Source organism: Rhinatrema bivittatum, chromosome 8 (assembly GCF_901001135.1).
Source record: "Rhinatrema bivittatum chromosome 8, aRhiBiv1.1, whole genome shotgun sequence".
Taxonomy (NCBI): Eukaryota; Metazoa; Chordata; class Amphibia; order Gymnophiona; family Rhinatrematidae; genus Rhinatrema; species Rhinatrema bivittatum.
In genome coordinates, this window is record NC_042622.1 from 43,831,713 (window position 1) to 43,975,891 (window position 144,179).

The window sequence follows — 144,179 nt, forward strand, 5'->3', positions numbered from 1 at the left end:
AGTATCGTCGGCACGCTCTGCCCTTTATTTTTGGCACGCGGCCCAACACTGTTGCTCCTCCTCCTGCATCTTCAGTTTCTTTGTCTCCTGCGAAGGAGGGCGACGCTCCTGCCTGTCTTTCTTGCCGCGCAGCACTGGGCCTTCACGTTTTCTTCCGGGGGGCACGGGTGCTGATTGTTCCTCCTTCTTTGAGCGCGCATTGCTCCAGGCCCTTTCTCTGTCTGGCCTTCTGCAGCAGGTCACCCGGAGTTTTTCAGGGTGTTGGCCCGGAGACCCGGCAATTCGTTCAGAATTCGGAGTCTCCGGGCCAAAAAAGGCAAGTTCCCAGGAATGAGCAGGGGCAGATCGCCAGGAAAATATCAGACCAGGGGATATTTTTCAAAACCAGTCCACAGGATATCTATGACTCACGCGTGTGCTTTCTGTGCAGCACATATTTCAACAGTTCCAAAAACCACCACTGTTGACCCTTGAGAGGTGACCTGGAGCCTGGCAGAACTGAGACAAAAAAATATCCAACAAATTTCATAATTTTCTAAACAATTACAGCACACCTTAGACCAGGGGTGAGCAAACTGAAGTACAGTCCCCCTTCCATCCATGCAATTTGTTGGGCTCTCCTCAAGTTTGGTTGCATCTCTCAAATATAGCCTGGTCTGGAGTTAATTTTGCTTCCCCAACCTTTCAAATACTGAACCAATTGCCAATTAATGAGACAACCACTCTGCCAACCAGTGGCTCATTCACACACACAAAGACATTTGCTGTTGTGCTGCTGCTCACATGCTCACTTGGCAAATGCCCCCTACCCCAGCACTTCCACATCATTATTTAAAAACCTTCCTTGTTGCCAGCCTTTCCTCAGCCTGCAGCAGCCTACTCTTTCCCAGTCTCACTCCTTCTCAGCACCCCCTCTCTCTCCTGGAGGACTCACAGATTCCCTAGCCAATTGCCCCTCTCAAAGCCCAGTCACCTCTGACAGAAGCCTCACTAACACTGCACAGGCACTTCTGTCTGGCTGACTCCTCCCTTTCTATCAGACCGATACAGAAAAACGCGCGGAAGAGCTGGCAAGCGGCCCCGCTCTCCTGTGCGCTGCGATTCAGGAGGGTGGCCTATGCAAATTAGGGCCCGCGGTATAAAGGAGGCACTAGGGACACTAGCGAGTCCCTGGCGCCTCCTTTTTGACTGGAGCGGCGGCTGTCAGCGGGTTTGACAGCCGACGCTCAATTTTGTCGGCATCAGTTCTCAAACCCGCTGACAGCCACGGGTTCAGAAACCTGACGCTGGCAAAATTGAGTGTCATCTTTTTACTTTTTTTTTTTACTTTTCGGGCCTCCGACTTGATATTGCTATGATATTAAGTCGGAGGGTGCATAGAAAAGCAGTTTTTTCTGCTTTTCTGTACACTTTCCCGGCGCCGGCAGAAATTAACGGCCAGCCTTTGGGCAGGCTTAATTTCTGAAAGTAAAATGTGGGCTTGGCTGCACATTTACTTTCTGTATCGCTCGGGAATAACTAATAGGGCCATCAACATGCATTTGCATGTTGCGGGGCGCTATTAATTTGTGGGGGGGGGGGGGGGGGGTTGGACGGCGTTTTCGACGCGCTATTACCCCTTACTGAATAAGGGGTAAAGCTAGCGCGTCCAAAACGCGCGTCCATATGCGGGTTAACAGTGTGCTTCACCGGAGCGCACTGTACTGTATCGGCCTGTATGATAGTAGCTGGCCCCCACCTCTCAGGGCCCCACCCCAGCACATTCATAAACTGTGTGCCACACAGAAAGCAGCTTTTATGATTCCCTAGGCTCTGCTCTGCCAACCTACTCCAGGGAAGGGGGAAACCAGAAGTGATCCATGCTGTCAGCTTTCGCCAGGGCTTAAGAAAAAAGAAAAGATAATTCAATCCTGGCCAAGAGTGAGGCTGGGGAGAGCCTGGCCCAAAGCAGCACCGCTCCAGATGGAATCCTGCATTCCTACATGGAGCCAGTGCAGTCAGAGCTAGACTGAAGCAAAGGTATTAAGCAAGCCTTACAGCCTTGCACACACAAACCCCCAGCCCCAACCTCTCCACACACTGTTAAGTTATGCATTTATATTAAGGTTTTACATGAAAATGGACAAAAATATCACATCATATTTATTAAATTTACAAGCACTGCTGTGATACCAATCTGAAAACCCTCTAAAAAAATAAAAAGTAAACAACATTTGGAACTGTAATATGTGTTGGGATGTAGGTTTGACCCTCAGAAAGCCATGAGTTAACTAAATTATAAATGGTAAACCTCCCACATGAAAACCTCCTAACCTACCAGCGATATCAACAGTAAACAACCATATTTATTAATAAGGGCAACACTGCAAAAACCAAAAATACCAATACCCATAAGAAACATAAGAACATGCCATACTGGGTCAGATCAAGGGTCCATCAAGCCTAGTATCCTGTTTCCAACAGTGGCCATCCAGGCCATAAGAACCTGGCAAGTACCCAAAAACTAAGTCTATTCCATGTTACCATTGCTAATGGCAGTGGCTATTCTCTAAGGGGCAGATTTTAAATGCCCTGCGCGCGTAAATCCGGGCCCTCGTGCGCCGGCGCACCTATTTTGCATAGGCCCCTGGCGCGCGCAGAGCCCCGGGACACGCGTAAGTCCGGGGTGTTTTTTTAAAAGGAGTGGGAGGGGGGCGTGTCGGGGGGCGTGGCTGAATGACGCAGCATTTCGGAGGCATGACGTGGCATTTTGGGGGGTGGCGACGAAGGCGTGGTTTCGGCCCGGGGGCATTCCGGGGGCATGGCCGCGGCCTCCGGACCAGTCCCCGGGCCCAGAACACGGAGCGGGACAGCTGGCCAACGCGCGCAGATTTACGTCTGCTTTTCGCAGGCGTAAATTGTGGAATAAAGGTAAAGGGGGGGGGTAGATAGGGCCAGGGGGGGTGGGTTAGGTAGGGGAGGTGGGGGGAGGGCGAAGGAAGTTCCCTCCGAGGCCGCTCCGAAATCGGAGCGGCCTCGGAGGGAACAGGCAGCGCGCGCTGGGCTCGGCGCGCACAGGTTGCACAAATGTGCACCCCCCTTGCGCGCGCCGACCCCGATTTTATAAGATACGCGCAGCTACGCGCGTATCTTATAAAATCCAGCGTACTTTTGTTTGCGCCTGGTGTGCAAACAAAAGTACGCGATCGCGCAATTTTTTAAAATCTACCCTTAAGTGAACTTAATAGCAGGTAATGGACTTCTCCTCCAAGAAATTAGCCAATCCTTTTTTAAACACAGCTTATACTAACTGCACTAACCACATCCACTGGCAACAAATTCCAGAGTTTAATTGTGCGTTGAGTAAAAAGAGTTTTTCCGATTAGTTTTAAATGTGCCCCATGCTAACTTCATGGAGTGCCCCCTAGTCTTTCTATTATCCGAAAGAGTAAATAAACCGATTCACATTCTACCCGTTCTAGACTTCTCATGATTTTAAACATCTCTATCATATCCCCCCTCAGTCGTCTCTTCTCCAAGCTGAAAAGTCCTAACCTCTTTAGTCTTTCCTCATAGGGGAGCTGTTCCATTCCCCTTATCATTTTGGTAGCCCTTCTCTGTACCTTCTCCATCGCAACTGCCAACTATATCTTTTTTGAGATGCGGCGACCAGAATTGTACACAGTATTCAAGGTGCGGTTTCACCATGGAGCGATACAGAGGCATTATGACATTTTCCGTTTTATTCACCATTCCCTTTCTAATAATTCCCAACATTCTGTTTGCTTTTTTGACTGCCGCAGCACACGATTTAAATTTTTAGGAAACTAGAACATGCCAGGCTGCTATTGATCCCTACAAAGAAACTACATAATAACAAAATATAGTTTATAGTTTATTATTTTTTATATACCGCCACATTACCCATAGCCTTCACAGCGGTTTACAATTTAAATACAATAAAAACACCTCACCTCAGTCACACATGCAGGCAGACCCTCATCAAATGCAGAATAAAGAGACCATAAATTATAAAAAGAAATGTGCAGACAAAAACTAAACTGGAAGATGCAACATGCCAGACTCTGTATGCAGTAGAGATGTGCTTCAGGTAAAAATTTCACGTCGGGCTTCGTTTCGGGGACCCCCGCGGGAATTTCATTTTTCCTGCGGTTTGGATTTTTTTTTCAGGGGCCCCGAAGTTAGTGCGCCCTATCGGGAGTTAGCACGCACTAACTCAAAAATGAATTTTTCTGAAATTTTGGAAAAAATTAAATCGTTTTTTGGTTCTCCTGAAACACTCCAAATTAGGCAATTTTATTGACATTGCCTAATTCGGGAAAAAAAAAACATATTTCAAAACATAATTTTGTTAAATTTCCCAAATACCAATAAAATATTGAAAAAAGAGTAGATATATCAAATAACACCCAATAATTAAAACTAATAAGGAAAAAAAACCCCCTTCTTTCCATACCTGGAAACGTTTGCTGTATAGTCATCATGAGATTGTCATGGATTAATGTGGTGCAAAAACATATACAAGCTGCCTCTCTCACACAAGCAAGCTAACTGTGTCTGCCACACACACACATAAGCTTCCACTCATACACACACAAGCAAGCTGCCTCACACACACACACATACACACAAGCTGCCTCTCACTCAAGCACAAACATTCATTTAAGCAAGCTGCCGCTGAAGCTCACACACGTGTTACACGAGCTGCCTCTATAACTCATACTCACACATAAGATGCCTCTCAAACTCACACAAAAGCTTCCTCTCACCCACGCACACACAAGCAAGCTGCCTCACACATGTGCACATACACACAAGTTGCTTCTCAAGCTCACACACATAATCTGCCTTTCACCCAAGCACATACATACAAGTAAGCTGCCTCACATAGTGCACATACGCACAAGCTGCCTCTCAAACTCATACACACACACACAAGCAAGCTGTCTCTATCTCACAAGGGGCTCAGTAAAGCAAGTCTTAAAATCAGCACTCAAAAAGGAGAAAAACTCCAGTTTGGCTTCCTATCTTAGTTCTGGTATAGTGTAAGTTCAGGGGGGCAGGGAAGTACTTTTTTAAGAACTACTTCACATCAGCATCTGTGAAGAAGTGAATTTGATTGCATTTTCCCCAGATCTACTGCATAAAGTGTAAAAATGTTCCCATTGGATTCCAAAAATTCTGTCGATCTTCAGTTGGTTTGACTTTGACTTGTTTTTGTAAATCTCTAGGAAGGAGTCCTAATGATCATACAATATTGACCCTTACTGACCTGCTTCAGGGTCCATATGCACCAGGTTCCAGAGGAAGCCATGATCTGCAACCTCTGGACAACGATTATCCCCACAATGACTGGATAACTGGTCTATGGGGGAGGTAGTTAAGAAATGGTTATTCCCACATTTAGCTGTACATGAAGGCTCATGGTGCCTGAGCTTTAGTAGACGTCTTTTCCCTTTTAGCTGGAAAGCTAAAGAAATCCCAGCTACCATAGAAGGCATGGGCCACATAACATGGGATGCCATCCTGGAGCATAGGTGAAAATGAGGGAAGAGGTGGGGTGGGGGATAGGTAACTTTCAACAATAAGAATAAGTTCCAGGGAGGCAGAGTAGTGACCACCCCCAGAGAAAGCAGCAGGGATCCCCAGGGACACAGAAGTAGGGCAGGAAAGAGGTGAGTGGGACCATTTTGGCATTGAGCAGGCTAACAGAAACCCCATCCACCTTGCCATCAGGAAGGGGATCAGTGGACACCACAGAAGGTGATGGGGATGTTTGGGTGGAGGGAGTCATCACAGGGGAAGCAGCACCTTGAACAGGTTTGCTCATGCTCCATTGGCTAGGAGGTGCCTAGGCCAGTTATGGCTATGTCCCCAGTAGAAGTGGGGATTTTACTGTTTACTCAAACTATGGTAGGGGTGATCTAGGGAAAGCCATTTAAAAGCAAGTCAAAGGCAAACAGCATTGAGCGACTGTTGTTGCATGCTCTTAGTGGCAGCAGTCACAGAAGGGAATACTGCTGGGCAACTGCCTTGTCAGTTGAGGGGTTAGTTAGAAAGATTCAAGTTGCATGGGCTATGTCTCCTCCCATCTTTAATGGTTGGGGTAAATTGATTACAGCATAGGGATGTGCAGCCTCCAGATTTTCAGATTGGCTTGGATTTTGTTTCAGGAGGTATGTTTTGTTTAATTTGGTTTGTTTAATTTTTATTTTTTTTTTAGCTCAGTCCGTTTGTCAAAAGAAAAAAAATGTAACTGGAAAAAATCCCCTGAAACAAACAAAAACTACCCAATGAACAACTTAAAAAACAAAAATACACGACTCTGGCAATCCTGGCTGGGCCATTTTGGGTCCAGAAAACAGCCCAGACCTGACAATGAGGCCTAGGCCCATGCCAGGATCCGATCCTGAGGCCTGATCCTGGTGCTGAGGCCTAGGTCTCCTGATGTCTTCATATCCCGGCACTTGAAATAATAATGCCATCCGCTTGAAGGACAGCGGGGCATCTTCCTTTGGTGCTGTTGGTGCATTCTGATTTACAACCATACATTTCTGCAGCAGTATATCAAAATGGTGCCATTTGTTTCTGTGGAAGGCACAGCAGTGACATATCTCCAATACCTTCCTTCAAGAGGATGATGTCAGCTTTCAACTGCCAGGACACAAAGAAGATGTTGGGAGGCCCTCAGCACAGGAACACTTTTTCAATGTTGCTTCTGGGTCCATCGAAACACAAGCTATCTCGGATCATTCCCCGGTATCTATCACACTTACCTCTCAGACATCCTGGTACCCTACCCGCCTTTGAAGGTTCCCTGCTTTTCTCAAAAACGATGCATGCCTTCAAGCTTTTTTGAAAAAACAATGGGCAGATTACGCTAAAAATAACCATCAGCATGTAGATCAACCTCATCTTTTCTGGGAAGCTGGGAAAGTGGTACTCCGGGGAGAAATTATAGCATATGTCCACTCTCGTAATAAACAGTTAAATCAGAACATACTACACCTTGAAACACAGCTACAGCATGCAAAGACGGCGTTAATACAACAAAATTCTGACAGTAATAGGACAGAATTTTATATGTGCTGGGTCGATTGAACACCCTTCTAGATGTCAGAGCCCAATTTATTTGCAAAAGGAACAGCAAAACTTATTTAAATTTGGGAATAAACCCAGTCGCTTGCTAGTAAACTTAGCTAAAGTCCACAGGCTGAAGTTGTTTATTGCCCATCTGAAGACACCTTCTGGGGGGCTTGTCACCAAAGAATCAGAAATCTGCGAAGTCTTCCGACAATTTTACACTACTCTGTATACCCCTGATTCCCTGGCGGGTCAGGCGGAGGAGGAGTTTCTCTTCAGGGATTTAAATCTCCCCACGCTTTCAGCTTCACAACTCGATTTTCTGAACCGACCCCTCCAGATTTATGAGGTTTCCCAAGTCATCTTGGCTGCTAAAACCGGCAAATCCCCAGGCCCGGATGGGTTCTCATATGACTTCTACAAGATATTACTCCAACACATTGGGACACCACTGACAAAGTATTTCACAGAAGGGCTTACACAGCAGCGTTTTCCCGCATCCTTCAAGGAGGCACACATTATAGTTCTCCCTAAGCTGGGCAAAGAGCTGTCCAATCCCTCATCTTATAGACCTATATCGTTGCTTAACTGTGACCAAAAATTTTGGCAAAGGTTCTTGCAGAATGACTCAGTGTGCTCCTCCCCGTCTGATTTCCCCACACCAAACAGTTATTAAACTGCTTACTGCTATGACTATATGCCAAACTCAAGACATCCCAGCATTGGCTATTAGATTTGACTTAGAAAAGGCCTTTGACCGGGTGGCGTGGCCTTACCTATTTTCGGTCTTGCAAAGATTCGGCCTTCGGGGAGAATTCCTCCAATACATTTCTTTATTATATGACTAGCTGTACCCGGCCACGTGTTGCTGTGGCTCAGTCTGGTTTAATTTCACAATGCGCATTTGCTCTGCTCTGGCCATCCCAACTCCCTCCCCCCTTTCCCTGGCAGTGGACGGACTGGCTCGGCGACCCTTCTACCCTTTCCTCCTCCTGTTTCTGGTTTAATTTCACAATGCACATTTGCTCTGCTCTGGCCGTCCCAACTCCCTCCCCCCCTTCCCCGGTGGTGGGCGGACTGGCTCAGCGACTCTTCTACCCTTTCCTCCTCCTGTGTGTAACTGTCCGGCAGTCCCTACCTCCCTCCCCCCTTCCCCAGCGGCGGAGGAATGGGCTGAGCCGTTTCTTGGAGCGGCGACTCGTCTGCCCTTTCCTCCTCCCCTCTGTGACACCCAGCACGTAGCGCAGAGCTCTATGATCCGCACATGCACGGTAGAGCTGCTCTCTACTGAGCATTTGCGGTCTGTCGGTCAGAGCCCATTTATATTGTAGATAGCGTGTGTTGCTTTTACGTCCAACAGATGGTGCTGTTTTTCCCAAAAAGCATGTTTTTACCTGTCACAGGTGTGACATCTAATTAATATAGGTATATAAAAACACGTGCGTATTCAAATGCAACGTTGTGTCAAAATTTCAAAGCAATCGGTGAAGAACTTTTGGAGATTTAAGATTTTGAACAAACATTTACATTTTTATTTCTATAGATAATCCATCCTCACGTATTCTAGCTAATGGTTGTCTATCAGGTGAGGTCAAAATTCAGAGAGGTGTCCATCAAGGATGTCCACTGTCTCCATTATTGTACACACTGTCGATAGATCCCCTACTGTGAAAAATTGCTGCGTGCAGAGATGTGAAGGGCTTTGGCAGTCCCCAACATATATTTAAGATAGCTGCTTTTGCAGATGACCTCTTGGTATTTGCAACCCAACCCCAATGCTCGCTACCAGCGATACTGGATATCCAGCAGGAATTTGGTCACTTCATGAGCCTACGGGTCAATCAGGACAAATCCAAAGTTATAGATATCATGGGGAAAATACAAAACTTCTTGGCCCGGGGGACTTCCCCTCAGGTGGGTGTCAGACAATCTAAAATATCTGGGCATACGCATCCCGGTACAGGTGAACAATTTGTACAAAGCTAATGTACAACCCCTCTTGACTCATACGGTGACCACTTTGCGAGGGTGGACACCTCTCCCCTTATCACTGTTAGGACGTATCCAGCTTTTCAAGATGATACTTCTCCCCAAGTGGTTATACATTCTTCAGATGGCTCCTCTCTGGATCACAAAAAGAGACCACAATACGATAAGTCATGCCCTCCGTTCGTTCTTGTGGTGCGGTAAGAAAGCCGTTTATCCATGGAAGTCCTCACAAGTCCTCCAGAAACGGGGAGGCTTGGGTTACCCAAACTTACCCATGTATAACCTAGCATGTAGTCTACGATATGTCAAAGATTGTCTATTTTCCACAGCAACAATCTCCCGCATCACCATATACTAGAATGGTATGGAGTGTCTTCCCTAAATCCCCTATTACAACTTGAACACATAAAGCCACAGGAATTGCTTCATACCTGTCGGAAAGCCTGGAAAATGTACTGCAGCATAGGGCAGGTACCGAATAGCCTCACTTCGTGCATTACTATTGCTGTCCATGACTTGTTTCTTCCGGGAAAAGGGGGGGAGGGAGTATTTTTCACTGCTAGGGACAGTTGAGGCTCACCTATATTTCGGATTTATATGACGGCAGCATCTGGGACTTTGCTTTCCTTTGACTTGCTTCAAACAGCATTTTACCTTACCAGACTCGGATCTTTATGCATACCTCCAGGTCCACACATTTTATAGGGTCCATATGAAGCCTCTTCTTGCAGACACTCCAGAAGTTCACAAGTTAAGAGACATAGTCCGAGTGGGGAAGTCTAGGAAGCCTACCATCTCTTATTATTATAACGAGTCCTGGGCCTAGCAGACCTATGGATAGTGGTGACTCCATCTATGACAATGGACCACATGGGCTCTTTTTTCGCTTACACTACCTGAATTTAAGACATGTTTCAAGGAATTGCCTGTAGTATCTGAAAATGTTATATTGCGTGAAACGCATTACAAATTTCTCTGGCAATGCTATGTCACACCCATAAGGGCCAAACAAATGAAAATTATGCAGTCCTCCCAATGCCCTAAGTTTGCGAGCGAGGACGCCTCTTACTTCCACTGTGTTTGGGATTGTGTAGTATTATTCAATTTTAAGAACATAAGAACTATAAGAAAATGCCATACTGGGTCAGACCACAGGGTCCATCAAGCCCAGCATCCTGTTTCCAACAGTGGCCAATCCAGGCCATAAGAACCTGGCAAGTACCCAAAAACTCTATTCCATGTAACCATTGCTAATGGCAGTGGCTATTCTCTAAGTGAACTTAATAGCAGGTAATGGACTTCTCCAAGAACTTATCCAATCCTTTTTTAAACACAGCTATACTAAACTGCACGAACCACATTCTCTGGCAACAAATTCCAGAGTTTAATTGTGCGTTGAGTAAAAAAGAACTTTCTCCCGATTAGTTTTAAATGTGCCCCATGCTAACCTCTCATGGAGTGTCCCCTAGTCCTTCTACTATCCGAATGAGTAAATAACCGATTCACATCTACCCAGTTCTAGACCTCTCATGATTTTAAACACCTCTATCATATCCCCCCTCAGTCGTCTCTTCTCCAAGCTGAAAAGTCCTAACCTCTTTAGCTCTTTCCTCATAGGGGAGTGTTCCATTCCCCTTATCCATTTTGTAGCCCTTCTCTGTACCTTCTCCATCGCAATTATATACTTTTTTGAGATGGCGGCGAGCCAGAATTGTACACAGTATTCAAGGTGCGGTCTCACCATGGAGCAATACAGAGGCATTATGGCATTTTCCGTTTTATTCATCATTCCTTTTCTAATAATTCCCAACATTCTGTTTGCTTTTTTGACTGCCGCAGCACACTGAACCGACGATTTCAATGTGTTATACACTCTGACACCTAGATCTCTTTTCTTGGGTTGTAGCACCTAATAGGAGCCCAACATCGTGTAATTATAGCATGGGTTATTTTTCCCTATATGCATCACCTTGCAACTTATCCACATTAAATTCATCTGCCATTTGGATGCCCAATTTCCAGTCTCACAAGGTCTTCCTGCAATTATCACAATCTGCTTGTGATTAACTACTCTGCACAATTTTGTGTCATCTGCAAATTTGATTATCTCATTCGTCGTATTTCTTTCCAGATCATTTATAAATATATTGAACAGTAAGGGTCCCAATACAGATCCCTGAGGCACTCCACTGTCTACTCCCTTCCACTGAGAAAAATTGCCCATTTAATCCTACTCTCTGTTTCCTGTCTTTAGCCAGTTGCAATCCACGAAAGGACATCGCCACCTATCCCATGACTTGTTTACTTTTCCTAGAAGCCTCTCATGAGGAACTTTGTCAAACGCCTTCTGAAAATCCAAGTATACTATACATCTACCGGTTCACCTTTATCCACATGTTTATTAACTCCTTCAAAAAAGTGAAGCAGATTTGTGAGGGCAAGACTTGCCCTGGGTAAAGCCATGCTGACTTTGTTCCTATTAAACCGTGTCTTTCTATATGTTCTGTGATTTTGATGTTTAGACCCTTTCCACTATTTTTCCTGGCACTGAAGTCAGGCTAACCGGTCTGTAGTTTCCCGGATCGCCCCTGGAGCCCTTTTTAAATATTGGGGTTACATTTGCTATCCTCCAGTCTTCAGGTACAATGGATGATTTTAATGATAAGTTACAAATTTTTACTAATAGGTCTGAAATTTCATTTTTTAGTTCCTTCAGAACTCTGGGGTGTATACCATCCGGTCCAGGTGATTACTACTCTTCAGTTTGTCAATCAGGCCTACCAACATCTTCTAGGTTCACCGTGATTTGATTCAGTCCATCTGAATCATTACCCATGAAAACCTTCTCCATTACAGGTACCATCCCCAACATCCTCTCAGTAAACACCGAAGCAAAGAAATCATTTAATCTTTCCGCGATGGCCTTATCTTCTCTAAGTGCCCCTTTAACCCCTCGATCATCTAACGGTCCAACTGACTCCCTCACAGGCTTTCTGCTTCGGATATATTTTAAAAAGTTTTTACTGTGAGTTTTTGCCTCTACAGCCAACTTCTTTTCAAATTCTCTCTTAGCCTGTCTTATCAATGTCTTACATTTAACTTGCCAATGTTTATGCTTTATCCTATTTTCTTCTGTTGGATCCGTCTTCCAATTTTTGATGAAGATCTTTTGGCTAAAATAGCTTTCTTCACCTCCCCTTTTAACCATGCCCGGTAATCGTTTTGCCTTCTTTCCACCTTTCTTAATGTGTGAATACATCTGGACTGTGCTTCTAGAATGGTATTTTTAACAATGACCACGCCTCTTGGACATTTTTACTTTTGTAGCTGCTCCTTTCAGTTTTTTTTCTAACAATTTTTTCTCATTTTTATCAAAGTTTCCCTTTTGAAAGTTTAGGCACGAGAGCCTTGGATTTGCACACTGTTCCTTTTCCAGTCATTAAATCAAATTTGATCATATTATGATCACTATTGCCAAGTGCCCCACCCCGTTACCTCTCTCACCAAGTCCTGTGCTCCACTGAGAATTAGATCTAAAATTGCTCCCTCTCTCGTCGGTTCCTGAACCAATTGCTCCATAAAGCTATCATTTATTCCATCCAGGAACGTTATCTCTCTAGCGTGACCCGATTGATACATGTACCCAGTCTATATTTGGGTAATTGAAGTCTCCCATTATTACTGCACTACCAATTTGGTTAGCTTCCCTAATTTCTCTTAGCATTTCACTGTCCATCTCACCATCTTGACCAGGTGGACGGTAGTATACCCCTATCACTGTAGTCTTCCCTGATACACAAGGGATTTCTACCCATAAGATTCAATTTTGTATTTAGTCTCATGCAGGATGTTTATCCTGTTGGACTCTATGCCAAGGAGGCAGGTGTGTGCTGCCTGCTCAACCTTCTTGAAAATAACTTTGCCACTTCACCCTAATCTTTGGCTATTTGGAACGGACGCCCCGGCTCCATTAATCTTATCCGCCCCAGTTAAACTTTTTGTAGTGAAAGCCAGTCTCGTAGGGAAACGAATAATCTTGGCAAATTGGCTACACTCGCAAAGCCCCAGCCATGAACACTGGTTTAAACGCATGGTGCATCTCTGCTCTATGGAGCATGCCCTTCTTACGAAAGCTATGCCAAAGAAGTGTGTAAATACCTCTTTAATTTGGGCTGCTTTTACAGCCTACCTGAAACCCGCATGTTGGACCTATACTTGACCCATGACGCCCGACGCCAGAAGCAGAAATCAGAGACGGGGGAACGTAAACATCTTTACCCGCTGCATAGAAGTTGCCACACCAGATGTTTTACCTCAGTTTTACCCAATGCTAAATACTGGACCCTATTATTTTGTCTTCATCTTGTGTCTCGCCATAGATGAGGGGAATGGGTGGGAGGGTGGGGAGGTAATCTTGAGTGCTGTGTGTTGTTGTTATTGTTGCCTGCTATGTTATGTTACATTGAAATACCAATAAATACAGTTTAAAAAAAAATTGAATTAATTAGTATTACCATAAAACAAAAATAAATGTAATAAATACAGAAATCCTTGAGGGAAAGGGGAGGACCCTGTGATAAAGTTCATTAACATCAGCGATTAGCATATGTAAAAATATTAATTGCCATTGTTAATTAGATTCAATGAAGCATTATCACAGATGCTTTATTCATGTATGTGGATAATACTGTAAAAACCCCAAGGTGTAGTTACATTTTTTTGTAGGGATGTGAATCGGGCTTCAGACGATTGAAAATATCGGACGATATTTTCAAAATCATCAGAAATCGGGGGCTCCCCCAAAACGATAGGAAAACCCCACAATATTGATGGTGGAGGTTCTCTTATTGTTTTGGGGGAGTGCGGGAAAAACGGCACACAAAAATAACCCCTAAACCCACCCTGACCCTTTAAAACTAATCACTTAGATGACCCCCCAAAAAACCTTTTACAGGTACCTGGTGGTCCAGTGGGGGTCCCTGGAGTGATCTCCCGCTCCTGGGCCATCAGCTGCCACTAAGCAAAATGGTGCCGATGGCCCTTTGCCCTTACCATGTGACTGACAGGGTATCCGTGCCATTGGCCGGACCCTGTCACATGGTAGGAGCACTGGATGGCCAGCGCCATCTTGTGCTCCCACCATGTGACAGGGGCTGACCAATGGCACCGGTAGCCCCTGTGACATAGTAAGGGCAAAGGCTATCGGCGCCATTTTGAATACTGGCAGCCGACGGTCCGAGTGCAGGAGGTCGCACCCGGACCCCCGCTGGACTTTTGGCAAGTCTTGTGGGGGTCAGGAGGGTCCCCCAAGACTTGCCAATAGCCCCTGGTGGTCCAGCGGGGGTCCGGGAGCGATCTCCTGCACTCGGGCCATTGGCTGCCAGTAATCAAAATGGCGCCGATAGCCTTTGCCCTTACTATGTCACAGGGGCTACCAGTGCCATTGGTCAGCCCCTGTCACATGGTAGGAGCACAAGATGGCGCGGGCCATCCAGTGCTCCTACCATGTGACAGGATCCGGCCAATGGCACTGATACCCTGTCATATGGTAAGGGCAAAGGGCCATCGGCACCATTTTGATTAGTGGCAGCCGACGGCCCGGGAGCAGGAGATCGCTCCAGGGACCCCCACTGGACCACCAGGTACCTGTAAAAGGTTTTTGGGGGTTCAGGAGGGTTAACAGCACTGTTAATACTGTATGTGTAAACTAGAACACACATATCAACCACACTGTTAATGGGTGTTACCTGCTTGTGATAATGATTAATGTGTTAATGCATGTGATTGCATTAACAAACTTCAGTACACTGGCCCCTTGATTTATTAAATTTAATGAATATGAGAAAAGATGTCTCGTTTGTAAGAATATACACTGTTTAATGATAACATCTCACAGTCTTACCAACAGAACAGTACCAAAGCTAAATTAGCATTTAGATGTTTTTAATGTTTTTTTTTACATATCTCTGAAAAATTAGAATCAATTTGACATCACCTAATCATCAGCAAATTATAAATGAGATATAGTGCAAATCAGTTGCTTACAATTGCTTCCAGTCATTCCTTGAATATTCTAGAGTCTAGTTAGTCAATTTTACCCAATGTGAAAAAGCAAAATCAGATATGAGTAGTAAAGGACACAACCAGGAGGATCGGATTAACCCTGCCCAAACCCCCAGTATAAGAACAAGCAGTCCAATACTATTTTCTCCCTTCCATTTTAGAGAATTTAATTATTTGCAGTCATATTTAATTACAAGGAGGTCCAGTGCTACAAATAGTGTCATTGTTTATAATAAACACAAAAGTTAAAGACCTGGGCTTGTTTGCCAACTCAGACTTAAAATTGGTCATACTGGATGCCTTGCAGAGGCCAGCCTTCTGAGGACCCTGTGCTGAAAGCATTTGCAAATGAGTGAGACGCAGGGATTGACACTGAAGGGGAACGTCTCTTGGTGATTCAAAGAGTCTAACCCGAAACCACTGTTGAGCCAGCAGTCCCAGCCCCCTGTGGGGAGGGGGAGGAGGAGGTGGCCCAGCCATTATACAATGGTGACACCTAGTGGCCAGACTCAAGGCACATACCTGCAGGCTCTGGAGGGAGACCTGGTCCATGGGGATTGGCCAGAGGCAATGGCTGACTGGATTAATTTGGGAGAAAATATAAAAAATAGGAGGGGGAAATAGTGGGCAGTTATGTAAGAAGGCTCATGGTACCATAGCCCAGTAATAGGCCAGTACCAATTAAGCTGGAAGCCCATGGAGCTGGAGGAAACTACAAGGACATAAAAAAAGACTATCCAGGGAGCTCCAATCATATTGGATCATATTGCTGATTTAGATCACTGTCTCACTATAGTTGTTGAACAATTAAAATCACTCACAAAACAACCTCAGCTGTAGCATTTAATAAGGCAGCACCACTCACAGAGGGTAATTATCAGAAATGGCTTGTTATAAAATTGCCTGCAGGTAAACTGATGTAAGTATAACCCGTATGTGGGTAAGTTTACCTGCAGTGAGCAGAGCTGTTCACAGGGACGGAGTTGGAGAAGGGGGTTGGCAGTTATGCATCTCATTTTCCAGTTCTAAAAATACATGTGGACATTTTCTCAGGAAAATTCTGCACAGGAAATTAGCAGGACTATATAGTATCTTATACGAGTAGCTTTGGTGAGGTGCTTTTCAAAAGGAAAGCATGCACATATTTTCCCTTTGAAAACTGGTGTAACTTATGCACGCATTTCATACAAAATGCAGACAGGTGGTTATTATAAACGTACCCCCAAAACGAAAATCCTATTTCAGGATCTAGTGTGAGAAATAACCACTGTCTGACAGTAGATTCAGTGACTTTTAAAAGCCTGACGAGCGCCAAGAAAAGGGAGATATGCGAATATGTTGGGCCAGTGAGAGCTGCGCGGATTTTAAAAGGCCCTCGCGTACGGCTACAGGCACAAATGAAAAGTTCCAAAACAGGGGAGAGCCCGGGGCAAGGTCTGGATGGCGGGTGGGCGTCCCTAGACTTCAACTTCAATTTTGGGCGCAGATACGTATGCACACAGGTATGCGCAGCGTGTAACTTTACTTCTGCTATGGATGACGTGTAAGTCATAAACAAAAAAAAAAGCTAAACAGATCAGTGGGGTTTTAAGGGTTTGTGATAAATGGGGGGAAGGAGGGTTATTAAACTAAGGGGGTTAGGAAGCCCTATCCCTTAACTGGGCAAACTTAGAAAACGGGAATGTTGTGGGCGCGCGTGGCTTTTAAAATTCCTCCACTTTTGCAGCAGAAGCTGGATTTGTGTGCACAAGCGTGGGTCCACTTCAAATTGTGTGCACGGTCAGGCTATTTTATAACATGCGCGCATATACACGGGGACGTTACATATGAACGCGTGCACGTGTGAGCCTGCACAGCTGTTTAAAAGTTACTGTCATACATGCCATAACATTTCCAAGGCAAGCACAGATATAGACATTAAAGGCTCTCAGCCAACAGTCAAGAAATGAATTATTTTTTTGGCTAGTAATTCATTGAATTATACAATTTTTATGCAGAGCTTTCAGGCATAATTTGCTTCAGTTTTGAAAACAAAAATTGTGTGCAAAGGCAAAATTATCAGGGCGTTGGATCCGTTACGATAATTTTCGCAAATCCTTTAACATCCTGCAGTTTGTCACTCGTGAAGTTCACCAGCAGCTGCCTTTCACCTGCCTTGAAGGGTGTTATTTCGAACCTGATTTGTATTCTGTCCCTTGCATTCAAAGATGGTGCACTGAAATACGAATACAAAAAAACAGAGGGGAGTTGAGAAGAGATGATAAAACCATGAGGAGGACAGAACAGGTAAATAGGGGATGGTTATTTAGCCTTTCAAATAATACTGAAACAAGGGGACACAAGCAGATTTTAAAAAATCAAAGAAAGTATCTTTTTCACTTTGTGCACAATTAAGCTATGACATTTGTTGCCAGAAGACATGATCAAGGAGACTTGCAAATCGAGATTTGAAATAGGTTTGTACAAGTTCCTGAAGAAAAAGTCCATAAGCAGTTATTAGCCAGTAGCAAGCTACTACTTATCCATGGCTACTTTCTGGGATCCACCTCATACTCACAACTTGAGTTAGCCTCCGTTGAAGACAGGGTACTGGGCTTAGTGGAGCTTGGGCTGATCTAGCATGGCACATCTTATGTTCTATGCTATTCCCAGTACTTTACAGTACATTATTTTGAGAGATAATTTAGGATTATTACCAAGGATGCAGACTTTAATGTTATCTGGCAAAAGAAGTGGAAAGAAACAATGTTCATGCATTTAAGATGAGGGTGGCAATTCAAGGGTTAAACTCACTGGATTTATAGTCAGAGTCACTACCAGTTATTTATAAAACTTGGGGCTTTAGCTGATAGGGTTCTGCCTCCCACCAAGATTTTGATAATGAAATTCAACAATCACAATCAAACCTGTCTCGCAGGCTCCCAGCAGGGTTTGCTGGAGCCCCATAGAAGGCCCAAAAGATGCAACTCAGGAAAATTTCTACATACCTTCTGTACCTTCCAAAACAACTCACAGTGTTCCCAGGGCTCCCAGTAGGAAGATGCTTAAAAAAACTCTCAAAGAGGATGACCATTCCAGCACCCTCCAAGGAAGGGACTGGAGAGTATGGACCTCCCCTTACTATCCTACACTGCTCTTCGAGTGGAAAAGAGGAATCACCGCAGGGTCCGTTACGCAAATAATGGACAGTATTGTCCAGACCTGCTACCTGCACTGTGGCCCACTGAACGAACATGATAAACGTCCTAAAGAAGGTATGAGGCTGAACACCTCATCGTCATATATTCATCAAAATAAAATTCTGCAAAGAAACTGAAAACCAAATTCAGAAAAACTATCAGGGTACACAGGAAACAAATAAAAAGCAGCTACAAACCAATGCCACTGCCATATGATAATACACTGAGAACACTTCTCATGGCACAGAATCACTAGCAGAACATAAGACAAATTATGTACCAACTGATATTTACCCTATTACAAAGTTTCTTCTTCAGGACAGCTGCCAAAGGAGGCAACGTCATCTTCTTAAAAGGACGTCCTGTAAAAGGACCTGTTTCCATAACCACTTCTAACTCCACCACCAACTTGTATCTCATGACATCCCACCGCCATGTGACCCATCACAAATTCCCTAGCTGCACCTATTCAGTAGTCCACAGTGAGGAATATGAAAACCCTTCAAACAGAGCTAGCCCCGCACTTACCTGGGCTACAATTCTAACCAAAGCTTCATCTCCCACATTTTGGTAGAGAAGGAATCCTAGTAAAAACAACCGTCATTTCTACTTTGCAGCTGCCCCCTATTCCCGCTTTTACCCTGCTTGCAACACTTATGACTGAGGGACTGGCTATACAGGTTGAGCAGACATGCTCAAGTCCATAGTACAGAAAGATGCAGGTGGACCTAGTGAGCTGCCAATATACATCTTGTCCATCGCAGTAGGACCAATAGGGACGTGACTTGTGCTTCTGACGATTGAAAATATCATACGATATTTTCAAAGTCATCAGAAATCGGGGGCTCCCCGAAACCGATAGGAAAACCCCACAAAATTGTTTGTGGGGTTCTCTTATCGTTTTGGGGGAGGGCGGGAAAAACGGCACACCAAAACAACCCCTAAACCCACCCGACCCTTTATAACTGATTCCTTAGCTTCCCCCACCCTCCCAACCCCCCCAAAACCTTTTACAAGTACCTGGTGGTCCAGTGGGAGTCCCGGGAGTGATCTCCCGCTCTCGAGCCGTTGGCTGCCACTAATCAAAATGGTGCTGATATCCCTTTGCCCTTACCATGTGACAGGGTATCCGTGCCATTGGCCGGCCCCTGTTACATGGTAGGAGTAATGGACAACCGGTGCCATCTTTAAAAATGGCACAGGCCATCCAGTGCTGCTACCATGTGACAGGGGCCGGCCAATGGCACGGCTACTCTGTCACATGGTAAGGGCAAAGAGCCATTGGCGCCATTTTCATTAGTGGCAGCCAACGGCCCGAGAGCGGGAGATCGCTCCCCGGACTCCCACTGGACCACCAGGTACTTGTAAAAAGTTTTGGGGGTGTTCGGGAGGGTGGGGGAAGCTAAGGAATCAGTTTTAAAGGGTCGGGATGGGTTTTTTGTTTATCGGCTCGGGCGCAGCCGATAAACAAAATCGCGATCGGGCCACACGAAAAAAATTTAACAATGTGAATCGGAACCGGTTCCGATTCACATCTCTAAGGACTAACCTGGGCAGATAATACAGTGGCTTCATGAAAGGGATCCCCTTAAACAGCCTGTCCTTTTGTCTCCACTTTATTAGTCATCTGAATTAGCCAGAGACTATTATCCTGGGTATCCCAAGATATTTATCTGTTCCCCTTCATTTTATCGCCAAACTGCTCATCATAATTAAACCAGGCCCAGTCCTCATAATCCTTATGAGCAGCCAAAATTGTCTTGACGTGCAGAGAAGGTTTCTTATTGTGAAGGGACCATGGTAAACATTGACAAGCAGTGGAAACACCTAATTCAGTTATGAATGTTCTGGAAGATCTGCCTGTCCATGCTTGGAGTCCTTCATTTTTCTTCTTCACTCCTCTAACAGATGTAAAATATCATAAGAACATAAGAACATGCCATACTGGGTTAGACCAAGGGTCCATTAAGCCCAGCATCCTGTCTTGATCAATATACTTATGCTTGTGAATCAATTGAGGTGCATTTTCTCATAGCTTAGACAGTGTGACATGGGCCAGATTACCCTTATCAGACTGTGAACCTGCTACAGATTGTTTAGTCAACTGCACAGACTCAGAGATGCCCCTAGAATCTGAGGAAGATACTGAACTCTCTGCCTGAGAAGAATCTGAGATCTTACCTGGCATCTGCTTCCTACCGGGCCTAGTGTGCCTGCTGGATGAAAAGCCATGGTCCTCACCTGAGTTATCACTTTGAAACTTGCCACCCTCACCTTTGCCCAGAAGCTCCTCAGAGGGACTATGAACACCCGACTCACCTTGCACAGAGGCACTGAGACCACCATCCCGTGAAGCTCCTTTGCCAGGACTGCAATGCTCCTCTGCTGCTGTTTCCATGCCGCCCCCGGGATGTCCTCTCCAATCCTTCTGCTGCGCTGTCCCCAGAGTATTTCCAGGCTGAGTGAGAATCACCAGACCACCTATGTTGGAAAGATGGGTGAAAACAGATACATCCTCATCCCAGAATATACAATAATATATCTCTCCACCCCACCCTGGACTATACTGTTAAAGGATTGGCCTTCAAAGGGAGATAAACAGGTTCTGGTGCATCCCAAACTGACAGATATATCCCAGGCTAACCCAGAAAGTTCTTTATTGTCCACTTCTCTGGGGGGAAAAAACCTCTTCCCCTGATGAACCTTGCTGCCATGGAATGTGACATGAATTAAGACAAGGTCTGAAACCCCACTAAATTTCAAATTGCTTGTAGAAATATCCCCCCACTCCCAAGATGTGAAGAAATCATCCACCTAACCCACAAATACTATAACCATACCCATTGACTGCCTCTGAGAATGTCACAGATTAAGCATCGACACAGCCCAGCCACAAGATAGACCAACTGGAGACACAAAACTGGGTCCCACGGCATCTAATGAATGCCAGGAAACTGCACCACAGATGCGTGGAATATGAGTAGTCTACTACCACTATGCCATAAAACACTTCCCCAAGTCTACTGAAACCCCCTGGTGTAAACTTTCTTGCTCCCAGGGCTCCCAGGCATAACAGGTACCCTCAGCACAACAGGCAACTCAGCTCCCACCACTTCCACCTACAGAGCCACAGGAATTCCCAACCCCAAGCACATGGACCCAGTAAGAGGCTCCCCCATGACAATGGAAAAAGCACTTATCCTGGGCAAGCTGACCATATGCAACAGACACCCTTGAACTCTGCCCCCTCCAGCTAGCACCAAAAGGAGGGGCTCAAGCACGGAACTACTGGGAACAACCACATGCACGTGGGTTGTCGCTGCTCACACCAGCCTGCTCCGCTACCCCTCAGAAAATACTGTACATACGCGGGGCAATTTTCAAACTTTTTTACACATGTAAACAGCTGTTCACTTAATTGAAAATGGCTACTGAAAAACTGATCTCCTCACTGTGGGTAAAAGTACCCGTACTCTTCACCCACAGCAAAAAGAAACAGGGGAGGATTTCTCTTTGAAAATTAGCATGGTGGCTCCCGCAGCTATTCTGAAAATTGCCTTATCAAACTTCCTTTACCTAATGTTACACCATTTTGCCACTGGAATGAAAAATCCTCACACAAGTACAAACATTAAAGTACATTTTCAAAGGCCCACGCATGCAAATATCGGCGTTTTCGTGCGTGGCTGGGCCTTGCGCATGCCTCGTGCATTTTATATCGGGCCCGACCACGCACGTAAACCCCGGAACTCACACAAGTGCCAGGCCTCTCCAAAGGGGCTGGCCAGGGGGCAGGGTCTGGGTGGGGAGGGGAGGGGCGGGGTGGGGAGCGGGCCAGGACAGTGCAATTCGATGCTGTCCCGGGAAGTGAGCGCTGGCAGTCAGCCGGCGCGCGCAGATTACTTCTGCTCCAGAGGAGCAGTAAGTATTGAAATAAAGAATTTGGGATTAGTTGTCATAGGTTTATGGGGGTGGGAAGGAGAGGAGAAGAAGGAGAAAGATTAGGTGCGGGGGTAGGGAAGCTCCCGCCCAGTCCGCTCCTTAATTGAAGTGGACTGGGAGGGAACAGGGGGAGGCCTGATTGCATTGCTGCGCATTTTAGCAAAAATCCGCCCCCCCCCCCCCCGTGAGCCCGGATTTTAAAATCTGGCATACATGTGCATGTTTCCATCGGATTTTATAACATGTATGTGCCGGCGTGCGCATGTTGTGAAATCGGCGAGTCCATGTGCATGCGCTGGGAACTGCGCGCACATGGACGGCCGCGCGCTGCTTTAAAAATTGATCCCCAAAGCTCTTTCATTTGCACTTATTTTGTGATCATTTGCACGAGGCCCAAATCCCCAGGCAAAATAGGCATGAATGGTGTTTTTTTTTTTAGAAAATGCTGGCCTGTTGATTTAATATGTTTTAATGCATGAGGCAAAGAGCAATGACAAACTAGCTCTGGTAAGTGGGAAAAATGACCAAAGCCAAACAGCGTCACTTATGTCTGAAGCACAATGTCGCTAACTTGTGTTTTCTATCTGCTGCAATGGAAGAGGAGACAATAACGTTCTACAGTCCCTATTACAATTATCACGCAGATTGTCACAATGGCCTCCAGGGGGAGAGTCTTCTCACCCACGTGTTTTACATAGGAAGAGCTTATTTCCTTTTCAGACACATTGGCTCGGCGCACCCATCCAACGGTTTTTGGATGATTTTTTTCTCAACTGTCCCTGAAGAGATTCAAGAATATGCTCCTTTCAAACTTACGTCATCTTGACTTCTTTCTCAGTCAGGCCACAGCCTTCTGCAGTTAGAATACAGTCCTTCAGTGGCTCATTAAGAGGGCTGGAAAGGGTGATCTCCACCTCCAGTTTCTTACCCTTTTTGGCTTCTCCTAGAGCCTGTGGGCAAGGGAAACAGCCTTTTGAGAATTTTCAGACCATTAAAATGCAGTAAATTGTACTAGGATATCAAGGTTTTTCTATAATGACTTTTATACCATTAAAACATGGAAGGCATGAACATGAAACAGTTTGCGCTGGATTTCAAGGATTGAGGGTTGGCATTCTAGTTCTATGATTATGTAAATAAGCTGGAAGTGCATGCTTCTAGCACAGCGCAATGCAGACACATTTTGTGGTCTTCTTGTGTTCCTGCCAGTCATGGATGGCCCCTCTCTCCCAGTACATGTATTGGGGGCTCTCCTGCTTGACAGATTTGGCGGAGATTTCACAGTAGTGTTGGCACCTCAGTAAGAGACTCTTCTACTACATTTCAGTCAATTCTGTCCATAGAGAGGGCTTATGATTCATGTGTAGAGACAGCCATGGCAATAAAAGGACTCTTTGAACTGATGAAGCATATCTAAATATTAAGAGGACAAAAATGAAAGCCATATCTGCAGGTATAACGCTGTTTTAACAACAAAAATGGGTTGTTTGATTATTGCCCACCTTCTATACGTGTAAAAGTATTTTTGCATGTCAACAATGCACACACTTTTATGTGTATATTTGTAGGCAATCCTGGGGCTGGATTAGGTTGAGTGATGAAACTAAACATGTAGTTTTAGATATTCAAAACATGTAGTTTTAGATAATCAGAATTTTCCGATAGCTACGTTAATTGGATAATATTGAAGATCAGCAAACCTACCCCTGGATTCAACAAAATCCTATAAATATACCAGAAAGAGCACCGGTGATAAAAAGGGGGTGTGGTTAGGCTAATTTCCGAGAGAGAGAGAGAGAGAGAGAGAGAGAGAGTCTCTACAGAGGCTCACATATAAGTTTACTATTTATACCACTGAAGAGGGGGCACTAGTAACTCGGGGCAAGGTTTGGGGGCAGTTTTACATACACAGACAGAGGTATGAACAGCACAGTTGACACCAGTGAAGATTTTCTGTCATTTGGACTGATGAAAGGATGCCAGGGCCTGCGGGGAAAGAGGCCTGCCTGGCCTTCTCTGCTGACCCCCAGCACCCGGAACCAGCTGGATTATGGTGTTATCATGTGCGTTAGGGCCTTAAAGCTAGGGTTAAGGTGCTAAACACAAAATGATAAATAAACCTCTTACATAACTGCGCTTTACTTCAGAATGCACCAAGGGATCATCCCCAGTATAGCCAGATAAGCTCTTAGCTGGATAACAAGTTATCCTACTAGGACAAGGGCATCTGGGATTTTTAAATCCTGGTGTTTGTCCCACCAAGTGCCAAACATAACCGGACAAGTCTGCTGACTATTTTCATTTCTTCATACAATTTTTTTTATCAACAGAAAATACTAAATAAACAAGGGGACTGAATTTGCATCTCCCATCTGCAAGGGGGAAAATTGAGACTAAATGAGCCGGGGACCGTGCTCATATCTCCTCTTTGCAAAGGAAGATCTCATATTTCAGATTTAAAGTTCATTTGTGGAAAAATGTGTGAAAAGTCCAAGCAGGAATAAGTAAGAGACTGAACTCCATCCCAGGAGAAGATGTTTTATTTGAAAGTCTGTTGGGGGGTTTAATGGAGGTAACATGAGAACCTGGGTCAAAGCTGATGTCTCAGAAAATTTTAGGAGATTGATGCATTATCTTTCCATTATCTGTCAGGGGTGGGTGTGCATGGAAAAAACTTGTGTTTCATTTCATTTTGTGTTACTTTTAACTATTTAGTTTTTTTTAAATTGCATTTCTGTTGTTTTTGAGTGTACTAAATATTTTTAGCATGTATTAAAAGTTTTAACATGCTAAAATGATTTAGCATACGCTAAAATGACAGAAATTAAACAAAAGGATATTTTTACTGTTTTTGTTCTATTTTGGATAGGAAACAACGCAAAACAAAATAACGCATGACTGTTGTTATTTCCCTGTTGCTTTAAAACAAAGCACACCCCTGTTACCTGATGCTACTCCGTTCCCAGAGTAGCTTTTTTGTTTACCTTAATGATGATGGGAGGGTTTTCCAGGGTGATAACCTTCTCCACTATTACATTTCCTCCTTGGTCGATTTCACATACAACTGTCACTTGGATCATATTATCCTTAGTCAATCGATTTTTATACTGGTCATAAGTTATATGGATATCAATTTCCTTCACTGGATAATAACATGAAATTAAGAAAGATCAAGTTAATGGATGTTCCCAGTTTAGGGCCTGATTTACTTAGGCACACTAAAATCTACCTGGTGTAATTATTTCCGGCATTACAACGTGCATTTCCGTGCACTACTCTATCACATTTGATGTTAGGAGCTGCTCATTACCATTAACTCCGCTCAAATGTCTCCCACTTGCATAGCAAATGTGACATTTGCATACTAAGGTGCATTGCACTATTTACCGCATGCATTATGGTGTTATCGCGTGCGATAGGGACTTAAAGCTAGGGTTCAGGTGCTAACACAAAATGATAAATAAACCTCTTAGATAACTGCGCTTTACTTCAGAATGCGCCAAGGGATCATCCCCAATATAGCCAGATAAGCTCTTAGCTGGATAACAAGTTATCCTACTAGGACAAGGGCATCTGGGATTTTTAAATCCTAGTGTTATTAGTGGGCATGAAGAGGCTGATTTTAATATCAATGGGACCTATTTACTAACAATGTGAGTTAGCTGGCTAGCACCTGTTAGTAAATAGACCCCTTAAATTGTAGTAATAACTAGTTATAAATTAGCAGATCTTCCATATTGACCCTCTGCTTTTAATATAGTTTGAATATGTTACCAAAAATGTATCCTTTTGTTACGCATATATCAATAACACAAGTTTGGTTTTATAAAAAGTGAAGGCATCTTTTTGCTATACCTCGGTATATAAAAAAACTCCTAAATAAATAAATAAATAAAGTTTCCAATCTAATCTTGTTGAGCATTTCTAAAACACATTTGCAGGCACCTCTTGGGTGGATGTTATAGTAAATAATGCCAGCCAAGTGCAAGGTGGCTTAAAAAGTATTGATATGAAAGTGGGAATGAGATTATTGTTACTATATATTACAGCCACTGCATAAATGTGATTTGCATAAATTGAACTATGGGAGGTAGACAAATGGCTTCTCATAGGCTAGAAATAAAAAGATACACACGACGACTAAATTACCCGCCAGCCGACGGCCGGCCCGTGATCCCAGGCACAGCGGCAAATGGCCACTGTGCCTGCAGGCTCAGGCCATGCCCCACCCCCGGACCACCCCGGACCGCCCATGCCCTGCCCCTTTTTGCAAACCCCGGGACATACGCGCGTCCTGGGGCTTCTGCATGCCACCGAGCCTAGGCTTGGTGCGCGCAGGGGGAGGCAGAGGTAGGTTTTTGGGGGTTGCGCGCGTATCTTACGCTCGCAACCCTTTGAAAATCTACCCCAATGCGCGGGAAACCTAGCCACAGAATCTGACCACCATTTCCCCAACGTGCTATTTATGCTTCTTTTCACATTTTCTTCGAAAGAGCACAGCAGACCCTTTTCCCTTTAATAAACATATTCTTCAAGTTAGCTCATTATGACAAGCATAGGCATTAGGCAATTACATTCTTTAAAAATATACCTTCATTAGGAAACAGAAGAAACGACTGAGAATCCTTCCAGATGTGCTGCGCTTGTCTCCTGGTATAGTAGATGGAAGAAACATTCCTGCTTGCCTTCACATTCTTGGTGGCAGCAGACAGGTTCTGGAAAGTCAAGCTTCCTTTGATGTCATCACCAACTACTGGGCTTCCAGACCAGCTAATCTGCCCCGAGACCTCAGGATTCTTTGCTGGCGCTGCGGTGGCAGCTGCCGCCGACATGGCCCTAAAACCAGGACTTGAGTGCAGCATACTCAAAGCCTTTCGATACACGCGTCTCTCTTCACTAGAGTCTGGCAGAGAGAGAAGAGCCTTAGTAAATGCCAACCCCCTGATCTCTTTGTGCTCTACAATCACAACGGTTACTGCACCAAATGTAGTAACTGTATAATATAAATACCTTGATAGCAGAGAATATATTAAAAAAACAAACTAAAACTTGCTGGTTTGATTATTGCAAAAGCTAGCGTTAGTAGCTGAACCATGACCTAGAGATGTGCAGTAATTTCATGGTGTTATTTAGGGGGTAATTCTCAAAGTCAATAGGCAGCTTCAAAGCCCTCCCAGCTAATTGGAAAATTCAGAGCCTGCAGGGGCCGTGGGTACTTCTGTAGTGATGGAGTCTGTACCTGCTTTGTGGCAGAGTAAACTACATGCAGCGATTTGAAAATGAAAGCCCTGCAAACATGTTACCTTCCCCGCCCTTAATACCATCTCGTCCTGCCTATTTTCACCACAGGCAAAAGTGCACTTCTTGTGAGATAGCAGGCATACGTCTGCCACTGAGGTTTGGGCAATCTTCAGCCTGGAAAATTTACCCGGGTAACTGCTTAAATATATATGAGGTCAATATTGAGTAAGCTTGTGAGCAAAGAAGATATCTGGATAAAGATACCCAAATACATTTAGACAAATTTATTTAGATACAGTTATCTGGGTACCTTTGCCACTCACCAGCTTACTATATATTGAAAAGAAATAGCAGCCAAGCAGCAGCTGAATCCTCCCCCCAACCTCCGCCCCCTCCCTCCCCCAATATCTTACGAAATTGTAGCAAGGACCCACCACTCCTTATTATCTTACAAAATTGTAGGAGCTGGGCAGGACTGATTCCCCACCTCCCCACCACCTCCCATTACGCTACCTTCGAATAATTTTTTTGCAAAACCCCAACCCCACCACCCCAAACTCCCCAAGCTGTCCTCAGAGCGGGGGGAGGAAATGGGGCTCTTACCTCCTCCTGCTCCATTGAGTCCTAAACTCCGGTACAGTTGACAGGTACCGGCCCTTTAATGTTAGCCTCTTCACGTCACAGCGGGATGGAAAGAGCAGTTCCCCCCCGTTCCCAACTCACGACTGAATGAGAGTTGGTTTCCTCCCTGTCTCCCCTCCAACAGAAGGAGCAGAACAGACACGAGAACTTGGGGAGTCTGCCCCTAAAGCCATGACTGATAGTGGCCTGAGGATATTGGGGCCCCTCCCCCCATATCTGGAACATGCCAGCCCTTTTCAAATCATTGCTTAAAGCTTCATTTTAGTCTTTAAGGAAACGACATCAGCTGGACAAAGGTCACCAAATGGCTTCCAGCCACCAGAGACAGAGTGAATCGTTGCTCTGGTTGGACACATGACACTACGCAAAAAGATTTCTTTGCCTGGGGAGATCGGAACTTCAAGCCCATGCACTCATTGGGCAAAGCTCCCACTACTAATTTACTTATTTAACCACATTTATGTGAGACTTTTCAAATAACAACATAAGAAATTTCCATGCTGGGTCAGACCAAGGATCCATCTAACCCAGCATCCTGTTTCCAACAGTGGCCAAACCAGGCCACAAGAACCTGGCAATTATCCAAACACTAAGAACCCATGTTACTGACGCTAGTAATAGCAGTGGCTATTCCCTAAGTATAACTGATTAATAGCCATTAATGGACTTCTCCTCCAAGAACTTATCCAAACCTTTTTTGAACCCAGCTACACTAACTGCACTAACCACATCCTCTGGCAACAAATTCCAGAGCTTTATTGTGCATTGAGTGAGGATGCATACCATCTGGTCCAGGTGATTTGCTGCTCTTTAGTTTGTCAATCTGGCCTACTACATCTTCCAGGTTCACAGTGATTTCGTTCAGTTCGTCTGACTCATCATCCCTGAAAACCATCTCTGAAACTGGTATCTCCCCAACATCCTCATTAGTAAACACGGAAGCAAAGAATTCATTTAGTCTTTCTGCAATGGCCTTATCTTCCCTAAGAGCCCCTTTATCCCCTCGGCCATCTAATGGTCCAACCGACTCCCTCACAGGTTTCTTGCTTTGGATATATTTTAAAAAGTTTTTATTATGAGTTTTTGCCTCTATGGCCAACTTAATTTCAAATTCTCTCTTTGCCTGTCTTCTCAATGTTTTACACTTAACTTGACAATGCTTATGTTTTATCCTATTTTCTTCAGATGGATCCTTCTTCCAATTTTTGAAGGATATTTTTTTGGCTAAAATAGCCTCTTTCACCTCACCTTTTAACGATGATGGTAATCGTTTTGCCTTCCTTCCACCTTTCTTAATGCGTGGAATACATATGGACTGCGCCTCTAGGATTGTATTTTTAAACAATGTCCAAGCCTGTTGAACACTTTTAACCTTTGCAGCTGCACCTTTCAGTTTTTTTCTAACTATTTTCCTCATTTTATCAAAGTTTCCTTTTTGAAAGTTTAGTGTTAGAGCTGCAGATTTACTTATTGTCCCCCTTCCAGTTATTAGTTTAAATTTGATCATGTTATGATCACTGTTGCCAAGTGGCCCCACCACCATTACCTCTCTCACCAAATCCTGCTTTCCACTAAGAATTAAATCTAAAATAGTTCCCTCTCTTGTTGGTTCCTGAACCAATTGCTCCATGAAGCAATCATTTATTACATCCAGGAACATTATGTCTCTAGCAAGTCCTGATGTTTCATTTACTCAGTCAATATTGGGGTAATTGAAATCTCCAATTATTATTGCACTGCCAAATTTGTTTGCTTCCCTGATTTCTCTTAGCATTTCATCATCTGTCTGACCATTTTGTCCAGGTGGACGGTAGTATACTCCTATCACTATACTCTTACCCAATCAAAGAGTTAGACAGCCTACAAATAAAGCAACTTATATTACATATTACTTATTTCTATAGTGTTATAGACCTTTGCAGCACTATAGAGATAAAGATAAGAGACAGTGCCCGATTCATGGCTCTTACCAGATAGTCAAGACGAGCATACAGGACAAATAAGAGGCTTTGGGAATTTTATTTATTATAGAAAAATGAATAAAACCAACAATTTTGTGGCTAGAAAAAGGAGGGCTTAAGAATTAAACACGGTTTCAAAAAAGGTGGGATATTAGGTTGGATTTGAAGAAGGCCAAAGCATGAAGCAGCAGCTCAGGAAGTCTGTTCCAGGTGTACATCCCAGCGAGGTGGAAAGCATGGAGATGGGAGGTGGCGATTAAGAAGAAAGACAGTTATAAGTGTTTCTTGCCCACAGAGGCAGTAAATGTACCCTTCCCTTCTCTTCCCCCACCATCTGGTATGATCACCTTCTCTTCCCTTCTTTTTCCTCCCCCTACCACCCCCTAACATAATCAACTTTTCTTTCCTCTCCCTATCACCACTTGATACAATTACCTCCCCCCTCCCAGCATAATCCCCTTTCTGTCTCTCTCTCCCCCCCCCTACATCAGCACAATCATCTTTCCTTCCCTTCTCACCCCTTTGGCATAATCAGCTTCCCACCTGTGGCATAATCACCTTCACTCCACCCACCCCCTGCTAGTTTAATCACCTTTCCTCCTTCTCTCTCCCCCACACCCCCCATTATCATCTTGCCTTCACTCCCTGGTCCATCAATTTTCTGTCCCTCTCCACATGCAATCATTACATTTCCAGCCGTTACCTGCATACAGTCATTTGTCTTCCTCTCCCGCGCCCCCCCCCCCCCCCCCCCTGTGAGTTCCCTCCAGTCAGCAGGAGCTCATCAGTAGGAACCCTTCTTACCTGCTACCTCCTCTGCCAACTTCCCTGCGAAGTCAGAACCACATGGGGCTCATGGTCTCATGAGATCCACTATTTCCTTGTGGTCTTGATTTCAGAGGGAAGTTGGCAGAGGAGGAAGTAACAACACATAAGTTCTGCTTGCTGATTAGTTCTGCCGGTGGGCGGATATTAGGGAAATGCAATCATTTTAAATGAATAGCACATCTGAACTGAACGAACCAAACTTAAGGGCGGATTTTAAAAAGGCCAAGCGAGTAAAATCCGCCGATCCTATTTTCAAAAAAGGCCTGGTCATGTGTGAAAAGGCCAGTACACGCATACGTGTGGGCCTTCATGAAAGGGGCAGGCCGGGGGGGGGGGGGGTGTTTTCTGGGCGGGGCGGGGCTAGAGGCGCCTGGAACGGTGGCCATTTGCAGGAGCAAAAGGTAAAATACAAAACTTAAGGGTAGCTAGGAAAGGGATAGGGGGAAGGTAGGATAGGGGAAGGGGAAGGGAGGTTAGGGTAGGGGGTTGGGAAGTTCCTTCCCAGTTCACTCCTTAATTGGAGAGGATTGGGAGGGAACTGGGGAAGACCTCGATGCATCGCCGCTTGTATTTGCAAAATTATAGCCCCCCCTTGCGTGCGCATGTTATAAAATTGTGCATCCATGTACTTTTCGAAAATCTACCCCTTAGACTTTTACAAAAATATCAGAAAAGTTTGGAGCATTTTTGTTTTGTTTACAAAATAATGGCCTCTCTGAAGCCTTTATCCTGCCACCTATGAAAGCTGCAGGGCCTCTCTGGGCCCCAGGAACCTCTCTTCTACTCCACAAAGACAGCCAGGGGGCCCAGGCCTACCTGGCTGGTCTGAGCCGGGGCCCAGCTGGGGCTGCTCTTCGACCCTCCCTCCACCCCCAAAAAAATTGCTGGAGCAGGAGACCTCCCCAGCCTCCACTTACCCCTTCCATTAGGATTCCCGAGGTGCAAGGAGCAGAAGCAATGCCTACTTGCTCCTGCCGTGATGTCCATTGTTTAAAAATGGTGCTGGCGGCCCTGAGGCTGGCAGCAAATATATTTCACTTTGGTGCCTGTCTCAGGGATGACTGGTTCCATTATGACAGCATTTTGGCAGCAGCCTAAAGGCTGCTGGTGCCATTTTTTAACAATGGAGATCAGGGAAAAAGTAAGTGGGCATTCCTCCTGCCCTTTGTACCCTAGGACCCCCACAAAAGGGGTAAGTGGGGCCAAGGAGGATCCCAGCCCCAGGAATTTTTGGGGGGCATGGGAGGGGATCAGAGGAGCTCAGGGAGTCCCTGGTTAACCTGGCTCAGTGTAGCCAGGTAGGCCCCGGTGTGGTCTTTGCAGGGCAGAAGCCCGATAATGCCTCGACTGGTCTTGGGACAACTCAGCCGAGCAGGCCCATGTTTCACAGCTTTTGCTGCAACCAGAAAGGACATTTTTGGGGACTATTTTTGTGATGTTTTTGGGGGGGATTTTTTTTTTTTTAATTGTTACCGTATTTCCACGACAATAACCCGCCCACGTATATAACCCGCCCACACACATAACCCGCAGGTTTTCCAGATTTATGAAAAAAAGTTTTAATATACCCCGCCTCCTCATATAACCCGCGGGCAGACAGGGCGCTTGTCCGAGGGGCATCGCATCCCTCGGTCATTCATTCGTTCATTTAACCGATTTCTGGTTCCATGCGAACCCCTCTGTCACAATCAGACCGTGAACACGGAGCAGTGAGAGCAGGCTGGCGGGAAGAGCCGCTTAAACCCCGGGGACCTTTGCGCGGTTTGCAGGACTTGCAAGCTTAAAGCCTGGGGAGGGGAAGGCCGTAAAGCGCCGCTCAGGTCTGGGCCAGAACCCGCGCTTCCCTCCAGCCTTACCCCCATTGCTCCTTCCGTGCTAAGCGGCTTTTCCCGGCAGGGCGGACGCTGCCCGCTCTCGGAGCGCACGGCCGGGCTCTCAGTCACCGACCGGAAGCTACAGCTCCGCCATGGTTGTGAGGGCGAGACAGGCGTGAAGTGCCGCTCAGGTCTGGGCCAGAACCCGCGCTTCCCTCCAGCCTTACCCCCATTGCTCCTTCCGTGCTAAGCGGCTTTTCCCGGCAGGGCGGACGCTGCCCGCTCTCGGAGCGCACGGCCGGGCTCTCAGTCACCGACCGGAAGCTACAGCTCCGCCATGGTTGTGAGGGCGAGACAGGCGTGAAGTGCCGCTCAGGTCTGGGCCAGAACCCGCGCTTCCCTCCAGCCTTACCCCCATTGCTCCTTCCGTGCTAAGCGGCTTTTCCCGGCAGGGCGGACGCTGCCCGCTCTCGGAGCGCACGGCCGGGCTCTCAGTCACCGACCGGAAGCTACAGCTCCGCCATGGTTGTGAGGGCGAGACAGGCGTGAAGCGCCGGGGCGTGGGGAGAGAGATGTTAACCGCTGCTGTAAAATTTTTTCTGGATAACCCGCCCACGTTTATACCCCGCGGGGGGCATGCGGGGTAGGTAAAAACGCACATTACCCGCGGGTTATATGCGTGGAAATACGGTATTTTGTTTGGGAAATGATCCAAACTGAAAAAAACATTACATAAAACAACAACAACAAAATCCTCCGAAATGAAAAAATGAAATGAAACAAACTTTTTGTCCATCACATCCCTAGAGGATATTGAGTAGGAAACTGGGGGTGAGAACTGAAGCAAAGATGCTTCTGTGAGCAGCAGTGGCTCAGTCCCACCCCTCTTCTTTTTGCTAAAGGAGACTCCACTGCCCCTGCCCAACAGCCCTGGTCTTCTCTGCGAATTCGCTAGCATCCCTGGGCTTTAGCCATGGTGCCCGGCATGCATTGTTAGGATTCACAGAATCCCTGGAAGGCCCTGTCTGCATGCCACTGCTTGCCTGAGAAACAGAGTTCATGGGGTGGGGGGGGGGGGAAGGATAAATAAGAGAGGAGAAGTAGTAAGAGGCAGCAGAATAAATGCACATATAGGTAAGAGAAACTCAGCCTTTCCATGACGACATGGAGTTATTTAGTAAATCTAAAGGACACTATTAAGTCGATAGAGGATGGAAAACATGGTTTAAAAAATAATCAGCACAACATGAAGTACCTGCTTGAGTCAGTGTAGCTGCCTTCTCTAATATCAAATATTACAGTTAAACATCAAGAGGGTTATATTCAATAGGCTGGGTAGTGGACAAGGTATCCAGCTAAAGTTAGCCAGATAACACCCTGTATATTCAACGGGATAAACATCCCATTAAATATATCAGCATAAAGTTATCTGGCTACATACAGCTGGATAACGAATAGGTCTATATTCAAAAGCTATTTAGATGGATAACATAATAGTTAAATGGCTTAGCTGGCTATATTTGGATTAAATAGGGGAAGGGAGGGGAAGGTGGGGGGAGCGAAAGGAAAGTGCCCTCCGAGGCCGCTCCGATTTCGGAGCGGCCTCGGAGGGAACGGGGAAAGCCATCAGGCCTCCCCTGGAGCTCGGCGCATGCAGGGTGCACAAGTGTGCACCCCCTTGCGTGCGCCGACCCTGGATTTTATAACATGCGCGCGGCAGCTCGCGCATGTTATAAAATCGGGTGTACATTTGTGCGCTCCAGGTAGCACGCACAAGTGTACCCCGGGCACGCTCCTGTAAAAATCTGCCCCTTAGTGTCCTTTGCATTACGGTACCATCTGATCGGGATATGGTGCTACGTCTGTTTATGCGAAATCGTATGGCACAGTTTCATTGAGGGAAAATTTGCATTTATCTGGATTTATTAAAAATATCTCAGGTGAGAAGGAAGAAATTCTTAAGTATGTGCCCGGAGGTCCTGGCTAGGGGAGCCACTTTCCTTTTGAAATATCCCTGCAAGTGTGTTTTAAATTATTTAAATTTTAAGTATGTTTTTCTTGATCCGCAGTAATTGCATTTGTTCGGAGAAGGGCTACCAAAATGATAAGGGGAATGGAACAACTCCCCTATGAGGAAAGACTAAAGAGGTTAGGACTTTTCAGCTTGGAGAAGAGACGACTGAGGGGGGATATGATAGAGGTGTTTAAAATCATGAGAGGTCTAGAACGGGTAGATGTGAATCGGTTATTTACTCTTTCGGATAGTAGAAAGACTAGGGGCACTCCATGAAGGTAACATGGGGCACATTTAAAACTAATCAGAAAAAGTTCTTTTTTACTCAATGCACAATTAAACTCTGGAATTTGTTGCCAGAGGATGTGGTTAGTGCAGTTAGTATAGCTGTGTTTAAAAAAGGATTGGATAAGTTCTTGGAGGAGAAGTCCATTACCTGCTATTAATTAAGTTGACGTAGAAAATAGCCACTGCCATTAGCAATGGTAACATGGAATAGACTTAGTTTTTGGGAACTTGCCAGGTTCTTATGGCCTGGATTGGCCACTGTTGGAAACAGGATGCTGGGCTTGATGGACCCTTGGTCTGACCCAGTATGGCATTTTCTTATGTTCTTATGTTCTTATCCAGCTAAAATCTAGCTGGCTAATAAGTTAGGAGGCTAGAATTTAGCCGGATAAGTTAGGGGCAGTCCGAAGCATAACTGGGAGGATCTGAGTAAGCCAGCTACGTTAACCTGCTAACTTTGATATTCAGAGTTAGCCGGTTGACTTAGCCGGCTAAGTCTGGTCGGGCCAAAGAGCTTTCCTAAAGTTAGTTGGCTATAGTTAGCTGGCTAACTAACTCCTAGATGTATCCCAATGCTATATTTATAGCAGAAATAGTGCCCACGATAAAAAAAACGGGGCATGGTTAGGCTAATTTCGAAGCTACCACATCGCACAGACAATTTCCGCAACTCACACCTTGTGCTAATTTCCGCAACGCTTCAAACAAGCTAGGTAGAGAGTGCATTGTACAAATCAACTCCTCTTGTACCTTTCATCGATTCAAACAGCAGAAAATCTTCAGTGCTGTCAGTTTTGCTGTTCGTACCTCCTAATATGCATGTAAAAGCACCCTCCCAATCCACCCCACCCCCCAAACCCCACACTGAGTTAAAAGTGCCCCCTCTTACAGTGGTATAAATAGAGTGACATATTGATTTCTTTCTCTCTCTCTCTCAAGTTTAATCCTCCCCCTGCTGGCCAACACCCACCCCAAAGGGAAATATACAGGGGGGGGGGGGGTCGGGTGAAATATATTACTTTCATCAATGGGCAGTGGCGTAGCGAGGGGTGGGCAGGGTGGGCGGCCGCCCCGGGCGCCGGGTCTAAGGGGGCGCCAAAACGCCTGATAAAATAAAATGTGCCAAATAAGCGGCGTCGTGCGTGGTGGCGAAGTGAGAGCGATTCGAGCAGTTTGATGACGTCAAACTGCTGTTTGATGGAGGGAGGGGGCGCCGAAGAAGTCTCTTGCCCCGGGCGCCAAATTGTCTAGCTACGCCACTGTCAATGGGTCCATATTCAAAGGTATTTAGACAGATAACTTGTGCATTTTCTGGCTAAATGCCAACTTTTGAATATTTCTGCCACTTAGCTGGCCAAATGTTAACCAGATATTGTAGGGGCATTTCAGGGCAGAATTAAGTTAGCCAGATAAGTTATCTGGCTAATTCTGATATTCAAAGTTAGCTGATAATTTATTTGGCTTATTACACAGCTGGATAAACTTATCCAGCTAACTTTAAGATAGTCGGGTATGTTCAATGGTGCAGCTGTTGCATTGAACAGTCAGCCAAAGTTAGCCGGATAACAGCCGGAGACAGCAGCTAAAAATGGACCCCAGGATAAAAGTGATACTTTGTCTGCACTCCTCATCTTATTCTCCACATCTTATTTATATTCTATGAATGCTACTAGGAGGCTTGCCTTATAAACCTAATACCAAAACAACCCCGCAGATATTTACCTACACCAAGCATTTTATCTGCCTCAGATTAGGCAGACAAATGCAAATCTACATGCAAATTTTGTATTATAAAATCATTACAAAGCTACAAAGGGCCTCTGTTGTGCAAAATTCTTGAGATATGGCAAAGGACAAATGTCCTGGAGCCTTTTTGCTCATGCTATAAAAAAAGAAAAAAAAAACTTGCCCTGGCTCACCCAATTTATGGTTCTTTCTCTGCACAAATCTGCTCACCATTCATGCCCACATCATGAGAGAAAAGCCTTGTGCTGGCCATTAAAATACGTTGGCAATAACAAATACTGACACATAATTATAAAATTAACAAGAAAAGGATGTGGGATGAAAAGAAGAGAGATTCTCCATACCTTCATCAAATTTATAATTCCGTGTGACATCTATCCGCACATCAGAGCCCACATCCTTGGTGCTGATGTTTTTCCCAATTAATTTGGTACTGGTGTAGGTTTTCACTGTATACCCGGAATCATAGACAATGTAGCTCTCGTAGTCTGCATTCACCTCAGAAAATACAAATGGAGCATCATAAGGGAGCTGCACGTCTCCTTCCTTGATGGCATGTAGTGAGGTGGGACCAAGGCAAAATATTCCTACGAGCGAAAACAAGAGAAACAAAGCAATTACTGCCATTTGCCCAGACTGCTCTCTCCTTTCCTCTCTCCTGCCCTCCTATACTAGAATGGCTAATTTACATCTGTGTACATGGACCAGCAAATCTCATTTTCTTTATGGCCGGGTCTTCTGCCAAGGTTCTCCCATCTCACCCACGCTTTCATCGGAGATCAGGTCTTTCCAGATTTCTTCTCTTAACACCACATTTCCAAAGCCTGCATTTTCTTTATGATGTCTTTACTGTAAATCAGTGTTTCACTTCTCTGTCCTACCACTGAGAAGTCATGCACACTCAGAAGCCTTTTCCTTACCTTTAAGTATGTCCCTTACAGTCCCAAAACTCATTTTTGCATTTCCAATACTTCTTTTTAGTTCCTTAAACATTTTCCATCTTCTGTGATCCAACCGCGGGGATATTTATGGGGGCAATTTTCAAAGGGATTCTTGGCAGAGAAACGGAGAAGGCTGCTTTGAAAATTGCACCTCCCCCCTCCTTTGTGGGGCGGGGGGGAAGGGGTGCTGCTGGGTTAGCTAGGTAGAAGCTGGGGTCAGGGTGGAGAGGGGAAAGAGGAAAGGGGAAAGGGAAGGATGGAACTGGAAAGAAAAGGCCGATCGCGTCGCATGCATGCATGGACATCGGATTTTATAACGTGCGTGCGCGGTTTTGAAAATTGTTGGGGTTTTTTTTGGTTTGGTGGCAGGGGGCAGAGGTGCCTTCAAACGAAATAAAATGAAAAACAAATGGAACTTTCTATCTCTTTCTGTTTTTTTTTTTGAGGGGGAGGGGAAAAAAAAAAAGGAAACAAAGTATGAAATTTAAATTTCCAATTCAAATAAAAAATGTATTTAAGCCCTCAGTATAATTTCGAGACAGGAAAGTAATTATCTATGTCATGCAGGGCCAGATTCACGCAAGCTTTTCCCCCATTCTGTGTCTATGTGAAAAGACCTCGATTAACCCGGCCTCTGACTGCTCAGCAAATTAATTCATGGTAAGGTTAGTAATGCTTACAACAAGTATCTGTACAGGGCCAGCTCTAGGCTAAGTAAGCAGCGCCTTGTGTGCCAACGAAAATTGCCAGCTGAGCTGAGGGAGAGGAAGTGCCAGGCGGGGGTGGCGGGGGGTGGGGGGGGGGGGGTGAGGAGCGATGCAACAACTCCTCTTTCACCCCACAGCCCTTCTTGGAAGGGGGATGGGCAGGATCAGCAGTTGTTGTCCGGTGGGGCCCAGCAGCTGATCTTCAGGCCTGCAGGGCCATCTCAGAAGGGGAAGGGGGGGCAGCAGGATGCTCTGCTCTGCTTCGGTCCCGAGGACTGCATTTCGAAGGAAGAGGCAGTTCTTTTTCAGAGACAAGTGGGAGGGAGCTGTGGCCTTGGCACCCCCCCCCCTGCAACTGCACAGACCCCCCCCAAAAGCCAGCTCTATATGTGTAGATCAGCTCTATATATGTAGATATTCATGCATAAAGTCCCGTCTTACCATCACTAGTCTCTTGGGGAGTTGCATCCAAAACCTGCCATCCATCATAAGTCGCTCCAAGATCAGGTCGTTGGAACCAGCCTTCATTCCACACATGAAAATTCCTGTATAATGGACGATACAATGCAGCAATTAATGTATGGCTGACCTGGTTGGAAGATTACAGGGGACCTCAGAGTACCCATGACTGCCTCTCTTTTTTGACATGAAACGTGGCAAAACAATACTGATTCCTTACTGCTACCAGAGTGCACGCAAGAGGTTCAGACTTATTGGTGGAGCTATATTATCTGTGTGCTAATGTGAATCTTATTTACCTTGTGTTACATCACCAGGTTTTGCCACCTTTCCTACCAGATAAAATTACTGCATTTTGCTGTGACAGTATTTTTGCAAAATCTAAATACAAAACTTGGTTCTAACTATACAAATTGTTACCCTATATGAAAATGTAAGTCAACAAAAAAAGCATTCTAGGACTTCTAGGTCTACATTCTTGACGTTAGAAAGTTAACAGTTCAAGTCCCGAAAAGTCTTGAGGAAGATTTTTTTTGTGTGTTATTATTCCTAAGGTGACAAGTGGGCTGAAGTGAAGCAGATAACCTGAATCCCATTGCCAGTTGTTTCTGATAAAGTTGCACCAATCGTCCAGGCATGAACTCTAGGTACTGTACTGTAGAGAAGCCAGGGGTAAAGCCTTGACAACTGGTGCTACTGCTCATAACTTTCAAACTTGTGCTCATTCAAACCCCTTTTTGTGTCTGTTACCAAAATATGTGCATCTCCCTTCTTGCAACTTGAGAAAATATTGAAAATTAGATGCATTTTTTTCCAGCTCAGAATGATAGCAGAGTACATTCTGCAGCGTAATATACATTTTATTTTACGTTGCACGGCGTGCTAGCACATAACCACAGACTTTATTAGCATATTGGAAACTATTACAACAGCAGAAATAAAAGTATCCTTTATAGTCCATTCAACAAATGAATGGGAGCATTTTAGTAGCTCACAATGAGGTATATTTTAAAAGGGCTGTGCAGGCACCATGTGTGTGCGGTTCCTGGCGTGTGCACATGGACACGCCTATTTTATAACATGTGCACACGGGTGCTGACTCGCGTGCACAAGGGGGGGATTTTTAAAATAAACGCGCACCGAAGCGACTAGGCCTTTCCCCAGTTCCCTAACCCCCTAGCTACCTTTCCTCCTTTTTCCCCCTCTCTGCTCTGACCCCTAAACCCCATCTACCTACCCTAATTTTTTTTTGTTTTAAAACTTACCTGCTCTGACAAGCAGAAGTAAGTTCCACGCGCCAGCCGGCGTGCACTTCACTGGGACAGCGCCTAATGGCCCCCGCCCGCCCCTCCCCCAGCCCGCCTCTTTTTAGAGACCCTGCTCTACCTCGCGTACCAGGAGATACGCGCGTGGCCGGGCCACTTTGAAAATGTGCTTGGCGCGTGCGTGGCCCAACCACGCCCGTATCTCCTAGTATTTGCGCGTGCCAGGGAATTAAAATTAGGCCAAATGCATTTTATCTGTAGGAAATAATCACAGGCATACCAGCTATTCAATGCCTATTACAAAAGAGTTTTTATGGAAAGAAGGGCCTGAGTTACCTTTACTTGCTTGATGAAATGTTTGGAAGTGAGGAATTATTCCAAGTAAAAAGATATGAAAAAGATATTTTAGACAAATAGGAGGTCAAGCCCCTCTGGAAGACAAATGGGCAACTCTGTAACTGTTTCCTCATTGATCTATGTAGGCAGTTCAAATATTAGCAAAGGTTTGCTATGCACATATTTGGTGTACACTTGTGAATCCTTGAGATGTGGTCCTACAGCATTGCAAAAGCCTCATTAGCCAAGAAGTTAATATCCCAGGGATGTTAGACAGACACTGAGCAGGAACAAAGGTGGATACCTGGAATGCCCTTCCGGAGGAGATGGTGAAGACAAAAACAGTGAAAGATTTGGGATAAACAGCCTGGATCCCTAAAGGCAAGAGGATGGAAATGAAGAAAAGAGTGCGGGGGGGGGGGGGGGGGGGAACTTGCTGGTGTGACGGTTACTACCCTTAACCAATAAACCTTCATATTGTTGATGCAACTCACTATTGCTCTCAGCTTTAATGGCAGGGAGAAAAGAGGAAAAGGGGAATTTGTTTCAGCCAGCAACCAACAAGGACATGAATTTTACGGTCTGGGAAAACAAATAAGCATGGGGGTAACTTGCTGATGCAGCTTGTTACTCCCTTTAACCAATAAGCCTTATACTTCTGATGTAACTCCAACATTACTCTCTGCTTCAACGGCAAGAGGTAACAGGGAATTGGACTCAAACAGCAAGCAACAAGGGCTGACTTTAATGGGAGTAACTTGTACGGCACGGCTGTTGCCACCCACTGATGATACCTTTATAGGGGAGACCTGTATGGCGCGGCTGGGGCTACCATAAGCATGCTGGGCAGACTGGATAGACCATTTGGTCCTTTTCTGCCATCATTTCTACATTTCAGTCCTGTATAATGTGTCTTATGTAACTCACATATATGGGATCTCTGTGATGTTAAAAATGTTGAAACATTGATAGTTACCATACGCTGTCACTGCTCATGCCTGCAGGCTCTCCAAAAGGGGTAACGTAAGTTTCAATTTTCAGATTTTTATCTGTGTCGTGGGCAGAGTTAAAGTTTGAAATACAACGGGCACCAATTCCAAGACATCTTAGTACTGAAAAGAAAAAAAAGTTTAATTTCAGTTACAGAACTTAGTATTAATTTATTTAGCCTCATTAGCCTTTTCTTCTCGTGTTGCATGATTTCTAAATGCACGCTGTTTTCTTGGTCTGTAATGCTCCTTCCCAACACTAGAATGCAATAGGGATGTGCATCCGTTTTCCACGTATTTGAAATCCGCAACTTATTTTTTGCTGTTAAATACGTGGGGAGGCGAAACGCATCGCGACTCCCCACGTATTAAACAGATTTCTGTTTAATTTGGCCTAAATAAAAATTTAAACCCCCCAACCCTCCTGACCCCCCCCCCCAAGACTCACCAAAACTCCCTGGTGGTCCAGCGGTGGGGTCCGGGAACTCACTCAGACCCTCGGTGCTAATTTCATCATGGCGCCGATAGCCTTTGTCACAGGGGCTACCGGTGCCATTGGTCAGCCCCTGTCACATGGCCATCAGCGCCATCTTGTGCTCCTACCATGTGACAGGGGCTGACCAATGGCACCGGTAGCCTCTGTGACATAGTATGGGCAAAGGCTATCGGCGTCATTTTGAGTCCTGGCCTGGCGTCGGACGGCAGGTCGCTCCGGGACCCCCGTTGGACCCACAGGGACTTTTGGCCAGCTTGGGGGAGGCCTCCTGACCCCCACAAGACTTGCCAAAAGTCCAGCGGGGGTCCGGGAGCGATCTCCCTTCACACCGGCCGCCTGATCCCAATACTCAAAATGGCGCCGATCGCTGTCATAGTGAGGGCAAAGGCGATCGGTGCCATTTTGAGTATTGGCGGGACGGCGATTTTGAGTCTCAAAATGGCGCCAATTGGCGCCATTTTGAGTATTGGGATCGGGCGGCCGGCGTGAAAGGAGGTCACTCCCGGACCCCCGCTGGACTTTTGGCAAGTCTTGTGGGGGTCAGGAGGCCCCCCCAAGCTGGCCAAAAGTCCCTGTGGGTCTAACGGGGGTCCCGGAGCGACCTGCCGCGCCGACGCCAGGCCAGGCCGATGGCCATGTGACAGGAGCTGACCAATGGCACCGGTAGCCCCTGTGACAAAGGCTATCGGCGCCATGATGAAACTAGCACCGAGGGTGTGAGTGAGTTCCCGGACCCCACCGCTGGACCACCAGGTAGTTTTGGTAAGTCTTGGGGGGGTCAGAAGGGTGGGGGGTTGTAGTTAATTTAGTAGAAACATATTTACAGATCGACAACTTATTGAATTCTCCATACGTCCGCATGAAACGGAATTGACCCCCCACGAATACCTATCGCGTATGCAACGAAAACTTTTTGCCTGCACACCTCTAGAATGCAACAGAAATTATAGGGGAATGAATCATACCCTATAACCAAAATTCCCTTTAAAAATCTCATTACAGCAAATACTTTTATAAGTGTGAAGATAACTTCGCAATCCTCACAAACAGGGTCACTTATCAAATTACGTTAGGGTCTTATCGCCCGTGATAATGCCATAAATGCCCACGATAAATAATGCATCGCGAGAAGCGTATGCAAATTTTAAATATTTTTACTGAATGGGAGGAGTTTGTGTGGAGTTAGGGTGGAGTAAATTAAAATGAGGGGTGCTGAGCGTTGCGTGTGATGGTGGATATCGGATTTTATAACATGCGCGCGGCAACGTGCGCATGCTATAAAATCTGCGTGTCCATTTGCGCATGCCAAGAACCACCATGGACGCCTGCGTGGCCCTTTTAAAATTTACCTCATTGTGAGCTAATAAAATGCTCCCATTCATTTGTTGAATGGAATCTAAAGGATACTCTTATTTCTGCTGTTGTAATAGTTTTAACGCTGGAAATAATTATACCTTTTTTCCTGGCGTTATATGCTGTGCAATATGCCCAAAACAGAATTTGCTTTCAAAATCGCAAATTGTGAGATAGCGAAAGAGAAAGAGTGCCTCTAGGGCTCTTTTTAGCCACCAAGGAATGGGGTCCAGCTTCGGCCCTATCTTTCTTTGGCCGCCACAGAATGGAAACCATGGCAGCCATTCTGCAGCCCTGAATCTGTTTGTATATATTGCCTGTCTGAATGTTACCCACTCTCAAAAAAGTGCTTGTGCTTTTAGCCCCAAATGGGGAGGAGACATTCACAGGGGTGTATTTAGGATGCGGGAGGAAGAGTATTCGTGCAGATAGCATTTTTTTAAATCTTTATGCATACTTTTCAAGCAAACGTCTACCCATACAAGGTATAAAGGATCATATGTTCTTCATCCCCACAGTAATTTTCTAAGTAAAAGCACAAGAATATTTTCACTTTGAAAATGGGTATAAAGTCCATGGATAAAATATAGGTATGGACATTAGACACCTACTCTGGGTTTGAAATTTGCCTCAGGCAAAGCAGCTGGCTATAGCCACATAGTTTTACAATTTGGCTATATTTAGCCACTGTTAAAGTAGACATTCTCAGGGGGCGTGTTTGGGCTGAGGGAGAAAACGATGCATGTGGAATTAAATTTTCAGTTACACACATGTAATTTCATTCCCAGAGCCCTGGTTGCTCAAATGACAGGAGCAAAGTCTGCAGGTACGAGGGTAGTTTCTCTTTGAAAACTAGCTAAAAGTACACACAGGTCCGTAAATACCAGTAGACTTTGCCGATATGTGGCTTATTACAGTTTGCCCCTTGCATAAGATATTGTTAGCTTCGTGGACCCTTGGGCCGACCGGAACCGATGGATGGAATGCTGTGAGGGTTTGCAGCAGTGGTCCCGACCGGGAGGCGGCAGAGGCAGGCTTGAAGATGGCCGGAGGAAGAACCACAGAAGACCCTATGCGACCAAGGGCTCAGAAGGAAGATGAAGAGGAGGTGAGACTGGCCTGGTGGTAGAGGTCTTCGCCCTGGAAGCCGGTACTCTCCCGAGAGGAGCTCGTAAGAGTCCGGCCGCTGGGACTTAGGAGATTCACCCTGGAAGCCGGTGTCCCCCGAGGAGGAGCCCGTAGGGACCCGGCCGCTGGGACTTAGGCGGGTCTTCGGAGACGGGGTCTTGATGGAGTCCTAGGTAGAGAACCAGAGGGTTGTCGCTCACCAGCCCAATGTCGTGCACCAGGGAAACACCACTAGCCGATCCGGGGTCAGGAACCAGAGAATCACCGAAAGCCAAATCTGAGTCAGAAGCCAGAGGATCACCGGAAGCCAGTCCGAGTCAGGAGCCAGAGAATCACCGAAAGCCAGTCCGAGTCAGGAGCAAGGGAGGTCAGGAAATGAAGCAGGAACACCACAACTGGAAGCAGGGACACCCTGGGAACCTCGTTGCAAGGCAGGGAAACCTGGGACTGCAGGGCTTACATAGCCCTGCAGCGTCTGACGTCATCCGAGGGAGGAGCAGGGCTTTCCCGCGCTGGCCCCTTTAAATTTAGTGCTGGGACGCGCGCGTCTAAGGGGGCGGGGCCAGCCGCAGCAGGACGCCGACTGCTCCGTTGGAGCAGGAGTGCGGCGTTAGAGGCCCCAGCAGGCCTAGGCGAGGCGGACACGGGCCGGAACCGCGTCGGTGGTAAGTGGCGATCCCGGGGCCGACCCGGGATCGCAACAGATATCTTTCAAGTCTTCCATCTACCTTCTGAATCTTTCATCAAATTTCATGGCGGTTTCTTGGGCCTTTATGAGATCAAGATACTAGTTCAGTTCAAGAGAAATAATCAACACTGATTCCATGAAAATCTGATTCTACAGCTGAAATATTTGCTGCTCCCTTGAGCATAGTCAAAACTAAATATTTGTTGTTGATTTTCTTTCATATTAGAAAATACCTGTGCACATCACGCCTGCAAAGACCCAGCACTGTCCATACTTGACAGGTTGATAACCACTATTGAACCACTGGCGTAAGATGGAGACACTTCCATTCCAGGAGGTTGGGCTTGTCCCATCTAAATAGTCTTCACTCCAGCTTCCAAGCACAACTCCATTATCATCATTGCTGTTGACCTGGAGATGATATAATCACATGAGAAGAAAGAAAAAATGATGACAGACATAGAATGCAGGAAAATGTAACTGGGTTTGTAACTCCTGGGGGGAGTGCAAATTAATTATTTCCTCACCATGGCACTAAGCACTCTGCCCACATAGGCAGGATCATTCCTTTTGGATACATCAAGCACTGGGTTACGCTTGTAATTTAAACTCTGGTCCAGCATTTGGAAGCAAATATTCAACATGTTATCTTCAAACTGTAGGAAAAAAAACATTTACACTGTAACCAGGATTTGCCAGGGAATTGTACATCTTAATGAGAGGTCAACCAGGATTTCTCTCATGTGATCATTAAGATGTAGCATTGGACCACATTTAGAATTTAATGTCCATTATACTTCTGAGAGCTACTGGATCAATTAAATATTAAATCACCCTTCAAAACTGTCTAAATTTCTTTCAAAATTTTCCCAGATCTGCTGGCAAAAATCTGACAGATTAGCTAAATATATTAGAGAATATTCTCCAATCTGCACACTATGATCAGTGCAATCTAATCTGCTGACAGTACCAACATCCAAGGGTTATAAACTATAACAAACCAGATTACATGCATTTTCTTATGTTGGTCCAAATCTACTAGTGGAATTGAGAGACGAGAAAGATATTAGGAATTATAGGAAAAAGATAAAAGCAATGGGCTAGATTTTAAAAGCCCTGCGCGCGTAAATCCTGCTGGATTTACGTGCGCAGGGCACTCACGTGCCGGCGCACCTATTTTGCATAGGCCGCCGGCGCGCGCAAAGCCCCGGGATGCGCGTAAGTCCCGGGGCGTCGTAAAAGGGGCAGGAGGGGGCGTGTCTGGGGGCGTGGCAGCAATCTGGGGCATGTCCTGGGGGCGTGTCTGGGGTCAGGGGCGGTCCGGGGTGGGTCCCGGGGTGAGGTGATGGTTTGGTGGCGGGCCAGAAGGGCGGTCCCGAGTCCCCCAGCACTGCGTGAGCGGCGTGAGCAAGTTACGTCTGCTTCAAGCAGGCGTAACTTGCACAACAAAAGGTAGGGGGGGATTTAGGTAGGGCTGGGGGGTGGAGTAGATAGGGGAAGGGAGGGGAAGGTGGGGGGACGCAGAAGGAAAGCTCCCTCCTAGGCCGCTCTGATTTTGGAGCGGCCTCGGAGGGAACAGAGGCAGGCTGCGCAGCTCAGCTCACGCAGGCTGCCGATTTTGCGCAGCCTTGCGCGCGCCGACCCCGGATTTTATATGATACGCGCGGCTACGCGTGTATCTTATAAAATCCGGTGTACTTTTGTTCGCGCGCGTATGTTTTTAAGATCTACCTCAGTGTTCTTTAAGGATACTGTTAGATATTTAGTTTATATATTTTAAGAGTTTTATTAATACCGCTGGTATTTTGTTATTTTGTTTTAATCATTGTTTGTCTTATGTGATTTATGAATGCTTTGCTGTAAACCACACTGAACTGTGATTTGGAGGTAGTGGTATATAAAGGATTTTAAACACATAAATAGATACATAATTGTTTGCTTTACACACATAATTCAAAACATTTTATGTCAGTTTTTCTCCCATATACCCAACCCCAGTCTTCCCTCCACCCATCTTTCCCCAACTAGTATGTCAGCAAAATAGGGACTCACCGAATACAAATTATCAATCTGTTATGCAGAGATTGTTGGATTTGTGGACCCTTGAGCCGGCTGGGACAGATGATGACACACCGTGGGAAAGCCCATAGTGGAAGTCGAAGCCGGGAAGCGGCACAGGGCAGGAAACTGGAGGAATCTTTACCACTGGAAGCGCGAGGTCCCCTCAGGAAGAGGCCATGAGGACCCGAGTCGCTTGGACTTATGTGTGGTCTCCTATGGGTCGATGTCTGAAGAGGAATTCCAGAGGATAGAGAAGAGTAGAGCTGAAGCCAGGAGGCCAACTGGAACTTCATCACTGGAAGCCCACGGGCCCCCCAAGAGGAGCTCGTGAGGACCCGAGCCACTTGGACTTAGGAGAGACCTCCTGGATGAAAGCCGGAGACAGGAACCAGTGGACAGAAGCTGGAATCAGAAGCCAGTGGATGAGCTGAAGTCAGAAGCCAGTAGTTGAAAGCCGAAGTCAGAAGCCAGTAGTCGAAAGCAGCAACTAGTAGCTCTCAGCAGAGAGTGAACCTCATTGCAAGGCAAGGACAGAGGTGGATGCAGGGTTTAAATATCCCTGCAGTATCTGACGTCATCCCTGGGCTGTCCTCCATCTTCCTGTGCTGGGCCCTTTAAATCTAGAGCCCTTGCGCCCACACGCGTGTCTGGGGGCGAGGACAAATACGGAGGATTGACGGCGTCTCCCTCGAGGAGGGAATGCCGCGGCAGAGGCTAGGCCGGGCCTAGCCGGCTGAAGAGAGGTTCCAGCGGCCCAGGCCACCCTGAGGTAAGTGGAGGGACCGGGGCACGGCCCGGGACCATAACAGTACCCCCCCTCCTATGCCCCCTTCCTGGGGGCTTGGGCTAAGCCGGATGATCCAAGTGGAACTGGTGGAACAGCCCCTTGTCCAGGATGTTAGAGGCCGGTTCCCATGTATTTTCTTCAGGGCCGTAGCCCTCCCAGGAAAGGAGGTACTCCCATCTACGATGGTGGAACCATACATCCAAGACGTCCTTTACTTGGTAGACCATGTCCTCCTGGGCCGCTGGAGTGGCGGATTCAGGGATCCTGTTATGGAAGACGGACAAGACCAATGGCTTGAGCAACGAGACATGAAAAATGTTATGAACTCTGAGCGTAGAGGGGAGGCAGAGCCGGTAGAAGACCGCACCCACCCGTTCCGTGATTGGAAATGGGCCAATGTACCTCAGAGCCAAGCGCATCAAAGGAACCCGCTGGCAAAGGTGTTTGGTACTTAGCCATATCTTGTCCCTGAGAAGGAATGTTGGAGCTAGACGTCGCAGAAGGTCTGCATACCTCTTAGCCGTGACTGCTGTGCGTTGAAGTTTCTCCCGAGTAGAGCCCCAGAGGCTGTGTAGCTGTTGGTCTGTGAGTTGCACGGCCGGTGATGGGACTGCCAATGGCAAAGGCAAAGGAGGTCGGAAATGTCTCCCATAGACTACATGGAAGGGAGGCCTACTGGTAGCCGAATGCCTATGGTGATTGCAGGAGAATTCTTCCCATGGGAGTAAAGCCACCCAATCATCTTGTAGGTCTCCCACGAAGGCTCGGAGGAAGGCTTTCAAGGTCCAGTTTGTGCGCTCCGCTTGGCCATTGCCTTGGGGATGAAAGGCGGTCGTGAAATCCAACTGGACCCCAAATTTCTTGCAAAGTGCTCTCCAATATTTAGCCGTGAATTGTGAGCCCCGGTCGGAGGCAATATGGAAAGGAAGTCCATGTAGGCGAAAGATGTGTTAGGTGAAAAGGCTAGCAAGCTCAGGTACCGTTGGTAACTTAGTAAGGGGGATGAAGTGGGCCATTTTCGAAAACCTGTCGATCGTGACCCATATTACTGTCTTCCCTTCTGAAGCTGGCAAGTCCACGATGAAGTTGGTGGACAAATGGGTCCATGGCTTGGTGGGGATAGGCAATGGTTGAAGAAGCCCCCATGGGCGACCAGTCGGCATCTTTTGTTGAGCACAGGTCGGGCAGGAGCTGACGTAAATTCGAACATCTCTCCTTACCTGAGGCCATCAGTAATATTCGGTCAGCAGATCCAAAGTCCGAGTGACCCCCGAATGCCCTGCGGTCAAGGAGTCATGAGCCCATGACAACACCTTCTTGCACAGGCAAACGGGTATGACCATTATACCCATAGGAACCACCTCTGAAGCTGCAAGAATGACTTTGGCTGGATCGAGGATATAACGGGGCAGATCCAGGTTATCCTCTGTTTCAGCCGTGCGTGAAAGGGTGTCCGCTCTAATGTTCTTGGAGGCTGGCCTGTACCGGAGGAGGAAATTGAACCGGCTAAAGAAGAGCGACCATTGGGTTTGTCGAGAATTAAGGCATTGGGCTCGGCACAAGGATTCCAGGTTCTTGTGATCCGTATAGACGATCACGGGGTACTGGGCCCCTCCAGCCATTGCCGCCACTCCTCCAGCGCAAGCTTGATGTCCAGGAGCTCCTTATCGCCGATACTATAATTTCTTTCCGCTGAAGAGAATTTTCGGGAATAATAGGAACATAGTAGGGGTTTGCCTTTCGTGGATAACAGCTCCTACCGCAAAATCAGATGTGTCTACCTCCACGATGAACTGACGCTGCGGATTTGGATGGTGGAGACTAGAGATGTGCATTTGTTTATTACGAATTAGGCAATTTCGTTGAAATTGCCTAATTCGTTGTGGATCGGGGGGACCTGAACCACGAAATGGATTTTCCCCGAGCTTCGGAGAAAATTCATTTTTCGGGTTAGTGCGGGGGAAGGGGCACATTTATTTAAAAAAAACACAAAAAAACACCTCAACCCTTAAATTTTACTTTCTTACACCCCCCCCCCCCCCACCATCCCGAACCCTTCCCAAGACTTACTAAAAGTCCCTGGTGGTCCAGCGGAGTCCCACAAGCGGTCTCTCCCTCCACGCCATCTGGCCTGCTATGACTCAAAATGGCGCTGATAGCCTTGCCCTAGGGGTGTGCATTCGTTTTGAACTTAAATGTAAAACGCAACTTTTTTTTTTTAACTTAAAAAAGTGATGAGGCGTAAACGATCGGATTTCCAACTTATTCAACATAGCTATGTTGAATACGTTGGAAATCGCGATTGTTGATCTAAATAAAAATTTAAACCCCTCACTCTCCTTAATCCCCCCCCCAAGACTTACCAAAACTCCCCAAGCTGGCCAAAAGTTCCGTGAGGGTCTGGGAGCGGACCCGAGGGGAATCACGTGACGCCGCGTCACTCCGACGTGACGCCGACCTCACGTGCTCCTTGCAAAGGAGTTCAGAAATGGTGTCCTGACCCCGCTGGACCACCAGGGAGTTTTGGTAAGTCTTGGGGGGGGGGATTAAGGCGGGTGAGGGGTTTAAATTTTTATTTGCACATATGGACATAGACTCAACTTATGGAATTCTCCATATGTCCATATTGACCGCAAATGACCCCCCCTTTCGACTTATGGACTTCTCCCATCACGTGATGGCGTTGAAGCCACGGTAATCGATGCAGGGTCAGAGTGACCCATCCTTCTTGGCCACAAAGAAGAACCCGGCCCCGGCAGGGGACTTAGAGGGCCAAATGAAACCTCTGTCCAAATTCTCTTGAATATACGAAGACATGGCCTTAGTTTCTGGAAGCAACAAGAGGTAAACCCGCCCCCTGGGAGGTGTAGTGCCAGGAACCAGGTTTATGGCAATGTCAAAGGGCCAGTGTTCCGGGAGAAGTTCAGCTTTCTCCTTAGAGAAGACATCTTCGTAGTCTTGGTACTGTGGTGGGAGTGTATGGGTGTGGTCAAGAGAGGCACACCGGGATGAGGAATATTCATCAGGCAGAAGTCAAAACAAGACGGGCCCTAAGATGCAATCTGAAGAGTATCCCAGTGTATGACTGGGGAGTCCAGTATAAGGAAAGAGATTTCTTTCACGTGCAGGAGGCCGGTGTGAAGAACCAAGGGCTTGGTGCAGGTAGTAATGTTCCCCGGAAGAAGAGTACCATGAATAGAAGATACCCGGATAGGAGGGATTCGGGGTTGGGCCCCAATCTGCAACTGCTGGACAAGGTCTGCGAGGATGAAATTCCCTCTGGCTCCGGAGTCAACCAAAGCCAGCGTATCAAACGTACCACCAGGGTAGACAAGGTAACAGGTATAGTACATGAGGAGGCGGAACATGTATTACCTAGGGTCAGCTCCCCAATGATCCCTAGGTTCTGGCATTTCCCAGCCGCTCACCACATCGGGCTAGGAAGTGCCCCTTGCCACCGCAATATAGGCACAGACCTTGAGCACGGCGCAGTCTTCTCTCTTCCTGTGAAATTGGACCTCTACCCAACTTCATAGGCTCTATGTCTTGGTCTCCAGGAGAGGCAGAGGAGGAGGGTACAGGTCGGGGAAATGTAGGCCCAGAATTACTGGGTTTATGACCGGACTTCCCTTCCCGAAAACAGCGTTGGATAGGGCGGTCCACCCGTCCAGCCATATCAATCAGGCTGTTCAGGTCATCCAGGAGGTCCCTCGCCGCTTAGTCTTGAAGAGATATCTTCCAAGAATATGCCATGGAGGCTGTCATCCCTCCAGTCTAGCTTGGCTGCCAGGGTACGGAATTCCACCGCATACTTGGCAAGGGACTGGTTGCCTAGGGGTAGCTGAAGTAACTCAGAGGCGGCAGTGGGCCTGCGAGAAGGCTCGTCGAAGATATATCGAAAGGCAGAGACAAACTGTTCCAGATTCCCTAGAAGGGGATCTTTACACTCCCATAGCAGAGAGGCCCAGGCCAGGGGCTTCCCATCCAACAAAGAAATAATATAACTGGTCTTAATCTGATCCGTCGAAAACTGGGAAGGCAGCAGATTGAATAGGATGAAGCACTGATTGAGGAATCCGCGGCAGTACTTCGCTTCCCCCGAGTACCATGAGGGTGCTGGCAGCTGTGTGGGCGTTGCTGGTCCAGGATCGGCTGTGGCAACTGGCGCAGGAGGTACAAGTGCAGGTGTTCCATCAATATAATTGGCCAGTCTGTCTACAGTCACCATCAGAGCATCAAGACAGACTTGCTGTTGCTGCAAACGTTGGGGAATTCCGGGGATGGCCTTTAAACCCGCCACGTCCGCTGGGTCCATGACCTTCCAAACTGTTGGATTCATGGACCCTTGAGCCGGCTGGGACAGATGATGACACACTGTGGGAAGGCCCACAGTGGAAGTCGAAGCCAGGAAGCAGCACATGGCAGGAGACCGGAGGGATCTTCACCATTGCAAGCCCGAGGTCCCCCCAGGAGGAGCCTGTGAGGAACCGAGCCGCTTGGACTTACATGTGGTCTCCTGTGGGTCGATGTCTGAAGAGGAGTTCCAGAGGATAGAGTAGAGCTGAAGCCAGGAGGCCAACTGGAATTTTACAACTGGAAGCCCGCTGTCCCCCCGAGAGGAGCTCATGAGGACCCGAGCCGCTTGGACTTAGGAGAGGCCTCCTGGATGAAAGCCAGAGACAGGAATCAGTGGACAGAAGCTGGAATCAGAAACCAGTGGACGAGCCGAAGTCAGAAGCCAGTAGTCAAAAGCAGCAACCAGTAGCTCTCAACAGAGAGTGAACCTTGTTGCAAGGCAAGGCACAGAGGTGGATGCAGGGTTTAAATATCCCTGCAGCATCTGACGTCATCCCTGAGCTGTCCTCCATCTTTCCGCGCTGGGCTCTTTAAATCTAGAGCCCTTGCGCACGCAGGTGCACTTCTAGGGGGCGGGGCCAAACATGGAGGATCGACGGCATCTCCCTCAAGGAGGGAACGCCGCGGCAGAGGCTAGGCTGGGCCTTAACGGCTGAAGAGAGGTTCCAGCGGCCCGGGCCGGCCCCGAGGTAGGTGGAGGGACCAGGGCACAGCCCAGGACCGTAACAGAGATATAATTCAATTTAGAATCATACTCCGAGAACTAGGGGGGTAAAGTTCCCACAGAAGGACAAAAGTTTGAAAAGAGCTGCTTGCCTTCAATGATATTTTTTCCATAATCATAAAAGAATGTACAGCCTGCATGGCCTCATCGGTCCAATGTCTGATGTCATCCCCCTTTTTGGTAAGGGCTGTGAGGGGTGCTGACAGAAAGGAGTATCCAGCCTTAAACTGTCAGTAATAATTGCAAAGCCAAGGAAGCATTGCAATGCCTTGAGGTTGAAAGGTTAGGGCCAATCCCGGATGGCTTTTACCTTCTCTAGGTTCAAGAGACAATGAAGTCCAAGATTGCAGCTCCAGTTGCTCAAATGTGCACTTCTCTAATTTGGCATATAAGTGATGTTCTCAAAGTCTTTGCAGAACTTACCTTATGTGCCCACAGTGTTGTGCCAAAGAGCAAGTGAAGATGAGGATTTCATCCAGGTAAAGCACTACGTGGGAATACAGGAGGTACCGAGAGTACTTATTGATCATGTGTTGGAAAATGGCAGGGGCATTGCAGAGCCCAAATGGCATGACCAGATATTCATAATCCATCCCTGGTATTGAAGGCCATCTTCCATTCATCACTTTCTCAGATAAGTATAAGGTTATATGCCCCATGGAGATCCAGCTTCGAGAAAATTTGTGCTCTTCAGTGGCAGTCAAACAACTCGGTAATAAGAGGTAGTAGGTAAAAGTTCTTCTAAGTAATTGCATTCAGACTCTGGTAATCTATGCAGAGTCTCAATGAGCCATCCTTTTTCCCTACAAAGAAGAAGTCTGCTTCTGCAGGGAAAGAGGAAGGTTGAATTAACCCTTAATCCAGGTTTTCTTGTATGTATTTAGACATGGTGTCTGTCTCTGGTGGTGATAATGGATAGACTAAACTCCTAGGAGGCATCTTCATGGGGAGTAAGTCTATTGGGCGGTCATATGACTGGTAAGGTGGCAGGATCTTGGCCTACTGCTTTTTAAAAACATTGCCAAACTCAGCATACTGAGGTGGTAGGCATGGTTGGGCCAGCATAGTAGCTTGGGCTACCTTGATAGACGATAGGACCTGCAAGAGACATTGTTCCTGGTAGTGGGGACCCCAACGAGCAGTTTGCAAAGCACCCCAGTCTAAGGAAGGTTGGTGTAACATGAGCCAGAGCAGATTCATTGATAACTGGGTTGAATTTTTGGGGTAACACGTAGAAAACAATACTCTCATGGTGGAGGAAGCTCTTCTGCATGATAAGGAGAAGGGTGGTCATGGTCAAACAGCTTGGCAGAGACTCGCCATATACTGAGAAGATTGTAAATGCTGTAGCCAAGGTGGTTGTGGGCGGTTGGTATCGGCAAACCAGTGACTCATGAATAAAATTGACATCCACCCCTGAATCTAGATTCATTTCCTTTTGAACTGTCATTTTCACAAAGATGAGACAGATCAGTATCACCAACTGTGGAGAATAGGGGAACTAACATAGGACTGACTCTGTGACCAACCCTAGGTTCAAAAGTTTCCCCAATTTCTCGAAGCAATAGCTTGAGAAGTGCCCTTGGGCAGCATAGTAGAAACAAAGATTAAGTTGACTCCATCTCTGTTTTTCCTCAATCGAGAGCCTGGAGTGATCAACTGCATGGGCTCTTCTGAAGGAGTTGTCATCACTGGATCAGTGAATGACACAAGAGGATGCTTAAATTTCTGCACCAGTCGGATGGACCATCGTTGCACATCCAGTTTCTGTGCGAGTAGGTCCCAGGCACACAAGAAAACAGTATGCACAAGCCTGGAGAACTGTCTCCTGAGCGGGAAGCCTGGAGAACTTTCTCCTGAGCGGGAACTTTCTCCTGAGTGGGAAGTTCCTGGAACCTTAGGTCCACCCGAATAGCCAGAGCAATAAGACCTTCCAGTATGGGAAGAATATCTCAATCTGCCAACTCATCTTTTATTCACTGTGTTAAGCCCTGCCAGAAGATGCCTGTTATGCTGTCTTCACCCCAGTGGAGCTCAGAGGCTAGGGTATGAAAATGTATTGCATACTCATTTACTGTGCGGGTGCCTTGTCGGATTTATAGCAGCAACATGGTGGCGGAGGAGGCACAGCTAGGCTCGTTGAATATAAGGTGAACTTGCTGTAGAGAGTTATCCACATTGTACAGGAATGGGTCCTCTTGTTCCCACAAGGGGGAAGCCCAGGCATGGGCAGGACCATCCAACAAGGAGAATTCATAGGTCACCTTAGTGCAGTCCGATGGAAAGTGAGCCTCCTGGAGTTCAAAATGCATTTTACATAAATTGATGAACCCTCTGCATTCTTTGGGTCGCCACCATACCTGAGAGGTGACGAAAAATGTGACATGGGTCATGGAACACAGGCAAGCGTGGCTGGAGGAGGAAGAGCTACAGGGACTGGTGCGAGTGCTGGCACCGGTAATTGGGCCAGCATAGCATCCATATGTAATATAAGTGCCTTGAGTAGACCAGTTACTTGTTTAAGAAGCTTCTGCAGCTGCTGGATTTGCTGGACCAATCTGGGTATGGCCTAGACCGAGGGCAGATCCACTGGGTTCATGGCCTAGCAAGCTGTAATAGTATTGAGGATATGAGCTACGCGCACATGTTATAAAATTGGCGTGTCCATGTGCGTACGCCGGGAACCGCAAGCACATGGACGCCTACACGCATGTTAGAAAATCTACTTTTTTATGTCTTATCAGTTAAGCCGTGGAAGGGCTTAACTGATAAGACAGTTATTGAGCTGTGCTGTTATTGAGCTGTGCTTAGGGCATCAGCTGGCCTTAATCTGGCCCTGTCTATACCCAAGTTTCTAGCCAAGAAACCCTAAAGGCCCTTTTCCCCAAAATAAATAAAGGAGTAAGCCTACTGCTTCTAGAAAGAACAACTAAAAATCCACACCTCAAAATTGTACCTAAGAGTTTTATAGGCTAGGATTCCGCCATTATTTTCTCCCACATGGTGAAGCTATAGTATAACCCAAAGCTACTTCTGTCCCCCTGTGACAAATAGAACAATCCTCTTTAGTACAGATTCTTTAAGCTTTCTACATTTTTCTGGATTTTTTTTGTGTGGTTTTCAAGGTCTAATGCACAGTAGCTAGGGCTAAGGCCTTGAGAATTAGCACCAGTGTTTACACATTTCAAAGTCTGTTGCTTTATGTTTATGCCACTAGGGGGAGCTCATTACACACTGCACTGGGCTCGCTGCTTAAGCAAGAAACAAAGCACAAAATGAAAAAGAATTCATGAACAACAAAAAAAAATCACTGAAGCACCACATTTACTTTTACTTTCTACTTATTAAGCTTAGTCAAACCCGTGGTACTTTTTTTCCCCCTCTGTGAAAAGTACTGTGGCTTAGTGGGAGTGGTGGGATTTGAATGCTGGCTTGCTTGCCTCACTGCCTGCTGCTTGAACCACTACTACTCCTTCACTCCATCCAACCTGATTTGTGAGGGCACTGATCACTAGCAATGCCTAATCTGGGTTATCCCATTGTTAATCCATTGACTGCACATAGTCAAGGCCAACAATAATAAATAATAGGGGGTGTGCACAGACTTTTTTTTTTTTTCATTTTGTTTGCTGTTTAATTTCTTTTCTTTAAAATGAAAAAAGCAATCAACAAACAAAATGAAAAAACAATCAAAACTCAAAATATGTTGCATCCACAGTAAAATAAAACCCACTCCTAGGTTTCCATTGTATCCTGTAGTTGGCAATTTCTTCACAGGCCAGGAGTGATCTTGGGGTGCCCCTGCTCTGCCGCTGCTCCTATTGGAAATGGTGTTGTTACTTTTTGCTGCATCAAATGGAAGTGATCAGGCTCTGACCAGCACCATTTTGTACAGTTAAAGTCAACAATGGTGCGGGCCTCGATCTGGCAGTGGCAACGCTATTTCGCTATTTCCAATAGTGGCAATGGAGTGGCAACTTCAGTGCAAAAGGGTCCATGGTAGGAGGATTTTTTGTTTGTTTGTTTTTGCAGTGATGACAGAGGGAGCTTGGCCTTCATTTTAAAATGAAACAAAGGAAAAAGAAATGACATTTTTTTTGTTCTTCTTTCATTCATTTTTAAAACAAATTGAAACAAAATGTGAAATTTCGTTGAGGCCAATATTCAGCGTGATTTATCCAATTAAATGGCAGCCGCTGAGTATCCAGCTGTGTTCAGTGGTGATAGCTGGATATCTTGTGGGTGGGCAAAGGGCATTTCGGGGCAGTGCTACTTATCCGGTTAACAGCCAAATAAGTGCCGATATTTGGATGTATCCAGTTAAGTTAACTTAGTCAGATATGACTTATTCGGCTAAGTGGTGATTTCTACAGGAATAGTCATCAGCTGGTCAATATCCCATGTAAATTAGCTGGTTAACACTAATCCGCCTAGATCTGAATATTGAAGGCGTCAAAATTTCCTAGTTCATCTCAAACGAGTGCACATCCCTAATAAAAGCTCTGCACCAAAATATGATTAGGAATGAGAGAAAATGATTTAGTGGCAATGCTCTTGGCAATGGCCCCAAAGAGGCTTTCCACTATGTTCAAAGCAATCTAACGTCCTTTTTCACTTACTTGACCATAGATCCATCGTCTGTATGATATATGGGATGCAGTTCCAACAAACATTATTCCAAAGTCTTCCATAATGTACTCCTGCCGCTCCCTAGCATCAGACATATAAACGCCATCATCTAAAATTCCAAAGCAAGAGCTTCTTTTACATCTACAGCATCGATACTAGGTAATACTGAGGATGGAGTCCCTGAATATCCGTTACAGAAAGAGACTCGGGATGTGCATTCATTGGAAACAAAACAGAAAATCTGAACACAAATTCCCATTTCATTTCATTTTGTTTTGAAAGCAGAACAAAAGAAAAAAAAATTGAATTCGTTTTCATTTAAAAAATAATAAGGCCACCCCCCCCCCCATCCCGCCCGCACTCCAGGGTCTTCTCCCGATCCCAGCCACCCGGACCTTGGTCTGCTGGTTGAAAGGTACGGGTGTAGTTGCCATTTTAAAAGAGACTTACATGAGTCGATGTGATAACTCATTCACGCAATCTTATACCTGTTATTTATCTTGCGCAATTAGGGCCATATTTTAAAAACAGTGCGAGGGTGTAGATTTGATCGTGCAACCCGGCGCGAACAAATCTACGCTCAATTTTATAACATTTGCGTGGAGCCGCACGCATGTTATAAAATCCAGGGTTGGTGTGCGCAAGGAGGTGTACACTTGTGCACCTTGCATGCGCCGAGCCCTAGGGCAGCCCCAATGGCTTTCCCCATTCTCTCCGAGGCCGCTCCAAAATCGGAGTGGCCTCGGAGGGAACTTTCCTTCCCCCCACCTTCCCCTCCCTTCCCCTATCTAACCCGCCCCCACCCCTAACTAAAACCCGCTCCTGACATTTATCTTGAAAGTTACGCCTGCCTCTGGGCAGGCGTAACTTGCGCGCGCCGGCCAGCTGCCGGCGCGCCATCCCTTAGCACAGCAGCTGTGCAAGAGTCCTCAGTCCTGTCCCCGGGCCGGTGCCCCACCCACGGACCCGCCCCCAGAACACCCCTTTTTGCAAGCCCCGGGACATATGCGCGTCCTGGGGCTTGCGCGCACCGCCGAGCCTACGCAAAATAGGCTCGGCGCGCACAGGGGCATATTTTCTTGGGTTACGCGCGTAACCTTTGAAAATCTGCCCCTTAATATCAGACCCATCTGTTGTCAAGTACTGCTTGGGTGTGAGATCTGGGCGGCTGGGGGGAGTTTAGACAGAAGAACTAGGAAGGTCTTGATGACTTGAAGAAGGACTGGGTGAACTGCTGGAAGAATTGGAAAACTGATGATTTTTAGAATTATGTGCACGTGTTTTAAAAGTACCAGTTTGTGCAGGAAAATAAGGTTATTATGCAAACTAGAAAGGTGTTTTTGAAGAGAAGAGGGACAGCTCAGGAGGGAAGAAGCCATTCCCATTTTTAGTGCCCAAAAGAGACGGAGGATGCTAGGGGGTGGCAGCTCCTCCGAGCATAAGTTCTTTTCAGTGCCAAGCGATGGGGATACTGGGTAGCTGGCAGCTTCCTCTCTGGCGTGAGTTCTTTTTAGTGTGGGAAATAGGGGGGGTGGTGACAGGCAGCAGCGAGATTAGGGCTGCTAGGACAGCTCCTAGATTTGAGTGACCGAGTTGGGGATCTGGTGCTGAAAATCAGTGCTAGGAGGTCAAATTCCAGTGATTTGGGCAGTGACCAGCTGCCTGGATAAAGATACCTGAGTACCTTTAGCAGGGATATTCGACGGTTCTTACTCAGTAAAGTCTCTCACTGAATAAATCCGTGTAAAGTTACTGAAATAACCTTAGGACAATGTTTTGTCTGACTAAACAAGTTTAATTGGGTAGTGTCCAATACCAGGGCTATCTGGTTAAACTTAAACCCCATCCTGAGAATGCCCCTCCCCCACACACCCTTTTTCCTTTTACCAAGCTACATTTTACCCAGGTATAAAATTATCCCAAGTAAAATTTAGCAAGATAGCAGGGCAGGAAATTTTTATCTTGAGGTTTGTGCAGGCAATATAAAAGTTGCCAGTAAAACCTCTTTGAATGTTGACCTCTAGGTGCCTAAATTCCTTCCCTGACCTGTAGTTGCCCCCTGGACCTGCACCCTTTAAAGTGCGTTGGATTGAATTAATGAACCTAAAAGTAGATGCTCAGAGAAAGAAAATATTAAAATTCAAAATTCTAGGCATCAAACTCTTAAAGAATGGCATCGACGTCTTTTGAATACTGGCCTCGAGTCCATCAAGCTGGCAAAGAAAAGTGACTTCAGACTTGGAAACTAACAAATGAAGGGCCTGATTCATCGAGGCATTTCCCCATAGACACCAGAATGGGAGAAAAGCCTTAGTGAATCAGGCAGATGCTTGGGACATCAGAGTGTGTGCATATCTGCAGCTGTATGCCATTGAAAGCGTTTTTCCGCAAAGAAAATTTTAGTACCGTGTAAACATTTTGAAGCGTCCCAATTTGAATGAAATGGAAGGGAAGGAATGATTTTTGCAGAGTAAAAGTGGTTTGTCAGTCATAATGATTTTTAATTACAATGTACAATAGTATTCTATATTATAGACATCTAATGCACGTTGATTTTAATGGCTCATAGGATACTTCCCGTTTTTTTAACAATGGAAAATATGCTCGATACCTAGATCCTCATTGCATCACTAAGGGGGGGGACGGGACTTTCAAAGAGACTTCTGCACATAAAACAGTATTCTACAAAACTGACCACTCACTAAGCAGGTACACTGATGCACATATGTTATCTGCACACATAAGTTTAAGCAAACAGAATGGAAGTATTCCTGACAGTGGATTTAGATTTCCGAGCATAAGATTTAGCCATATGAACATGCATTTTTAGGGAACTTTTCTTCACACTAAATAGAAGGAGGTAGATTTTAAAAGAAGTGCATGTGGCCTACATGTGCGCACGCTACCAAGTGCACACATGTACGCCCGATTTTATAACATGCACGCATGTTGTAAAATCCGGGGTCAGCGCGCGCAAGGGGATGCACAATTGTGCACCTTGCACGCGCCAAGCCGTGCTGTCTTCCCCCGTTCCCTTCCCCCTAACCTGACCTTCCCACCCTTCCCCTAACCTTTTCCCCCAGCCCTACTCTAATCCTCCCTTTCCTTTGTCTTACCTTTTGCGCAAATTGCGTGCGCTGGCAGCCTGCCGGCACGCAATCCTCTGACACAATGGCAATGGCACTTTGTCAGAGGCCTCTGGCCCTGCCCTGCCCCCAGATCGCTCCGCCCTGGACCTCCCCTTTTGTAAAGCCCCGGGACTTACACACGTCTCGGGGCTTTACGCGTGCCGCCAGGCCTTTTTAATATAGGCCCGGTGAGCATAACCCTTTTAAAATCTGGCCCTAGGTGTAACTTGTGTGGGATAATTTTGGTTGGATAATTTTCAAAGCAGACTTGTGCGCATATTTCTGCTTTGTAAATTGCTGTAATATACTATACATGTGTTTTTGCTGACTTTTTTATGTGGGCAGTTTGAAAATTTCCCTTTAAATATCGAGTTCCCAATACCTTAAAAAATATTTCACCATACAACACCATATTTGTAGGGAATGTGTTGTCCATTTGCATTATTTTGTTTTATTTAGCAAATGCTATTTTGCTTAATTTGTGCTAATGGGTTTATTTTAGCATGCACTAAAAAACCTAACATGCATTTAATCATATTAACACACACCAGATGGTTTTCAATGTGCACTATAACATTTTAGCATGCAGTTAAATGAAACAGCATAAAAAGAAACTAAATAATAAAATAAATATGTTCTGGATGCTATAAAACTGAGCCATTCTGTCACGAAGTATGGTTGGCATATCCAAGGAAATAAAACTGTATTCCCCTAAACATGGGATAGTTTATACTTTACCTGAATTCCAAGCATTAAAGAGCAGGGTGAGTGTCCCCAGATGACGGGAACCCCCTGGGGTGCTGGCACTCATAGCGTAGTTTCCAATGACTGCATCGCTTGGGGAAGTAATAGTAATGGTCATATTGTTGGAACCGCTCTGTCCTCTGAGGGCACGCCATGAGTAGGTGTTTCCTGACGTAGAGGTGGCAGAGAATGTGGCCATAGTCTTAGTTGCCACACTGGGAGCTGGTCCTAAGAAGGCAAGAATACAGAACATTGATACAAATACACGGTATCACAAAATGAATTACAGTCGCATGAAATATATTAAGAAAAAATTTTGAAGACAGTCCTGATTTATAATAGCCACTGCATCAGTAGCATGGGATCTTCTTGGTGTTTGGGTAATTGCCAGGTTCTTGTGGCCTGGTTTGGCCTCTGTTGGAAACAGGATGCTGGGCTTGATGGACCCTTGGTCTGACCCAGCATGGCAATTTCTTATGGTCTTATGTTCTTATAATAATTACACAAGAGTTTTATATATTAACTACCTGTAAACTAAACATAATGGAGCTGTATGTGAGGTGAACATGTTGGAGATTACCAATCTTTGAGGAGTGTGAAGATCTTCATATTTGAAGGGTGTCAGAAATGACCTTTCTGTGAAATGAATGTTAGATGTAGCTACTTTAAGATGACCTTTCAAAACATCACGCATGTCAAATGTAGCACACACCGTATGGGCTCGATTTTCAAAAGCATTTACACACTTAAAAATGGATTTTACTCATGTAAATGCACTTTACCCATGTAAGTGAGCTTTTGAAAATTGCTACACTATATGTCATTGAATTGTCTGTAGAATTTATTCGGGTAAGTGCACTTTACTCGACTAAATGGCTTTTGAAAATTGCTATGATAATGTTACATTTATATGCATTAACTCCTTTGAAAATTACCACCTAAATGTGTAAGGAGCCTCTACTTGCATATTCCGTGTTTTATAAAAGTTGAAAATACTGTGCATATTCACTTGCAAATGTACATGTACGCATATAAAAAGGAGCATTCTAGGGGTTTTTCAAGGCAGGGCCAACATTTACAGGGGGAAGTTCCTATTTCAAAAGACGCTTACATGCATATATTTTCCAACTTTCTCGTGTATTTTCACACTGTTTAATCATCTGTGTAAGTGATATTAAGGGGTAGATTTTATAATTTTGCGCGAGCACGTAATTTTGTTCGCGCACTAGGCGCGCCATCACCCAACCCGGGGGCTGGTCCGGAGGCCTTGACCATGTCCCCAGGCCGCGCCACGCCCCCGGACCCGCCCCCAAAACGCCGCGTCACTCACGGCCCGCCCCCAAAACGCTGCGTCACTCGCGGCACGCCCCCCGACACGCCCTTCCATGCAAGCCCCGGGACTTACGCGCGTCCCGGGGCTTGCACGCGCCGCCGAGCCTATGCAAAATAGGCTCGGCGCGCGCAGGGGGGGTTTGGGGTAGGTTTTCGGGGGGTACGTGCGTATCGTACACGCGTACCCCTTTGAAAATCTACCCCTAAATGTTTGCTATGTAATACTGAATGGGTGAGAGGTCTGGCACTGGGGGCAGTTTAGGCTGAAGAACCCGGAGGGTCTCAATGAGCTGGAGAAGGACTGGGTGAACTGGTGGACTAATAGGTAAACTGGTTAATTTCCACCATGCGCGCATGTTTTAAAATTTGCAGACTCGTACGTGTAAATTGGGACATACAAATAATCCTAGTTTACTTTCACGTGTAACATATACACAGCATGTATGTTTAAAATAGGTGGGTAAAATCCATTGATATACGTGGTTTCTATACATTGCATGTATTCACGCATAAGCTTATGTACGTATATATTTTGTATGGTAGAATTAAGCATTTTTTTTACAAAATGTGCACATATTACATGCGTGTGTTATAAAATACTATAGGCAATGTGGGTACAAGTGCAGCTGTTTTCAATTTATCCTCCCTGTGAGGTGAGAGTATGTGATGGAAATTATCTGTACGTGAGGTGAGAGTATGTGATGGAAATTATCTATACATGAGGTGAGTGTGTGAAGGAAATTATCTATACATGAGGTGAGTGTATGTGATGGAAATTATCTATACGTGAGGTGAGTGTGTGAAGGAAATGTATAATTTGTGAGTTCTGTTAGAAATGACATGTTTATGAAGTGCATGTATCATAGATTAACTTTTGGAAAAAGTGATGGAGGTTTTGTGCCTATGATCTAAAAATTTGTGAAGGAAAATTCAAGTCTGTCAGTGACTTGGAGATGACCTCTCTGTGTGGTAGGCATGCTGGAAATAATGAGGCCAATTTTTAGTAGGGATGTGCTGTAGTTTTAAAACAACAGGTAAAATACAACATTTCTTGGTTCATTTTGCGCTATTTCCTAAAGTACCTGAATGTAATCCACTTTGAAGTGCTTGAAAAGCAGAATATAAATAAATATAATATAATGACACCAATCAACAATATTTCATTATGTTTTAATTCCTGTTGTTTATTCCAGGCCCTGGACCATGATTGTACAAGGCAAGCTAGCTAAAAGACAGGAAACAGAGAGTAGGATTAAAGGGTCAGTTTTCACAGTGGAAAAAGGTAAACAGTGGAGTGCCTCAGGGATCTGTACTTGGACCGGTGCTTTTAAATATATTTATAAATGATCTAGAAAGGGGTACGACAAGTGAGGTGATCAAATTTGCGGAGTAGAGTATGTAGAGTAGTTAAATCTCAAGCAGATTGTGATGAATTGCCCGACCTTGTGACACTGGAAGATTGGGCTTCCAAATGGCAGATGAAATTTAACGTGGACAAGTGCAAAGTGATGCATATAGGGAAAAATAACTCTTGCTATAGTTACCCAATGTTAGGTTCCATATTAGGAGCTACCACCCAAGAAAGAGATCTAGACATCATAGTGGATAATACATTGAAGTCGTCGGCTCAGTGTGCTGTGGTGATCAAACAAGCAAACAGAATGTTAGGAATTATTAGGAAGGGAATGGAAAATAAATTGAAAGATGTCATAATGCCTCTGTATCGCTCCATGGTGAGACCACACCTTGAATACTGTGTACAATTCTGGTCACTGCATCTCAAAAAGGATATAGCGGCACTGGAAAAAGTGCAGAGAAGGGCGACCAAAATGATAAGGAGCATGGAATGACTCCCTATGAGGAAAGGCTAAAGAGGTTAGGGTTGTTCGTTTGAAGAAGAGATGACTGGGGGGGGGGGGGGGGGGGAGGATATGATAGAGGTCTGCAAAATCATGAAAGGACTTGAACAAGTTAGTGTAAATGAATACAAATGAACCTAGCTTTAAACACCACAAAAACAGAACTCATGATAATATACCACAAACCAAATAATAAAATGCTATCTGAAATCACCACCAAACAAACCCAACACCCAATTTCTCAACATGTAAGAGACCTTGGTGTCACCCTAGATCATGAACTCAACCTAAAAAAATTCATAAACACAACAATGAAGGACTGCTATTACAAATTCCACATTCTAAAAAAATTAAAACCCCTCCTACACCACAATGATTTCCGAACCGTCCTTCAGGCAATAATCTTCTCTAAAATAGATTATTGCAATTCTATATCCCTAGGACTCCCTGCACCTACATTCAAACCCCTTCAAATGCTTCAAAACACCACTGCCAGAATCCTTACCAACACTCGTACAAATGAGCACATCACCCCCATCCTAAAAGACCTACACTGGCTACCCATTCACTTTAGAATCCGCTTCAAGACCCTCACCATAATACACAAGACCCTACACAATCAAGACAGACTCTGGCTCAACCCATCCTTCCACTATAAAACCCCACGCAGGTCCACTAGATCTGCTAACAATGGAACCCTACCGATTCCCTCACCCAAACTCATTCACCTCAACTCTACCCGACAAGCACTATCATTAGCTGGCCCCTTGATCTGGAATGCAATGCCCCAAGACCTCAGGCTTGAACCAAACACCCAAACCTTAAAATAAAACTGAAAACCTAGCTGTTTAAACAAGCCTTCCCATGACACCCATTCAAGCCACTTCATGCCCCAGAACCCTCATCACCTCTCCATTAGACTTTGTATAATTGCTATAGTTAGTGAGGTTTGGGTGGACCCTTGGACACTGTGGCAGCTGACCACGCCCATGGTAGGAAGTCCCGTGAGGGGCCACAGGTCAGGCTCAGCTCTGGACACACAAACACAGATAGGTCTTTATTTAGACAATTTGAGAAGCCACCAGAGGTGGCGGTAGTGAGTAGAAGATGTAGCCTGGCTGGGCTAGTATTCCCCAGGGCACGGGAACAGCAGTTTCTCCGGTAGCAGTGCTGTAGTGGAGAGAACTGAGGAAGTGAGTACAATAGAACATTCACAGTTCCAAATATGGAGAAGCCCCAAGATAGGGAGAGCTGGCCCTCGAGGAGCGAGTACTAGATCCCTGGAGGTAGAGAGACTTATTGGCAAAGTTCTCACACAGCGGCTCCACGTAGGAGATGGCACTGACGCTAGAATGGGGGCAGGCCCTCGAGCAGCGAGTACCTGGATCCAGGGAGACAGCTCTGAGGAGTGGATGATAGTAGTACTCACCGATGGTGTCTGTAGCGAATTCTTCAGTAGAAGAGGAGATAGATGCAGGCAGCGTGTCAGGGAATATGGGCCCTCGAGGAGTGAGTACCGGTTACCTGATAGCGACCTGAAAGAAGCAAAGAGGCCCCCGAGGAGCTGGTACCCCTTTAGCAGAAAGAGACCAATGGAAGTTGGAAGGCAGAGTAGCTGGGTACGGAGAGTGAATCCCATCTGTAAGATCACCCTTGCTAACTCAATGGCTAGCAATAAACAGTAGGCTTAAATATCCGGGCAGCACGATGTCATCACAGGGGGATGCACCCGAGGAACGCGCCAATGAGGAAATAAGAATGAGGGCCGTGCAGAGCGCGCGCCCTAAGGTACCTGAGGAGCATGGTGGGAGGCAGTGCCCAAGCCAGTCTGGGGACGCTGGAGAGGGTGGCAGGTGGACGCCGCGGCTGCCAGGCATCCATGGAGAGCAGGAGGAGCCGCAAGAAAGGAAAGCTAAGCAGAGTGAAGCCATCGTGAAGTGATGGTCGCAACAATAATATTTGATGCTTTTTCCCCCTCACCCCTGCTATCTCACATTAACTACTCCAATTCTTGGTTAAAATATACCCTTGGTTAAAATTTACTGTTACAGTTTCCTTCCTTTATGCTCCAAACTAACACTTTAATCGATCTGTACCTCTTCTGACCAGTTTTTTTGTTCAATTTAAAATTATGATGTAATTTCCTTTCACCCTTTTCTTTTGTTTCACTGTAAACAAATATGATGTGCATACGAATGTCGGTCTATAAAAATAAATAAATAAATAGATAGAATAAATCGGTTATTTACTCTCTCAGATAATAGAAGGACTAGGGGCCACTCCTTGAAGTTAGAAAGTAGCTCATTCAAAACAAATTGAAGAAAATTCTTTTTCACTCAGCGCATAGGTAAGCTCTGGAATTCACTGCCAGAGGATGTGGTTATAGCAATTAGTATAACTGGGTTTAAAAAAGGTTTGGATAAGTTCCTAGAGGAAAAATTCATAAACTGCTATTACAGTAATTAATAAGCAATAGTAGCTTGTGGTTTATCTAATGATTAAATACTTGCCAGGTACTTGTGACTTGGATTGGCCACTATTGGAAACAGGATTCTGGGCTTGATGGACCCTTGGTCTGACCCAGTATGGCATATCTTATGTTCTAAAAGCTGCATTTAGCCCCTCTGGCCCTCGCCCTGGCTTGCTAACTTGTTCCCTCTCCCCTCCTGTGGATACCCCGCCCCTTCTAATAACTTTGGTCACTCACAGTATACCAAACCCTTCCCCTCCCATGCAGGTTCATAACACCCTTGCCCTACCCACTTGCCCTCATGCTCCCTCAGGTCCTATCAAAAATGGGTCATGAGCGATCCACAGTTATCTTGCCCATCTGTGCAGTAATAAAAAAAAAATGGCATTGACTGACATAGCTGGTGCCGGCTATGTCAGCTGGTGCCATTTTGGATTATGGTGCTAGAGGGTCACTGATGGTAAATGGTAAGAAGTCCATGGCGACTGGAAGTGCTATAGGTATATTAAGTAGTAGTAATAGAGGAGAGAATTCTTGATATATTGTGAAGGAAAGAGTTATCAGATGGAGGCAGGGCTTCCACAGGAAGATTTGCTGATGGCTTTAGTGTGAATTAAAAATGATTTAGTGCCTGTTAAGCAGTTTCATGTGCACTAGCTCGTTTTAGCATGAGTTAAAATGGAAACAAAACAAAATCATTTTAATCAAGAAATGGAAAAAAATCCAAATGAATTGAAATCCCTTATAAAACAAAACATTTTCCCCTTGACAACCCTCATTTTTAGTCTCCCCGCAAAGCTTGCAGGCCCATGGGAAATTTGCCTTTGAAGCTTTCTGATCTGGCAGGACCTGAGGGTACAAAAGTCCCTCACAGAATTTAGAGGTATCCCGCATAGACTTTGCAGGGACGACTCTGCCCCCTTCTCCTTCTACATGCACTGTGGACAATGCATGCAGTTCTTCCTGCACTGAAGGGAGGGCAAATTTTCAAGGATTTTATTTTTCTCAGGTAAACACTCATTTACTCCTGCCCATCCACCCTGGAGAAAAACCTCCTTGAAAATTGCCCTCAGTTTGCAGGCTGCTACCTACACATGTTACACAGATTTTTTAATTGACCTTACTTTGTAAGTTATCCTGGCAAAACTTCCTACACAAGTTTACACCAGCATGTGAAACCAAACTCTTCCCTGACTCCCTCCCTAGAACATGTGTAATTTTATGCACATATAGGACAGGCATTTTTCAAAAGGGCCATTCCTGCAGGTAAAAAAATGTATTCTCTGTCTGTGTGCCCATGAAGTGCATAGAGTGGTGATCACCTGTCGGTAAAATGATCGTTGTAGAGATTACCTGTCCATTTGGTGAATAAATGAACATGCTGGAAATTACCTGTCTTTACAGTAAATGTGATGTCCTCAGACTGAATGGGTCGGTTGAAGCTCATAGACATCTTAAACTCTTTCCCTCGCCTCAAAACCAGACCTCCGGTGACATATTCCATGGTGTTATGCTCAGTCCGGTTTTCTCTTTGAAGGAAATCCCATGTTTGTATTTGCAGGTCTTAAAAAGGAAAAAGGAATGAGAGAAATTGATCCATACATTAAGTCAAATTTGAAAACATTAATGGAAAAAGAGTATTGTCAGGAAGAGAAAATTATTCTTACATCAAAGCAAGTAATTTTTACCATACAAGAACAAGGGTTAATTATATGTTAAAAACATCCTGGCTGTTTGAGTCATGCTATTAGCTGGGAGTTGGTCATGTGGGTGTATCCTCATCTCTCACTTTTTAAATTATTAAAAAATACAATAAAATAATTTTGAAATTGCAGTTCTGCAAAAAGGGATGTGTGTTGGAAATGGGGGAAATTTATTCAAACAAAATCAAATTCTAAAAAGGCAGAAGCAAAAAACAAAAATCACCCAAAATCCTCCCTTATTGCAATATCAGAATATTTTCCCCAGTTTCCACAGAGGATTCAGAAACCCAAGAATAAATGTAAACTACAGACCAGTTTCAAATTTACCATTAATTGCAAAATTAATAGAAAAAACTGTTCAAAAACAATTGGCTGAGCATTTGGATAACAATAATATACTGTACCCTTCGCAGCATGGCTTCTGTAACCATTACAGCACAGAGACTTTGCTGATCTCACTGACAGACAATATTATGAGAGGATTCGACAGTGGAAAACATTACATTCTGGTGATGCTAGACCTGTCATCAGCCTTTGACACAGTAAATCACGATATACTTTTAAAAAGATTAAAAGAAATAGGACTACATAGTAAAACAATCACTTGGTTCAGATCATATCTAAGTAACAGATTTTTTCAAGTACAGATCAAAAATGTAATGCAAAAAATAAATAAATCTACAAACAGGAGTACTATAGGGGTAGCTTTGTCCGCAACACTCTTTAACATTTACCTGCTTCCTTTGTGCCATCTTCTAGCAGGCCTGGGAATCATACATTACATATATGCTGATGACATACAGCTAATCTTATCAATTGATGACACAATTGAAAAAAAACTTTAAACCTAGCTAACATTTTATTTATTTATATTTTATTTAGGGTTTTTATATACCGGCATTCGAGAACGCAGTCCCATCATGCTGGTTCACATTAAAACAAGTGTGCATCGTAAACAAAACTAAAACAATGGTGCGGAAAAAGGCAGTTACAAATAACAGGGAGATTAGAACTTGGCAGAGAGAGAAGAGAAAGGACAGGTTATTAAATCAAACATGTAACGATAGTGTAAAATAATATAAAATTCAAACATGAAGGTTTCAAACATGTACCTTGACATCAAACAACTATTAAACCAAATGGAGCTAGTTATTAATATCGAAAAAACTGAATTCATATACTTACAGCGAAAAAATATTGAGGTCATTCAAACACCAATAATACTTATGAATAATGAAAAAGTAGAATTAGCCGAGAAGGTACGGAACCTCGGCGTGATAATTGACATGGAACTCAGCCTTAAACAACACGTATCACTAAAAGTAAAAGAAGGATACGCTAAACTTATGGTTCTCAAGAAACTAAAAGCTTTACTAACACCTACAAACTTTCGAACAGTTCTACAAGCACTAATATTTGCAAGCACCGATTACTGCAATGCCCTGTTTCTAGGACTACCATACATAACTTTAAGACCACTCCAAATATTACAAAACTTTGCCACAAGAATACTGACTGGTAAGAGAAAAAAGAGATCACATTACTGAAACTCTAGCAGAATTACACTGACTACCTGTTAAGACAGCAAGACTAACCCAAGTTAGAGAAAGGGCATTATCCTTAGCAGGACCTATATTATGGAACAACATGCCCTTAGAGATTAGACTACAAAGAAATTTCAAACTTTTTTTTAAAAAGTTTAAAAACCTGGCTTTTTAAACAAGCATTTTACAAAGAGAACGGAGAATAGAAGAGTAAATAAAATAGGCAGTAGAACATCAGCACACAGCACTTAGCTCAATATGTGCATATTTTATTATTTTATTCCATCACTAACATTAGAGAAATGATATAGTTCTAAAGAGATATACATAAATAAAACTGGTACATGTATAAAAGGACAAGGCTTATTACATTAATCAAATAGCCTTTATTATTAAATTATGTAACCAGACCTTGTTGCGACCATTGCTGCCCGACGGCTTCACTACGCCTAGCTTTCCTTTTCTGCGACTCATCCTGCTCTTGATGGATACCTGGCTGCCGCAGCGTCCGTCTGCCGTTCCCTCTGGCGTCCCCCGGACTGGCTTGGGCGCTGCCTCCAGCCATGCTCTTCAGGTACCTTAGGGCGCACGCTCTGCACGGCCCTCATTCTTATTTCCTCATTGGCGCGTTCCTCAGGGGCGTCCCCCTGTGATGACATCACGCTGCCCAGCTATTTAACCTACTGTTTATTGCTAGCCGTTGAGTTAGCAAGGGTGATTCTTACGGATGGGATTCGCTCTCTGTACCCAGCTACTCTGCCTTCCAACTTCCATTGGACTCTTTCTGCTAACGGGGTACCCGCTCCTCGGGGGCCTCTTTGCTTCTTTCAGGTCACTGTCAGGTAACCAGTACTCGCTCCTCGAGGGCCCATGTTCCCTGACCCGCTGCCTGCATCTATCTCCTTTTCTACATCAGTGAGTACTACTATCATCTAGTCCTCAGAACTGTCTCCCTGGAACAAGGTACTCGCTCCTCGAGGGCCTGCCCCCGTTCCAGCACCAGTGCCATCTCTTATGTGGAACCGCTGTGTGAGTACTTTGCCAACAAGTCTCTCTACCTTCAGGGATCTGGTACTCGCTCCTCGAGGGCCAGCTCTCCCTATCTCGGGGCTTCTCCATATTTGGGACTCTGTAAATGTTCTATTGTACTCACTTTCTCAGTTCTCTCTACTACAGCACTGCTACCAGAGAAACCGCTGTTCCAGTGCCCTGGGGAATACTAGCTCAGCTGGGCTACATCTTCTACTCACTACTGCCATCTCTAGTGGCTTCTCAAACTGTCTAAATAAAGAACATTCTGTGTTTTTGTGTCCAGAGCTGAGCCTGACCTGTGGCCCCTCACGGGACTTCCCCCCCCCCATGGGCTTGGTCAGCTGCTACAGTGTCCAAGGGTCCACCCAAACCTCACTAACTATAACAGACCTTAACGGCACTTTTATAGGACGTATTACCATATATATTCCAACATTACTATTTGTGCCTTTTTGTAAACCATTGTGATGATATATAACTTAACGATGGCATAGAAAAGATTTTAAATAAATAAATAAAATAAGTAAAAAATTTAGTCTTTCCATGATGGCCTTACCTTCCCTAAGAGCCACTTTAACCCCTTGATCATCTAAAGGTCCAACCAACGCCCTCGCATGTTTCCTGCTTCGGATATATTATTTAAAGTTTTTATTAAGTTTTTCCTTTACATACAATTTCATTTCAAATTCTCTCTTAACCTGTCATCAATGCTTTACATTTAACTTGACAATGCTTATGATTTATCCTTTTTTCTTCAGATGGATCTTTCTTCCAATTTTTGAAGGACTTTTTTTTGGCTAAAATAGCCTCTTTCACCTCTCCCTTTAACCATGCCGGTAATCATTTTGCCTTCCTTCCACCTTTCTTAAAGCTAGACTTTACAAGACATGCCGATTTTATCATCTGCGTGCACCACCGTACTCTCATGTTATAACATATGATACCTGCGCGCACATGAATGCCCGATTTTGTATCGGCCCTCCAATAAAGGAGTGGACTGGGAGCGAACGTCCATATCACTCTACCTACTCTGCCTCCCTTTTCCCCTCTCTTCTCCTCCCCGACCCTAAACCTCCCCTTCCTAAACTTTTTTTTGGTTGCAGTAATTATTTCCTCTTTGTAGGAGAAGTAAGTTCCCCAGGACAGCGTCTAATGGTGCTGTCCCAGCCGGCCCCCACCCAGACCCCGCCTCCAGCCCCCCCCCCCCCCTTTGGCTCTGCCGGCACTTCTGTGTGGATCAGCAGATATGTCCATGGCCGGGCCAGGTTGTTTCTAAAATGCGCTCAGCGCGCACATGGCCCGGCCATAGGCATATCTGCCAGGATTTGCATACACCGGCGATTACAAATGTACCCTTTAATGCATGGAATACATTTGGACTGTGCTTCTAAGATTGAATTTTTAAACCATGTCCACACCTATTGTATACTATTAACCTTTGCAGTTGCACCTTTCAGTTTTTTTCTAACTATTTTCCTTATTTTATCAAAGTTTCCCTTTTGAAAATTTACAAGTACATTTTAAAAACCCTGCACGTGCAAAAATCAGGAGATACGCATGTGGCTGGACCATGCGCATTTAAAAAATGGCCCGGCCAGGCACTTATCTCCCGGTACGTGCGGAAGTGCTGGGTTCTTCAAAAGGGGTGGGCAAGGGACGGGGCAGGACAGTGCCATTTTGCGCTGTCTTGGCAAAGCGCACGTCAGCAACTTACTTCAGCCGCTGAGCAGAAGTATTAAAAAAATTTTTTTTGATTAGTTAGGAAGGGTTTAGAGGTCAGGGAGGATAGGGGAAAAGTTAGGAAGGATAGTTAGGAGGGATAGGGAAGTTCCCTCCCATTCCGCTCCTTAATTGGAACGGACTGGGAGGGAATTGGGAATGGCCGGATTGCATCACACATATTTTTTTTAAATACCCCCCTTGCACGCGCGAGATGCCATGAGCCTGCACATGCGCTCGCCGATATAAAAATCGGGCACGCATGTGCACACGGGAATTGTATTTTATAACATGCGTGTGTCGCCACGTGCACGTTATAAAATCGCCGCGTCCATGTTAACACGCCGAGAATCGCGCGCACATGGATGCACTCGTGCGTCTTTGAAAATCTACCCCATAGTGTTAGAGCTGTTGATTTACATATTTTCGAAGTGGCCCCACCACACCTCATTTACCAAATCCTGCATTCCACTTAGATCTAAAATAGCTCCCTCTCTTATCAGATCCTGAACCAATTGCTCCATGAAGCAGTCATTTATACCATCCAGAAACTTTACCTCTCTAGCATATCCTGATGTTACATTTACCCAGTCATTATTGGGGTAATTGAAATCTCCCATTATTACTGCATTGTCAAATTGGTTAGCTTTCCTGACTTCTCTTAGCATTTCATTGTCCGTTTCATCATTTTGGCCAGGTGGACGGTAGTATAGGCTTATCACTATACTCTTACCCAACACACACAGGATATCTTCCCATAAAGATTTTACTGTGCATTTAGGGCTGGATTTACACACGTGGGGGGGGGGGGGGGGGGTTATGCGCGCTGGGCCTATTTTATAAAGGCCGGCGACACACGTAAATCCCTGGGATGCATCTAAGTCCCGGGGCTTTACTAAAGGGGCGGTCCAGGGGTGGGGCGGTCCGGGGGCGGGATGGGGTGGTCTGGGGGTGGGGAAGGGGCGGGGCCAGAGGCCTCTGGCACAGTGGCAATTTGCCGCTGTGTTGGAGGATCACATGCCGGCAAGCTGCTGGCGTGCGCAACCTGCTCCTGCCTCCAGGCAGGCGCAAAAGGTATAAGAATTTGGGGGGGGGGGGGTTTAGAATAGGGCTAGAGGAGGGAAAGGTTAGGGGAAAGGGAGGGAAGGTTAGGTTAGGGGAAGGGAATAGGGGAAGCCCGCGGGCGTCGGCGTGTGCAAGGTGCAAAAGTGTGTACCCCCTTGTGCACGTTGACCCCCGATTTTATAACATGCGTGCACACATGTTATAAAATTGGGCGTACATGTGTGCACGCTGGGTAGCAAGGTAACAAAGCATTTTTCAAATATATCAGAGAAAGAAGGGAGGCCAGAAGAGGTATAATGAAACTGAAAGGTAACAAGGAGCAATTTGTGGAGAGAGACTAAGAAAGGGCAAATATTAAACAAATATTTCAGTTCAGTATTCACAAAAGAAAACCCTGGAGAAGAACCATTGCTGGTTGAGAAGACAGAAGATAGGGTTTACAGAAGAGAATTTATGGGAAGAGCTAGGGAAATGTAAAGTGGACAAGGCCATGGGGCTGGAGGATACTGAGGAAGCTCGGAGATGTGCTGGAGGGTCACACTGACAAACTTGATCAATAGATCCCTGGAAGCAGGAGTAGTGCCATGTGATCGGAGAAGAGTTGAGGTGGTCTCTCTTCACAAGAGTGGTAGCAGAAAGGAGGCTGAAAATTACAGGCTGGTTAGCCTCACTTCAGTGGTGGGTAAATTAATCAAGTTGTGGCTGATGGAAAGGATAATGAATTATCTACAATCCGATGAGTTGCAGGACCTGAAGCAGCATGGATTCAACAGAGGAGGGTCCTACCAGTCATATCTGATTGATTTTTTTGATTGGATAACTAGAGAATTGGCTCAAGGAAGAACGTTCAATTTGATTTATTTTGATTACACAAAACTTTTGATATGGTTCCACATAGGAGGTACGTAAATGCAATGAGAAGCTTGAGACTCAGCGCCAAGGTGGTGGAGTAGATTATAAACTAGTTGACCTACAGGAGATAGCGTGTAATGCTAAATGGAAGCTACTCTGAAGAAAGAACCATGCTAAGTGGAGTCCCATAGGGATTGATTTTGAGACCAGTTCTGTTCAATATCTTTGTGAATGACATTGCAGAATGGATGAAACAAAGGTCTCCAACAGAGTGGACACGCCTGAAGGAGTAGAAAGAATGAAAAGTGATTTATGAAAGTTTGAAGAGTGGTCGAAGATTTGGCAGCTGGGATTCAATGCCAAGAAGCGTAGAGTCATTTATCTGAGGTGCAGTAATCCAAAAGAGCTGTATGTGATTGGGGGGGGGGGGGGGGGGGGGGAAAGACTAATGTCACACACTGGGAGAGGGGACCTTGGAGTGATAGTGTCTGACAATCTGAAGTTGGCAAAGCAATGTGACAAGATGATAGCTAAAGCAAGAAAAATGCTGGGCTGCATAGAAAGAGGAATAACAAGTATGAAAAAGGAGGTGATGATGCCTTTGTACAGGTCAGGTGAGACCTCATGTGGAGTACTGTGTTCTGGTCTGGAGACCAGATTGCAAAAAGGATAGAGACAGGATGGAGGCAGACCAGAGAAGGGCAACCAAAATGGTGTGGGGTCAGTATCGGAAGATTATGAGGACAGGCTGAAGGATCTGAATATGTATACCTTGGAAGAGAGGAAACATGATGCAGACTTTCAGATACCTGAATAGTTTTAATGATGCATGTTCCTCAAACCTTTTCTGGAGAACAGCAAAGAGTAGAATAGGGGTCACGGGGACACAACTCAGAAGCAACATTAGAAAATGTTTCTTCACAGTACGGATGAATGCCCTTCCAGAAGAGGTGGTAATGACAAAAAACAGTAAAAAAAAAATAAAAATTTAAAAAGGTTTGGGATAAACACTGTGGAACCCTAAAGGCTAGAGTTGGAAATTAAGAAAAGAGTACATGGGGGTAACCAGCATGGAGCAGCAGCTACTACCCCCTAACAGAAGGCATGGATATTACTACTCTTAACCAATTAGCATGCATGATTTTGAAGCAACTACAGCATCACTCTCTGCTGGATTCAGATGCCAACCAAGGCTACTAATATACAGACATTAGAGAAAAAGTGCAGGACTGCTTCTGGGCAAGTCCAAAAGCAAAGCACATTCAAGCAGCAGCACTGTATGAATTATCAGGAAGGCTGCTCACCCTGTAAAAATGTTGCTAGCAGTTATTTTGTTATGGATTTGACAGTTGCTTGGCTTTGATGTTTAATATTATTAGCCTTAAAAAAAACATGGGGGTAATAACCTGCATGGAACGGCAGTTTCTACCGTAAAAAGCTTGCTGGGCAGAGTGGATGGACCATTTAGTCTTTTCTCTGCTGTCATTACTATGTTACTCTATTATGTATGGAAAATACATAAGCAGGCAAAAAGAGATGATAATTAGGGCTTTTGATTTTAGGTGTTTATAACTTGTTAATTTAGGTGTTTATTTTCCAGCTAACTCGCGGGCCGATTCAGTAAAAATGCGGGAGAGCGTACGAACACCTGCTCTCCCAGCGTGCGCACCGGCCACTTGCCGGTGCGCGCGATTCAGTATGTAAATTAGGTGGTGCGGTAGAAACGGACAAAAGCGCGTCCCTAGCACCTCCTTTTGACCCGGAGCGGCGGCTGTCAGCGGGTTTGACAGCCGATGCTCAATTTTGCCGGCGTCGGTTCTCGAGCCCGCTGACAGCCATGGGCTCGGAAACCGGACGCCGGCAAAATTGAGCATCCGGTTTTCGGCCCGACAGCCGCCAGCCCAATTTAAATTTTTTTTTTACTTTTTACACCCTTCGGGACCTCCGACTTAATATCGCTATGGCCCTGGATATATCTATCCGCACACACACACATATATATTTATATTTACATCTGTTTGTGTGTGTGTGTGTGTCTGTTTTTGCAAGCACATGTCAAAGACAGTCAGGGTCTGAGGTGTTTGATCCCAGTATTCTTTGAAGTGATTGCATAGATTTTTGTTGAAATGCTGTTCTATTTAATATATTGTGAAAAATGAAAAGCAATAAATTGTGCATAATTTTAATTTTTGTCGGCACGTAATTCCTCAGGGTATGAATAACTTAAACTATTCCTTTCCCTTAACCTTTTCTCGCTGTGGTATGTTTATAGCCATTGCTAACATAAAGCTGTATAGATATTTAATCTTATAGTCTGCAATTCAGTGACATTTTACTTACCATAAGTGCTACAAAACATTACTACTGTAGCCACTTTTCTGAAAAAGGCATTTCCGTATAATTTTCATAACCTAAGTATGTTTCATATATATGCCCTGTACAAAAAAGTAAATGCTACATTCTTTAAGTTAAGCTTTTTTTTTTTAATGATATTCAGGTCTGATTCAAACTATTGAGACAATGAAAACACTGGTAAGTAGCATATGGGAAATTTATGCTGCTAAAAAGATGGACTGAGTCAGACGTCTCCACATAAGTAAACCCTGCCTATGTGATTATCCACCTCCTGAATCAGTACTTTGAATATGGCCGTTTGTGATTTCTTGTGTTAATTCTCTGCTGTTTAAAACCCCCCCCAGGGCCAACATTCCTCCCCCTAACCATATTCTTGGAACAGTCTAGGACATCAGCTGCTCTCAGCTCTGCTGCACAGATTGCATCTCAGAGCTCAGAGAAAACCCCGACATCACAGGGTAGATCCATCTAAATAACGTGATCAAGGACACTTGGAAGGAAGTGATGCAGACGATGCAAAAGTAGTAACAAGATCAGTATAAAGTATCAGAAAGAAAAAATAAATAAATCATAAGAGAAGTTGAAAGAAAATTGAAATGAAATAAAACATATACAGGAGGACGTATACCCTGTACTGTTTCCTATTATTGTGGAATCAAGAATATACAACACTTTTAATACAGAGAAATGTACTGTGATAAGAATACAGGAGCAGCAACAGTCTTTCTCAGTCTTTTTCTCAGCTTTCTCAGTCTTTTTCGTCTACACTGATACCTCTGTTGAAAGACCAGGCATGTACAGATCGGAAACCCCCATTTTATAGAAATACATGGCTGTTTTTTGAATAATTCTGTTATAAAACCTGCTAACGCATCTGATTATACATTAAAAATGTACTTGTTTTTCTTTTTCTACCATTGCACTTACCTGTTCCAGCCATGATGGTCTTTGAGCTTTCAGTAATTCAGGAAATGCTGGCGAGAGATGCGAATGCCAGATTCGGCTGGCTGCATTAGTACTTATAGCACATAACCGGAGTTTCTCCTGGTGATGAAACACATTAACATCCTAATGAGCCGGGTGTGTCAGAGAGTGGCTGCTTACCATGAAACAGGGATTCTTACCCAATAGGCACCTTACCATGTGCTCAGGTCTGGCCTTAGACGCACTGGAGCCCGGGGCAGAAACTTTGGTTCCAGCCAGTGCTAGGTGCAATGAAGCTCTGCCTCAGAGATTTCACTCAGTTTTGCCAAGGGAGTCCATTGAAGCAATGGGTCCACAAGCTGTGCATGCTCTCCCCTCCCCTCCCCCAACAAAAACCAAACTGGCCCTGCACGTGTTGCTTCATGCAGTCTATGACCCTTATCCATGCATATGATGGTTTGGGCAGGGCAGCCGCTGAATAAAAGGGCAGACACCCTTCTTTGCCCACCCGTTTCAGCAGCTCTGGGTCTGGAGAATGTGTTCATGCCCTCCTCATGCCACAGGGCAGAGTATGACGCTTAATTTTCCTTTTCTGGCAAAAGGATAAGCATTTTCCTTCTGGTTAGGGCTTAAACATAGCTCCGGGTCATCTGGAACAGCTCATGGCAGCCTGATCTTTGCCTCATTTTGTGCACAAATGCACAAATCAAGCACTGACTCGGCTTGTCCTTGATGAACTAAAGCCCTGTGGTAACCCTCCTTCTAGCCTGGGTGCTCTTCTTACAGGGTTTCCTGTTCACCCAAAATCAGGAGTTAGAAAAAGTTACAATGGAGTAGGTAACAGGTCTGACGCCACCTCTCTTATTTTCACAGTTGAAATAGATCCTGCAGTGATTAGAATAACACGGTCAGTAGGGACCCTCCACTCCCTCCCATTTCCTGCCAGCAATTATTCAAGGAAACACAAGTGAAATTGTACAGGCCGGAGCTTTATTTACAAAATACAGAAGTCGATACAATTCATTTGTGCTCCGCGCCTTGTCCTGTCCTTGTTTTGGGCTGCCGGCCTCAGTTTAGCTAAGCAAACACGCATGTCCCACCTGACCCATTGCGCGATTAGCTAGGCTGATTCCTTGCATCTTTGCCACGATCCTCTACACGTGGCTTACGCTGTTCGGAGGTCCCAGGTGTGTGACAGTTTGCCTGCCAGGCGAGCCAGGCAGCTCCATATCCAGCTGGCGACCTGACGCACCCTGCTCTTAGTACAAAGGCTGAAATAAACATAATAGGACAAGAAGACTTAGAAAACAAAGTGAAAAAAGAGGCCAGGCTCCCACCCCCCTCTCCTGCCAAGTCCTCCCCGGCCCCCTCCAAGAGCAGAAATGAAACCACACCTGTCCAATCCCTGCTCCTCCCAACCTGCAGAAACGTTAAAAATTGACTTCACCCCTCACCCCACCCATGGGGTTCTGGAACTCAAAATGGGGCAGGAACAATCCCCCAGTCACTCCTGCCTCGCTGGGGTGCAATTTGAAAATGGGGCTTGCTGGCACTGAGGCCGGCTGTATATCCATTAGGGATGTGAATCATGTGCCCGATCGTTTTAACGATCTGGATCGGCTGGGGGGAGAAAAAAATCTGATCGGCATGATTTTTTTGTAAAAAAATCGTTTTTCTGAATAGTGCGCACTATCAAAAATTGTTACTTAATGGTTTAAAAGTAACATTTGAGGAAATGTTTGTTAGCTAGAGGTGCACACTAAGCCGCGCATGCTTGGTGCTGTCCCCCGTGGCCATTTTGCTACCAGATATAGCACGCACTAGCCAGAAAGAGGAAAAAAGTGCCAGCAGGCTGCAGCAGTGACAGTGCCAGCAGTAGTCACTAGCCAGTAGCCAGTCTAGCCTCAGCCTGCTCTTTAAATTTAACCACTGTAAATATAATAAATTAATAATAAAGTTTTTTGTTTAGTTTTTCTATAGTATGTTAATGTTTTGAAGCTCAGGTTGCTAGTTTCTTTATTAAATGTTTTGTTTCACTAAAGTAGAATATAGAGAAGTACTTAATTTCATTTTATGTAAAGTTTCTTTAGTTTAATACACAAAGTACTTCATTTTATTTTATTCTACTCTAGTGAAAAAAAATAAGTTTAGTTTAACACAGGAACTGCAAACTTGAGCATAGTGAATGGGGGGGGGGAAGGGGGAAGAGGGATGTGAAGCGGGAGACAGCCCCTGCATTCAGCAGCTCTGATTTTCTGAAGAGATCTGTCCTTCAGAGACCAGGGAGTGGGACTGCTTGGCCCTTCACCTCCCCCTTTCCCTTCACTTTGTCAAGCTACCAACCGTTTCCATTTCCCATCCCCCATATATTAAACCATCACCTCAGTGGGAACCTTGGTAACATCAATAAATAAGAGGGCAGCCAATAGGAATACATATTCATTCCTAACTGACCTTAACTGACCTGAAAAGTGTCAAATTGTATCATTTTCTGTTAGTGCGCACTAGCAATGGGTAGTGCGCACTAACTTCCTGTTAGTGCTCACTAACTTCTGTTAGTGCACACTAACCCGATTAATGATTTTTTTACGATAAATCGGGGGAATTTCTATTGTATCGCACACTTTAACGATTAATGATGATATTAAAAATATCGGACGATAATTTAAATCATTAAAAAATTATTCACATCCCTAATATTCATGTAGCGTGTAGGCAGACAGTAGAATGCTGCAGGCCTTGGGGCTATCTGGTGCCATTTTTCATCTGGAACAGAGGGCAAATGGGGATCGTTGGACTACCAGAGTCCTAGGGAGGGTGGGGAGGAGGTGATTTTAATTTGTGTATTTCCGCACACTGGGGCCAGGAGCAGTTTAATTTCTGTACACTGGGCTGGGGAAGGTTGGTGGTGGCAGCATTCTGAAGCAGAGAGAAAAATCCCAAGGAATTTCTCTGGGCTTTTCTTTTCATTTTGTTTTCTAATGAGATGAAACAAAACAAAATTGTTTGTTCCGTTTTTCATTTCTTTAGAAAATGAATGCCCCTTTCTGGACACCCAGAATGTGTTTTTCCCATACCATGATATTTAGCTGTAAACATTTCAAAACAAATATCTGTAATAGTTCAGATCCTCTGAGACAAATAGCTGATTGCTGGTTGATAACCTCAACAACTGCAAGATTATCGCACTATAAAACTAAAGATGATTTCTTAGAGACAGGCTGCCCTCCAACCTTGCTCTTTATGTAATTCCTATTAGAGGTGTGAATCGCCCGTATGACATAGTGAGGGCAAAGGTAGCGCCGGCGCCATTTTGAAGATTGGCAATACAGTCCGCGCAGGAGGTCGCTCCCGGACCCCCGCTGGACTTTTGGCAAGTCTTGTGGGGATCAGGAGGCCCCCCCAAGCTGGCCAAAAGTCCCTGGGGGTCCAGCGGGGGTCCGGGGGCGATCTCCAGCAGGCGTGACATCGGGAGCCAGGAAACAAAATGGCGCTGGCGCTACCTTTGCCCTGTCACATGATAAGGGCAAAGGGCCACCGGTGCCATTTCTCAACGTAGCCGTGGCCAGAGAGAGAGAGAGAGAGGGTGATCACGTCGGGACCCCCCACTGGACCCCAGGTAATTTAAAACATCTTGGGGGAGTTCGGGAGGGTGGGGGATTTCTTTTAAAGGTTCGGGGTGGGTTTTAGGGGTTTTTTGGTGTGCCGGTTTTCTCGCGCCCTATTTAACGATACAATACAAATGCCCCTGACGATAAATCGGGGGCATTTGTATTGTATCTGCACTCTAACGATTTTGGACGATTTTAAAATTATCTGATGATAATTTTAATCGTTCAAAAACGATTCACATCCCTAATTCCTATACCTTCATGCCTATCACAAAAATGCAGCTGGGACATTGTTGACTTGTTGCTTCTTGGACATTTGCAATCCTTCTCAACATAGGGGCATCAGCCTGTCATTTCCTTATTGGTGTGCACTTTGCCCCTGATCACATGACTCTAAAAGCAGAAAAGGATTTGGCCAATCAGAAAGCTGAAAAGTACAACAATTTGAAATCTGCTTGGGCTTTTGAGTTCAGGTAGAGTACCAGAAAATAGGATTGCCTCCTGTGATTCTGCCCATTTAAGCCTGCTGTCCCTTCCAGGGATCCCTCAGTAACTATCCCAGCTGGCTGGGCAACACATAAGGAGAGAAGCAGAGGCATACCTTTGCTGGTACAGCAGACTCTTTGGATATATCTTCTGGAAACCTCTGCTCATCTGGACTGGTTCTGCATTTCTTTCAGCTCTGTAGTGCTGCTCCAGTGTTCCTGCTTCACATCCAGTTCTCCAGTCCTGCTCCAGTATTAAGTTGTATGCCTAGATGCCTTCCAAGTAGGCCTGGTTCTACTGGCCAAGGCTTAACCTTCATCTGGTCATCCAGCATCTTCAGGTAAGCCTCTTCTTAACTTACCACTCTCTAGCAACTAGATGTACCCTGACAGGATCATGAGTAAACCTTCTCATGGAGACCCATGGGGAAGAGGCACAAATCAATGAGCACTCGGACTTTACTCCATCATAATCACCATCACCTTAAAAGTATAGTTCAGGGGTGGTCAACTCCAGTTCTCAAGAGCCATAAACAGGTCTAGTTTTCCGGCTATCCACAATGAATATGCATGAGATAAATTTGCATGCACTGCCTCCAGTGTAAACAAATATATTTCATGCATATTCATTATGGATATCTTAAAAACCTGGCCAATCTGTGGCACTTTAGAGGAGCTGGCCACCCCGGTAAAGTTATTCCTCCGCATCAGACGTAAGCCTGTGAATTATAGCTAAAACCAAGTTTTTGTTTCCAATATTAACCCTTGAATCCCTGGCCTTGTCACTGCACCCCTTTGCACATCCCAGCTGAACGTTTTGAATCCTTCCTTATTCGCTGCTGCCCTCAGAGAGCCTGAAAGCACTGCAAGGGTTAAAGGACTAAATACATTACAGCAAATGCCCTTAGATGACCTCGGGACAGTTGTGTATATTTATGTCTGTATATTACTGAGCCCAGTGATTAATGCAGTGATAGACCCTCAGAGGGCTATACTGAGCTCACTGATAATTTAAAGGCACACTTAGCCTTGGTATTAGTAAATACAAGACTACATATCAGTCAGTTTATAGATCTAAAGGCAGCCGATCATTATAAATTAGATGTTTGTTTCTGCTATGGTTAACCCTTTCTGTGCAATTGTCTCAGCCTGCTTTCTGAAATAATAAAAGCTTTGTTTTCCTTTGCTGTGGTTCATGGGCTTACAGGTAATGGGGGTTTCCAATGTAGTAGGCTATAATTTGTGGCTGTTGTATATTTGAACATATATTGTAAGAATGCAATTGGGAATAGCTTGATGAAGGTAACATTCTTGATGATTCTAGCTAGAATGCAGTGTTTGGGTGCCTTGCACCATGTCCCATGGAAACACAACTTGAAATCCACCCCTCCCGAGACAGCCAATAAAGTTGCAGGTTGTGGTTTTTGACTGGAGGAACTTGCCATTCATAAAGGTCCTTATAATCCTGGAGGATGTTTTACACATATTCAGATCTTCTCTTCTTGGTTTAGTAAGGTATATTTAATGGTTTGGCTTTTGTATTCTCCCTGTTGCAAAATCTACATAGAAAACCCCTATCATGAGGCTGTCAAACAATACATTTACTGCATGCTGTTCAGTGTTATTTGCTATGTCGAGGCATTTGATTTTGGTTCACATAATGTTAACTTAGTCTCTGGCGAGCAGCATTCCATGCCATATAAATCCAGTTCTATGCCGAGAAAAATTAGTTATGGAAGGGCCCTTTGTCTTGTGTGCTAATGGTATCCCTAAATTACAAGTGACTGATTGGAAACTAGAGATATGCATTTGTTTAAGACGAATGCGGTTTTCATAACAAAAAAGTTAATTTCAGATTGTTTCAAATGGAACGAACTGAAAATAGATTTAACAGACTTACCAAACATATCTAAAAATTGACCTTGGGCAAGTCACTTTACCCTCCATTATCTCAGGTACAAACTTACAGGCAGATTTTAAATGGGCTGCACGTGTAAAATCCAGCCTTTACACGTTTAACTGGGCCTTGCGTGTGCCAAGTCTATTTTCAAAAAGGCCAGTACTTGCAGAAGCAGCAGCCTTCCTGTAAGAGGCAGGCTGGGGGGCATGTTCTAGCTAGAGATGTGCATAGTTTTTTGTGTTCGTGTCGTTCTTCGTTTTTCGGCCGCCATGGAAAATGTCGTTTTTTTTCGGTTCGGGTCTTTTTTTTCGCGAAAAATCAATTTTTAGTTAGTGCGCGCTAACTCCCAGTTAGCGCACGCTAACTCCCCGTTAGTGCGCGCTAACTCCTGTTAGCGCGCACTAACAAAAACCGTTAGATTTTGTTAGTTTTTGTTACTTTTTGTTAGTTTTTGTTAGTGCGCACTAACAGGACTTAGCGCGCACTAACGGGGAGTTAGCGCGCACTGACTCCCGTTAGTGCGCACTAATCGGAAAAACGAATTTTTGCGAAAAAAACAGGAAAATCCTGATTTTTTTCGGGCTCCCTGAAACATGCCGAATTGGACAATTTCGTTGCAATTTTCCAATTCAGCAAAAACGAATGCACAACTGTAGTTCTAGCTGGGGAGGGGCATGTCGGGGAGGCGTGTGGGACAATGGCATTGATCGCTGGCCAGGTGCAGGTGCGCCACATTTTTTTGTCTGCATATCCTTAATCCCCACATTAAAAAATGTGCACCTACTGACAGATAAGCTTATAAATTTGGGAGCGGGGATAGCCATATTTTATAAACTCTGCAACTGCTGCCAGAAAGATAATAAAATAGTGCCGTAGCTTTGCATGCACCAACATATGTGTGTATGTGCTCACTGGTGCACACTGGTAAAAGTTACCTTAGTCATGTAATTCAAGTCAATACTTAAGCATAAACAGAATCAGTGAACAGTCACATTGTATGTCTTCTGTATTATTATTAATGTTGGTTATCTAAAACCAGGGACGGTAACTTTCCATCTGGTGCACAGGTGCACATATGTGTGCATATGCCGGCTTGCACCGAGATACGAGGCCATTTTATAGTATACGTGCGCATGTTGTAACATAGCCTGGCCGAGCGCACATGTGTGCCTAATTTTAAGTGGGTGCAGGCATGTACGTGCAAATCCCACTTCTACCACGTAAATTGAAGGATTTTAAAAGGGGTGCACTGCGATGCCATTGCCTGTTAAACCAGTTCATCTCCAGTTCACCCAGTTAAGGGATGGTTCCTCCAAACTCCCCCAGTTTAATAACCTTCACTCCCCCCCGACCCTCAAAATCCCACAGATCTTCCTGGTTTTTTTTTGTTTGCAACTTACACTTCCTCCAGAGCAGAAGCAAATGTACGCAGCAGGGGATCTGGGCGCTCACCCGGACATGTGAAGTATTTACGCGCATATCTCTGGTTCATGCCCCCAAACGTCCACTCCACGCCCCTTTTTGAAAACGTTTGAGATGTGTGTGCTGTGGAAGATGTGCGCATATTTGGGCGACTTTTAAAATCCACTTGGTGTGCGCGAGCCCGACTTCTGGGTGAATCCCTTAATTAATGCATGCTCCAGGCTTTTTAAATTCACTTTTAAGAAATGATCCGCATTGCCCTGTTAGTTAAGCTTTTAATTATTTTGGTTTTCATGATTTTATATAGAATTGCAGGCAGTTTATATGTATTTTATGTACTTTATTCCTTGTATTGATCTTATGTTTGTGACTATTATTTACTGTGATTCTGTTGCTCAGCATGTTGCTCTGAGCACCTAGAGACAAAAAAAATTGAATAAATGAATACTAATTCATGTTATGGTCATTTCCTTAGTGCTGCAACGTACAGTGCTGACTACCCATGGGCCAATCCACCTAAGCATGCATTAAAGTCCTCTATTTTACACCCTGTAATCTATTGTTGCTTACTTATATTTTGCTTAGATTATTAATAGAATATAAGCTTTAAGACTTTATGTGCATTAAATAGACATATGACTTATTGGACTTGATCCATGCTGTTTCCTAAGCTGTGGAGATTTACATGGTAACATAGTATTGACGGCAGAAAAAGACCAAATGATCCATCCAGTCTGCCCAGCAAGTTTCTCACAGTAGTATCTGCCGCTCCTTGCAGGTTACCCCCAAGCCTTATGTTAAGGGTAGCAATATTAACAATCAAAACCAAGCAACTGTCAAATCCATAACAACATTTCTGCTAGCAACAGTTTTATAGGGTGATCAGATAGTGCTGCTTGAACATGATTGAACATACACCCCAGAGTTCTGAAGGAACTAAAAAATGAAATTTCAGACCTATTAGTAAAAATTTGTAACCTATTATTAAAATCATCCATTGTACCTGAAGACTGGAGGATAGCAAATGTAACCCCAATATTTAAAAAGGGCTCCAGGGGCAATCCGGGAAACTACAGACTGGTTAGCCTGACTTCAGTGCCAGGAAAAATAGTGGAAAGTGTTCTAAACATCAAAATCACAGAACATATAAAAAGACATGGTTTAATGGAACAAAGTCAGCATGGTTTTACCCAAGGCAAGTCTTGCCTCATAAATCTGCTTCACTTTTTTGAAGGAGTTAATAAACATGTGGATAAAGGTGAACCGGTAGATATAGTATACTTGGATTTTCAAAAGGCGTTTGACAAAGTTCCTCATGAGAGGCTTCTAGGAAAAGTAAAAAGTCATGGGATAGGTGGCGATGTCCTTTCGTGGATTGCAAACTGGCTAAAAGACAGGAAACAGAGAGTAGGATTAAATGGACAATTTCTCAATGGAAGGGAGTGGGCAGTGGAGTGCCTCAGGGATCTGTATTAGGACCCTTACTTTTCAATATATTTATAAATGATCTGGAAAGAAATACGACGAGTGAGATAATCAGATTTGCAGATGCTACAACATAATTTAGAGTAGTTAAATCACAAGCGGATTTTGATAAACTGCAGGAAGAACTTGTGAGACTGGAAAATTGGGCATCCAAATGGCAGATGAAATTTAATGTGGATAAGTGCAAGGTGATGCATATAGGGAAAAATAACCCATGCTATAATTACTAGAGATGTGTATCGTGTGATCGATCGTCTTAACGATCGATTTCGGCTGGGGGGGGGAGGGAATCGGATTGTCACGGTTTTGTTTTTTAAAATATCGTGTAAATCGTAAATCGGGGAAGGGCGGGAATACCGGCACACTAAAACATCCCTAAAACCCACCCCAACCCTTTAAAATAAATCCCCCACCCTCCCGAACCCCCCCCAAAATGTCTTAAATTACCTGGGGTCCAGTGGGGGGGTCCCGTTGTGATCTTCCACTCTCGGGCCGGTGCTACCTTTGCCCTGTCATATGACAGGGCAAAGGTAGCGTCGGCGCCATTTTGGTTCCTGTCCCCGACGTCACGAGCGTAGAAGATCGCTCCCGGACCCCCGCTGGACCCCCAGGGACTTTTGGCCAGCTTGGGGGAGCCTCCTGACCCCCACAAGATTTGCCAAAAGTCCAGCGGGGGTCCGGGAACGACCTCCTGCACTCGAATCGTGTTGCCGTACGGCCGGCACCATTTTGCTGTACGGCAATATGGCCATATGGCCGGCGCCATTTTGCAAAATGACGTGGTTAAGACTGCCCATGCGCGCACGTGCCTAGAGGATCCCGATGGCAAGATGGTGGTTGGCAGCATCCATGCCGACCCAGGAGGCCTGGGAGCGGTAGGCAGGTCATCGGCAGCTGGCGGAAGCTGACAGTCTACCTCATGGAGTCAGGCAAGCAAAGAAGGAGGTGAGCAAGAGCAATCGCAGCCATCTGTGACTGACGGGCGTAACAGTATCTGAAGGTCTGGATGCCTCTGCAACTCTGACAAGGTTATTGTTGTCCTGTTTCTCCACTCTCTATGCTACTCTATCATCCTTTCCCGCCTACGTTTTGTTTCCCACCCTTCTCCTAGTACATGTAATAATTTTCTTCTTGCTGTATCCACTCATGTCAGAGAATTATTCAGATTATGCAAATGAAGCCATGTGGACAGTATATAACAAAGGAGAATAGACAAGGACAATTTCCCAAGGCAACTTGTTTAAGGTGGTGACAGCATAGGGAATGATTAAATATATAATTTTATATTTAGCATGCAACATCCAGCATTTTGAAGGTTTGACCTAGTTAAATGTATTATTCCACTTACTGCTTAAATCATTTTTGCTATGAAAAAATCTATTCTGAAGCTCTTACTCAACTGGCATTCTGCCATTAGTGCTCTGCTCTTTAAGGAGCCAATGTGCTAAATGAGGCTAAGACTGGCTGCTAACAAAAGTAAACATGGTGTTTATCATATCTGCTAATTGCCAATGTTAATGAGATGCAAATGAGTCAGATGGTAAAGTCTATGCATACTTTGAGGTATAATTGAAGTTGTTTCTTTTATTTATTTTTTTTTGCATTAATGTATCTTTGAAGCAGTTTACATGTGTACCTTTTCACTGAAGTAGTACATAATGAGGCCAATATTAAATAAATTATAGAACAGATAACTTATCTGGCTAAAGTTAGACGTATTAATACTCTGACTGCACTACTGGAAGCTTCAGGAGTGATATAAGAGTACCGTAATCATGGCAGTCTGAAGAGATTTCGGGGGTTCCAGGAGAGTGGAATGGTTAGGGTTGGGTGGGGGAAGGGTTGATTAGGAGGGGCAGGATGCAGCATTATTTGGAGAAACCACGGGGTGGGGCGGGGTGAGGGGGTGGCAGATATTGGTCTAATGGGAACCTTTATAAATACTTTTGGGAGGGATCAGACAGAAGGTCCACATTTATTTCACTGGGATGCGAGTGATGGTGGGAAAATCAGCCAGCAGGCCCACTAGGTGATTTTGGTTACCTCTTCTCCACATAACCAGTTATATTTGAATATAGCTGGTTAAGGTTAAAGATATTTGGGAACATGTGCCTGGAATACATTAGCCCTGCTCTTGGCCATCTCCAGATAGCCAAATAACTTATTCTGCTAACTGAATATTAGAATTAGCCAGAAACGTGATTTTTGTAAATGAACTCCACCCCACAACATTCCTAGAACACCTCCAGAATAGCAGGAAAAAATTATCTGGAGAAGCAGCCAAGATATTAAAATCTCAAGGGCAGAGTTTCAAAGGGTTACGCGTGTAAGATACGTGCGTAACCCCCGAAAAGCTGCCCCTTCCACCCCCGGCACGAGCAAGCCCCAGGACGTGCATAAGTCCTGGGGCTTTCTTGGGGGGGGGGGGGGGGCGTGTTGGGAGCGTGTTGCGGCGGCACATCATCGGGAGCATTCCGGGGGTGGGACTGCGGGTGTGTTTCCGGCCCAGGGGCGTTCCAGGGGTGTGGCCCCAGCCTCCGGACCAGCCCCCGAACCGGAGCATGGCGCGCCGGCAGCTGGTTGGCGCGTGCAAGTTACGCCTGCCTCAGGCAGGCGTAACTTGTAAAATAAAGATAGGGGGGGGGGAATTAGTTAGGGCTGGGGGTGGGTTAGATAGGGGAAGGGAGGGGAAGTTGGGGTGGGCCGGAAGGAATGGATGGCCGGTGCCATCTTTAAAAATAGCGCGGGCCATCCAGTGCTCCTACCATGTGACAGGGGCTGGCCAATAGCACGGATACCATGTCACATGCTAAGGGCAAAGGGCCATCGGTGCCATTTTGTTTACAGGCAGCCAACGGCTCAAGAGTGAGAGAATGCTCCCGGGACCCCCACTGGACCACCAGGTTCTTAAAACCTTTTTTTGGGGGGGTTGGAGGGGTTCAGAGGGCGGGGGGATGCTAAAGAACTCATTTTAAAGGGTCGGGCTGTGTTTTTGTGTTACTTCTAAGTGCCTTTTCTTCCTACCCCCCATAACGATAAGAGAACCCACGAAATTAATCATGGGGTTTCCTATTGCTATCGGGGACCCCTGATATCTGACGAGATGTGAAAATATCGTCCGATATTTTCAATCATCATATAAATGATTCACATCCCTATTGTTTACAGTTCAAGAGCTCCAGAAGAGTTTCATCCAAAGCATGAGAAGAGAGGTTAAACATCCTCAACTTCTTTGTGGGTCATCATCCTGCTTTTTTCAATCAATTGCTAATATAGAGCTTCTCTGCTTTCTGCACAGGTAAAAAGTCTTGATATAAGCATTTGAATTTTAAACATTCAGGGAGTCTGCCATGCTAATATATGGGTGTGTATGGGTGTCCAGTATTTCGTGACTTCCTTCGTGTCTCATTTGGACCAATTATTGCACCTTCATTAAGAAGTGACAAATTTTGTTTTAGTTTGATTTTCTCAGAAACCCACTTATGGGCCAGATTTTCCAATGATTTATCTGGCTAAACTTGGGAGTTAGCTGGATGAATTTAATCTTGTAAAAATTTGCCCCCACTACTCACTTTAATGGGCTAAATTTGTGCATCTTGAATTGATTCAGCTGTTTGAACTACTGCAAGCTACTCCTCAACGGTTTCTTACTGAGCAATCCCTCTCCACTACAATCTATCAAAAATTCAGTTGCACGACTTATCTTTTCCCAATGTCGTGACACCCATATAAGCCCTCTTCTCAAATCATTACATTGGCTCTCTATCCATTTCCACATACAGTTCAATCTCCTCTTGCCTACAACAGCCTTCACTCTGCTCTCCTCTTAGATCTCCCTATACCACTCCTTCAACTCTACTCACTAGGCCAGTTATTCTTCTCCTCCACTGCTGACTTCAGACTCCATAATTTCCACCTTTCTATAATATACTTGGAATAAATATCCTGAGTTGATGTGACAAGCTCCTTCCCTGGCCTTATTCAAATCTATTCTAAAAACCTACCTTTTTGGAACTGCTCATATCTTTTTTGGTTTTAGCCATTTTCTTAATAAAGGAAATTCTCAAAGTATATGTTGTCCTATATGTTTGTCTTGAATAGATTGTAATCTGTATAGTGCAAGGACTATATTTTATGGGTATTTGTACAGTGCTCAGCATGTCGAGTAATGGGTGAGCTCAGCGTCATTGTCGGGCGGGTTTTTTATATAGCAGGTTGGTGCAGATTTTCTGCTCTAACCAATTAAATTTGACTGCACGACTTTGCTTACGTAAATGGCTGGCCTAACTTTAGCCAGACAAATTTTATCTGGCTAGACTGAGGCAGATTTTCGGCCACAAATCTAGCCAGTTCAATGTGGCTGACAATCTGGATATAGATGACAGAGCAAAATTACCCGGTTAGCTTCCTAGCTGAGTAGGTTTTTGAAAACTGACTGGTATGTTACTCATCTGCATTTAGTAAAGTAAATATGAACTCAGAGAAGATTAACACAGATACTCTGCTGATCCCTCCCATGCTTGCTCCAGCCCTAGCTCATGCAGCACGAACTCATGAGTCCAAATATAGCTCTCCACTGAATACTGGCACATGGAACTGGGTGGTGACTGCTCAACTTAATTGATAGGCCTAAGGCATTCAAGGGAGATCCTACTGCTGATAGATGTACTATCATCAGATATAGGGACTTTTTTGTTACACATATCTTTTTCACATTCATTTGTTTCCCCTCTGGGTTCCTCGCTGTGGTATAAAACATAGCTCTCTAGAAATCAAATTCCTTGTCCCACAGTCTATAAAAGGATGACTGGGAAAGCTCAAGTTGGATTTTCCAAAAAAATGGATTGATGTGCTGTTCAATGGTACTTTTTGAAAGTCATCAGTAAGTTGGATAAACTAACTACTTGCAAAAAGATTCCAAGTCTATCCTGGTCAATGTAAGCAAAACCTTAACAATCAAATCTTTATGGGTAGAAATCCCTTGTGTGTTGGGGAAGACTATAGTGATAGGAGTATATTACCATCCACCTGGCCAAGATGGTGAGATGGACAGTGAAATGCTAAGAGAAATTAGAAAAGCTAACCAAATTGGTAGTGCGGTAATAATGGGAGATTTCAATTACCCCAATATTGACTGGGTAAATGTATCATCGGAACATGCTACAGAAATAAAGTTCCTGGATGGAATAAATGACAGTTTTATGGAGCAATTGTTTCAGGAACCGATGAGAGAAGCAGCAATTTTAGATCAAATTCTCAGTGGAGCACAGGATTTGGTGAGAGAGGTAACGGTGGTAGGGCCGCTTGGCAATAATGATCATAATATGATCACATTTGAATTAATGACTGGAAGGAGTTCAGTAAGCAAATCCACGGCTCTCGTGCTAAACTTTCAAAAGGGAAACTTTGATAAAATGAGAAAACTGGTTAGAAAAATCTGAAAGGAGCAGCTACAAAGGTAAAAAGTGTGCAAGAGGAAGGATCATTGTTAAAAAATACCATCCTAGAAACTAGAGATGTGAATCGGAACTGGAATTGGTTCCGATTCCTGTTCCAATTCACATCGTGAATTATTTTTCGTGCGGCCCAATCGGGTTTTTTTTATCGGCTGCGCTCGAGCCGATAAACAAAATACCCACCCCTACACTTCCAAACAGCACCCTTAGCTTCCCCCACCCTCCTGACCCCCCCCAAAAATGTTTTAAATTACCTGGTGGTCCAGTGATCTCCCGCTCTCGGGCCATCAGCTGCCACTAATAAAAATGGCAGGCTGGCGCCATCTTTAAAAATGGCCAGCGCCATCTTTAAAAATGGTGCGGGCCATCTAGTGCTACCATGTGACAGGGGCCAGCCAATGGCATGGATACCCTGTCACATGGTAAGGGCAAAGGGCCATTGGTGCCATTTTTATTAATGACAGCCGATGGCCCGAGAGCGGGAGATCGCTCCCGGGACCACCACTGGACCCCCAGGTAATTTAAAATGTTTTGGGGGGGGGTCGGGAGGGTGGGGGAAGCTAAGGAAGATGTTTTACAGGGTCGGGGTGGGTTTAGGGATTGTTTTTATGTGTCGTTTTTCCCGCCCTCCCCAAAACGATAAGAGAACCCCCACGAACAATTTCATGGGGTTTTCCTATCGGTTTCGGGGAGCCCCCAATTTGATGACTTTGAAAATATCGTACGATATTTTCAATCGTCAGAAATACGATTCATATCCCTACTAGAAACACAGTCCAGTTGTATTCCATACATTAAGAAAGGTGGATGGAAGGCAAAACGATTACCGGCATGGTTAACAGGTGAGGTAAAAGAAGCTATTTTAGCCAAAAAATATTCATTCAAAAAATTTAAGAAGTATCCAACAGAAGAAAATAGGATAATGCATAAGTGTTGGCAAATTAAATGTAAGACATTGATAAAACAGGTGTAATGCAGCACAACCCAGCCAGGGCCAGGAAAAGTGGAGGTATAAGAAGAAAAAGACAAACCAAACCCTGAGAAAGCAGCAGAGAGTGCTAAAGGGGATAAGGAGGACTACAACTCCCAGGTTTTTAGAGGTATCATCTGACCCATGGGCTGAGGGAGAGCTGGTACAGGTGCCTGAATAAACAGCAGTGATTCAGACACAGCTAAATCGATGGCAGTGAGGAGGAGAGCATGCCAGAATGGTGGAGATGGGCAGAAAAGCCCAACTCCTCAGATGAAGAGCAGCAGGACATGGAGGTAGACTCCCAGATAGAGGAATCCTCAGGTTCTACCATGGAGACCGAGTAAGTGACCTGATTGAGAAGCTAGGATATTGCCTGTAGTTTAAAGGAATGCTATTACCTTATGTGGGGGAAACTTGCTGTGCATAAGCTGTTTTGGTTTGGGAAGGTCACTGACCGCAGCACAACAGAGGGGAGTTGGGGAGAGTTGTGCATTTCCTCAAAGAGAGCAGTAGTGGCTAGCTTGAGAAACAAGTGATTGTTGCTGTGTTCCTGAGAACTGGTGGGTGTTAATGCGAAGTTGAAAGGAGGCAGAACTTTTGAATTGCATTACAAACATCTGGACGGCATACAGGGAGAAGAGTGATCTGAAGGAGAGGACACCTGGGAACCAGAAGTGTGGTGGAGCTGTGCAGCGGAGGCTTCAATCCTTAACACAGGCTAAGAGAGAATTTGAAAAGAAGTTGGCCGTAGAGGCAAAAACTCACAGTAAAAACTTTAAAAAATATATACAAAGCAGAAAGCCTGTGAGGGAGTCAGTTGGACCGTTAGGTGATGAGAGGTTAAAGGGGCACTTAGAGAAGATAAGGCCATCATGAAAAGAGTAAATGATTTCTTTGCTTCAGTGTTTAGTGAAGAGGATGTTGGGGAGATTCCCGTAATGGAGAAGGTTTACATGGGTAATGATTCAGATGGACTGAACCAGATCACAGTGAACCTAGAAGATGTGGTAGCCATTGGCCGGCCCCTGTCACATGGTAGGAGCACTGGATGGCCTGCGCCATTTTTAAAGATGGCGCCGGCCATCCAGTGCTCCCTCCATGTGATAGGGGCCGGCCAATGGCACGGATACCCTGTCACACGGTAAGGGCAAAGGGCCATCGGCGCCATTTTTATTAGTGGCAGCCGACAGCCCGAGAGCGGGAGATCGCTCCCGGGACCCCCACTGGACCACCAGGTACCTGTAAAATGTGTTTGTGGGGGTCGGGAGGGTGGGGGAAGCTTAGGGATTAGTTTTAAAGGGTGGAGTGGGTTTTTTGTTTATCGGCTCGGGCGCAGCCGATAAACAAAACCGCGATCGGGCCAAATGAAAAAAAAACACGATGTGAATCAGAACTGGAATCCGAACCGATTCCGGTTCCGATTCACATCTCTAGTTGCAATAGAGAAGGTACAGAGAAGGGCGACAAAATGATAAAGGGGATGGAACAGCTCCCCTATGAGGAAAGGCTGAAGAGGTTAGGGCTGTTCAGCTTGGAGAAGAGACGGCTGAGGGGGGATATGATAGAGGTGTTTAAAATCATGAGAGGTCTAGAACGGGTAAATGTGAATCGGTTGTTTACTCTTTCGGATAATAGAAGGACTAGGGGGCACTCCATGAAGTTAGCATGTGGTACATTTAAAACTAATCATAGAAAGTTCTTTTTCACTCAACATGCATTTTAACTCTGGAATTTGTTCCCAGAGGATGTGGTTAGTGCAGTTAGTGTAGCTGTGTTTAAAAAAGGATTGAATACGTTTTTGGAGAAGTCCATTACCTGCTATTAATTAAGTTAACTTAGAAAATAGCCACTGCTATTACTAGCAACAGTAACATGGGATAGATTTAGTTTTTGGGTACTTGCCAGGTTCTTATGACCTGGATTGGCCACTGTTGGAAACAGGATGCTGGGCTTGAAGGACCCTTGGTCTGACCCAGTATGACATGTTCTTATGTTCTGTGCATGAGACTGTGAATTATACCGCCTGAGGTTTGCTCTGAAATTTTTTCAAAACCAGGAAAAATCATGCATAATTCTTTTTCTTAATGTTTTATCATTTTCACTGTATCCACAAGGATGACATAAAACATTACCTAGATCTGACAACAGAATACAAAAGACAATACAAATATAGTATTCAACCCAAAGAGAAATGACCAAAAAAAAAAAAAAGATCACATTGGTATTTCAATTCTCCAATCAAAAATTAAAAAATCATACAAACATATCATCCATAATAGTACAGACATAGTTTAAAATATCATCATAATAATAATCTTTTATCTTTATCTTTATTAGGATTTATGAATCGCCTGTATCGGTAATCACAAAAAATACAAATAAAAAGAATCACAAAAACACATACACACATACATTAGCAACAGTACAAACGTAGTTTAAAACATCATAAGAATAATACATAAACTATAATACAGCTAAAAATGATACAAATGTAGATATTAATAATTAAATAGAAAAAATAAGAAGGCAATAAAGAACATATTAATAAAGTACAACACTACCTCGAAATTCAGAGGATAATTTTCAAGGAGTCCACATAGAGATAACGTCTACGTGTATTTTATCAAGCATTTTCTAATTGGCTGTATAAGCGCAAACATTCACTCATGTAAAGTTACATCTCCTCTTTAGAGGGCACAGCTTACACATGTACACTCACACGCATGGGGCATAAATAGCATGTACAGTACTTATGTGTGTATATGCTGATTTTACATGTCTAAGTGCAGTTAGTACTCAGTTCTATTTTATAAATAGTTTTGCATGCACATTTACAGTATGCACAGAATCAAGGGCGGGGCCAGCAGTTGCGTGTGTAAGTTGCTATTTTATGAGAGAGACTGACACGTGTACTTTTGGCAACTTACAGAATTTAACCCTTGCTAATTATCTTGCAGAACTGATATAAAACCAATTTATTTATTTATTTATTTCTATTCTGATTTTTAGCACTTCAAAGCAGATCAGACTCAGGACCTGTAGCACTTGTTTATGGTATACTATTGGGAAGTCTATGTGAACTGGGGAGAATTCAGGCTGAATGCTGGGGAGTAGAGATATTTTATAATACACGCGTATTTGGTATGCACAGGTTATAAAATATGATTGTGGATCTCCGTATGGCCATATGTGCATGTACATGGTATCATGTAGAGTTGTTTGCAAACTATCCTCACATGTTACTTGATCAGGGGTTTTCTCTTCCTTGTTTTGCCACGAGGCTTCTTTTGATGGCCCCTCTGTACTTTGACTTGTCATTCTATGGAAAATGCTACTGTTCTGGTAACTCATTGAAACCTACTAGATATTCAAATGTAGGGCCTGCCCATTTTGCCCCTAAAGAGGTAACACTGCACTCTACAAATGTATCAGCAGAGGCTTCAGCTGGTCTGGGTGCCCTCAAAGTGACAGAGGTCTCAATAGTCCTTACCTTCATGTGATGTCAGTGTAGTGTGAGTGTAATACAATTTAAATTGAAACACAATTTAGACCCCAGAAATTAGCTAATTTCTGCTCCATCTCTAATCTCCCATTCTTAGCCAAACTAACGGAGAAATTGGTAAACACCCAGCTCTCAGATTATTTAGAAGAACACAATATCCTATATCCTTCCCAATATGGCTTTCGCAAATCACGCAACACAGAAACCCTCCTCATCTGGCTTTTTAAACTAGCTTACCAAAAAGAGAAAGGAGAATAGTACTCAAGGGAAAGCAGGTACAAACAAACAATTGAACAACAAACACATAACCAAAATCAATGTGTGTAATTTTAATCAGAATAAGTTTCATTCTTAAGCTCAGCAAAAGGATGAAAGTACAATGATAAAGGTAATCTAGTAACCTAAACTGTTAAAATGTAAACTGGAAATGACTCATTACACTTACCAATTAATATCATTTACAAACTATGTTACCGACCCTAAAATGGCACCTATGTAAATTAAGATACATTAGCCTCATTTTGTGTGCCTTAATGTAAACCGTTGTGACGGTTCCCACCAAACGACGGTATAGAAAAATGTTAAATAAATAAATAAATAAAATAAATAAATCTCACTAACAGAGTATATTATTATGGGATTAGACAAAGGCCACTCCTTTCTTCTAGTCCTAGACATCTCGGCGGCATTCGACACCATCAACCACTCCATCCTCCTGAATCGCCTATCAGACATAGGTATATCCGGATCAGTCCACAGATGGTTCAAGTCTTTCCTCAGCAACAGAAGTTTTAAAGTCAAAATTAATAATAAAGAATCACCTTCGACAAACTCCTCACTTGGTGTACCTCAAGGATCCTCCTTATCACCCACACTTTTCAACATCTACCTCCTCCCCCTTTGCCAGCTGCTAACAGATCTTAAACTAATACACTACCTTTATGCAGACGACGTGCAGATTCTGATCCCTATAACAGAATCCATCTCAAAATCTCTCAGGCTCTGGAATAACTGCCTACAATCTATCACCAGCCTTCTCAACAGTCTAAACCTGGTCCTTAATGCCACTAAGACCGAACTCCTCCTCATCTCCTCCAAACAAGATAACTCCCTCCCACAGACCCACCACAACACCCATTTCACTCATACTCATGTAAGAGATCTCGGGGTAATACTCGACAACCGCCTAAACCTAAAGAAAATGATCAACATCACAACCAAAGATTGCTTCTACAGACTCCAGGTTCTAAAAAGACTCAAAGCTCTCCTGTATTTCCACGACTTCAGGACAGTTCTCCCATCCTTGCTATTTGCCAAAATAGACTACAGCAGCGTTCTCCTCCTAGGTCTCCCCAGCTCTACCACCAAACCGCTACAGATGATACAGAACGCCACGGCTAGAATTTTGACCAACACCAACCGTGGAGAACACATTTCACCCATCCTCCGAAACTTGCACTGGTTACCAGTTAACTACAGAATCCTACACAAATCACTCACCTTAATACACAAATCCATCCATAATCACCTTCAACTCGACCTCGAAATCCCTTTCAAACTCCACACCTCCAACAGACCGATTAGAGAAATCTGCAAAGGAACTCTGCAAGCCCCTCCAACCAAAGCCACGCGCCGCACCTCGACCAAAGACCGAGCTTTCTCGACAGCAGGCCCAGCTATTTGGAACAACATCCCCTCAGACCTCAGGCTGGAACCCTGCCTCCTAACATTTAGGAAAAAACTTAAGACTTGGCTTTTCCGCCAAGCCTTCTCAGATCCCCCTGATACACACTAGATGATCTAACACACTTCTTGAGCGATGGAACTTTGTACCTCTTCTAAGTCCATATTAATAAGCACAAGCCCTTATTCCTCTATTGTATTATGTTCTTAGTTTACTGCCCTCTTAGGCCTCTCTTTCCAGCTGCTTAAGCCTCCAAGTTTACCCTCCTTGTTGAATGTAACTTTGCTTCTTCTGTTCATATGATTGTTTTTGTTACAGTTTACCCTGTTCGATGTAAACCGATCTGATATGGTTATTTAACCATGAAGGTCGGTAGAGAAAAAGTGTTAAATAAATAAATAAAATAATAGGGAAGAATAGCACTCCTCATTGGGAGGAACTCCAGGAGGGTATAAGCGCCCCCCTCCCCCTCTGCACCCACTGATGCAAGGGGGAAAGGGAAGCCAGGAGTGGGATTCCAAGATCTGGAGATGTTGTGTGTTATATTGGTGCCTTCACAGAGAAGGTTCAGGAGAGGAAATGTGATCCTGCTCAAAGGAGGTGGCTGGGACCTAGGGAGAGATTGACCAGACCTCATCTGAGAGGAAAGACTACCGGAGGGGGAAAGTTCCTGGGAATCCAGAAAAGGTGGAAAGGATAATTGTCCTGAAAACCATTGTATTCTCAGGAGCCCTGAGGAAAAAAAGGATTCCCTGGAAGCTGAGGGACGAGAGCACTGGGAGTTTCTAGAAGAGAGGTATCCTGCCTAGAAAAGTTCACAGAGTCAAAGACTGATTATACCAGATTCAGCCAGAGACTCCAAAGAGAGAGAGAGAGAGAGAAAGTACAAGCGAAACAGAGAAGAGAAAAAAATCTGCCATACACCACAGGTACTGGGAGGGCCCAGAGTGGAAGGGTACCTGTCCCTAAGAGCCTTCCTGTTTGGGAAGGTGAAGAGAGATTGAGATTTATTTTTGTACTGTCGATCTGTTTTTCAGTTCTGCTGCATTGTCTTGCATTGTGCCAGAGTTTTCCACTGTGATTTTACCTGCCACCAGTTTATTTAGTAAAGACTTTTATTTTTAAACAGCTCCCACTGGAGTGAAGCGTGGTTTGCAGTGTGCTTGGAGCTGGGGTGCAGAAGATCCCCAGAGAGGTAAAAACCCCCAAGGGACTTGAAAACACTGAATTCCCCCCCACTTCCCGCCATGTGGGAACCCGAGGAGATCATGGAGTCTTGTACGGTCCAAGTGTGGCCCTCTCCATGTGCCCCCATGTTTAAGAGCTGATTGGGATGGGGGAAACGCAAATATCTGTATTATCTTTCTGCTGTAGAGTACATCTTTTGCTTCGAAAATCTCTCTTTGTAGAGCTTGTAGTGCAGGCCTTGCATCATTTTGGCGATTCTCTATATCAGATTGCTTCTATCTTTATTAATGTCTTTTTTCTAGATGTGATCCCCAGAACTGGACACAGAACTCAAGGCTGGGTCTTTTTGGAGATCTGAACAGAAATAACATTACTTCCCATTTAGTGTTTGCGGGCCTTCTCTTTATATGCGCTTAATCTTGATTTAGCCTTCCAATAGCTTTATTACATTGACCGGCTACTTTTAAGATTATCAGAGATGATGGTCCTTGGTCTGTTTCCTGCTTGTTCATTACTAGTAGTTTTTCCCCTCCAAAATTGCATTAGACCCTTGGATTCCTGCTCACATGGTTAGGAGTCTAAACTAAATCCTAATTTTGTGATCGTGCCCAGGAAGTATTCTCAACTAATCAAATCTAAACCCCATTCATGTTACAGCAGATACTAACATTCCTATTTCAAATAAAAATAAGTTAGTGTTTGAAAAATAGGCACTAGATGCTCCAATAATTATATTTTTGAAATGGAGCATTTCTGGGGAATTAATGTCCACTTCCCTGCCTTCTGGCCAGTTATTAAAGATCTCTGAAATCGCATTGAACATTCTGTTCGCAATATTGTAATTAGAAAAAAGAATGGCAGATATTCTTTAACATCTACCAGTGGAATAAATACAGTCTCTAGGAAAGCAAGTGTGAACGCAGCAGTCAGTCTAAGCACGGGAAGAATTTGGAATTTAGCCAAAAAGATGCTGGCAACCACACCCATAGGGCATGAGGGTTTATCTAGATTTTCTTGTCTTTGAGATTTCTTTGCTGACCTTTAATTTTACTGTAGGAACAGAATGAAAGATACCACTGGATGAATCAGAACTCCAATCTTCTGAAAAGCACGATACCCCTTGGATTGACATCTTAGTAGTTGATTGCTTCTTCAGAATTGTGCTTGTTATCCTTTTTTTTTTTAAAGCGTCAGTATTCCATCTGGGAACAATTTGCATTATCAGTAATTAAAGTGAGGATAACTGTTGACTTACAACACCCAGCTCACCTGATGGATTTTCCCATATGGAGAGAAACTGAAGACCACTCATTCAAAGAATATGATGTAGTCTTTTGATCATTGACTCAGAGAGCAAAATGACAACAGTTGCTGGAGGTCATCAGACAGCTCTGGTGTACTACTGTATGCTATGTGGATTTGTGGGTGTTGTGAAAGAATTCAGAGAGGCAGGGCTGCTACAAATAGGACATGCCTTGTCTGATGGAAGATGAGCAATTTTGTTTGCACAGTGAAAACAAGGGTCGAGTGAATTCAGGTCATGCACGCTCTTTTGCTCCTTTTTAACCACAAAAGCACCCGGCCTTGTTACGGTGTTTGGCAATGTAACTAATGTAGTCCCTTATTTATTTATTTGGTTTTAATTCAGCTGTGAGTGGATGAGTAACCTAGTGGTTAGGGCAGTGGGCTATAAACCAGGGATCAAATGCCACTGGTGCTCCTTGTGACCTTCAGCATGTTACTTTAGCTTCCATGTACCTCAGGTACAAAACAGATTATAAGCCCTCTGGGCCTGCATGTAATCTTCTTTGAAGTGCCAAAAAGCAGAAAAGAAATGTTCACATTCTTTCTATCTTCATGTAGGAACCAATGCTGTAATGGGGCTGAGGTAGGGTGTTTCTCAAGGCCAGTTACTGTGTGCTATAGAGGGTAATGTAGAACAAGGTGGTCATTTTAACACCATTGTTTTGAGCATAGGATTATTTTCATACATCCTGTGTTAAAATGGGATGTAATGCTTTTATTATAACTGGCAAGTAACTTGCATTATTTGCTGCTCTGAATGCAGATTGGTTCGCGGTCCATGAGTAGAAATCTGTCTTGTACACAGCTGTATACTTTTGTGCCTAATCCACTGGACTCCCCCGTGCAGGCTATGCCTCTGTTGCTTCGGAGGGTAATTTTGAAACCCCACATGCAGCTTGCAGGCCTACAGGTACTTTGTAAGTACAACGTAAAAGGTAAATTCCTCGTGGAGTTTTTCTTTGAAAATTTAGGTGGCATGCTCACCACCTGTATTTTGCACCTGTATCGGAGCAAGTGCAAAATATGCAACAGTCAGCATGCACAGTGATTCAAAAATGCAATTGCCATGCATGCTTTTCCTCCTTCCAACTAAACCTGCCCCTTTTCCCCTGCAGGCAAAAGCACATGTGCTGTGAAACGGCATGCATACCTTTACCTATACTAAAGCAGAACAATAATAAACACATTGTTTTGCTGATAAATACGCGTTTACCCACGTCAAATCTTTTCATTATGGCCCCTGCGGTGACTAGGATCATCACTCATATTCTTAAGAATACTCTTCCCAAACTAACCAGCATTTAGTATTGAAGTGGATAGTAACTTAGGACTTTCTTAAATCGTATTTACCAATCCTTCCAGGGCTGTATAGTCTCCCACACTGAAAAAAAGAAACATTTATTTATTTTTATTTATTTATTTGGTGCTTTTCTATACCGGCATTCATGATACAATCATATCATGTCGGTTTACATGGAACGGGGGTACAATAACCTTAGATATTAACAAAGCGAAGAGAAGCAGAAGTTACAATAAAACAGGGGTGCTGGAACTGGGGGAAGAGGAAAAAGAAAGCATAAGTAACTCAACGGCAAGAAGAGCAATTATGTACATTGTGCTGAATGTACAGTAATGATTGCTATGCTGAATCAGTGAGTCTCTGGAAAGGCTTGTTTGTAAACATCTGTAAATTGCTCAGGTGGCAAGATTGTGGCCTTAGATCAGACACAAGCCCCTATTTCCCATACAGCATGAGAAAAAAACAGGTTATTACATTTAGAGAAAATCTGCAGAAAGGATTTATTAGACCCTTTAAGTCCCCGGCAGGAGCAAGATTCTTATTTGTTGGCAAGAAGGATGAATTCCTTCACCCTTGCAATGACTATAGAGGTCTGAACGAAATCACCATCAAAGACCGGTATCCCTTACTGTTAATTTCAGAGTTGTATACATTTTCTTTGCAGAAACTTGTTACCTCACAGTTGGATCTGTTATTGACAATTTATATAACTTGCTGCATACTTGGTATGTATAAGCACTCATTTTTTTGTATACCTCCTGCTCTGTGCCTTTTGTGGTTTTGCGTTTTGATTTTTCTCATTTTGTTTGTTTATAGAATTTATCTGACCCCTATTGAGTTTGTATGTGTCCTCCCGAAACAGCGTTGTGAAACACGGTCCCGTGTCAGGGGACTGAATTTTATAGCATCTGTTTAAGCTATCATTATCTGAGGATATTTACATTTGTTATGGATACTCTCTCTGATTGAAAGGATTTATATTTGAATGATGAGATAATCTCACTTTATTTAGCTCTCTAAAACCTATTGTTTGTATGCAACCACTTTCAGTGTCAATGCAGGGCACAATTTGCATTTCTTAATTTTCCTTTTTTGTGTTTCTGCCTACTGATCCACTATATTTTTTGTGATATTCAACCCTGGACTATGCAATCACATTTATTTGATAAAACCAGCAATACCACTATTGGAATGGGAGCTCCATCCCTAAGCAAGGCATTACCAGTTGTACTAAAGTTAGAGAATGCTACAAAAGCACAACTTAATTTGAAATTCTGAGCTGTGGCAACTAATCCTTTATCATATTCATTACAGATGCTGTCAACATCACTACCCTTGAAAATGTGACTATGCTTGCTTGATGGGCCAAAAATACCCAGCAATACCATATCACAATTTGTGACTCAGTAGCACAGACCGGTTTATTGTGAAGTTGTTCCAAGAGGAACAAGATAGGACCTGCGTTCTGCACTCATCCTGGTATCAACAGTCATCCAACCAGTTTCTCACCTTTCTAAGGTAAAGCAGCTGCTGGAACTGCAGCCCATGAGATCAGTTTGCAACCTATCCTGACCCTCCTAGCATCCTCTTGGAAACAAAAACAAAGCTTCCATTTGAATATTAGCAAAGAGGAAGAATTATTAACAAGGCTAATTACCCATTATGCTTTACGTCAGTAGGAAGGACCATATGACAGGATAATGAGTCTTGCAGGAACAATGCACTTACTGTGTTTTACTGCGAGTCATTTCCATCAATATCTTCTTATCATGTTAAATTATACAGAATGTAATTGTGTTGGCGCAGACAGATTAGTTCACTGCTAAGGGGCAATGCCCTGTGATGGGAGCTGAAGCTGTCCCTACAATTTTCTCAAAAAGGTGTTGTTCTAATTATTGCTTTTAATTCAGCTACTGGAGATCTCAGCAGCAATTCAATGTATTACTTCCTAAAGGGCAATTTTAGGACTGGCTTTGGAGCTTGCAGGCCTGGGGGTACAATACAAAGCCCTGTGGATGTTCCCTTTGAAAATTTGTGACGAGCGCAGAACCCAGCTACTCTCGAAGCAGGTGCAGAGTACGCATGGGAAACTACATGCTGAGACCTGAGAATGAAATCTCCATGCGTCCTGTCAGTCCCCAAACCTAACCTCATTCCTTTTCTTCACATGGGCGGAAGTACATGCGTTGTGAAGGTATTTTTCATGAAATGTTAACCCCTTTGCAGTGAAAAATGTCAACACATCTGTAGCTAGCAAATTTTTGCTTTCACGATATTGTATACGTGTTTGTGATACAACAGCCACCCACAATTAACAATCCAAATGAAAAAAACTGTAATAAATGATAGATCACTCAATGCAAAACCACCCCTCTCCTAAAATCGTATGCACTACATACATGGAAACCACCCTAGCAAACGTGTCAACTATTGGTGTCTGTATGCCATCATATTGGGAACTCAGGGATAAAAAAAAGAGCTTTCTCCCTTCCTGTTCCAAACTACAATCATCGGCACGCCAAACACAATATATTTTTTGAAAGTTTTGTTTGCAAACAAAAGAGGTTTTTTTTTTAAAGTTCTTATCTGCTGAAAATCCAATCCAACATGGTCCCATGTTTTGAGGCTGGCTCCTCTGCTTCAGTGAAAGCGTGCCATTCTACTTTGTGATGTCATTAGCAGTGCTGATCTTTCTAAGAATCAAAAAAACAGTGGTCGGGTGAAATCCGTGTCAACCGGGTATGTCCTCAGCACCGGAAACATTTGTCAGCCCAACAGATAACAACAGAAAAACGTCATAATTACCAAACTAAATAATTAATAAACATTTCAAAATAATGAAAACAATTCCACTTCCATGTTCATCCCCTGTGCTTTTATTGCCTCCAAAATGAGGAACCAAAATAGTTCCCTTTCATTCAGGTCTCTCTCTCTCCCATGCACTGAAGTGCATCGGAACTGTTGCACGCCCCGGCCGCGCTGGTGCTGCGACCAGGCCTGCTCACCTCGGGCTCCCCTCCGCGGGCTCTGGCTTATCCTCCCTAGCCCTGGCAGCCAGTTCTCGGCATCCCCAGCGCCTGTCCCAAACTCCTCCGGCTTCACAGGCCTTGCAACGGAGCTCCCGCAGGGGCTCCATGTCCTCGGCCCCGACCCTAGGCCGGCGCTCCTCCATTTAAAGGGCCCAGGGCAGGAACCTCGACCCGGACGCCTACTGATGATGTCACCTAGCCCTAGTATTTAAATCAAGATCCTTCCCTCATTTCTTCGCCTTGGCAAAAGGGTCGACTCACTTCTGTGTAGCTAGTTGCTGTCCTGCATTCCTGTGTTCCTTGACCCTGTGTTTGTTCCTGCATTCCTGGGTTCCTGTGCTTGTTCCAGTGTTCCTGCATTCCCATGTTCCCGTGGTCTCTCCTGTGTTCCAGCATCTGTTCCTGATTCCTGGTCCACGTTCCACTACCCAAGCTGAACCTTCTCGGACTGATACTCGGTACTGACCTCAGCTTGCCTCTGACCACGCTTGGACTGATACCCGGTACTGACCTCTGCTTGCCTCTGACCATGTTTGGACCGCTACCTGGAACTGACCTCTGCTTGCCTCTGACCATGCTTGACCACTACCTGGAACTGACCTCTGCTTGCCTCTGACCTCGCTTGGACTGATACTCAGATCTGACCCTTGTTTTGGCTGACCTTCCTTGGACTGATACGCTGGCATTGACCCTTGTGCTCCACTCTGACACTCTCTTTACTTCTCCTGCGACCACCAGGTCCACCTGCATTGACGCTGCCCATGGCATTCCTCGAGCTAGACCACTAGGCACTGCCTATCCTGTCCGGAGGACATCCAGTCCCTGTCTCATTCCAGTAGTCTCCGGTACTCTCTGTTCCGGTCTAGCTCAACTGCTCTTCACCAACCATGTACCTTTGCTCTTGGTGGGCACTCCTCTCAGCTACCTCGCCAGGAGACCCTCAGAGGCCCACCTAAGCCCAGGCAATCTGGGAATCCAAGGGCTCAACTCGCGGAGCCCCCAGACTGTTATTGGTGAAGTCCTTGCTAGCCTCTGTCTCCTCGTGTGCTCTGCCTCCTGGAGGCAGGTGCCCTCTGGGATCCCTCAGAAGGCCGTACCTATCCTGCCCAGGCCAAGGGTCCACCTCCAGCACAACAGGAACTTGATCTAATGCTGTCCAGCCAAAGTCTTCAAAGACATCCTGGTGAGCAATGCAGTGATCAATCATGAGGGCTTGTACTTTCAATGTAGGAAGACAACTTCCATGCTCCACCAATCTAGTTTTCACTTCATCCATCCCACATAAATCTTGGGATAATGGAACTAAACTACTTACATGACAAAAGAAGAGCACAAATTAGTTTGCTTCTTTATTATGTATGTGATGTCTGGGCCTGGTTGAGTTCATGGGGATCCCTGCATAGTAGACATGCAAAAGTGCATGACCCGCATTGTTAATGTCCTGTAATCACAGCAGATTGCATCTCTTCATGCAGAAAATCGGCTTTTACTACACTCCCCCAAATATTTTATCCACACAAATATGCAATCACTGGTCTGTCTGTAAATACTTTGCGAAGGGACAAATGTGTTAGTATTTGCATAGTTAGTGTTTGCATAGTGAACATAACAACCGCATAGTGAACAGAAACCACCACCAATCTATTAGAATGATGTAATACACAAATTGGATTGGAAATCATAAGATATATGGCCTTGAAGATACGTTCAGGACCTTGCATGCCAAATATCTGCATGCAAGGTCCTGAATGTGATTTCATAAATACTTGTATTGAGAAGAGTCTTCATATCCTCAAGAACTGATTGATAGAAAGACCTTGTCACAATTGTTTGAGCAGTTGTTTTGAAAACTATTGTGTCGCAAAAAGTTGTTATGTTCGCTAGACTTTTGAAAAACTATGTGTGAAGTGCATGCAATTTTAGGAAAGGGGTGGATTTGCATTGTATGATGCGATAGTGCCATTCAGTGTCCAGCAAGAAATAAATCTCTTGGTAATATCACTTGCAGAAAACAGGCACTATAACCTTTGATGAAGCAACCCAGTAGAGATGTGAATCGTGTCCTCGATCGTAAACGATCTCCTGCCGCGAATCGTTTTCCGTACGGAAAATGGCGCCGGCAGGAGATCGACTGCAGGAGGTTGTTCAGCGGCGGTCCGCGTATGGCCGGCGCCACTTTCCGTACGGAAAACGATTTGCGGCAGGAGATCGTTTTCCGGACCCCCGCTGGACCCCCAGTGACTTTTGGCCAGCTTGGGGGGGCCTCCTGACCCCCACAAGACTTGCCAAAATTCCAGCGGGGGTCCGAAACGACCTCCTGCAGTCGAATCGTGTTGGTCTATGGCCGCCGCCATTTTGCGCCGCCATTTTGAAAAATGGCGCCGGCTGAAGACAACACGATTCAATTGCAGGAGGCCGTTCCGGACCGCTGCCGTTCCGGACCGCCGCTGGACCCCCAGGTAATTTAAGGCATTTGGGGAGGGTTCGGGAGGGTGGGGGATTTAATTTAAAGGATTGGGGGTGGGTTTTAGGGGGTTTTAGTGTGCCGGTTTTCCTGCCCTCCCCCTTCCCCCGATTTACGATTTTTTGACGATAAATCGGGGGAATTGGTATTGTATCGTGGCCCTAACGATTTTTGACGATTTAAAATATATCGGACGATATTTTAAATCATCAAAAAACGATTCACATCCCTACAACCCAGTACTCGGGCCGATATAGTACAGTGCGCTCTGTTAGCCCGGGTTTGGCTGCGCTTTTTCGATGCGCTAGCTTTACCCCTTATACAGTAAGGGGTAATAGTGCGTCGAAAACGCGCGGCCAACCCCCCCATGTTGATGGCCTTATTAGTTATTCCCACACGATCCAGAAAGCAAAATGTGCCCAAAAGGCTGGCGTTAATTTCTGTAAGTTTACAGAAAAGAGGAAAAAAACTGCTTTTCTGTACAGCCTCCGACTTAATATCATAGTGATATTAAGTCAGAGGCCCCAAAAATAAAAAAATCAAAAATTTAAAAAAAATAAATTTAAAATCGGCCCGTGGCCCGGAAGACGGACACTCAATTATGCCGGTGTCCATTTTCCGAACCTGTGGCTGTCAGTGGGTTTGAGAACCGACGCTGGCAAAACTGAGCATCGGCTGTCAAACTCGCTGACAGCCGCCGCTCCTGTCAAAAAAGAGGCGCTAGGGAAGCGCTAGTTTCCTAGCGCCTCTTTTTACCGAGGGCCCTCATTTGCATACTAAATCACGTGCACAGGAGAGTGGCCTGTGCGCGCGTCGGGAGAGTGGGCGCTCGCCTCGGAGCGCCCACTCTCCCGCGGGTTTTACTGTATCGGCCTGACTGTTTGCAATCTGTTTTACAGTGATTGAATCATATACACATAAAATAACATAATATGCGAAAAGCAAAGGGGCCTCTCGAAAAATCTCTCTAAATGGTAAAGAAAAAGTACAGTTTTAATGAACCTACGTCCGTCTTCTTGCCGTAGTGGTCTGTGCATGGCCGGAGCTGAGACTCTGGTAGCTGCTGTCAGCAAGTAAGAAAACTATGATATTTAGGGATGAGCAGTTGTTTTGAATGATGTAGGAAATGTCAGTTTTGTTAAGTTTTTTTTCTGTTATGTTAAGGGTGCTATTTGCAGATAGTATGCACTAAACTTCAATCTTTTTATGGCAAAAGTTAACAATGGCACGTGCCTCAGTCTGCTGAAGCCATTCGCAAATGGCTTCAGCAGACTGAGGCAAATGCATCAACAGAGCACGATCGACTGGGGATCGATTCTGTCCCATATATAGTTTAACCCCATTTTGGGGTAGCAGCTAGCTACCAATGGGGCCATAAAATAACTTCTGATTCTTGGGGCTGGATCCACTCGTACTAGCTCTCTCAAAAGTCTCTTTCCCCAGGGCGTAGGCTCTTTACTGAACGGCAAGGGTGACTGTGTATCGCTTTTCCATGGGAGAGATGTAAATCCTTTCTTTGTGCACAGCGAGGGCTGTAGGTGCCAGTAACACACAAGAGACTCAGACTGGAGCGTCCAAAAACTTGAATAAGTAAATGGCACAGTTCAAATCATTCTTAGCACCTCAGATTGATCTTTTCTGTTCACGTTCCTTCTATCTGTGCACGGGTCTCTTAATGTGAAGACAGAGGAAACACTAACCTTCCAGGGCAGGGATAAAATGACATTCCCAAGTGGCCAGGGCATCTTTGTGTGAGCAGGAAAAACTTCTCCAAGCTGGTAAAACAGGCTATGCACGGAGAATCCAAAATTCCCTCCCTCCCCAGAGGTTAAGACTCCAAGTGGGAGCCCTCAGACTTAGTTTAACCTTGATCTCACTCACAGCTCTCCCAATGCCTTGCTTGAATCCTTAGCTGGGAAGGCTCCGTTCACGAGCACACAGCTCGCAGAAGTTCCTCAACAGGGCAGGAAGGGGGCAGCAAAACTCTTCCTCCCGGTTCTTGCCTCCAAAAATCTCTTCCCCAAACTGAAGTTCTCTGCAGCGAGTCACCACCATACGTCCGTCCTCCAGGAGGTTTCAGAAGGGCAGGTCTGAAAGCTTTCCCCGTAACCTCTCTCCAGGCAGCAGCCAGGGATCCCATAGGCTTCTTACAAAGGAAAAACTTGAGAAGACCCAAAACAACCCTGGAAGCTGAGTGGCCAAGCAGAGAGTGGACGGGAAAGACAGCATGCCGACCTTTCTCAGGGACACCGGGCCGGGTTTGCCGGAGTCCTCCAAGAAGAGCCAGAAATCCAACGAAGGAAAAATCCTCCTGCACGTCCTCCAAAGTCTAAACCCGACTGAGCCGCACCCAGGGATGGTAAAACTTTCAAACTGGGTGCCAGTGCCCACCCGGGGACATGGCAAGTTTATAACTTGTGCTCACATATGTGCCCATTTTCTGAAAATACAATACGCATGTGCCCATGTGGGCCCAATTTTAAATGGTCGCACGCCTAGGCGCGTAAATGCCACTTCTATAGCGCGTCAGGGAATTTTAAAAGGGGCCACGCATCCACGCCATTGCCAGTCTCACCAGTGCTTCATCCACCAATTCGCCCAGGTATGAGCTAGGTCCTCCAGACCCTCCTGGTTTAATAGCCTGCACTCCCGCCAGTTACCCCAGAACCTTTAAATGCCTCTCAAACAGAAGGTTTTTTTTTTCTTGCACCTCCTCCGTAGCAGAAGTAAATGTACGCGGCAGAGGACCTGGGTGCATGCCCGGGTGCATGGGTAGATATACGCACATCTCATGGCCCCGCCCTGGGATGCCCATGCCACGCCTCTTTTTGGAACTCCGTGAGATGTACGCGCTCATCTCCAAGTTTTGAAAATAGGGCGGGCATGTTTAAGCCCGATTTCTACACGCATCCCCTAACTGATGTGTGCACCAGGTTTTTAAAATTCACTTTATAGCTCTCAGGAGAGAGCTGATTTTATTTCCTCACCAAGGGGGATGGCCAACCCAGCGCTGTAACGAATGGAGCCTCCCTTCAATCTCCACCTCTCTGTCCCTAGCTAAAAGATTTAAACTAAGAGCACTATTGGTAATGACCCCAGTAGGTCATTACACATAATTTCACCAAAATGGTACAGAGATTGGGGAGGGGGGTGGGAGAGGATCATGGAAGGGCCAGGATGTTGGCTTTATTTTTGTTTTGTTTTGTGATGGCTCTGTTTTATTTATTAAAACATAACTAAGGAAATCGAACAACATTTTGTCTTTCTTTCTTTTGTTTGGTTTTAAAAATGAAGTGGCCTAGAGGAGATTTCTTTAGAAGCTTGTTTAGTTTTCAAGAAATGCACATCCCTGATGCCTCAGGCCTGCTCTCAAGATGCCAGCTTGAGACACTGGAGCTGAGTTCAATTTGTATACCCAGGGCTGAGCTTTTCGGGGCCCAGAGGACTGAATATAGTGTTGGGGATGGGGTTACCATGGTGCTACAGGGCCTTTCAAAGTGTAGGCCCAAGAGTAGCCTCCTGAATTTGCTCCTGCCCCCCCCAAGACAGCCCTGTCTATATATTTCCCATCACTGGCCCATCTGTGGAAACCCACTGTAAGTAGCTCCATTCATCTCAGAAAAACCTAACGAAATAACAGATCTCAGATCATAAACACCGAAAGGGAGAAACTCTTTAAATGAATCAGTTACATCTTTCCAGGATGACCGATCCCGGGGCTATGGTTGCAAACTGGCTCCATTTTTGGAGCTCCAATCCTGGTTTTACCCCCAACTGTGGGCATGGAGATGCAGCGCTTGTTATCTATTTATTTATTTATTTATTTATTTTATTTAAATTCTTTTAATATACAGATGCTTAAGACGAGGTCTTATCGTACCGGTTTACAATGGAACTAGGGGAAAACCAATTAACAACAATACAGAAGGTAAAGTTACATTGAACAGGGAGCATAAACATGGGCATTGGAAGAAAAGACAGATTCAAACTAAAACAACTGGAGAGAACTAAAATAGTAGCTAGACATATGAGAATTATAAGGTTGCTGAATTTGGCTAGGGATTTATCTTAGGTAGAGCATAACATTTCCAAAGGAAGGGAGAGCAGGGGAGGTAACGGGGGGGGGGGGGGGGGGGGAATAGGAAATAGGGAAAGGGTGGAAATAGGAAATAGGGAAAGGGTAGGTAGTGGGAGAGTCAATATAGGTTGAAGGGGCTACTTCAACTGTATGCTTGGGTGAACAGCCAGGTTTTCAGCTTTTTTCTGAAGGATAGATGGCATTGATCCTGGCATATATCGGGGGGGGGGGGGGGGGGGGGGAGAGAATTCCAATGGAGTGGACCCGCTGTCGAGAGTGCTCGTTTATGAATGGAGTTGTGGACCATGGCTTTGCTTGGGGGAGCCTGGAGTGATCCTTTATATGCTGATCTGATTGGCCTTGTTGAGGCATGAAGTTCAAGAGGGATGGAGAGTTGGAGTGAGGATTGTTGGTGGACCGATTTGTGAATAATAGTAAGAGTCTTGAAGAGTATTCTATAGTGGATGGGAAGCCAGTGTAGGATTTTTAGGACTGGAGTGATGTGATCCTTACGACGTGCGTTTGTAAGAATCCTGGCCGCTGCATTTTGTAGCATCTGTAGAGGTTTGGTAGAAGAGGCGGGGAGACCGAGACTTGGTGAAGACTTGTTATCTCTAAAGAGAAAGCAGAAATGCAAGGGGCTAAAACCAGGGCCGGATTATGCGGGCCAGCAGAAATGAAGCCAGTTGTAGGTTTGCCACCTCACTCCAAGTCAGCCAAACAGACTCATCCAGCCCTGGTTTTGCCCCAGTCACACACATGGAGTTATAGGGTTCTGATTTTCTTAGGGGAAATTAATGGGAATGTCAGAAGTCTAAATCCATGCCTGCCATGGGATAAAACCAGGACTGGCTTGGTTTGTTCAGCTGAGCTGGGAGAGTAACCCTAACTAGTCAGGACAAAAGCAATCTAAACAGCATTTCTTTTCAACTCTTTTAGGAACTTTAGCTCTGTGATCGATATTTTACTTTTGGGTCCTAATTTTCAAAAGCATTTGCACGCATGAACCCTGGTTCTATGCACGTAAATGGCCTTTTGCAATTCACCGGGGGAGAGGGAGAGGGGTTCTGCCGACAAACCCTGATGTTCTCTGTACTTTTGCATCCACTTGCAAGAGACAAACTCCAGGCAGGGGTGGAGTTGAAGTGGGGGAAAGGATTTACGTGCATACGTTCGATTTTCAAAAGCACCGCACGCAAATCTGCGCGCACACAGTTACAGCGACTCGGGAGCAGCTGAAACTTTGTGCCTGTATTTCTGCGTGTGCATACCCGGTGATCCCACACATTTTCAAAGCAGACTAATGCATAGAAATTCGCTTTGAAAATTCAGGCTAAATCTGCAGGTAGAAGTACCCGCACACTTTTTAGCCTTACAAGGACTGTTTCAAAATTATCCTTCCCTATGTTTTCAGATTTTTCAGACTTGGTGCAGGCCAGTTTCTTCAGGCTAGGGAAACCATCTCCTCCAGGCCTCTGATCTTCCAGAAGCAAGCTTTGGTTTGCATGAAGTCGTCAAACAATTTTTGTTACAGTCAGAAATCAGCACAATTTTTTTTTTTAATGTAATCTGGTCTCCCTGTGAGTAGAATACTGTGCAATTGATGCTCACAGGGAAACTGAACTGTGCATATGCCAGAGAACTCCTCCCCACTAGCAGCAGGGAAAGAGGAGTGTGGGTGTGTCTGCCCAGGTGAGCCTTCCCTCCTCCAGTCAAAAAAGGAGTGTCCATAGACTAGGGTGGGATTACCCAGATGTGTGCACCCTCCTTCCTCCCAGCAGAAAAAGGGGGAGGGAGTCTCCTACGTTCCTATATAATCCTCTACCCTCATAGTGGGAGAGAGGAAAAAGACTGTGCCCAGGCATGGAGGGATCCCCTAGGTAGATCTGCATTAAACAACCTGTGGATCGTTATCTCTAATCATATTTTGGATGATTAGGAAGACAACCGATTATTAATTTTACACTGGTCCATCTGTAATTGAAGTTTAAGGTCTATCAATTTTCTGTTTTTCTTTCAGAAGTTAGATTCTTAGCTCCTGTGGTGTTGCCTTCAGTGTCCTACTGGATGGACCATGCATGCCATTGGTTACTCTTAATTCCTGAAATGGAAACTCATGTAGGAAGGGTCACTGGATTTACTTTCAATGCTAATCAGGTTTGATGTAATAATAATTTTCAATACATTTACTACAGAGTTGTATCTGTCTGCGGGCAGTGATGGGGTGCCCGTGTGTGCATCAGTGACCCACCAGGCACCAACCACCAAATTAGCATTATTAAAAAAAACAAAAAACAAAACATCCAGGTGTGGGTTCTGTCCCCTCTCACTGAATACTAAACCTGCTGAAGCAAAGGGACACAGGACCCCTCATGACCTCCTCTCTCTCATGGCAGCCATGCAACATAATGATGCTGACCTCGGGTTCACCAGCAGTCATTTTGCATAGCTGGAGCAGTAGGGCAGGAGCGACAAGGATTTGCTCCTGCCCCAGAACACATATGGACTCACTAGGGGATAAGAGCTAAGGTGGGGAGAGATCAGGATGGATCCTGGGGGCATTCACTTCACCAAGTTTGGGGGGAGGAGGTACTTTTGTTTCACTTGATTGATCAGGGGTTTTTATGGAATTTATTTTTTGGAGTAATGGAAGGGGGTAAGAGTGTGGGCAGGTCAGGCTGGGGATAGAGGCTGGGAGTGGGATTGGGCATGTAGTGGGGTTGCCATAGGGAGAGGATATTGGAGGTTGAATAGGTGAGGAGGAGTGCTGTGACCAGGTTGAATTGAAGGGTCAGGATGCGGTGGGGAGGGAGAAGGATTACTGGGGGTTGGTTGGAGTGGCGTGCTGAGTCAAGCTGGAAGTCAGGGTGTGCTGGTATCGGGCTAGGGAGAGGGGTCAGAGACTGCTGGGGCAGGGTCAGTAATGGGGAAAGGGAACATAAGAACATAAGAACATAAGAAAATGCCATACTGGGTCAGACCAAGGGTCCATCAAGCCCAGCATCCTGTTTCCAACAGTGGCCAATCCAGGCCATAAGAACCTGGCAAGTACCCAAAAACTAAGTCTATTCCATGTTACCATTGCTAATGGCAGTGGCTATTCTCTAAGTGAACTTAATAGCAGGTAATGGACTTCTCCTCCAAGAACTTATCCAATCCTTTTTTAAACACAGCCATACCAACTGCATCAACCACATCCTCTGGTAACAAATTCCAGAGTTTAATTGTGCGTTGAGTAAAAAAGAACTTTCTCCGATTAGTTTTAAATGTGCCCCATGCTAACTTCATGGAGTGCCCCCTAGTCTTTCTACTATCCGAAAGAGTAAATAACCGATTCACATCTACCCGTTCTAGACCTCTCATGATTTTAAACACCTCTATCATATCCCCCCTCAGTCGTCTCTTCTCCAAGCTGAAAAGTCCTAACCTCTTTAGACTTTCCTCATAGGGGAGTTGTTCCATTCCCCTTATCATTTTGGTAGCCCTTCTCTGTACCTTCTCCATCGCAATTATATCTTTTTTGAGATGCGGCGACCAGAATTGTACACAGTATTCAAGGTGCGGTCTCACCATGGAGTGATACAGAGGCATTATGACATTTTCTGTTTTATTCACCATTCCCTTTCTAATAATTCCCAACATTCTGTTTGCTTTTTTGACTGCTGCAGCACACTGAACCGACGATTTCAATGTGTTATCCACTATGACACCTAGATCTCTTTCTTGGGTTGTAGCACCTAAGATGGAACCCAACATTGTGTAATTATAGCATGGGTTATTTTTCCCTATATGCATCACTTTGCACTTGTCCACATTAAATTTCATCTGCCATTTGGATGCCCAATTTTCCAGTCTCACAAGGTCTTCCTGGGGAGTACTGGGGTCAGGCTGGGGAGGAGGACAATGAAAAAGAGTTTCTGGGGAATATTCTAAGTCACAAAGTCACACAAAATCCAGTCCCTGTAGATGGTTTAGAGAAAATAGTTAGCCTAATGCAGCCACAAACAGTTCCAGTTTTCAGAATATCTCTAATGAATATGCATTAGATAAATCTGCATACAACCTTTCTGATGCATATTTATTAGGGATGTTCTTGAAAACCGGGCCTGTTTGTGGTCCTCCAGGGCAGGAAGTGGACATCACTGGCCTGATGTTTGCTGTCTGTGCATCAACAGAAAATGCTGGTTTGTCAATCACAGAACACACATACTTCATGCTAAGGCAGAAGTAAACAATGCTATTCCTAGAGAGTCACAAGCAGGTATGATTTCCAAAATGCTAAAAATAGAAAACATAAACTGGGTTTTTAGACCAAACATTTGTACATATACCTGCTGAATATTTGTTGCAGATATCCTGGGTCAGTGGGTTGCAGCTCTTGAGTGCCGGAGTGTGATGCAGGAGAAGCCTGGTCTTTTGAGTCTAAGGAGTGGCCTGTGCAAGCCTTTTGTGTTGGAGACAAAAGGAGATGCCACATTCATTCCCCAGGTATTTTAGCATGCAATGAGGAATGTTTTACTTTTCTTATTTTTAGTTCAGATGGCTTTTTCTACACTGCATGCAGGGAATCTTCCCAATTAAAGACCCTCCCGCCACCCATTACTCAAAGCAATCTGAACGTACTACAATGAAAACGTAAATTAATCGCCCTTACATTTCTTATCAGTGTAATTTTAGACATGGGGGATAGATATTCAAACCATAGCCATTTATCTAAGTTAGCCGGATAAACTTATCCCCAGATAAATTGCTACTTAGTGGGATAAGTCTTGTCCATCTAAGCTTAGACCTGCCATTGAGCAGGCTAAGGGGGGTCATGCATGAAAGTGCGTTATGGAATTTTCGCATACGATAATGCATTATCGCATGCGAAAAATGCTGTACTGCACAGTACGAATGCAAATTTTTTGGGTGGGCGGGATTGGGGAGGAGTAATGGGCGGAAATTAGTGAAATTAGGGGCCATATCGCACCGTGCGATAGCACAACACATGCTATCGCACTGTTTTAATGCTGGAAATAACTACACCTTTTTCCGTAGCATTAAGCTGTGCGATATGTGTGAAATGGCCATAACACAATTCGTGATACATTTTTGGAATGGCATTTTGGCTATTTCTGGGCGGGGGGGGGGGGGGAGGGGAGGGAGTGGAGTAGAGTGGAGTGAGAGAGAGCCTCTGGGGAGGGTTCACTGTGTGCACCTATTTATATCTCTATAGGAGGCCACCTGATGGGTCGAGATGAGGTGTTAGTGGTGGTACAGAGTTTAGGGGCCAGTTTCGCATGTAGAGTGAGACATACGAACAGCACAGTACACCTTGGTGAAGCTTTGACATCATTTGGAGTAAGGAAAGTCTCAAAAAGATTACATTTTGTATTGGTGTCTCACCCAAGCTTGATGATACCCTGTTATAGACTTGCACACATTCTTTATGATCTTAAAAATGAGCTCAGAAATTCTCTTAGTAAAACTACATGCACCAATAATAGGAGGAGTAATTGTGTGCAAGTTGTGATGCTGGGATAATTTTCAAACATGTACTACCACCCAATCCACAAAAATGGGGGAAATTGAATCCAATGTCACTACCTATCCTGCATACCCTTTTTTTTTTGTTTATTTTCTTTTTTTTTCTTTATGATAATTTTTATTGCTTTACTAATGAATCAAATGTTGATCACCCTTAAAGCATAAGACACTTCAGTTGCATCGATTTCTCAGGATCACAGTTGCAACAGTATGGCTTACTAAGAAGCATTACAAGAAACAAACATGAATGATGTTTAGTGTGGTGGTGGACGTTTTACATTCAGGTTTACCATGGACTTTTCACAACATTTTATAAAACTATTTAAAGAAAAACAAAAAAAAAAGGTTTTTCTGATGTGAGAAAATGTAGGGTGGACTATGGTGTTTATGATTAAAAATCATTAAGGGTAACCTGGATGGTACCTTGAAACAATTTTATGAAACATCACTTTTCTCCCTCCAAATATTTTTTGGTTTTTCAAAATCTTTTTGGGTTTTCAAAAAAAAAAATGTTTTTTTGCAAATGATTTTGGTTGTGAAAAGTTATGTATGAACAAGAAGTGGTTTAAGGTGATCAACATTTGATTCATTAGTAAAGCAATAAAAATTATCAAAAAGAAAAAAAAGAAAGTAAACCAAAAAAAAAGGATAATTTTCAAGGAAAACTTATATAGGCCTAGATTCATCATTCCGCTATAAAACATTATCGCCTGCAGTGGTACCATAAAGAACGTTTTTCTAACCCCGCTCAAACCCCTCCCCTTTTCCTCATTTAAATGCTAACATCACGATGCGGTAGGGCGTTATCGCGTTTTAATGAATGGCCCTGTAAGGGTCTTAAGTCTGCTTCCAAAACTGGTGTCACTTATGCTGAGGTTTGCCAGCTAAGCTTGTGCACCATGTTACAATGTTTCCCAGTTTGTAAACATTTGTTTTTAATTAGTGTCTCTGCCAGCCCGGGATGTGTAGTGTGTTTGTATATCTGTGGATTTGCCAGCTGCCTTCCAGCTCCCACATGGCAGCCTTTCAGGTTTCTCTTCACACTGCCACCTGTTTACCTTTCCAAGACCTCTAGGGCTCTTTTGAACACATAGCTTTGTGTGGTGAGTAATGGTTTAACTGTTTTTGGCAATGGAGATTTACACTTGTACTCTGGATTTGTTTCTGAGGCTATGTAAACATGTACAGAAGCTCTTCCCCACTCACTTATTAAACAAGTAAGCAAACAGAGCTGGGAAACCTTCCATGGCAGATATTGTCTTGTCACCTTACCCTGGCCAAGAACATTTGTCCTGAAAGAAACTTTACAGGTGCCGCAGGAGTCCTACTGCCATTTGTATTTATTAAACTTTCTTAATTGCTTATGCCTAGGCCCTAAGCGGCATACATAATAGCAAACATGATTATTACATTTCTTGTGTGCTTAGCAGAAACTATTACAACACAGACACACTGACTCCAAAATCCAGGAAAAGGATATTGTTTTATTATGGCTCATTAAGTGCAGATTTTGGCTGCCCAATGGAATAAAAAAAAAATGCATGCCCAATATCTATTTTAAAGCATGACTGTAGCCTCAGGAGAGAAAAATCCCCCTTGCCCCAGCACACATTACAGCATGACAACTTAATCAGATGCCTCATGCAGGAAACCAAGCCGAAAATCTGAATAGAATGGGAAATGTTTCTGTGCTCACTCCAGAGTATCATCAGGTCATGCATGCATTCAGCACTAATCAGCCCATCCAGTCTTCTTGATTCTACCTCTGGGACAATGCCATAGACCTCCCTCACCCCCCCCCCCCCCCCCCCCCAGACAATCTCTGGCTTTGCCCACACTTCCTTGCTTCTGGTAATCCTCTGTACATATCCCAAGCTCTTAGAATCGCCTCCGTTTTTGTCTACAGCCCACCTTTTCCATTGGGAGCCATTCCTTGCATCCATGACTTTTTCCATGGAGAAATATTTTCTGATGGGAAAAATGCTTAGTAAATGAGGTCCTAAGATTGTAAGCCCTCTGGGAATAAGGAAATATCTATAGTATTTGAATGCAATCTGCTTCGAAGTGCCACAAAATGCACAATATAAAAAATAATAAAAGAAGAACTGACTTGCCTTTTCACAACTGGCAAAATAATAGGATTGAAGGACATTGACACAGTATTGTTTGAAATTTAGAGGGATTAATCTTTCATCCTTAAAAACTTAAAAATCAGCATCAGTTCTGAATCCAAAAACTTTTATTGTAATACAGCAAAGATATGCAAGATCCAAAACTGTTACATAAATCCAGGAGAATATAAAATCAAGTAAGGAAAAACAGCCCTTCCCAAGCTCCACAGCCCCCACCCACTGCCAGCCCACTGCATTGATTGCTATAAAATCTCATCTTACATGTCACGCTTTCTACAGAGGCATTTTAAAACTTGACTTTCTCTGGATTGAACCAGGTAGCAAGGCAGTCTCTTCCTCTTCCACACTGAAATTCCTGGTAAAAGGAAAAGGAAGTGATCGGGCAATGGAAGATGCTATGTCCGTTATTCCTCGGGCGACAGTTCCCTGAGCAAGCCTCTCCAGGGGATATAGTTCATATCGGTGGAGATTAGCACACAGTCCTGAGAAGAAAAAGACAGCAGAAAGTATACCATGCCATATAAGTGTTTACTATGACTTTTCTAATTGCAAGAACTGAAATGGAAATTCTGGCTATTCGGTTATGTGACATCGTTCAGTACTGATTCATGTGAATGCAATAATGCCATTGGGCTATAGATGGCAGCATAGCCTTTCTTTTGTCACTTCTCCAGTCTGCATTCCTTAGTTTTGGAGCAATGCCTGTATTGTTTCCAGCATAACCAGTTGGTTTACTCCAATGTAGTCAGGAGGTAGGAGGAAAAGTAAGAAACCAGACTTATAGGAACAAGATTCCTACGTTCTCACCTGGTTAATAGTAATGACAGGATTATGCAGGGCAATGTCGGCCAAGGATGGAAGAGGGAATCCTTGCCAGAGCCTCTCTGAAAGATACAATGAAAGAAATCTGTTAGGTAGTCCTGCTATAAGCTGTGAGGAACACGAACATGTGAAAGAAAAGTCAATTTCTCTATTTTTCTCTCATGAAAAAAAAAATAAAGCTCTGGAATTTAATTGTGATGCAAAGATCAGTGCAGAAGACTTGCACAATCAGTGGATGTACAGAAACTAAGCTTTTTAGTTGTGTGAAAATACATCATAATGAGGAAAGCTCCATCTTTTGTACTTTTTGGCTATTGGCAGGAAGTTAGTGAATAGAGCATAGTTGCTATGAAAATTGACTATTACCTTATCTGACTGAAAGCAAAACATCCGATGCTCAATGCTAATACAGTAATTTAATCTTAAGGACTGATAAACAGTGAAAAAGTAGGTATGACTCTGTCCTCAGATCTGCAAATATTGGCCTGGGATTTACTCAGTTAATCAGTTTTGATTTGGTTCATACTGAGGATATTTTCAAATGACATGAAAGCACAATGAAAACAAGCTGTTTCATTTGGTGTCATTTGAAAATGACATGAAGAAAAAAATGCCCATAAAATTCATTTTAATTTCATTAGTTTTTTGTTTTTATAAGGATGGAAGACTTGCCAGGAATTTTGACTTGGATTGGCCACTGTTGGAAACAGGATGCTGGGCTTGATGGACCCTTGGTCTGACCCAGTATGGCATGTTCTTATGGGTCACTAGCAGAACCCATCCTACCAGCAGCCAAAGTGGAGCAGACAGCCTGGGCTACTCGTGGACCCATTTCCCCCCCCCCCCCCCCCCCAGAGGATTAAGTAGACTGGAGACAGTCTGCTGGCAGATCCCAGCCCCCTTAGCTGCTGTAAGGTCAAGACTGCTGGCGGAGCCAATGCAGCCAGTGGACAAAGGAGAGAGGAGATAGCCCAGGTCCCTGGCTGACCCCATCCTGCCAATGGAGTGGAGATGGTCTGGGTAGCTGGAGGAGGTGAAAAGGAGGAGAGCGGCTCACGATAACCAATGTTTGGGTGTGTATGGAGAGAGTGGGGAATAGAGGAAGAAGAAATATGCATGGTGGTGGGTCGGCAGGCATGGGACAAGTTCCATTGGCAGGAGACAAAAATGCTGGGGAAGGGGGATATTTTTGTTTCCATTAGAGTCCAGAGGAAGAAGGTCCTCACTGACTGTAACAGAGGCAAATTGAAATGACTAAAATGAAAACAAATTTTAAACGGAATGGCTTGAAACAAAACAAAAAAATTAGAAAAAAATAATTTTTTTCCCGGCACTCTCCTAGCTTATATCCAACTAAATCCAAAAGGCTGGAATTTGTTTGAATTGATTTATATAAAAAAAAGCAGTCATATTGAGAATAACTTTCAAACAACTCCGTGCAGCCACAAATGTGTTTGTTTAAGACTGCTTGGAGATGTATGATAGAATTTTACAACCCACGTGTCTCAGATACACACATCCTATAACCCAAACCCACAACATACACATGCTATGTAAGCTTACGCGCAAATACATGCAATCCATTGAAAGCGAGTATTTCAATGCATTGAATGCGTGCATTTTTCCTACCAATTTTAAGAATACACGTGCATATGTTTTGTACTCAAAATAAGGTAGGACTTGCCTATGTAAAATCCAACTGTATATTTTAAAACATGCATGCATAATTGAAATTATCAGAGTGGGCTCGATCCTTTTCATTGCGTGCCGAGACAATTGTTATCCTACTTGCAATTTCTCTCAACCTCAGGGCTTGTTCTAGCTTTGGTGAGAGTTCACTTAAGTGCCCATTGTGGTGTACCATGTCTTGGTCGATAACAGGCCAGCTCAACTCATTCTCTCATCTTCAAATTCATGAAAGGGTTGTGGAGCCTGCATCCATCAATTTACAAACCTCAGGTACCATGGGTTTTAAATGTACTTCAGCGTCTCATGGGTCCACCCTTTGAACCATTGGACTTCACCTCACTCAAATTCTTGATATGGAAAGTGGTCTTTCTAGAAGCAGTGACCGCCGCATGATGTGTCAGTGAGCTTCAGGCCTTTGTACACTATGCTTCTTATTTGCAATTCTTCCAGAATAGAATGCTGCTCTGCATACATCCAAAGTTCCTACTGAAGGTTGTGTCGGCCTTCCATCTCAATTAGTCCAAAATCTAAACTACTTTCTCTCACCAATTGCATGCACATGCCAGGGAAAAGTGACGTCATACTTTGGGCTGCAAATAGGCTCTTGCCTATTACAAGAGAGGAACTCAGCCCCATCCTAATAGGCTGGGTAGCCCAGTGACCAAATGCACCTTATTCAACTGGATAACAGGTTGTATTCAACAATGTTATACTGCAGCAGGACTTGACCTCACTAATCCAGTCAAAGCCCATCAAATATGAGCTATGGCTTCTTTCATCACTCATTTAAAAGATGTTTCTCTGGAAGATATCTGCAAAGCTGCCACATGGTCGTTTGTACACTCGTTCATTTCATACTACTGTCTGGACACATTTTCGAAGGCTGACAGCAGTTTTGGACCGGAAGTGTTGCAGAATGTAGTCTCTTAGTCCACTCTCCACTGTAGAGTCAGCAGCAGAGGCAACAGCATCCCAAAGCACCAAGAATGGTATGAACACCCCATGGAACCATGGGAGGCAAAGAGCACCAACAGTTGCATGAACAGCCCAAGCCACTATGAGAGGGGCAATGCAGAACAAATAGTGGCACAAACACCCTAAGGTACCAAAAGAGGGGCAAGATATCATCATCCAATCAGGGTCCCCTTCCCTCCTGAGGGACCCGAGATTACCTCCTGATCTGCTGCTGGGGTCCCCTTTCTCCTTGGGGAGCAGATGTTACCTACCAATCTGCCACTGGAGTCCCCTTCCTCCTGGAAGACCTGATGTCACCTGCCGATTTGCTGCTGGGGTCCCCATCTGTCGGGGGGGGGGGGGGGGGGAACCAACTCCACCTTTGGATCCACCTCTGTCCTTAAGCTCTTCTTCCTCAGTAAGAGGATTTTTCCATTGCTTGGGTTTACATCTCTACTAGGCTCATGGTTTGCTTATTACTCAGTAATTCAGGCCCTCAGCAGTCTCCACTTTCAGTGATTCTAGCTTAAGTTAAGCTTGGAGGAATCACCTCATATCAGCCAAAAGGCCGACTATGGAAAGAGAACATGGGCAAGTCCTTCCATCCTGTCTGGCCTTTTATTGTGTCTGAGAACTATGTACCCAAGAGTTCTGACTCCCCTTGTTAGTCAGGGTGAGAATCTGTGTGCTTCCTAGGACTGTTTTTCAGTACATTTCTTTCACAAATCCCACTCTCAGTCAGAATTCTGCAATGTAAGACTTCTTCAGTCAAAGTTCTGTATGTAGGATTTTGCTATCCTTTGTTTTTAAAGTGGTGTTTCACTGTAAGTTACCAGCAGTAGTCAAGGGAGCTGTGAAATGCAAATCCCCTACCTGTTACTATAAGCATACAGTAACATGCTTTTTCATATGTAATCAGGAATCTTGCCTGGTACTGGAGCTTGACAACAGAGTATGCACTTGATAAATCCACATGCAAATCCTCTACCTGAGTTCTTAACTCATTTATTCAAAGTCATTTAAGCACCTTCATAGTAAATGGTCTGACAACCTTTTCAATCTCTCTCTGGTTTTCCTGGGCTGGCACCTCATGTTACATAGTTACATTGCCCTCTTTTTTTTTTTTTTCTGCTGTAGTTTACTTAAATGGTAGCATGCTCTTTACCCTCCTCTCCATTGGAAGGGTGGATTTCATCAAGAAAATATAAAAAGGATGGTTGAATTGTTTTTCAATTCAAACCAAAATTCATATTTCTTAGTTAAAAGTTTGTAACATGTCTATACTTGATACATACTTGATTTTTGTACTTGGTAAATTGAATATTTGTAAATAGTTTAATTATTGTTTAAAAACTAGGAGTATTTATGTACATATTTTTGATTTGGTTCAGAGTTTTTGTTTGGTGTCCTGTTTTGTTCATTTCATGTGGTTTGGATCATAAGAACATAAGAACATAAGAAAATGCCATACTGGGTCAGACCAAGGGTCCATCAAGCCCAGCATCCTGTTTCCAACAGTGGCCAATCCAGGCCATAAGAACCTGGCAAGTACCCAAAAACTAAGTCTATTCCATGTAACCATTGCTAATGGCAGTGGCTATTCTCTAAGTGAACTTAATAGCAGGTAATGGACTTCTCCTCCAAGAACTTATCCAATCCTTTTTTAAACACAGCTATACTAACTGCACGAACCACATTCTCTGGCAACAAATTCCAGAGTTTAATTGTGCGTTGAGTGAAAAAGAACTTTCAGATACTCATTCATTTCATTTGGATCATTTGTTTCCATTAAAGTTTCCATTAAAGTTAAGGGGGAAGGAGTACATCCTATTTTCCATTCAAGTTTTATAAAAGTTGCTGGCGGGCATCAACAGCAGAGGCAACAGCAACCCAAAGCACCAAGAATAGCATGAACACCCCATGGCACCATGGGAGGCAAAGAGCCAACAGCCAAGCCACTATGAGAGGGGTAAAGTGGAACAAATAGTGGCATAAACACCCTAAGGCACCAAAAGAAGAGCAAGGTGCACCAACAGAGACACCAATGCCCCAAGTCATAGCGTGAGAAGTATGGCAGGAAGCACAATGGCATGAAGACCCCGAAGCAAAGAAAGAGAGGTATGGCACTAAGCAAAGTAGCATGAATACTCCAAGGCATATATTAAGGGGCATGGCAGCAAACATAGTAACATTAAAACCCCAAGAATCATACATAGAAGAATTAGTAGAGTGTCACGGTATCATTGAATCTTTTATTCAGAGAAAGCAAGCTGTCCTCTGTTAGTGAGTCACTGGCTACTCTACACACTACAAAAAAATTCACTCTGTATCTCTCTCTATAGGAGGTTTTATACAGACACTGACACATGCTGCATGTCTACTATGTAAGTTCAGTCTTACCCTGTTGATATGCAATTACACTTTGCCCTCTGACAAAGACATTACAGTTTCTTTTGCTGCTAACAGCATAACTAGGACACACTGACAAAGACTGTACAACTTTTTTTTTCTAATTTTCTCTTTAATTCTGGAATTTTGAAACAAGGGGCTTCAAAATCTCTGCCTTTCTGAGAGAGGAATAATGGAGAATAAAATTATTACTGGCTGTTCAAAAAGCTCTTAGTTTCAATTTCACCTAAAATAAATATGATGACATCGATCTATGCAACTTGCAACTGAGAGAGGCTGGTTGAAAAGTTCTGAAATATGATTGGTTCTGTACCTTCCTTGTCCCATCCACAAATGGCCTTGCTTCCTTCATCTACTTTAATGGGACTGAACTGAATAAGCTGAAAAGAATTTGGATGTTTTTGGGAGACTGAGCCCTTTTCATTCTAATGACCCAAATTGAACTGAAAGTTGACTCATTCAGAACAAATTTCACATTTGGATCATTCAAATGCACAGTCTTATTAAAAACAATATGAAAGGTGTTCCATAAAAATGACTTTTTTTGCATAGCGAGAGATGTGAAACTTTGTGCAAAATTAAGTCAATTTGCTACATAATTGCCTCAGAATTTTGAAAAATCTGTCACAGAATTTCTTAACCCTTTCCCCAGAATCTTGAAAAATCTGCCACAGGAAACTGGGGGCTGTTACAATAAGCATACAACAAGTGCTTTGCCATATGTAATCAAGAATCTTACCCACTACTGGAGCTTATGATCTCTATTCTTGACAACAGATTTTGCACTTGATAAATCCAACATCGGCCCAGATTCTGTTAGTATGGTATAAAGTCATCAGTATGCTATAAATGACTCACTGTCAGTTCCTGGAACCCCTTGGATTAGTGCAGGTAAAGAAACATTCAATTAACCTCACCATTAATAGCTGGCATAATTGTATAACGCAGAACACGTTCCATAGCATTCTCCAGAGCTGATGCCTGAAACAGGAAACACAGCTGTGAACCTGTCACTGTGATACACGAGCAGTCTCTCACATCTTTCAGGTATGGAATTTTTACTGTTGTGCTGTTGCTCTATTTGGTATGGTGGTAGAAAAATACTGTAATACATAACATGTAGTTAACATTTTTCCACTAAATTTAAGGAAATATGGATCTTGTCTGCTCACTGTGTCCTTGATGATGGGAATCCACCAAAACTTTCAGGAGAAAGAATTCGGAATCAGCCAGCCCTGGATCCTGATGGGTTTGTAAAAATTTTAATAAAAGCATGCACCTCAAATCAAGAACTTACATCAACATCACCAACTGCAGAGTTGATGTCATAGATCTCAAACCTAAAGGAGAAAGAACAGTGCAGGATTCTTATTTTAAAAAGTTTCTTAATAACTCTCATCCTGCAATAGTTCATGCAGAGCGATGCTGATGTTCAACAGCTGGGCAGCGGATATTCAGCCACACTTTATTTAAAGTGTTGTGTCATTTGATTTAGGATAGAGCCATCTGCATCAAGAAACCTCCCCAGGGACCTCCACTAGATGTCCCTAGATTAAGCCCTGAGTTAGGAGAATGGGGTGGAGCACACTAGTCCTGAACAGCACCTCCAGACAGGCTGCTGGATTGGCCAGCTCCAGTCTTCCTTCAAATTTTTGAGAGGCTATGTGCGCAAAAAAATGTTCTTTTGTGCAACTTTTCATAAACTGAGTTCAAATTTGTGCACTATGAGCCAGGGATTTTTTGTGCGCCAGATTATGACCTGTATGTGTGCACACACACACGCACACTGTACCCTCTAAGCTGTGTGTGCGCATGGCTGCAAACAGCTTTTTTTCTGCGGCTGTGCTCAAAGGCGAATTTTAAAAGCCCTACGTGCACCAAAGCTGGGAGAGGTATGCACAGACGTTGGGCCGGTATGCACACAAAACATTTTTTTCAAAAAAAAAGGGGGGGGGGGGGGGGGGGGAGGAATGTCATGGTCTGGGCAGGGCTTGGGTGTTCCTGGATTTTTGAATGAAACCAGCCCGTAAGTATTTACATGCACAAGTGTTTGCCGGGGTCCCAATCTGCATAACTTTACTTCTGAAATGGATGGCGTGTAAGTAATAGGGTTGTGAATCGGTACCAGACTCATTTCCGGTATCGAGTTCAGGTAAAAACCGCGGGAAATCTTCGTTCCCGCGATTCTTACTTGTTTGAATCGGCTGTGTCGTGCCAAAAAAACAAACAAAAACAAAAAAAACACCCCGACCCTTTAAATTTAATTCTTTCACATTCTCCACTCCAAAATTTTTAAACTACCTGGTGGTCCAGCGGGAGTCCCGGGAGCGATCTCCTGCTCTCAGGCCGTTGGCTGCCACTAATAAAAATGGCGCCGATGGCCCTTTGCCCTTAGCATGTGACAGGGTATCCATGCCATTGGCCGGCCCCTGTCACATGGTAGGAGCACTGCGATGGCGCGGGCCATCCCAGTGCTTCTGGGGGGGGGGGGGGGCCGGGAGGGTGGAGGATGCAAAAGAATTAAATTTAAGAATTAAATTTAATGGTCGGGGTGGGTTTGGGGATTATTTTTAAGTGCCCTTTCTTCCCATCCCCCAAAAAAATTATAAGAGAACCCCACAAAAAATTTAGTGAGGTTTTCCTATTGGGTTCGGGGGGCCCCCCGAATTCTGACGAGTTTGAAAATGTCGATATTTTCAATCATCAGAAAAACGATTCACATCCCTAGTAAGTAATAAAACAAAAAGACCAAGGCTAGTTAGTGAGGTTTTAAGAGTTAGGGCTAAAAGGGTAAAAGTGAGCCTTATTAAGTAGGGAGGTTAGGAAATCCTAGCTTTTAAATGGGTGCACTGGGAATAGACTGGGTAAACTGGTAATTGCATTGGCGTGCACATCTACTGAAATCCCCCCACTTACGCGGTAGAGGCGACATTTGCACACACATGTGCGTGTTCATATAAAATTGTGCATACAGCCTATTTTATTTTATGCGCACATATATGCACATATATATTAAGAAGGCCAAGTCCATTGGCGTGAGCCAGCACACCGCATACATGTGTGCCTGTGTGGTTGTTTAAAAGTTACCATCTCTGCTTTTAGCGCCCTGCTCAGGAATTGAATCAGGCAGGGATGAATCAAACCCCTACTCAATCCAAGCCCGCCATTTTATATGAGGTTTACTCCTAATAAGACAACCTATTCTTTATGCTATTAGTGTTGCATAAATATGATGGTGTTTAGAATCTAAGTACATAAGAATTCATCATATATCTGCAGTCTATTATTTTTAGTTTACAATCCAGTCTGTGGCATCACATATCCCTACACCTCCTCCAGAGCAGCAGGAGTCACGTTTATCCTCATGTCATCTCCTGGTGTGACGGGGCCAGTCTCAAAGCTCTTACTGCAAGATCAGCCCCATGACAGCAGGAGATGACATTTAGATAAATGCGATTCCTGCTGTCGCCCACCCCAGGTCACCTTGGAGCCTATCCCATGGCAATTGAAGAGAGAGAGAGAAAGAGAAGACGTAGAGGCTGTCAGTGGACCCCATCCCACTGGTGGCTGAAGATAGGCCCCGGCCCTGTATGTGTGTGGCTGGGTGACAGCCTAGATGGTGGGGTGGTGAATGCTTGTGGGTGTGGGTGACTGCTTGTGTGTGTGTGTGCATGAGTACCGGGTGTGAGAGCCAGTGCATGTGTGTGTGTGTGTGGGAGGGGGATGGGTGGGAGGGGGTGTGGATGACTACCTGGGTGGATGAGATGGTGTGTGTGTATGTGTGTGTGTGAGAGAGAGAGAGAGGCTGTATATATGTGGGGGTTAAGAACCTGTGTGTGTATGGGTGTGGGTGGGTGAGAGGTGGTATATGCGAGTGTGTGGCTGGGTGAGATCCCCTGGGTGGAGGTGTATGTGTGACTGCCTGTGTGTGAGGGTGCCTCCCTCTGTGAGCGGGAGTGAGGGTAAGAGCCTGGGTGGGTGAGAGGCTGTGTGTGTGTGTGGAGGTGGGATTTGAGAGCCTGTGTGTGTATGGGAGTATGTGTCTTGGTGAGATCCTGAGTGTATGTATTGGTTGGGTGAGAGCCTGTGTGTGGGGATGTGTGGGGATGTGTGAGACTGCCAGTGTATGGGTGTGGATGGAGGAAGGAAGGGAAGAAGACAGGTGGAGAAAATGAAAAAACAGAAAGAGAAAAAGAGACCGAGAAAAGGAATGTGGGGAAAAAAAAAACCTGGGATCAACTGATTAGAAAAGATTAGACAACAAAGGTAAAAAAAAGATTATTTTGAATTTTTAGTGATTGGCATGTTATCTTTGGAAATGTGCATTACATATTTATATTTTGTTCTTTCACCAGTATTTCACTGTTCAAAAATTCCTCAGAGTTGGAAAAAAATCCTCTGAGGAATGTTTTCATGACTCTGCATTACTTTACTGATTATCCTGGATATGCCAGCTCATCTCTTCGCTTCCTGGCTCTATCCCCAGAAATCCTGGAGTACTGAAATGCCCTTGACAGAGTTTCTGTCTCAGCAGTGTTACCACGATGCTGATTTCTCTCCAGCTTCATTTATGTGAAATTTTAATCCGTAATATTTTAAGTGCATTTTTGATAACTAATTGTTTTTTGTACGTGGTACAGCCAGAGATCTTGATACCTTTTACATCCATTTTCAATAACTGTAAAAAAGGCCTAATTGTTGATGTTCCAAAAATCCCCAAACTCCTTCTCTTCTCGGCTTCACCAATAAACTATACCCAGTGACAAAATTCAATCCAAGTTACGAGGAGTAGGTAGATTTTTTCCCCCAGATGGACAGAGACTTGGTAATGGTGCAGTTTCATGTGTTAATCCTTGTGGTGGAACTCAGTACTGGACCCTGATTGCAGTCCCTCCAACTCTCAGCTGCTCCGGACTCTTCTCAATTCTGAACAAAGGAGCTTTTCGGTAAAGTACAAAGCAACTAAGGTCTTGCTATAGTTCTGTGGTCCGATATCGCTAATAATTGGGGGGGGGGGGGGGGGGAATACATCTCATTTTGGAAATTCCTGACAATCAAATTTATTGTTGCCTTTGCTCTTTGTTTTCCTTAATTATACAGACCCTTCTTAGAATACCTTCCCCAATCTCCACCTTTCTTTCTTGATCTATTGATTGCTCTCTTTTCTTTCATTGTTTTGTAAGACTCTTCTTCCCAGTAGAATGATACAGTATACACTGTATAACATCTCTAATAATCACCGTCATCGTATGTTATTATTTTAAAATATATGGTTATTACCAGATTAGCCGAAACCCCACCAAATGATCTATGGTTAGCTGGACAAAGGGGAAAGAAAGAGGGCATTCAAGCCCTTTCACTCTTGCACAGTCCCACAGAGAACAGGCATTTTTACTCCCACAGAATTTCACACCTGGGGTATAACCCATCTACAAGTGAGCCTTCAGTCTCAGACAAGAGTAAATGTAACTCCAGGCTCTCTTCTTCGATTATTGCTCAGTCCGTGTTCTTGGTGAGTTTATGTGAAAGTTAGGAAGAGGATTATCTTACCTGTGCAAGGTAAGGGAGCCGGTCAGATTCAGTTCTGATATTTGCAGGATCCGGGTACTGAGACTGGCTTCCTGCAGGGAACAGAGAAGGGATTACCAGAATCAGATGAGATATCTATTTCTGTGACAGACAGACAGACAGACAGACATAACTTTCAGTTTCTCTCAAAAGCAGGACACTCAGGTCTACTGGATAATGATCAGTAAAGAATGTAAAATAAAACCACATCATTTCATTATTTGTATTGTATCAGTAGATACTGAAATCGCGTCTTCCTTTGTACAGATATTTTTAGATGTGGTACTCTGTTCTGTTAATGACCCATGTTACTCTAGTGACCTCCTTATTCATGTATTATGTTTGCCTTTATAGAGGTAGTAGAATATTTCTTCTTTCCATTCCTTCCATAACATGAAGCAATCTCATAAGTGACCAACAGAAACTTTTCATGTAACTTAGATTTTAGAGGGTGATCTCAGGTTAGCTTCTAGTAAGTACATGATTGCATCATTAATATCACCATTAATTAATTATTACTCCAATTCACAGTGTTACCTTGTCACTGTTAGACAGTTAATGGCATCTTGGCCCCCTAAAAGATGACTCAAGGGGTTCATTAGTTGGGCGGTGAATGAACACGCTTGTACTTCCACGGTCCATATGTTTTGTGCAGAGGACTAAAATCAGAGCTATTAGTACTCACTTTTTAGCAGCACTAAATACATTTAAAATATCTTATTTATTGAATTGTTACATTTTATAATATGAGGTTTGACAAAGACAGGCTGTAACACAGGTAGAGTAGTAGGAGAAGGCCAATGTTTAATCCTAACTAATCAATCTCAAAGACATTATGTTGCAACTCTTCTGAAGTCAATGTACTCATCAAAGCCTTATCTAGGGAATCAGACTAAATTTAGCGTCATGCTACAGTTCTTACCAGGTACAATGAAAGACAGCTTTGGTGTTTGAGTCTGGCAGCACTGTAAATGCCTTGAGGAAGCCCATCATATTCAGGGTCAGATTGCCAGGTGCAGTAGTCACCACAGGTACTCGAGTGGCTGAGACTGTCATTGCCAAGGGCAATGACTCAGGATAGTGCAGCATATTCTGTAGAGATTTTAAAACACAGAAATGAACATAACTGTGTGATAATACAATACATTCTATCATGGCATCATAATATATATATAATGAACAAAAAGCTAGGGATGTGCATCCGTTTTCCACATATTTGAAATCCGCAACTTCTTTTTTGCTATCTGTTAAATACGTGGGGAGGCGAAATGCATCGCGACTCCCCTCCTGATCCCCACAAGACTTGCCAAAAGTCCAGCGGGGGTCCGGGAGCGACCTCCTTTCACACCGGCCACCCGATCCTAATACTCAAAATGGCGCCGATCGCCGCCATTTTGAGACTCAAAATCGCCGTCCCGCCAATACTCAAAATGGCGCCGATCACCGTCATAGTGAGGGCAAAGGCGATACTATGACGGTGATCGGCGCCATTTTGAGTATTGGGATCGGGCGGCTGGCGTGAAAGGAGGTCGCTCCCGGACCCGCGCTGGACTTTTGGCGTCTTGCGGGGGTCAGGAGGCCCCCCAAAGCTGGCCAAAAGTCCCTGTGGGTCCAACGAGGGTCCCGGAGCGACCTGCCATCCGACGCCAGGCCAGGTCTCAAAATGGCGCCGATAGCCTTTGCCCATACTATGTCACAAGGGCTACCGGTGCCATTGGTCAGCCCCTGTCACATGGTAGGAGCACAAGATGGCACCGATGGCCATGTCACAGGAGCTGACCAATGGCACCGGTAGCCCCTGTGACAAAGGCTATCGGCGCCATGATGAAACTAGCACCGAGGGTGTGAGTGAGTTCCTGGACCCCACTGCTGGACCACCAGGGAGTTTTGGTAAGTCTTGGGGGGGTCAGGAGGGTGGGGGGTTGTAGTTAATTTAGTAGTAACTTATTTACAGATCGACAACTTATTGAATTCTCCATATGTCCGATTGAAATGGAATTGACCCCCCACGAATACGGATTGCGTACGCAACGAAAACTTTTTGCCTGCACACCTCTACAAAAAGCTCCTCCCTGGTTGATACTAAAAAAAACCACCACTTTTAAAAATCTTTAGATTGAACGATTATAGAAAAAGTGTATCAGCAAGCTTGACATGTAAGACTGGACAGCTGCTCAGTCTCCGTTGGTCTTCTCAATTATGTAAAATGATGTATTATTCATTCTTCAAATCAATGCAAAAACACAGTTGGCTTGATAGTTTTATTTGCATTATAAAAAATAAAAACAATTTGCATTGATTTGAGGAATGAATAATGCATCATTTTAGATTAATATCTGGGTACATGATTGAGAAGACTGTTGGAGATTGAGACAGCTGTCCAGTCTTACATGTCAGGCATGCTGATACACTTTTTCTAAAACGGTTCAATCTAAAGATGTATTTATTTATTTATAAGGTTTTATCATTACATGATATTAATGAAGATATAACAAATAAATTAAAATACATAAAAATAAATGCCACAATTAAAGGGGATTAGAAGAAATAAAGAAATTAAAGCAAATTCACAGCTATCCAAGTGAACCCACTGAACTCAGACTAAGTTGCCTGTGTTTTCTCACACAGAAAAAGTCTCAAGATGGAGAGTGTTATGGCTAGCGTCAGTCTCGAGCAAGCACTTGAGGCTTGGCATACCAAGGCTCTCCAAGTGGAAGAGAAGTGAGGTGTGCCCTTGCAGTGGTGAAGGTGGTCCAGGTCCCGGCCACTCAGCCGACCTACACGCCCCGGGAGACCACACTATTATGGTAGTCTCTGAACAGTCCTCCGACCGTTCCCAGCCCTTTCGGACCTGCCGCAGGGAGAAGCAGAGGCGGCAGGCTGAACGGAGGTCAGGTTGGCACAGGAGTGAAGTGGAGAAAGCAAGATCTTGGAACTTGGAGCAAAGCACAGAGGAGTTCAGGACGAAGACAGGAACAAGAGGGATGAGCAGGACCCTCAGATGCCCTACCAATCCATTGCCAATGGGCGGCCCCAATGGACGGTCGCGGACCACACTGTCTCCTTTGTGCCCTACACAGCCAAGAGGCTGGTCGCAGACCACGAGAAGAGCGGGAGAAGCTTGGGAAGTCACACAGCACAGGGTAGTGGAAACCCCTCGGGTCCTCTAGAGTTGGAACTAGGAATCAGAAGCAAGAGTCTAGGAACTTGGAACAGAAGCAGGAACTCTCAGAGGCATGGGTCCCACATCCTGGAGCATCAGGACTGGAACATCAGAAGCAAGCAGGAACATCAGGACTGGAACATCAGAAGCAAGCAGGAACATCAGGATTGGAACATCAGGAACAAACAGGACCATCAGGAAGTCCAAGGGAGACATAGCCTAGGTGACTAGTACCATTGCCAAAGCAAAGACTGAGTGAAGAGGAAGTCCTTTTATAGGACAGGAACAAGCAACTCCCTGGGAGGAGTTCAGATGGGCCACACCTGGCTGGCCCTACAACTGCAGAGAAGAGCTGCAGGCCGACCCCTAGGGAGGAGGGCGTGGCTCAAACCAGGAAGTCTAGGCGAAGACTGAAGCAGGCCTCAGGCAGGCCCTGAGGACATCGAAGGCCTCCCAGGCCATGGAGCAAAACCTGGGCAACAAGATCAGGCGAGACCCCGGCGTTGGAGCGGCCTCCAGAGAAAGGTGAGAGGCCTCCCAAGGCTCCAACTACGGGAGGAATCGTAACAGAGAGCATCAACAAAAATGAATTTGTTCCTCTGAAATAATACCTCACACTTGCAAGGGAATCGCAGAAAGAAGGAAGCATCTAAATCAATAACACGCTGCTTCAGTGCAAGAAATGGTTTCCTTCTTACCTGAGGTGCCCTGCAAATGTCAGGAAAACTCATCTCTTTGTGATCACAAAACAAAACATTTTTATGTTTGAAATGCTGACAAAATACTAAATCTCTGTCAGAATTCATAACAAAAGATACAACAAAAGTTGCACAAGAAGTAATATTGCCTTGTGATGTCTATAAGAAATGGGACATATCTAAGCTATCAAAAGGAACAAGTATATCTAGACATCCTTCCTGTTCATTAGTAACTTTATTAGCTTTGCATAATAACATAAAAATGGCAGAAAAGGACCAAATGGTCCATACAATCTGCCCATCAAGCTTCCGATAATAGTATCCGGGGTGCCATGCAGGTTACCTCATGTTTCTCATAAGGGTAGCAACTGCTCTCCATGCAGTTATTCCCAACCCATAGAAATTTACTGCTAGTAACATTTTTTACTGGGTCTTGAGCCTTTTTGGAAATTCAGACAGTGCTACTTGACCTTTGCGTATGGACTTGAGCGTAGAAGCTTTAGGAGCATAATAGGAATTAGATAACAAAAAATTATTTTCAGAAGCAAATTGTAATACCTCTGTGAAATATTTTTTGAATAACTGAATTCCAGACATTAAATGGGTCTGTGGAAAATTCAGAAGATGAAGATATTTAAATCTCATCTTTTCCAAAAGCACTTGATTAAATGTAAGCTCAGGTTATCTTTAATAGCAGCTGTAGCATTTGATTGTAACAATTTAGAAAAGAATAGAGTTTCCATAGTCCCAAGGCTTGAGTCCAAATCAGAAAACTTAAGAGAAGTCTCAGAGGTAAAGGTGCATAATTGTGAGACAAGTTGGGTTAAAGTAGATTCCAGTTGAGTCACTGCATTCCAGACGTCCCATAAGGAAATCTCAGGGAATTCAGAAGAACAGTCTCCCACCTTATTGATACCATCAGGAGTCATAATAAGGACAACAGAAGCTGGAATATGAACCAAGGAGATTCCTTGAGTTCTGAAGATTTTTAAAGGTGGTGATTTTTAGTATTAACCATGGAGCTCTTTCAGTGCATGTTCTCATTTTGATCTACTTTTTTGCTCTTTGGTATTTTTTGAGTACCATAATACATATATCAAAGGACAGTGGATCTGAATTTTTCGAAAGCTAGTAGATTAAAAACCTGAGTGAATGATTTGCAGAAGAGATTTCTGAAATAAAGTGCAATGTTTATTTAGCATTTGGAATCCATCCCTACTATTTTGCACACATATCAATGAGCATGAAGAAATTCCAACTTCACCCAAACTGTGCCTTAGATAATCTTAATTGGATCAGAGAATTAGACTGATAACAGATAACCTGAGCCCTAAGGAAACGCCAGCTCATGGCAGATAAGAACACATATGACCTCAGCTATCTCACTGAATTTAATCTTGTGCCGGAAACACTCTTTAATTCTGGCACACATAATAGTCACTCATTCCTGGAGAATAAATCATTCTTAGTGCATACAGTTGAGACATGCAGTGCATCTCTCTTATTGGTCTCGCTGGCACTTGTGAGACCAATAAGATTAGAAATCAGTAGGCACTGTGCCACGAAACCTGGGAAGAAGAAGAGAATTGGCAAAACTTCAAGGGAGATAGAATATACCATTCATAAAATAAAAATAGCCCACCTCAGAAAACACATGGTTATATCCATCGGTTCTTAACCAAAATGCATTGGGAAACTGAAAGGAAATTCAAGAAATGTTTATAATAAATTAAAATGTTTTTATATGATCACTTGTTACATATTACCCATTACAGACCAAGATTACCCTTCTATAAATGATATGTCAATATAACATATTTGAAATCCCCTTTCTCATGAAGGCAGTTGTAGTCAATACATGAACTGAAGCCTAGTGCTCCATGTCCCACAACCTGCCCCATCTTGCCCTTGGTGTTCTTCAAATGCCTGCCTGATGATACCCACATTCCTGAATTCTCTGACTATTAAATAGTCTGTCCAAACTTTTGAAGAAACAGGGCCACAGCTTTATTTAGATTGTAGTTCTGTGCATTGCTCTTTACCTGTCTATACATGGATATCACCAAAAGATGTAAGACAGGCATTGAGCCTTATTATCATTTTTGTATATATTTGAGAGAAGTACGTTTAATTAAATTGGACAGTCCAAAAGCCTACATGGAATTATGCAAGCTTAGACGTTTTTCCGGAGAGAGGACGAGGATCACAGCAGGATCAGTGGCAGTGTATGAATCTTGCTTTATTTCTGTGAGTTCTAGTATCCATGCCAAGGTCAGCATCCTATCCCACCCTCCTCAGACAATTGCAACTCCCCACAGACCTTGTTTTCCCATTGATATTTCCATGTTCTAAGGGAGCTCCTTAAGAGTTGCAGTCAGAATGCAGTCAGAATAACCAATCTTTTATGACCCAAGCATGAAGTGAGTGAACATAAGGGGTTAATATTCAGTCACTGGCAAGATTGCAAAGTTATCAGGGTAAATTTATCTGACTAACTTTGAGGGGATATCCATGGTGTAGCTACTACTATTGAATATAGCTGTATAAGTTTATCCAGTTATCTTTAGGACTATTCTAAGGTACAATTAGAGGTAGACGGATAATTTATCTGGTTAACTAACTACCCTGGAATGCCCCCAAAATACCACTGTGTAATGAGTTATCAAACTAAACCGTAGCCAGGTAAATGGGGGAAATATTTAAGTCATAATTTCTGAAATCCGCTTGGAGACCAAACCTGGTAAAAAAAAAAGCATATAATATCAAATATTTGTGATAAAAATTGGCATTTAGCCGGATAATTTGTGAGTCACCCGACTGAATATAGACCCCAAGATGTGCTTTTACTTTAGGTACACATTCTAAAATGTTTAAAGATCATGAATTATGAATTTACTAAATTATGAACATAAATGAAAGTTGCATGAATGGACGGTAGATAAGCCGAAGCATTGATAGTTGAAGATACTGCTCACAAGTTGCAAATTTGTGCTGGTTCAACCCCTTTCTGAGTCTCAGATCTGCTTGTATTATTTTTCCAACTAAATTCCATCCACTGAAAAACTTGGCACAAAGTCCACGGGCCCTTTGTACTTCTCAGCAGTTTTTTGAAAGGGAAATGACCTCATATAATTTTCCTTGGAAAATATACTACAAAGTCTGGTGGTGCAAAGGGCCTTTCAGGTAAATTGTCAAAGGCCCATACGCGTATATTTCGGAGTTTACGCGCATGGTTAGGCCTTGGGCGTGCTGTGTGCATTTTACAACAGGCCCGGCCACTTGCATAAACCCCGATACGTGTACAAGTGCTGGGCCTGTCAGAAGAGGCGGGCTGGAGCGAGGAACGGACGGGGGAGGGCCGGTACAGCACCATTAGTTGCTTCTGCTCCAGCGGAGCATTAAGTAAAAAAAACAAAACAAATGGGGATAGTTAGGGTTAGGTTAGGGGTTGAGGAGGAGAGGGGTTAGGGATAGGAAAGTTCCCTCCCAGTCTGATCCTTAATTGGAGCGGACTGGAAGGGAACTGGGGGAGGCCCGATTACGTTGCCACAAGTAGTTTACTAAAATTCACTCCTGCCCCGCGCACCCCACCCGCACATGTGCACCGGATTTTAAAATCCAGCGTGCATGTGCGCGCGGCCATGAAATTTTATAACATGCCGGCCCGGGAGCGGGAGGATGGCCCGGAGTGGGAGATCACTCCCGGGACCCCCACTGGACCACCAGGTACCTGTAAAAAACTCTTTTGGGGGGTCGGGAGGGTGGGGGAAGCTAAGGGGTTTGTTTTAAAGGGTCGGGGTGGGTTTTTTGTTTATTGGCTCGGGCGCAGCTGATAAACAAAACCGCAATCGGGCCCGATGCAAAAAACCCCACATGTGAATCGGAACCGGAATCCGAACCGATTCCGGTTCCGATTCACATCTCTAATCAGCGCCATTTTCTTGTATGGAAGAAAATGATAATGGCACCGGCCTCAGTCTGCCAGCGCCATTTAACAATTGCAACACTGGCAGGGCAGAAGTGAAGAGGGATCACGCCAATCCCCTGAAAAAGGACGTCTTGGGCTAAAAAGATCCAGGCAGAATTGAGGGAGGAACCAGAGAGTATTTTTTTTATTTTTATTTTTGCATTGCATTGCCCTGCTTTTAAAATGAACCAATGTAAATGAAAATGTTATTACAATTTCACATTTCATATCCATTGAATGTGCATCCCTATTCCTCGGCTGAAGAGTATCACAGTTATTGTTGTTATACTGAATGCCAGGGCTATGGCTTCCACAGTAGCGACATTTTATTGGAAGTGAAACGGAGATTCATGAACTACCCTGCAGCTGTTTTCTCTCTCCCCATCCATCTTTCTCTGACGGTTCTGCTTATGGTGTCGGCATAACTCACCTTCTTGTTCGTGACAGTAATGTGTAAGGCATCGGTCATGAAATAGCTGGATGCTAAAGTGTTAAAAAAATAGTTTGAGAGGCCAGCATGGAGCATGTGGTTTTTATCTTCTGGAAGAGCGATTGACTCTGGAGTGACTGGATACTCCACTGGATTTCCAACTGGGTAAACTTCTCCCTAAAAAGACAAGGAGGGAAATCACCAGGTTATATGAGGATGATCTTGCTCATGGGGTTAAAATTGTTAGGGCATCCACAAATAATTTTTATCTGTCATTTATCTCCAGAGAGACACTTGGGGGTTGATTTTAAAAAACCTACTGAGCAGATAAGATAACTGGATAATTTTACTCAGTTATCTTGAACTGGATATGCAGCTGAAACTAACTGGCCAGTTCTGCAGATGAGCATCCTTCTAAATCTAACCGTTCAGAATATCAGTGGTTAGATTTAGGTCTGCTATTTGTCAGGCCAGAGTTACATGGCTAAACAGAGCTGGCATGCGTGGGACATACCTGTTAACTGGCTAAGTCCAAAATCCGCCCAAGGACGGCTTCTAAGCTCTTCCCCTTTTGAATGGCTAAATCTTGTGGTTTTAAGCACATCAGTGCAGCTGGTCAAAGAAGGGGACTTTTTAACTGGTTAGGCTTACATGACGAAAACCCAATTTTCACCACTTTCATCTTTTGAAAATCAACACCTTAGCTTAGTATTCAAAATAATATGCAAGTTCAGTGTAATCACACTTACAGTTACAGAAATTCATCAGTAATTATGCAGCCCTGTAAAGTCATTTACTGTTACAAAAGCTGCATTACTTGATATGGTATGGTGGAATATGGTAAAAAAAAAAAAGAGAGAGAGAGAGGACTTCATGAAATAAAAAGCCCTTTTTCCCCTGTCTTACTATTTTACTAAATCTATAATATCATCTGGAAACTAATAGCTTTATGATGACATAGCATTCTGAACTGGAAAAGTACAATGTGATGTCATGACACATTCCCTCTATGCAAGACTTGGAAAGTATGCTCATGCTTATTTTGCTTAGTAACAAAGATAATACGACAATGAAATCACAAGATTTGCACCTGCCTCTTATTTTTAACAAAAGTTTTTGCCAGAAATGCCACACAAACAGATTTTGTTTTCAGGGTTTCAGTTCTGAGTTTATATCAGATAAATTCTGCATACATTTGGTCTCTTTTAATTTTCCTGAAAACCAGGGCTGTTTGCAGCTTTTCAGGGATGAAGAATGGTCTACCCGTGACCCAAGGCACATTTCAGAGATCATTACTGTACCTTCAAATCCAGGTCAATGTGTTGGTTCGTTACTTCCGGGGCATCCACCAGAAAGTACTTTATTTCAGTATAAACATCAGGCTGGATCTCAACTGCATGATTAGAAAGTAAACCAAAAAGCAAGACAATTATTTGACAAGATATATGAAATGCTGGATAAAAGAAAATAAAGGTTATCCAATTCGAAGTAATGTACAATAACTTGGAGGAAGACTCAGCTAATTTAGTCCAATGCAATATGATATATATAGGACTGCCAGGATCAACTTTTTGAGCTTTTCAGGTCACGCAGAATGCTGCGGCCAGGGTATTGGTAAGGGCCTGTCAAATCAAATACATAATCCCGTCACTCTTCGGGCTACACTGGCTACCATTTGCATTGAGGATATCATTTTCAATTCTTGCTTTGATTTTTAAAGTTATGAATGCAAAAGTACGCCAGAATATTAGTGCACTACTGAAGATCTATAGTCCTTAATCAATCGCTGCACTCACAAGAGAAAAATATATTAGAAACACCTTCCCTGAAAGCTATGCACCTATGTGAGAGGAGAGAGAGAGAAAGAGCAATTTCAGCTGCAGGACGAAAGATATGGAGTGCTCTGGCAGATGTTTAAAGGACCAAAACAGACTTAAAATTCTTCAGGAGAAACTTAAAGATGGCTCTTTTTACAGAAGCTTTTGCTACTCTGCAAGCATTCTTGTTGAGCAATTGACTGTATTTGCTTTGTGATGACTAAAACACCATTTCCAGTTTTACCAGTTCATCCCCAGTTCACCCAGTTAAAAGATAGGTCCTCCAACCCCCCCTCCCCCCTCGTGGTTTGATAGCTTTCACTCCCCTCAGTTAGTACTGACCCTTAAAGCTTCACAGATTCTTTATTTTTTAACTTACACGTTATCCATTGCAGAAGTAAAGTTACATGGGAGGGACCCTCGACCTGTACTGGATCACATGTTATAAAATCATCACGACCATGTGTGCGTGTCGGGAATTTACCCCAGATTGTATAAAACGCGAGTATATCATATGCACTGTTGTATAATGTTCCAGTAAATCAACGTACAGTCACATACACGTGTATATGCTGTCACGGGCAGGTTTTTTGAAAATTATCCTCCCTAAGTTTTGAAAATTCACCTTAAAATGTATTTATTTATTTGATTTATATTCTGCTTTTTGGCACTTCAAAGCAGATTACAATCACCGTAAAATGTATGTTTGTGACTGGAATCAACTGGTAAAGAAAGCATCTCCATCTGTAACTCACCTAAAAATGTGTGCAGCTCTTGATTCAGGATACTGATCACATCTTTCACTTTTGGACACAGCTATACAAAAAAAATGTAAAACATGGCAGCATTTTTAAAAATGATTATACGGAAAACTTTCAAGGGCCTAAGGCTTTCTCTTGAGCGACTCAACCAAAAAGTTGTATGTATGCTCACATGTGTACTAGCACAACCCACAAATTCTTATGTACACAAATCTCATTTGAAAATTCTGGCTAACATCTGCGGGTACTTTGTGCTCACAGACTTTAGCCCTCTGCAGGCTGTTATGAAATCGCCCTCTCTAGGGGTATTTTGGAGCATGTGCTCCGTGAATGAGGTATGTAAAACCTCACAGGGGAATTGTGAAAGGAGTTACACATGTCAATGTAACACACTATCATAGCAATTTTCAAAAGTGCACTTTGGGGCAGATTTTCAAAGGGTTACGCGCGTAAAATACGCGTGTAACCCCCGAAAAGCCGCCCCTGCCTGCCCCTGCGTGCGCTGAGCCTATCTTGCACAGGCTCGGCGGCGCGCGCAAGCCCCGGGACGCGCATATCTCCCGGGGCTTGCAAAAAGGGGCGGGGGGCGGTCTGGGGCGGGGCAGGGCCTGAGCCTCCAGGCGCAGCGGCCATTTGTCTCTGTGCTCGGGATCGCGGGCCGGCCATCGGCCGACATGCATAACTTCTTCAACAAAGGTAAGGGGGGGTTCTAGGGAGGGCTGGGGGTCGGGGAAGGGAGGGGAAGGTACGGGGAGGGGGGGGCGGAAGGAAAGTTCCCTCCGAGGCCGCTCCGATTTTGGAGCGGCCTCAGAGGGAACGGAGGCAAGCTGCGCGGCTCGGCGCGCACAAGTTGAACAATTGTGCACCCCCTTGTGCGCGCCGACCCTGGATTTTATAACATGTGCACGGCTGTGCGTGCATGTTATAAAATCGGGTGTAGATTTGTTCGCGCCGGGTTGTGCGAACAAATCTGCCCCTTAATGCGGGTAAATCCTGTGGACAATTCAATGGTATATATTGTAGCAATTTTCAAAAGCCACTTATATGGGTAAAGTACATTTATACATGTAAAACCCAGTTTTAAGCAAGTAGGTGCTTTTGAAAATCATGCCCTCACTGAAATGAAAAACACTAGATTATTATTATTTGCAACACAACTATGAATTTTTTTTTTAGCCAAAATAAGAGAAAGAACCTTCCATAGACAGAAATGAAACATTTCTAATTGACCTTTTCAACACTTAATAAGCTTGTACTGGCAACTTTCTGCTGTCCAAAATCCTTAGTTCTCCCATTGTATTTGCATGGTTTGCTACAGCCATGTACTGTAGTTCCATTGACCGCAACTCAAATAACTGGTCCTGTTTATCTGCCATGCCATGTGTGTATATATGTGTATACTAGGGATGTGAATCGTTTTTTGACGATTTAAAATATCGTCTGATATATTTTAAATCGTCAAAAATCATTAGAGGCTCGATACAATAGGAATTCCCCCGATTTATCGTCAAAAATCGTAAATCGGGGGAGGGGGGAGGGGAAGGGGGAGGGCGGGAAAACTGGCACACTAAAACAACCCTAAAACCCACCCCGACCCGTTAAAATAAATCCCCCACCCTCCCGAACCCCCCGAAAATGTTTTAAATTACCTGGGGTCCAGTGGGGGGTCCCGGTGTGATCTTCCACTCTCGGGCCACGGCTGCGTTAATAGAAATGGCGCCGGCACTACCTTTGCCCTGTCATTTTGGTTCCTGTCCCCCGACGTCACGAGCGCAGGAGATCGCTCCTGGACCCCCGCTGGACCCCCAGGGACTTTTGGCCAGCTTGGGGGGGCCTCCTGACCCCCACAAGACTTGCCAAAAGTCCAGCTGGGGTCTGGGAGCGACCTCCTGCAATCGGGCCGTATTGCAAAATGGCGCCGG

At 44.4% G+C, this 144,179-nt stretch overlaps 2 protein-coding genes and 1 long non-coding RNA gene across 3 annotated transcripts; all 3 read right to left on the reverse strand.

Moving 5' to 3' along the window:
- Positions 1–14,925: 14,925 nt before the first annotated feature.
- LOC115097550 (protein-glutamine gamma-glutamyltransferase E-like) lies at positions 14,926–58,181 on the reverse strand. The gene is made up of 12 exons (XM_029613488.1): positions 58,160–58,181; positions 57,700–57,818; positions 45,680–45,808; positions 45,386–45,563; positions 41,475–41,610; positions 38,880–38,983; positions 37,135–37,377; positions 26,848–27,159; positions 25,241–25,398; positions 23,073–23,206; positions 20,634–20,795; positions 14,926–17,350 (listed from the first exon to the last, which is right to left on the reverse strand). The coding sequence occupies exons 1-12, from the start codon at positions 58,179–58,181 to the stop codon at positions 17,194–17,196; spliced, it is 1,854 nt and encodes a 617-aa protein (XP_029469348.1). The 3' UTR covers positions 14,926–17,193.
- A 3,383-nt stretch (positions 58,182–61,564) lies between these two features.
- On the reverse strand, positions 61,565–78,494 carry LOC115097551 (erythrocyte membrane protein band 4.2-like). Its single transcript, XM_029613489.1, has 3 exons — positions 78,440–78,494; positions 68,635–68,805; positions 61,565–61,809 (listed from the first exon to the last, which is right to left on the reverse strand). Exons 1-3 carry the CDS (start codon positions 78,450–78,452, stop codon positions 61,565–61,567), a joined length of 429 nt encoding a protein of 142 aa, XP_029469349.1. The 5' UTR covers positions 78,453–78,494.
- A 41,712-nt stretch (positions 78,495–120,206) lies between these two features.
- LOC115098037 lies at positions 120,207–140,503 on the reverse strand. Its single transcript, XR_003858395.1, has 9 exons — positions 140,429–140,503; positions 139,680–139,856; positions 136,925–136,978; positions 132,344–132,513; positions 131,404–131,474; positions 127,151–127,193; positions 126,771–126,834; positions 120,787–120,863; positions 120,207–120,461 (listed from the first exon to the last, which is right to left on the reverse strand). It is a non-coding gene; the product is annotated as an uncharacterized LOC115098037 (long non-coding RNA).
- Between the last annotated feature and the right edge of the window lie 3,676 nt (positions 140,504–144,179).

What these genes read in the sequence shown, in the direction of transcription:
- LOC115097550 (XM_029613488.1), bottom strand. Translation starts at nt 58,181, where the DNA reads ATGAGTTATCACATCGACTCAT. An exon ending in GACGATGGATCTATGGTCAA is followed by an intron (nt 45,809 to 57,699) that starts GTAAGTGAAAAA and finishes TTTTTCCTACAG; the next exon opens with TTTGAAGATAACATGTTGAA. An exon ending in GAGAAAGAAGTCAAGATGAC is followed by an intron (nt 20,796 to 23,072) that starts GTAAGTTTGAAA and finishes TTTCCAACATAG; the next exon opens with GTGGTCTGGTGATTCTCACT.
- LOC115097551 (XM_029613489.1), bottom strand. An exon ending in CACATTTACTGTAAAGACAG is followed by an intron (nt 61,810 to 68,634) that starts GTAATTTCCAGC and finishes TTGCCTTCTTAG; the next exon opens with GACCAGCTCCCAGTGTGGCA.